The 135,981-nt window shown below is 40.1% G+C and overlaps 2 protein-coding genes and 1 non-coding gene across 7 annotated transcripts; 2 read left to right on the top strand and 1 right to left on the bottom strand.

Moving 5' to 3' along the window:
- Nucleotides 1-24,404: 24,404 nt before the first annotated feature.
- Nucleotides 24,405-24,478, top strand: Trnaa-cgc (transfer RNA alanine (anticodon CGC)). The gene has a single exon. It is a non-coding gene; the product is annotated as a tRNA-Ala (tRNA).
- An 8,214-nt stretch (nucleotides 24,479-32,692) lies between these two features.
- On the top strand, nucleotides 32,693-82,595 carry Ttc1 (tetratricopeptide repeat domain 1). Of its 3 annotated transcripts, none has more exons than XM_027938674.2 (8): nucleotides 32,693-32,778; nucleotides 34,225-34,589; nucleotides 58,611-58,671; nucleotides 60,900-61,012; nucleotides 62,669-62,705; nucleotides 67,814-67,962; nucleotides 72,254-72,308; nucleotides 81,975-82,595. In XM_027938674.2, exons 2-8 carry the CDS (start codon nucleotides 34,257-34,259, stop codon nucleotides 82,106-82,108), a joined length of 882 nt encoding a protein of 293 aa, XP_027794475.1. In that variant the 5' UTR covers nucleotides 32,693-32,778; nucleotides 34,225-34,256; the 3' UTR covers nucleotides 82,109-82,595. The 3 variants fall into 3 exon arrangements, with proteins under 3 accessions (XP_027794475.1, XP_027794476.1, XP_027794474.1); XM_027938675.2 differs by having other exon boundaries at nucleotides 32,697-32,767; XM_027938673.2 differs by having other exon boundaries at nucleotides 32,717-32,798.
- A 6,785-nt stretch (nucleotides 82,596-89,380) lies between these two features.
- On the bottom strand, nucleotides 89,381-126,743 carry Pwwp2a (PWWP domain containing 2A). 3 transcript variants are annotated; one of them, XM_027938693.3, is made up of 4 exons: nucleotides 126,131-126,743; nucleotides 104,721-105,682; nucleotides 94,079-94,198; nucleotides 89,381-91,649 (listed from the first exon to the last, which is right to left on the bottom strand). In XM_027938693.3, exons 1-4 carry the CDS (start codon nucleotides 126,712-126,714, stop codon nucleotides 91,636-91,638), a joined length of 1,680 nt encoding a protein of 559 aa, XP_027794494.1. In that variant the 5' UTR covers nucleotides 126,715-126,743; the 3' UTR covers nucleotides 89,381-91,635. The 3 variants fall into 3 exon arrangements, with proteins under 3 accessions (XP_027794494.1, XP_027794495.1, XP_027794493.2); XM_027938694.3 differs by lacking the exon at nucleotides 94,079-94,198; XM_027938692.2 differs by lacking the exons at nucleotides 89,381-91,649; nucleotides 94,079-94,198 and having other exon boundaries at nucleotides 102,446-105,682.
- Nucleotides 126,744-135,981: the final 9,238 nt, after the last annotated feature.

Below are 135,981 nucleotides of genomic sequence, written 5' to 3'. Positions count from 1 at the left end.
TCCCAGTGGGCACTTACTTCCAGCTGATTTGGCTGGAGTCTGAGGCCCACCACCACCACCAGTTAGTTCACTAAAGTGTGGGTGGAAGGGGACACAGGTGCAATTGGTTCCCAGTCCCTCTCTGACCTCACCAGACACACTGGCCTGTTTGCTTTTCTTCAAATGGGGGATAGCCTGGCTCCCCCCTCGGGGCCTTTGGGCTTGCTGTTCCATCTGCCTAGAGCCCCTTTCTCCCTCACATCTTTCACCTCTCTCCTCAAGTGTCACCTTCTCAGAGGTCACCTGGCTTGACTTCCCCATTACCGTTGCCACCCAGCACTCCCTACCGCCCTCTCCACTTTCCTTTTCTCCATAGAACTAATCACCACCTAGTCTACCCTTTTGAAGGTATTTACATGTGTGTGGTCTATCTCCCCACACATGTTGGAAATGTGCATTCCCTGAGGGTAGGGATTTCTGCCTGTTCTGCTCAGTTCTATTCTCAGCACTTAAAGCAGTCCCTGACACATAGTAGGTGCTCAACAAATATTTTCAAATGAATGCGCATGTAGTTTCCTGCCCTGAGTGTGGAAACAGCGATTACACAGAGTGCTATAGGAACACATGCAGGGGGTCTTCCCTCTAACTTAGTGGAGGTGGGGGACAGTTCTGATGAGGAGGAAAGACATCTGAAGAATTTCATCTGGGCCTTTGCTGCTGAACCACGCTGGTGTTTCCAGATCAGTGCTCTCTCCCTTGTCCCTTGGCAAAGGTAGGAGTTTGAGGCCAAGCCTCTGGTCCTGGTTTGGCCTCTAAGTCCCTGCCCCTCTCCAGGCTACTGTCTGTCCTGGGCCAGACACAACCTTGAAACTCTGCAGGTCTTGACTTCCTATTCTCTCCTCAATGCACAATCCTCAGAGGCAAGCTATTTGAGGAAGAAAACCTCATTGGGATTAGCAAAGACAAACGGCATTGGCCCTGCTGATGGCCTCATTCAGACCGCGTCTTCAAGAGAGGCATCCAAATCTGCCAGCGACCAAAGAAAAGTGCTGAAACCTAGGGACTGTCCTCTCCTATAGTGTTACCTGCCGCCTGAAACCCAGCAGCCACTGACACATGTATAGTGCCTCACTCACTCATTTGTTCTTTCATTCATTCAACAACTATCTTCAATCACCTTGATCTCCTTTGTGATCCCACTGTCTCAAAAGAGAATAAAAGCTAGTCTTTGCTCTCATGACAGTTTCAGTCTGAAAGGAGAGATAGGACTGTCACTCAAAAAAACATCTTTTTAAAAACTGTGCACAAAGTAGAAAAAAAAGTTTATGTAACACGGGTTAAACATTAGAACCACAGAGTCAGAACTGGGTGAGAGTCATGATTCTTCCATTTACTAATTGTGTCTTTTGGGGCAAGTGACTAACTGAGGGTCAGTTTCCTGCTCTCTGAAGTAGGAGTAGTTATACCGTCTTAGAGGGTTGTTAGGAAGATCAGTTATGGTAGGGCATGTGACATACGTAGCATAGTGCCGGGCACATGGTAATTGGTCAGTGAACAGCTATTGCTATTACTAGGTGCCACTGGAGTAGGGCTTTGGGAATTCAAGGTTTCGTATCCATCTGCACAGAATCAGAAAAGACTTGTGGAGGAGATGGCATCTCAGCAGGGTCTGAAGGATTTGGCAGAGCAGACGTGGGCAAGAGACAGAAGCAGAGGAAACAGGGGGAAATGGGGCTGCGGAAGGAAGCCAGAGGAGGTCAAGGCCTCCCTAGGAGCCACACCAATGTACATGGAGCTGCCTAAGATCTGCAAATAGAAAAGGGAAGACAACCAAATTGTGTTTCACAAGGATTGCTGGGCAGCAGAAGAGAGTGACAGGAGAAGGGACTCCAGGCTGGAGTGTGTGTGTGGGGGGGGTGCTTGCCCGAGGCCATGATGACAGGCTAGAAATGAAGATCTGAACAAGGAGGATCTAGAGAAAGTGAGAGGTAACAGCGTAGGTGTCCAGAGGACTTAACCAAGCAGTTCCATGTCCACAGTGCTGCCTCATCACCATTTTCTTATGATAGGCTGAGCAGGTACAAGAATCTCTGAGGCTGTAGAAAGTTTCTTTCCCAGGTCACCAAGCTAGTGAAGGGCTTGAACAAGACTCTACACTGCCTGGCTCCAACCCTGAATTTTTTCCCTCTTACTAGATTGTTATGTGACTGATAGATTCCAATGTCCAGAAGATATCAGGGGAAAGTAGCAGGACAGCCTGGTCACTAAGGGGTGGGACTTGGGGTCAGACAGAGCTCAGTTCAAATTCCTGTTCTGCTACTCACCAGCTGTGTGGTCCCAAAAAAGAGTTCTAGCCTCCCTGTGCCTCAGTTTCCTCATTGATAAAACAGGCACAATAGTAGAATCTTCTTCACACAATCACTGTGAGGAATATATGAGCCAATGTGGGCACAGAAAGGCTGGAAATATAAGAAATGATCGGCCAATGGTCAATGGTATTGGAAATAGCTCAGCATGATCTACTTGGCGGAGACAGGAAAAATCAAGAGTCCTAGGGCTTTTTGTGATTGTTTTTGGTTTTCGGCTTTGAGAGATGTTTCCAGCTAACTGGTGGGTCAAAGAAAGTACTGGATACAATCTTGGGAAAGGCTCCCTCCTCAAAGGACTTTGAATCACTGAAGTAGATACAGTGCTGCTTCTGGGCCTTAGTGACAAAGTCTAATCCTGCATTGGAAACAGGAGGATTCTGCTTGGAACAAAGCAGGACTTGAACACAGTGAGACCCAAAGGGAAGATAATTCCATCTAGCCCTTGAGTCTCTGAGGCTTTGGGAGGGCTGGGGCTAACCCTGAAGGAAGGAGAGAGCTCACAGATGCACCAGGAACAAGAGCGGCAGAAGTCACTCTTATGGTTACTTCTAATGAAACTTGCAGGAAGCAGTTATTAGGGAGGTAGTGGGAGAAAAGGAACCCGCAGGGGCTCACAGAACAATTGGGGAAGACTTTTAAAGAGAACCTGAGGTTTCACAGATGAGGACTACTAGACAGGAAATAAGGATTAGTCAGTTTAGGTGACCTAATTTGCACCCCTGGCTGCTAGAATTAGAGTCAATTGGGAAATGAACTTTTTTCTTTTTGTCAGGAATTGAACTCAAGGGCGGTCAACCACAGAGCCACATCCCCAGAACTTTTTATTTTTTATTTAGAGATAGGGTCTAAGTTGCTTAGGGCCTCACTAAGTTGCTGAGGCTGACTTTGACCTTTCGATCCTCCTGCCTCAGCCTCCCAAGCAGCTGCGTGGTATCTGAACTGCCACTTTGGGGTACTGAGAGCTGGGGCTGTGGTTCTCAAACCCAGAGAATAGGAGGATCATTCAGGGAGCTTATTAAAAATATTGAGGTTGTCACCACCCTCAGTCCCTTCCATCTGTTTTAGCACGTAGAAGACCCAGTAATCTGCATTTTTAGGAAATGTTGCAATTGGTCCATGAACCAGACTTTGAGAAGCAAGGTACTCCAACACACATGCCAATGGGAAAGGGCTAGTTTTCACGACCCCCTATCCCCCATCCCTGGGTGGCTTACAACACCTACTGTCTTCTGGGACTGACTTTGCCAAACACTAAACTGGAAGGGTGCTCCTCTCTCCCCAAACCCATATGCTATCTCCAAGTTTTAACTTTTACCTAACCTCTGCCTTAAAGCTTCAGAGAGCCTAAAATGGCTTCAGAGAAATTCAGCCTCTCCTCTGGCCAAGTCGATGGACATCCACACCCGTGCCCAGGGCCAGAAAAGAGCCACAGCCTGGCCTGAGGACTAAAGAGATGGCCCTGGGGAACTGTTTCCAGAAACCAAACAGCAATTGCTTTCATAGCTTGTAAGTCATCGGAAAGGTTTCATCTTCCCTCTTTGGAAACTCATAAATATTTCCTAAGGGTTTTTGAGTTTTCTGCTATTGCCCAGAGCCCTGCTCCCAGGCCCCGGGCGAGGCCGCAGGGCGCGCCCAGGTGCGCGGGGTTTCTGCTGCGGGCTCAGCACCAGGCTCCGCGGCGTCTCCAGCTGCGTGCCGCAAAGAAGGCGAAGCCTCCTGGGCTGCTTCTCGCCCCCTGAACAGGGCATCCTTTTTCCATACGTGCAGAGACTGAGAAACAGTTCTGTAGACACTGCAGTGACCGAGACCGCTCCACGCCGCTTTCCCTTTTGGGAAGCAGGTGCTGGGAATCCGACCAGCTTGGCGCTGAGGCGGACGCGGGCGCCACCTGCTGTCCAAAGCGACTAAGCGACGTGAATGTAAAGAAGTGAAGTTGCTTTGCAATTCAGCCTGGGCGACTCAGCCGGGTTTTCCCTGGTCCCCCGCTGGAATTTCAGCGGCAGCTGAATATTCTGGAATTTTTTACAGTAAGGATGCTTAACCAGGAGTCTGTGTGTTGACTTCAAGGAATCCGGGACTCCTTTAAAATGTTATATGGGATTTTTCTAGAAAAAAAAGTTGCATATTTCATGACTGACTGTTAGGGACTCTGAACCATGTGCCCAGAAATGTGTAAGTCATTGCTGATAAGTAGCAACCAAGGCGAGCTGTCACTTCTCGGACTTTGCAGTGTGTGATGGGCTGAAGAAACACACCACCACCACCCCCGCCGCCCATTAGTCCACATTCTATTCCCCAGAACCTGTGGGTGTTACCTTGTAAGACAAAAGAGGCTTGGCAGACTTGATCAAGTTCAACATCTTGAGATGGGGAGATTATCCTGGATTGTCCCAGCAGGTATGATATCACAAGTGTCCTTATAAAAAGGGAACAAAAGGAGTGAAATGGCAGGATGAAAACAGAATCAAGAAGGACAAAAAGAGATTTTTGAAGATGCCAAGCTGCTGGCTTTGAAGGTGGGGAAAGGTCGAGAGCTAAAGGATGAAAGCAGCCTCGCGTGCCCTTCAGGGGCAAGGAAACTCCCCACTAAAGGCTCCAAAGACAGCTGGGGCCATCCTGACTTTAGCCCATTGAAACAGATTGCAGGCTTCTGGCACACAAATGTGTGTTGCTTTAGGCCAAGAAGTTGGTAGTGATTTGTTAGAACATCTTTAGGGAACTAATGTACATTTTAGCAGGTATCAGCGTGGCATGAGCCCCACACATACATAGTGCCATTCAAGGCTTTGATTCTCTCTATCGCTAGCCCTTCCCCTCTGCTGAACAACTCAGTGACAGAAAATGCAGCCACCACTAAGGCATTGAATTTACCCAACTCCCCTGAGCCAGAAAGGCAAGCCCCCCTCTGATTCCCTTTCCTGAGTTTCAGGCCCAGTTGGGAACATAAAACTCAAATTGTATTTGTCTACCTGGGATACCAGGGACACCCTGCAAGCCATAGGTCAAACCTGGAACATCGCCTGGAACCCAAGCTTAACCAAACAAGACAGGATTGAAAACATTTTTTTTTTAATACAAGAATTTCTAGATCAAACAAGAGACTTCAAAGAAATTTCCCTCTCCCTGTAACCATTTGCAATGTGCTTCCCAAATATCCCAGGTTATACATTCACTCTTCATTGCCATTAGGGATATTTTGGTGGGAACATCCAAATAGCTCCAGATTAAGAAATGGGACACGTTTTGTAAGCAATGAGACATGGCTTGACTAATTGGGGGTTTCTAGGCAGAGGGGAGACAGCAGCAGCGTCAGCTGCTGGTAGAAGCAAGGCAGCCCACTTCACATGGAAGAGATTAGAAAGAAAGCAGAGGGCAAGGAAAGGAGAGAGTTTAAGAGCCCAGCCTAGCTGGCCGGCCACTGAGTGCAAGGAAAAACACGGGCAGGGTAGCCTGGGTCCTGGAAGGTCAAGAGGAAATCTTTTTAAAATATTTAAATAAGTGCTCCTAAAAGAACATAAGGAAGTAAAAGAATGTTTATTGCAGTATTGTCTGTAGCAGGGGAGATCAGAAATGATGTAACTGTCAATCAATAGAATAATGCTTAAATTATGCCATGGATGTTTTGAAATACTACGCAATGGTTTTTAAAAATGACGTCACTCCATACATACTGACATGGGAAAGTCTCCCAAAGGTGGCGGACACTGTTGAAAAGGCAGATTACCTAGTCCTACGTATCATATATTTTAAAGCTGCATATTTGTATATATGATTCCCAGCAGAATCAAGAATGACACTCCAGGAAAGGGAGGGGCAGAGAAAGTTTTCTATTTTGATTCCATACATTTTCTCAATCTTGGCTTTTTTTCCTCAGATAATATTTTCCAGGTTACTCAAATATGTTTTTAATTGTGATAAGATACTCCTAACATAAAAATTTGCCTTTATACCCATCCCAGTGCCTGGGAAAAGGAGAGTTCCCCTCTCCACCCCCCAGCCGGTTTCCAAAGACCTAATTCAATGTTGACTCTTATCTATTGGATTGTAAAGGATTTTCCCAAGGATCTAACTACTGTCCTTTGAAATGCAAATGCCTCTGTGAAGATGGCTTTAAAAAAAAAAAAAAAACTTTTCTCTTCCTTTTTAAGGCTGAATAATATTCCATTGTGTGTATATATATCACATTTTATTTCCCCATTCTTCTGTTGATAGACAGTTGGGTTACTTTCACTTTTTGGCTACTATGAATAATTCTGCCATAAGCATGGGTATTTAAATCTCTCTTTGAGATCCTGCTGTCAATTCTTTCTGATACACACCTAGGAATGAAATTGCTGGATCATGTGGTAATTCTATTTTAAGTTTTGGAGGATCCTCCGCAGCGGTTTCACTAGGGGCTGTGAAGTAGGAGACAGGCTGGACTTCAGGGAATTGGCAGGAAGCAAGGTTTATTAACTGCAACAGTCCAGTGGGTGGGGGGCTTTCACCACAAACAATCAATCCCTCTGAACCCCGAGTTCAGAAAATTTTAGAACTTTATAGCCAATGTGTAGAGGGAGGGGCTCAGAGGCTCACAATCTGCAGAAGTCCGCATAAAAGTAGAGCTTTTTTTTCCTACCATTCTGGGCAATAAACTCAGGCCAGGTTTTACAAAAATAACCCCAAGGACACTCTGTGAAAATCAGTGCCTGGGAAAGGGAGAGTTCTCCTCCCCCTTCCCCACCGGGCAGCTGGTTTCCAAGGACCTAATTCACCATTTATTCTTATCTATTGGATTGTAAAGGCCTTTCCCTAGGATCTAACTACTGTCTTTTGAAATGCAAACACCTCTGTGAAGACCTTGAGGTAGTCTCCCTTAAGTACTCTGCTTCTGCAAACAGACCCCCTGCCTGAAAACTCTTTTGCAAAGATCCTTGCTGATGGTCTAAGAACAATTATGCTGAGAGTCTCTGGAGAAGCTTAATTGTGATTTTCTTTGGAAAAGAAAATCACAGCAATTCTTCCCTTTAAGGATGCTTCCCAAAATTTAATCTTTTAAATTAACCATCTTCTTGGCTTAAAGCATTATATAATGCCAAAAGCTTAGTTGTTGTCTTTCTTTCAACAACTGCTTTTCTATAGTAGATCTAAGGCTTTTAATAACACAGTGGAGCCAAACGTGGGAGCAATCAACAGGTTAACAGCAGAATACCCACTATACCACTTAAGCTTTTAAATCCAACAAGAGTTAAACACCATCCTCCAAATAGGGAGTTTGGATCCCAAGCTTTAATGCCCTGCTAGCTTTGAACTGGCACATGGGCAGATTTTCTTATGTTTTTGGCTGTCTTTAACGCTTGTCCATAGTCATCTATTTGGACGCAACAGTCTGAGCTGTTGAACTTTCCACATATTCTTCCCTTCTCAGCCAGTAGGTAACCTAATGCCAAGTGGTTTTGATAGATATAGCTGCTTGCATCTGGGTCTGTGGTGTGGCTAGGAGGTCAAAGGCTGTGGTAGTCTGATTAATAATAATTTCTAGTACAACTTGTAAGTCAATAATTCTGTTTGGCATGTAAATAAGACTTCTATATCCCCAACTGCCATCTCGTGCCCAGGTAGTGGGACCATAAGTGGCAATAATCCTCTGGGGTGGCCAGTCATCTTCACCCCAAAATTGGTGACCTCCTAGATCAAGTCCTTTCTCAATGGACCTCTCTTTCCTTGGCCCTAGATCCTCATACAAGGAGATCTCTTGGTAACTGGTATGGTTAAAAATAATTTTTTTTTCTTAGAGGGCTTTCTGCATATAAAATCATAAATCCCCAGCCAGCCTGGGTTATCTGCCCAAAACCACATAGGTTTCTCTGGCCACCAGGTAGCGTTCCCAAACAATATTCTATTACTTGGGGTTTCACCTACCCATTGGGTATTGTGGGGTCCAAATCTGCCAAGACCTCTTTACCAAATACTTCTGAGGTGAGGACCCAGCCTTGGGGGCCTTTCAATTTTTAGTTCCATGTGGGTCTTATTTCACATTAGTAGGGAATAAGCATCTAGACAAATTCAAGTCCAGGGTCATTCTTCCCTCATGAGGGCCCCTCCACAGACCCAATAGTTTTGAACTCCAAGGTTTTTAGCAATTCTCTCTGTTAGGTCCAGAAAGAGATTTCTTTTTTTTTTCCCCAAGAAAGGAAGGTTGAGATTTGAACTCAACCCCTCATAAACTTTAGCATCAGGGCAAGGGTTTATAGTAGGTTTTGGGGCAGTTGGTTTTGGATCACTTTTTATAAAATTTTCCCATGTCAGAGGCTGAAAGTCCAGTGGCCAGCAATACCAAATTCCACTGGTAAGAGTGAAATTCCCTGGCAAGTTATATCCCCCCTTATATTGGGATTCAATCCAAGCCATGTAGACTCTTTGTCCTTTCCAGAGACAGTCATCCACCTAGAGCATCTCTCTGGTGGGACAGGTCCTAAATGTATGTTTTCTATCACCTCTTGATTATAATAGATATAATCATGATCTCCACTGTTGGGGCACGAGTAGGGCAGAGCCCCCTAAGATTATCAAAGGAAACCAAACTAAATGATAGACCAACATTTTGATTAGCATAGGTTAAACAGTGTAAGTTAACAAAGCCAAATTAATAATACCAAATGAACCTAGAAAACCTATACAAGCAAGATAAAAAAGTATAAATGAAGTTTTGTTACCAAGAGCCCAGTCAGTAGGAATTACTGTTATCAAAACAATAGCAAAAAAGGAACAGAGAACTATATATATATATATATATATATATATATATATATATATATATATATATATATATATACAGCTAGAAGTAAGAGGCATCAATGCATTACAGTATAAGAACTATCTTAGAGGCTGAAAGAGCCATGTATCCTGGTGGTAAGTCTATCTTCCACTGTGCATGCTGTGCGTTGATCAGCCAGCCCCTGAGTGGCTGAAGCAGGGCTGTAGTTTCCTGAAGCTTCAGACATGCACAGGCTAGAGGCTAGTAAGCTTCGGGAGTGACTAGAGCAGGGCTGTTGTCCTTCTGATCCTCAAGCTTCTCTAGTGCTTCCTTATTTGGATGGTCAGCTTCATGGGCGTAGCAGGTTCTGGAGAGCACTCCCAGTCCACAGCTGCAGGCTTGAGTCTGGTGTAATGAACCCAGGGACGCATCTCTGAAATTGCTGCTGCAGTTGGGGTGGATAAAATAACAGTGAGAGGACCCTTCAAAACAGGTTTCAGGGCTGAATATTCCATTCTTTGACCCAGACTGAATCTCCAGGCTTGAAGGAGTGTGCATCTGAGGTCAAACTTACTGGCAATCTTTCTCTAACCGTTGGTTGAAAACCTCTAAAGTCTTCCCTAAGGCCTGAAGTTGTCATCTCAGGGTTAATTCTCCTATTTCTCTTAAGTCTCCCTGTAATCCCATGATAAGTGGGGGAGGCCTTCCATACATTATCCCATAAGGAGAGAATCCAGTCTTCCTAGTGGGAGTGGATCTAATCCTCAATAGTGTAATAGGGAGAAGTTCACCCCAATGTAATGAGTCTCCTGACACAGCTTACCCCATTGAGCCTTTAAAGTCCTGTTCATCCTTTCAACTTTACCAGAACTCTATGGCCTATAGTCAGTATGTAATTTCCATCTGATATTTAAACTCTTGGCCAATAATTCTATCACCTCTGCCACAAAAGCTGGCCCATTCATTATCTGAGTCAATAGTTATTGGGATATCAAATCATTTCTCAGAGGAGCATCCTGGCTCCCTCCCTAGACTTTTCAATGCAGGTTGGAAAAACTTCTACCCAGCCAGAGTAAGAGCATACAAAAACCAAAAGATATTTATAGCCCTGTGAGCATGGTAGTTCAGTGAAATCTACTTCCAAGTCCTCAAAGGGTGCTTCTCCTATAGTTTGGATTCCTAGTGGAAACCTTTTCCCTTGGCGAGAATTGTTGTAGGCACAAACCTCACATTGTTCACTGATCACCCAGGAGGTGCTTGTGATCTAGGGGACATAGAAATGCCGATTCAGAACAGTCCGAAGTGCCAATATATGTTCCCCCGTGGAACTGTCTGGTAAAAGCAAGGGCTAGTCCTTCAGGAATGGCTACACAGCCATCAGAAAATCTCCACCATCCTTTCAGGAGATGCCTTCCTTTCTTACTCTTAAACCAATTACTTTCATATTGGGAATATTTTAGCCCCCATTCTGTTAGAGGGTCAGGCAGAAGGACCGCTTTTAAACCTGGGACTGGATTTCCTCCCTGTTTCTTGCCTGCAGCTAATCTGGCCTCTCTGTCAGCTCTCCGGTTGCCCTGAGTAACCACAGTGTTTCCACTTTGGTGGCCTTGGCAATGTATAACCACAACTTTCCTGGGAGCCCATGCTGCATCTAAAAGATTAAGATTTTACTGTTCATATTTTATGTCTTTTCTTCCTGAGTTAATTAGCTCCTTTTCTTTATACAAATCTCCATGAACTATGAAGGGTGGCAAAGCATATTTTGAGTCTGTGTATATATTTACCCATATTCCTGCTGCCAATTGAAGTTCTCGGGTCAGAGCACCCCCCCAAAAAAAAAAAAAACTTCAGCACAAAAGGCTGAAGTTCCTGAGACAGAGGTTCTGCCTCAACAATGGAGTCCAGAGTGACCACTGCATATCCAGCAAAACGAACCCCATCTTTTATGAAACTGCTTCCATCTGTGAAGTACTGTGCATCAGGGTCCCTGAGGGGCTGGTCTGTCAGGTCTGATCTGCTAGAGAACACTTCGTCCATGACCTCAACACAGTGTGATCAGGTCATCCAGGTCCAATGGGCAGCAAAGTTGTTGGGTTTAAAGTCTGGATGACTTCAACATGGATACGTGGATTTTCACTTAACATGACCTGGTATTTGACCATCCTCTCATTACTCAACCAGTACTGTCTTTTGTGGCCTAATAATGTCAAAATTCATTGAAGAACCCTGACAACCAATTCTTGTCCCATGGCCAGTTTATCAGCTTTCAACACCAGAAGGGCTATGGCTGCAAAGGCCCATAAACAAGGTAGCCAGCCCTGGGCTACAGAGTCCAGCTGTTTGGACAGGTAGGCCTCTGGAAGGTGCCATGTGCCAGCATTTGAGTTAAGACTCCTATAGCTATTCCAGACCACTCATGGACATACAGAAAGAAAGGCTTCGTGAGGTCAGGGAGTCCTAGTCCAGGTGCACTGGTGAGTGCTTGTTTAATATCATCAAAGGCGTTTTGCTGTGTTGGCCCCCATGTTAGAGAATCCTGTTCTCCCCACTCTGTGGCTTCCTAGAGGGGTTTTGCCATAACTGAAAAGTTGGGGATCCATATATGGCAGAATCCAGCAGTCCCTCCAAAAAAACTCTTTAATCTGGCAATGGGTTGAAGGGACTGGAATTGAGCAGATCACCAGTTTCCTCTCGGGGCCCAATGGCTGTTGTCCCTGAGTCAGATAGAAACCAAGGTACTTGACTTTTTCTTGACATATCTGGGTTTTCTTCTTTGAAACTTTGTAACCAGCCTTACACAGGAGAGTGAGAAGCTGCCCTCTCTGTTTGTTCTGGCCAGCACAGATCATATTAGAGCAATGTGCACCCACATTGTTTTGCAGGAAAGGCTTTTAAGTCCAACTGCCGCAACATGTGACTAAATCATTCAGGGTCATTCCAGGTGAATTTGGGTTGGCACCAAATAACCACACCGAGACAGAGAAAATACCTTTGTCTTGGGTTTCTTCAGTGAGGGCTCCTCTGCTCCTGCTTTCACAGGGAGGCAGAAAAAAGATGAGGAGGACATTCTGAAGCCCCTTTTTATTGAGAGGAAGACACTTGAGAAAGTTCCACCCCCAATGAGGCGGGCTTAAGGTTTCAGGGGGTTGAGTCTAGCTTGTCTTGTGGTCAGCAGATTGACTGACATCTTGGGAGGCCACACCCATCTCAGGGGCTGTGTGGGGATCACAGCAAGCAAAAAGGACACATATGTCACCAGCCCAAACAGAGAGGCAACTTCAGTCCAGTCCACTCATGTGCTCATGCTCAGAGTTCACACACACACACACACACAGCCCACTGATGGCCCTCCACAGCCAGTGCTGTCCCAGAGATGGTTGGTGAGTTTTTGAAACCCTGTGGTAGCCCAGTTAAGGTCAATTGGCCTTTGTTCCCATTAGAATCTTCCCACCAGAAGGCAAAGAGTGGCTGACTGTGTGGTGCTAGTTGAATGCAAAAGAAGGCTTATTTCACATCCAGGCATGTGAGATGTGCTGCCTCCACCGGGAGCAGACTTAGGAAAGTAAACGGATTGGGGACCATAGGATGTAAGGTGACTGTGGCTTGAGTCACTGCACGTAAATCTTGGACTGGCCAGTAATCACCAGTTCTTGGTTTCTGGACAGGCAAAAGAGGTGCATCCCATGGTGACTGGCAAGGCCTGAGAATCCCATGTTGCAAAAGTCTGTCCGAAAGTTTTTAAATTCCAAGTTGTGCCTTATGAGGACTATGACATTGTGTCAGGTGTACCAGTATGGCTCCCAGTTTTAATTCCACCATCACTGGGGGGATGTTTTGGGCTAGGCCAAGTGGATTGTCCTTTGCCCGAACTTCTGGTACTTGGAAAAGAAGCTCTGGTCCCTGTTGTGGTGCCTTTACTAGACTGAAGAGATGCCACTCCTCTTTCTGGGGAATTGTGAGGATTAAAATTCTTGCTTCAGGTTTTCCCAATGATAAGGCTGCCTGGCCTCTTGCATCAAAAGTTATCTGGGCCCAGAGTTTTCCCAGCAGGTCCCAACCCATCAATGGCACTGGGCAATCTGGCATGTACAGGAACTCATGGGTCACTTCGTCGTGGCCTGCTAAGTTGCAATGCTGGGGCAACAGGAAAGGATGACGAGCTTTGTTGCCTGTGGCCTCTACAATTGTGGTCTGTTTCTTTGAAAGTGGGCCCACAGGTTGGGTCACCACCTAATGGTGAGCTCCAGTGTCCACCATAAAGTCCATAGGTTGGCTCCCTATGGTCCTATTCAGACCATAGGCTCCTGGGGGCCCAAAGGAATGGAGCCCAGTTGGTCCCAGTCCTCATCATAATTTTCCATGGCTGCCAGTCCCACAGATTTCTCAGGGGCATCAGATAGGTGTTTGTGGTGTTGAGTATCACGGGGGACCCATTTGTAGGGTTGTTATGGCCCTTGAATGACTTCACCTCTCTTATCCTGGGAAGGAGTAGCAGCAGCCCAATTGTCCTCCTTCAGTTGGGGACATTCACCTTTCCAATGGCCCTCTAGATGGCAGTAGGTGCACTGGTTTGGTCTCAGTTTATTCCTGGGGTGAAGTGGTTCTTCTAACCAGATCCTCCTCTGGCCTTGCATTTGGACCCAATTTTGATATTTGCTTTGGCTCTGCTCTGGTGGAACCCCCACTTTGGGTGACTCCTAGGCTTGCAGTAAGGGCAGCTGCAAGGAAATTCATCTTCTTCATCTTCTGATCTGCTTCTTGCTTGGCCTCTTCTTGGTCTTGACTGATGAACCACTAGTGGCCACTTCAATCAGCTCACTGGCACTCTTCCCAGCAAAGCCCCCTAGTTTTTGTAGTTTTCTGCAAATGTCACTCTGGGGCTGTCCCACAAAGGCTGCATTGATCATTCACTGGCTGTCTGGTGCCTCAGGATCAAAGGGAGTGAAGAATCACAAGGCCTCACACAGTCGTTCACAGAAGCAGAGCACTTCTGATATCCTGTTCATGTTTAGGGTTTTCCTTCCTCCTTCTTTAGGCCTCTTATGAGGGCTACTTGATATCTCTTTATCTTTTGGAGGTCTTGCTCTTTGTTGGGGCCCCACTCTGGGTCAGTATCTGGGACCTGGGCCTGGGCATAGGCTTGGATGTTGCCTTGTGCATCTGGAGCATGTTCCTCTAGACATTTTAAAGCTATTAAGGTCATTTGTCTGTGCTCCTTTGTATTGAATAGAGTTAGAAGGAGCTGGCGGCAATCCACCCAGGTAGGCTGGTGAGTCTGCATAATGGATTGCATCAAATCAGTCATGGCTGGGGCTTCTCCATGTAGGGGGAATAGGATTTTTGCAATATAAAAGATCAGTGGAGACGAAAGCCTGATACATATAAATGCATTGTCCCCCTCAAACATTTATTTCCTGGTCAACACAGGCAGGCCCTCTAGCCTCTCGTAGGGGCATCTGGAGAGCTCTCATCTGGGTTGTGGCTCTGGTCTTAGGACGGGTTTTCATCTTGGTCTCAAGGGGTGGAAGAGGAGTTTTTTGTCCTGGGGAAACCTCTGGCTCTGAGGACACCATGAAGGAAGGAGTGGCTGGTGTTGAAGGACCATCATCTGTTGCCTCTGGGGACGAGGGGTCTGAGGGGCAGTCTCCGTAAGGTTGGGTAGAGCGCCACGTGGTCAGTTCTCTTCTGGCTCACTGGGCAAAACTGGTCCTTTTCTGTCTTTTCTTTGTCGGGTTTTCTCTTTTTAGCGGCCTTCTGTTGGGTTTTAGAGGCTGCTATGCTCCAATCTAACAGCAGCTTGGACTGTCCATCTAGACAGGCTCTCAACCAAGGGGGCTGTTTCTGTACTATCTCTTGACACAATCAATATAAGAAAACTGGCCTGGGTGTCCAGGGATTCCAACAACTATTGAAAGGACCTCAGCAATGACTCTGTCATCTAAAGATCCTTCTGATGGCCAGCCCACACCTAGGGTGGGCCATTCTAATTCACAGACAGTATGCAACCTTTGTGGGATGAGTTTCACCACATAGTCTCCCTTAAAACCCTTCTTAAAATTTTTCAACATACATTCCAAGAGGTTCAAGGAATTCAGTTTACTTTGTGTGCCTCCCATGTCCTTATCCTACATCGGCGTCACACATTTAGGACAAGACTCCCTTCTGCCATCTCTGGCTGTTCCCCTTGGCGGGATTTAGGGTCCTCTTAGCCTTGCAGGTCAGTATCAACCCCAGACCTGGAGCTTTCTGCCTGGATGGTGGAATCCGCCATTGACTGTATGAGGTACCACGGAATCATGGGTCAGGACACACTTTCACACCAACATAGAGTAAAATCTCTACACCACCCAAATCCCCCAAATTCCACAGGCTCCAAGCCAAAAAAGGGAGTCAACGTTTCCCTTCTGCTGGCTGACCAGAACAGAGACTACTGGGGAACTCCCTAGGTTCTTTCCCACTCCAACCCCTTTTGAGGGTACTCAGGACCCACAGAGGCTGATCAAGCCTCTCTTCCACCTGCTCAGGCCTCTATGGAGAAGTCGGGAGGGCTACCACTAATGGATCCGGGTCCTACCTGTTCAGTTAGGCGGTGCTCCAAGTTCCCTAATCCTGGTGCCTGCCTCTTATGGGTTCCATGGTGCTCCAGGGCACTGGGTGAGTCCTTCGTCCTTCAGGCAAAGAGTCACCTATGTGGGCTAAGGGGAAGCCACACCCCAGAGACAAGAGAGGCAGAAAAGCCGTCTTTACCTCCTTGGTCCCATTTGGGTCACCAATATGAAGTAGGACAGACCAGGCTGGACATTGAGGAATTGGCAGGTTTATTAGCTGCAGAGGTTCAGAGGGACTGATTGATTTCAGCAAAAGCAATTGATTGAGGCCCCACCCCACCAGCCCATCGCTGCAGCTAATAAACCTGCTTCCTGACAATTCCTTGGTTTCCAGCCTCGTCATCCTACTTCAGCTGCACCATTTCACGTTCCAGCCAAGAGTGCAGCTCTCCATTTCTCCACATGCTGACAACACCAGTCATTTTCTGTTGTTTTTAGTAGAAACCATTCTAATGGGTGCGAGGTGATATCTCATTGGATTTGTGATTTGCTATTGATTTCTTTGTTTGTTTATACCAGGGATTGAACCCTGGGACATTTAACTACAGAGCCATATCCCCAGCCCAGCTCATTATATATATACATGTATATATATGCACATATATGCATATATATACACATGTATATATGTATGTGTGTGTGTGTGTATATATATATATATATATATATATATAAAACTTTTTTTTTTGAGACAGGGCCTCACTAATTTGCTGAGGCTGGATTTGAACTTGTGATTCTCCTGCCTCAGCCTCCCAAGCTGCTGGAATTACAGGCATGCACCACCACACTCAGCTTCTTTGTCCATCTTTCAATCAAATTATTTGTTTTTTGTTATTGTTGAGTTTCAAATAAGTTTTCAAGTCAGTTATGTCAGCACAAAATCTATGTAAAATATAATTCACATTTTTTAAGTGTTTGCTTTAAGTTTTGACAAGTGTATTTGGCCACATAAACAATATTATAGTCTAGATATAGAACATGTTCTTCACTCCCAGAATTTCTCTCATGCTCCTAGGCCATCAAATGCCCCCCTCACCCTGAGCCTGGCAACCACTGATCCTTTGTATAGTTTTACCTCTCACGAATATCTTATAAGTGAACTCGTAAGTATGAAGCCTCTGTGTCTGCCTTCTTCCATCTAACATAATATTTTTGAGATTCATCTATGTGGTTGTGTATATTAGTAATTCATTTCTTTTTGCTGATGAGTAGTATTCCATTGTGTGGATATACTACAATTTGTTTACTAATTCAGCTGGTTGCAGGCATTGGTTGCAAGCTGCTGTAGTCATTTGCATAAAGGTCTCTTGAGTTCATACCTAGGAATAGGACTTGCTGGGTTGTATGGTTAGTCTATGTTCAACTTTTACAAAACTGCCAGTTTTCCAATGTTGCTGTATCATTTTGCATTCCTACCAAGGCATGAGATTTCTAGTCACTTGGCACCCTCACCAACCCCTGGTGCGTTAATCTGTTTTAATTTTAATCATTCTAATGGGCTGGTGGTGCCCTCCTGAGGCTTGAATTTGTATTTTTCAGGTGACTAATAATGTCAAACGACTTTTTATGTGCTTATTTGTCCTCTGTACATTTTTGGTGATGTATCTGTTGAAGTCTTTTTGCTTGTTTGTTTCTTTTGATATTGGGGATTGAACCCAGGGGCACTTAACCACTGAACTACATTCCTAGCCCTTTTTAATTTTTTTTATTTTGAGACAGGGTCTTGCTAAGTTGTTCAGGCCTTCCCTGAGTTGCTGAGGATGGCCTCAAACTTGCAATCCTCCTGCCTCAGCCTCTTGAGTTACTGGGATTACAGTCACATTCTCCCATACCTGGCAAGTCTTTTGCTCATTTTTATTGGATATTTCTACCTTCTTATTTAGCTATAAGAGCTTTTTATATTAAGTGCAATTCTTTTAACACATATGTGTTCTGAAAATACTTTCTCCCAGTTTTGCCTAGTTTTTTTTTTTTTATTTCCTTAATAGTGTTTTTGAAATGTAGGCATATTTAATTTTGATAAAGTATAACATTATTATAATTATTATTATTTTATGGTTCTGCTTTATTATTTCCCTATAAATAACTTTTTAATTTAAAAAGAATGCAAACCCGGGGACTAGAGATGTAACTCATTGGTACAGAGTGTGCTTAGCATGCACAAGGCCCTGGGTTTAATCCCCAGCAGACACACACACACACACACACACACACACACACAAATCAGGAGATAATCCTGTATTTGAGGCTAAGAAACACAGAGAGCTAAGTTTTTGAGCTAAGAAACAGAGAAGGGAGAAATTGTAATGGTTTTTCATTGGGAGGACTCAACAGAGAAAGGAGATGACAATTCTAGGTGGAAACAACTTCTGAGCCCTCACTCACTTTCTGCCCTGTATACACAGCAAAAGCAGATAGATGTATTTTTGTCTTTATCCTAAAAACTTGGGGTTAAAAAGGTGGGAAATGTGAACATATGGAAAATTTAGGGACATCCATCTGTTTTCTAGGTGGAGAGCAGATCAGAGGAGTTAGAAGTTAGTTTGTCCTCCTCATGGGGATAGTTATAACTTTTAAAAATAAAATCAAGTGTGGCAATGATACAAAGAAATTGAAACCCTTATGCACTGCTAGTGGGTATGTAAAATGGTACGGCCACTGTGGAAAATTTTGGCAGTTCCTTGATAATATAAACACATAATAACCATTGGACCCAACAATCCCAGTCCTAGGTATATACAGAAAAGAACTGAAAACATGTACTCAGACAATAATTGGGTCTCCTGCCCTGGCAGTTTCCTGAGCCTTAGCTCCTTGTGAATCCTGGATTTCTGTGTCCTTTATTGCCTATCTGTACGTAATAAACCCACTTCCTACAACTCAGTGCATATGAGAGTGTTCTGTCCAATCTAGGAATCAGTACAGGGGCATGAATGTGGAAACTAGGGGCCTGTTATGGCTTGGATAATAATAATTGGCATGCAAAGGTTCATAGCCACAGTGTTCCCAAGACCTAAAAGGTAGAAACAACTCAAAATGACTGTCAGTCTACAAACAGTTAAACAAAATCCAGTACATCCATAAATGGAATATTGTTCAGTCATAAAGCATAATAAAATACTGATACATGCCACAACATAGTTGAATCTTGAACAAAGGCAAACATAAACTGTGAAAGATCTCATTTATGTGACATGTCCAGAGCAAATTCATAGAGACAGAAAGATTCGTGGTTGCCAAAGCTAGGGAGAAATGGAAAGTGACTGTTTAAAAGTACAGGGTTTCCTTTGGAGGTGATGGAATGTTCTGGAATTTGAAAATGGTGATGATTGCACAATATCATAAATGTGCTAGATATAACTAATGACAAATATGATGTTGTGTATTTTACTATTACACACAATTTTCAAGTTGATCTGTCCTCACTTCCCCCTCAGAACCTGTTTTAGTCAGTTATTTTTTTTTTCATTGCTATGACCAAAAGACTTGACAGGAACAATTATAGAGGAAGAAAAATTTATTTGGGGCTCATTATTTCAGAAGTCTCAATCTATAGATGGCTGGCTCCATCTGGGCCCAAGGTGAGGCAGGACATCATGGCAGAGGAAAGCAGTTCAGGACATGGCCTTAGGAAAGAGAGAGAGAGAGCTCTGCTCCCCAGGGACAAAATATAAACCCCAAAGACATACCCCCAGTGACCCACTTCCTCCAGCCACACCCTACCTGCTTCCAGTACCACACAGTCCTTATCACTGGACTAGTACTTATTAGTTTACATCTCTTTTAATCTAATCGTTTCAACTCTGATCATTTTTGCATTGTCTCACACATGAGTTTTCAGGGGATACCTCATAACCAAGCTATAAGAGCACCCTACTTCCCACATTCATGCAGGGTCACCCTATACTGATTCCTTGCTCCAACAACACTCACACATGCACCGAGTTACAGAAAGTGGATTTGCTACTTACAAGTAGGCAACAAAGGACACAGAAGTCTAGGATTCACAAAGAGCTCCGGTTCAGGAGACCCAACTGCATGCTCCACTTGCACGCAGCAGAGAGATCCTTCCAAAGCAGCCCACCCTGAGTGCTATACCTGGGGGCGGGGGGCACATGACAAACTGGGCTACAGTGTTGAAGAACATCCTGTTTCTAGGAAAGACTGGAACAGAGTCCAGGATGTTCTAGCCAGTTCCTCCTTATCTCGGGATGCTGTGTTACCAGCACACTCTGAAGTTGTTCTTGAGAACTACAAGTGAGAAAAGAAGAAGAACCAGGAGGGCCCAAGGACACGCAGCCTGCAGCTCATTGACACCTAAACACCCCTCCAACTCTTGCTCTTCTCTCCTTCTAGCTTTCTTTCTTTTTCTTTTAGGTAAATAGATAACCCAATCTCCGTCTCAAAAATTTAGACAGCTGACCTCAGAGTTCAAGGTCTCCGAGTTCAAATTTAAAAATGGTTCTGTTTCCTTTTTATTTACTTTTGCTGAAAAACGTCGCTTTAGAGCGAGTGGCACCAGTATTTCAACGGTGCAGATGACATAAAATTTTCCTCTTAAAATTTTATTGAGTGAAAAAGTGATGAGATTATTTTAAAATTGAAATAATAGAAGACTGCAGAAATGGCAACAGGCATGATGTAGATACACTAATTACTGTTTGGAAAATAGTACATGATGTTACTTTTGGAGAACTGGAAGGAGATTCAGCCATCAAATCTTTAGAAATTATAGACTGTGGGCAAAGTTTTGGCTAAGGCTCAGACTGTCCTGTCCCCATCCACCCCCAGCCCTGACACTTTGTTACTGTAGTGGAGCAACAGGCATAGTCAGGGAGGCCTGCGGTTTGGATATTAAAACTGAGGAGACAGGAGAAGCTTCTGGTCCAAGACCTTTTGTGCTGACCCTGAGAGTAACTGGGGACTCAGAGGTGCCTCGCCATCACAGAAGGCCTAAGAGGGGAAGGGACAGACAGGAATGAGCATGCCCAGTCAATTCCATAGCCTCCCAAATCTCACCTCACCTTCCAGGATGAAGGAAACGTCTAGAAATTAGCCTTCATGAGTTCTGCTCACACTGCTGGTCCTAGTTATCCTCCCAAAAAGAGATGACCTGAAGTACTCAGGTTTCTTCTCATCATATTCCAGAAGCCCTGATTACTGAGAAGTCCATTTCCAAATCTGAGGTCTAAAGATCTAAAGGGCTGAAATGACAAAAGCAATTCACAGAGCTTTAGCCCTTGGAAAAGCCTCAGATAAGAAAATAAAAATTTGAGGATGTTCCAAGTGTCTTCCAAATGTACCAGATGTCCTCGAGAGCCCCCAATCTTAATGTCGACAATTGGATTAAGATACCTGGGGTAGGGTGCGGGTAGACAGAGGATCTGTAAGAGAAGCTAAGATATCACTGGCCTCAATTAGTGGAAAAGTCTATTGGTCTCATTTCCATTGAGTCCGTTCCTGTTAACTAGTTCCATGCCTGTTGACATGGTACTAGGGGTCCAAGATAATTCTGTTCTTGAATTTTTAAAATGGTATTATTTTAATAAAAAAGGATGATGATAAAAGGATTTTAATTAAAGGGATGTCAAATTGTCACCAGGGACCCAAGCAGGCCTGAGTATAGAGAGCTGTGTGCCACTTTTCTAGGGTCCCTGTCCACGAAAGCCTCCTTTGGCAACATTAGTATCCTAACATGGTCCCCAAACCGTCAGTGCTAAAGGATGTGGTGTCGAGGAAAGAAAAGGACCAGGTAGAGAAACAGCATCAGCCTTGAACATGACTGTAGGCCAGGTGTGTCTTTGGAAAACTCATGCCATCTTTACCCTTCACTCTGGATTAGATAAGTGTCCCCCATATGCTAAAGGACTGTTCACAGCTCCTGGAACCTTTAGTAGGTGGGGCCTTGTGGAAGGAAGTTAGGTTATTGGGGCATACCCTTGAAGGGGACATTAGGACCCCTGCCCCATATTGGTTCTCTCTCTTTCTCTCTCTCTCTCTCTCTCTCTCTCTCTCTCTCTCTCTCTCTCTCTCCTTCCCAATGCCACGCAGTGAGCACTTGCCTTCACTATGAGTTTATGCCATGATGTCTTGCCTTGCCACAGGCCCAAAGCAAGGAGGCCAACAAACCACTGACTGAAACTCCAAAACTATGAGCCATAATACACCTTTCCTCTTTTTAAGTTAATCATATCCAGTATTTTGTTGAAGTAACAAAAAGCTGACCAGCACCTCCTTTGACCCCCTACTAAGGCCTATGGCCTTCTGGACGCCCTACATGACCCATATGAATCCTGCTCTGATGGTAGAAGGCCCAGCAGAGTGGCCACTGGAACAGGAAGGGGTTTGGTATTCGAAGGTTCCTCACAGCCCCCCCACAGCCTCTTTGTCACTTCTTATCCCACATTCTTCCTGTAAAGTCTGCACTCCTGACACAAATAATATCTTTGGAGCTTATGCAAGAAATTTGAGGAATAAATGAGGAGTTGCGTTAGTCCCCTGAATTTTTACAAACCTCCTAATTGCCTCCATGTCTGTGGTTGCTAGCCACTAATTATTAGGTGTTTGGCCTCTGTCAGCATTTCATAAACTGTTCCTTTCTGTGGGACGTGACAAGCACTTTGTCAAGGCTGAATCTGAGGCCTGCAAGGCAGAGCTGAAGAGAGAGGAGCTGAGCTTGGGGTCGGGGCGGGTGCTGATGGGACTGTGAGTCTGTCTATGGCGTTTCAAGCTATAGTCAGTATGGTAGGGAAAGCACTGAACTGCAATTCAGCAAAATAGTAATAAATAATATTATTTATTAATAACGTCTGCCTTTTACTGTTCCAAGCAGTAAAAGTCTTCAGTATCCTCTAATCTTCACAAGAAAATCATTAACAGAGCTCTTACAGATGAGGAACCCATGGCTCAGAGAAGGGAGGTCACCCAGCTAGGAAGAGCTGTCTATCAGGGAGTGAGTTTGGCTGCACAGAACAGAACACAAGTCACCATGCAGAGAATAAGTCAGGAGACTTTTCCCCTCTCACTCACCTGGGAATTCTAAAGGCGGGCAGTCCAAGATAGACTGTGTTGGTTTGTTTTGTGTTACTAGAATAAAATACCTGAGATTGGGTAATTTATGAATAGAAGTTTACTTGGCTTATGGCTCTGGAGGCTGAGAAGCCTAAGAACTGACAGCAGCACCTGTTCAACATCTGGTGAGGCCTTCATGCTGCATATAACATGGCAGAGGGCATCACATGGCAGGACCGGGCAAGAGTGCTAGTTCAGTGTGCTAGTTCAATTAATGCCATCATAGGTCCCCACCCCACCCCCTACCTGACTTCATGACTTCATCTAATCCTAATTACCTCCCCAAGGCTTCATCCCCCAAATGCTATTAACATATGAGTTTGGAAACAGTTTTCACCACATTCAAACCATAGCAGTGGTTAATCCATCTCGTCAGGAGGGGCCTATGTCCCTTCTAGTATTTGCCTGTACTTTCTTCAGAATGTGGCCATGATGTCCTCCTCCAGGAAGGAAGAGGAAAGGGTCCCGGCAGAAGGCACTTTCAGCTGGGGTTGCCCCTTCCATGGAGACTCTAGCACGTCTCATCTCTTTGTTTCTGCCATGTCACGTGGTCCTGTTTTCTGTCATGGCTACTGTGTCACTGCATCTAAACGTAGGATCATATTCATTCTTCATCTATCCCTGCTGCAGGGAAGGTATTGCCAGCCCCTGGGTTCTAGCTCAATCCCACTATTACACAGCTGAGGGGTCTAAGCCAATCCCATTCCTCTCTAGCCCTCATCTTCCCGTCTGTTTTACAAGGGACTGGACTCTACTTTACTTGAGTTCTCCAGACCCATAGGGACCACAGATAAAATTCAGGAAGGATGGTCATGAATTTGGATAGGAAAACATTTTGCTTATTTTCAATCACCTCTAATTGAAATTTAGCATGTCTTTGTACTCTGACTGTAGGGAGCAGACCACAGTAATTTTAGCAGAACCTGTGACTTCTTCAGCAAAAGAATCATAGGCATTTTACAGCATATTGTAGTTGAATCAGACATCATTTACATGTATCACAACTTCAAAAGTATTGCAGTCATTGGGCAAGGTTATATTTAATGTATTAATAAAAAATGTGTATGTTCCAAATTTTGTTAAGATTTCAGTAATTGTACCTCAATATAACTTATCTCCTTCTTAACCCTATGTATTGTGTTGAATGCATTTAAAAGCATTTTTCTGAGAGGGGGGTCCATACATTTCAGCATTCCACCAAAGGAGTCCATGGCATGGAGCAAATGAGAGGAAGAATTCTTGGATTGATGTCTCTTTGTCCCTCTCGATATTAATGAAACTCCCACTAGCTATCATCCGGAACAAGTCCCTTCAGCTCTTGAGTTCCTCAGTCTTTTCCTAGGTATTATGGCAATAATACTTGCTTTTTCTGGCACGGAGCTAAAAGAGGCACCAAAGTCATCCAATGTAAAGGACATGCAGGTGCAGAGCTGATGCATATTCATTACACAGGGTCAGCCCCAGCAGCACTAAGACAGGACTGAGTATTATTAACTGATTCAACTCTAGATGTGTTTCCCAGAGATGCTGAGTATTTTCTATCACTTCCACATAAGTGGTCCTGCTCCAACCATATGTTTTCTAGTGCCACATTGGAATCAAACTAGTGTAAAATTCAATAGTAAAGGGCAAAATGGAGGCTGGGGATATAGCTCAGTTGGTAGAGTGTTTGCCTCGCGAGCACAAGGCCCTGGGTTCAATCCCCAGCACCACAAATAAAGAAAGAAAGATAGAAAGAAAGAATGAATAAAAAGCAAAATGTACCATAAGTACATGTGTAGTCAGTTTCCCATTGCTATAAAGACTATCTGAGATAATCAACTTATAAAGAGGAAAGGTTTATTTTGGATCATCGCTTTAGGGGTCTCAGTCTTTGATCACATGGCCATTTCTTTGGGGCTTGTGGCAGGGCAGCACAAGATGGGGAGTGCACAGTGGAATAAACCACTCACCTGGTAGAAAGGAAGTGAATGAAAGAGGGAGGGGTTGAGGTCCCACTATCCCCTTCAAGGAATGCCCCCCTAACCTGGAGACCCTGGTACACTAGGTTCCACCTCTTAAAGGCTCCACCACCTCCCAATAGCACTACCTGGGGAGCAAACTTCTACCACATGGACCTTTGGGGAATGATTGACATCCAAACTATAGCAGAACACTTAGATTGAAATACTAAAGAACACGAGGGGATAGACAGAGATTTCACCAGTGGGTCCCAGAGCTTCAAAGATCTTAGCTTCTTGGAAAAACTTGATGAATATACCATGGTTTAAAAAAAGAAAAAGAAAAACCACAGATTAATCATGGTCATTTTGTCTACAATCTCTAAACATAGGGATAATTGCACACAGGACAGTAAAATCGAAAAAGTTGGATTGTCTCCTTCCTAATCTGTGCCTTTAAAATATCTGTAACTACTTATTAAATATTCACTCATCCATGAAGTCTGCTAAAATGGACGTAAATAATGTTTTAAAATACAAAAGAAAGCTCCACAAATATTTTATATGTTCAATTATATTTAAGGCATGGCCTCAAATCATCTTAGAAGTGCTATTGAGTGCTTTCATGGTCTTGTACTCAAAGTCACAGGGTACTGTGAAGTCAAACAGATGGTTCTTAAAGAAGGTGGCGTTTTGATCAGCTTCCCCAATGATATGTTTGGTTTGCACAATGAAAGCTACCCTTTTTTCTGGCTTCAAAAAATTTTTAGTCTGATGTTGATGCAATGTCAATGTCGATGTTGGGTCTGAAATCTCCCCAGAGGCTCATCTATTATAGGCTTGGTCCAGAGCACGTGGTGCTATTAGGAGATGTTAGAATCTTTAAGAGTTTGGGCCTAGTGGGAGGAAGTTGGGTCATGGGGGGTGCCCTTGAAGGGGATATTGAATCTCAGGCCCTTCTTGTCTCTTTGTTTCCCAAATACCGAAAGGTGAGCAGCTTTCTCCATCATGCAATCCTATCATAAAGTGCTGCCTCGCCATAGGTCCAAAAGCCATGAGACCAACCAACCATGGACTGAAACCTCCTTCACTATAAGCCAAAATAAACTTTTATTCTTTTTAAGTTGATTATCTAAGGAATTTTGTTACATTAATTGACAGCTAGCTAACACAATTGAATTCTGAGTCATATAAATAATCCAGCTAAAAGTTAGGCTTGGAGAAATTTCTATGCATCTAAAAAAGAAAACCCTGTATATACATTTTTTTTAATCAACATAAAACAAACCCTGGTTTTCTTATTTGGGGGCTAAAAAGAAATGATGCATCTATGTACTGATTTGTTGACAATGTTTCTTGACTACTTACTTCTTTTGGAGACAGGGTCTTGCTGTGTTACCCAGGCTGGCCTCAAACTCCTGGGTTTAATACACTGACCTGCCTCAGCCTCTTTAGTAGATAATATTACAGTTGTGCCACCACACCCAGCCCTGACTGCCTGCTTTTTCCAAGGCACTGTGCCAGGCACCAAGTAGACAGCTGATGTGGCCCCTACCTCAAGACATGTAAAGGATAAGGTTGCAAAGATTACAATTTTTAAGACAGGTTCTGTGTAGCCCTAGGAGGAAAATACAGTTATAGTCTCTGTACATAGCTATAGGATCTAAAACATTGAAGCTAAAGAACTTGTCAAAGTAATAGGACTAGTCAGGGTTGATCTGAGACACAATCTTGGCCAGTCTGATGCCATAATTGTGCTCTAAAACAGGGGTCAACAAACTATAGCCCACAGCCCAAGTCCAGCCTGGTGCCTGTGTTTTGTATATAAAGTTTTATTGGCACACAGTTGTTCTCATTTATTATTGTGATACCTAGGCTACTTTCTCATAACCAACAGCAGATGAGCAGCTGCATCAGAAACCATAGGGCCCACAAAGCCTACAACAGTCTGTTTCTGGCCCTTCACAAAAAGTTTTCCAACACTTCCTCTAAAACTTTGTTATACTTTCTCTTTACCAGAAAAGTCATACAAGAAATTAGTAAAAGAGAGCAGGGGGTGCAGCTTGGTGTTAGAGCGCTTGCCTAGCATGCTCAAGGCCCTGGGTTTCATCCCCAGCACCGAAAGAGGAGGAGGAGGAGGAGGAGGAGGAGGAGGAGGAGGAGGAGGAGGAGGAGGAGGAGGGGGAGGAGGAGGAGGAGGAAGAAAGAAATAATTGAAAATACTTAAAAGTGCCATGATTCATGGGTGGGGGTTGTGGCTCAGTGATAGAGCACTTGTCTCACATGTGTGGGGCACTGGGTTTGATTGATCCTCAGCACTACATAAATAAACAAAATAAAAAAGTATTGTACCCATCTACAACTGAAAAAAAAAAAAAAGCCATGATCCATATCAGAGTTCCGTAAAATAGAATAATGGGAGTTGGGGACAGAGATAATCACAGGCATCCTCTTTAAAATGTAAGCCTAAGAGCTGGGGTTGTAACTCAGTGGTAGAGCGCTTGCCTAGCACATGTGAGGCACTGGGTTCAATCCTCAGGACCACATTAAAAAAAAAAAAAGTGAACTAATAAAATTAAGTTTTAAAAAAACTTAAAAAAAAAAAAAAAACGTAAGGCTGAGTATATAAGCAATCTGAAATCTCAATCCTGGACTCAGCTTCCTGCTGAGAAATCTGTAGACCGCTCACCTCCCCGGATGTCCACTACCTCTGCTCTGACCTAAACAGAGGATGACGAGTCTCCTTTCTGGGCTGAAATGGTTTCCTCCCCCTTGGAGGGGAGCTGGGAGGATTCAGCAAGGACAAGGACAATTGAAAGTATTCAGCGCTGTGCTTGGCATCCAGTTGGTGCTAAGAAAATGTCCCCTTCTTCAGACTCCTGACCTTGTCACCCACTGGGCACAAATTGGCCTCCTGCCTGGACTTGCAGTGGTTTGTACATCATGAGCACAATGCTTTGTGCTTTGAAATGAGCATCAGTGTTTAATATAATGAAGAGAGGGTTGGAAATATAACTTAGAATAAATTGTTTGGTCCAGTGGATGTGTCCCGGGGAAGGCATCCCATTTGTGACTGAGGCACTGAATCCTCCCTTGACCAAATGCAAAAGGTTGAGGGCAAAAGGGGATCAGGCAATTGGGCAAATGGGAGCAGGATGCTTGTTTTGGCCTCCTTCTGGATGACTTCCTGCAAGACTGTCAGTCTCCATTACATATGTTTCCTTCATCCATCCATCCCGAGCAATAAAGACTTTATTAACCAGGCTGAGTCATTTTCCTGATGCTAAAAACTGCAGCGTTTTCCTGCCAGATATACATCCACATTTACATTTTATAGGTATAAATCATCTTCAAAGCCACTTCTCTCTGAAATAATATATCTGACCAGCCTCTTCATCCTTTAGAATATACACTCTGTGGGTAGATCAGGCATTCATTCCCTGCTCTGTTCTAGCTGTTTGACCCTTGGAGAAAGTTTTTAACCTTCCTGAGCCTCAGTCTTCTCATCTGTCTCATCCATTTATAAAACAAATATGTAAGTGCCTAGATTATGCCAGGCATGTAAAAATAAAGAAATTGAGAGATTTCACAGCAAATAAGACAGACAAGATCTCTCTATCCTTGTGAAATGCTAGTCTGGTAGAGGGAGTTATAATAATCAAGTAAATAGTTAGTCAAGACTATTCCAGATGGTGATGAATGACAGGAAGGCAATACAGGAGGTAACATAATAGAGTCAGCTCCTGCAGTGGCCTTGAGGGAAGGCCTGAAGAATGAGAATGAGCAAGCAGTGGAGGGTTGTTAATGGCATCCCACAGAGGGAACATGGAGCACAAAGGCTTGGAGATGGGAAAAGAATTGTTGTGTTTTAGGATCAGAGAGCAGCACAGTGTAAAAATGAGAAAGTGGTACCTGTTGATGTCAGAGAATGAGGTAGGACCAGATACATGGGCCCTATGGCCTTGGTAAGGAATTCCAGGTTTCATTTTCATGGGGGCGGGGTGTCAATAAAAATGATTAAGAATTATGGGCTGGAGATATAGCTCAGTAGGTAGAGTGCTTGCCCCATATGCACAAGGTCCTGAGTTCAATCCCCAGCACCACACACACAAAAAAAGATTAAGAATTATACATGATTCAAGGGTTTATTTTCCTTTTTGTGATACTGGAAATTGTGATACAAAGATACTTTACTGCTGAGCTACAGCCCCAGCCCTTTTTATTTTTATTTGAGACATAGTCTCCATAAATTGCTCAGGCTGGCCTTGACCTGGGCTTTTCCTGTTAAGCCTCCTGAGTAGCTGGGCTCTCAGACATGAACCACCGTGCCCAGTTTTAGCTTCTTTATTTTCACCCTTTTCTTTTTATTTTAATGTTAATTTTTAAAAAATTTTTAGTTGTAGATGGACATAATGACTTTATTTTATTTATTTATTTGTATGTGGTGCTGAGACTCCAACCCAGTGCCTCACACATGCTAGCCAAGTGCTCTACCACTGAGCTAGCCCCAGGCCTCACCCTTGTTTTTTTTTATAATCCATTCACCACACCATAACCAAACTTCAAAAACATGAATCATGCCAGGTGCAGTGGTGTGTCCCTGTAATCTCAGCAACTCAGGAGGCTGAGGTGCCGCAGTCTGGCTGGGCACAAATCACGAGCCACTCAAGCAGGAACAAACTTTATTTCTGAACTCCACCAGCACACTCCACACACGCTCCCCGGGAACTCTCCCGAACGCCACGCGGCTCCTCCAGGAACCACAACCAGAAATCCCTCCTCCGGCACTTCCCCAACCAATTCGAACTCTTCAGGAATCCCCGCGAGAGCTCAACGGGAACTCCGAAAGAACTCAAAAGTCATCATCTTAATGGCTCGCTGGCATCATCTCTCAACCACTACTTCTGGCAAAAATGCCATGCGTCATCCTGACTTGGCTGTGGCCCTCAACACTGAGGCAGGAGGTTCACAAGTTCAAGGCCAGCCTCAGCTATTTAGCAAGGCCTTCAGCAACTTAAACCCTGTCTCAAAATTTAAAAAGAAAAGGAAAAACAACTATGGCTATAGCTCAGTGGTAAAGCACCCCTAGGTTCAATCCCAGTACTAAATAAATACATTCATAAATAAATAAGGAGACTAAAGTTATTTTAAGGATTACCTACAATTAAAAATGTAAAATAGGGCTGGGGATATGGCTCAAGCGGTAGCGCGCTCACCTGGCATGCGTGCGGCCCAGGTTCGATCCTCAGCACCACATACAAACAAAGATGTTGTGTCCGCCGAAAACTAAAAAATAAATATTAAAATTCTCTCTCTAAAAAAATAAAAAATAAAAATAAATAAAAATGTAAAATAGGGAAGGGGGTATAGCTAAGTGGCAGAGCACTTGCCTTGCACCTGTTTGATCCTCAGCACCACATAAAAATAAACAAATAAAATAAAGTCATGCTGTCCAACCAAAAGAAAAAAATTTTAATGTAAAATAATGAGCACAGCCCCTGCCACGTGTAGGTTCTCTATGAGCCAATTATGGTGGTGCATGCCTATAATTCCAGCCACCCAGGAGGCATTATAAAGAGGATCAGAAGTTCTTGGCCAACCTTGGCAATTTATCAAGAACTTGTGTCAAAATAAAATAGAGTTAAAAAAATAACTCCTGGGTCCAGTCTCCAGTACTGCCCCCCAACACACACACAAATTGTCTATGAATATTTGTTGTTCTGGAAAATCTAAACCTCTCGTGAATGAGTCAGGAGCAGCCAATAGCCATTTGGGACAACTGCACATTTGAAATTTACTTAATTCAACCAAGATGTTGAGTTTCTCATTTTATGTAATTTTTATTCATTAAATTTAAAATCTAAAGTTTAAGTTATTGGGAAGTATAGTTGAAAAAATTTTGTTTCCATGAATCTACTTTTTTAACTGCAAATTTCATTAAATACAAATACAAACTCAAGTATTTTTATGAAAATTTTATGTTCAAATTGAGATATACCATAACAATAAAATACATTATCTCAAGGACTTAGTATAAATAAAAAAAAACATAAAATAACTTGTTAATAATTTTTGTAATAATCCCAGGCATGGTGACATATGCCTGTAATCCCAGCTACATGTGTGACTGAAGCAAGAGGATTGCAAGTTCAAGGCCAGCCTCAGCAATTTAGAGAGACACTGTCTTAAGACAGAACATAAGAAAGGCTATAGCTCAGCGGTAAAGTAGCCCTGGGTTGAATCCCTAATACTAAAAAATAATGATAATAATAATAATTTTATATTATTTACACGTGTTTAAATAAAGTGTTACAAATTTTATTTAATAATGTTATTAAATTAATTTAACTTCTTTTACTTATTTTTAATGCTGCTACTAGAAGTTTTTAAATTACATGTGTGGCTCGTGTTATTTTCTATTGGTCATGCTAATCTAAGGGAAAACAGAAAATTAGAAATTTAAATTTGTAGAATGTTAACTCTTGATTGTGTCTCCTATCTCAAATCTCAATTCGAAGATCGGAACTGGGAAAAATTAAAAGCAATAGTATTTTTTTTTCCAAAAGTAAAATCAATTTTATTAAAGATCTTTCCAAATGTCCAAAGCAAACAATTAATGAATTCCAAGGGGGGGGGGAACCTACATACAATGAAATTTTAAGTATACTAGGATGACAAAAAGTACTTAAAACATGTCCACCCATAATAGTGGACATGAAAGACTTTCTTTTTTTGACCTTTCTTGGGTATCTTCTTCTGTTTTGGGTTTTGTTTTGTTTTTTTTGGTGGGAGGGGGGGGCGGGTGGGTGGTACTGGGGATCAAATCCAGGCTCACTTGACCACCGAACCACATCCTCAGCCCTTTTTTGTGTTTTCTTTAAAATACTGAGTTGCTGGCACCTGGCTTTTGCTGGGGCTGGCTATAAACTCGCCATCCTCTGGCCTCAGACTCCTGAGTCCCTAGAATTACAGGTATGCACCACCTCGCCAGGCCGGTTATACCTATTAATATTTACCATATTAAAATTATATTTGAAAAATTTAAATGTTTATTTATTTAGTCATTTATGGTAAGAATACACCCATTATATGCTAACATAAATAATATTTTATAGGTAATGTTTATATTTTTAAATAATGACTTAAAAAAAAATCCAGTGAGAAGAGTGGCATTGTTTTAAATTCTGAGAAATCTTTGGCTAATAGAGGACAACTAGAATCTCATGTCTCCTTTGCATTTGATCTGTTGTACTATCACATGACACACAGCCTCTGGAAAGCTACACTGTACGTTCAAAAGAAAATTAATGTGAAAAACGAAAATTACAACCTAGCATCATCATTAAAACTGTTACCTCGCAATGGACCCTTTGAAAGGCATTGGGGAGAAAACTTCCTATAAGGTTTGTTTCCAGATTCTTCTATACATTGAAAGAGTAAAATAAACAAGGACTTTTTTTTTTTTTTTTGGTATTAGGGATAGAATCCCCAGCCCTTTTTAAAAATCTGTTTTGAGACAAGGTCTCCCACATTGCATAGGGCCTTTCTCAATTGCTGAGGCTGGTTTGAATGGGGGAAAGATTTTTTTCTTGGGTGGAGGCAAGTACCGGGGATTGAACTCAGGAGCACTGTACCACTGAGCCACACCCCCAGCCTTATTTTGTATTTTATTTAGAGACAGGGTGTCACTGAGTTGCTTAGCGCCTGGCTTTTTGCTGAGGCTGGCTTTGAACTGCTTCAGCCTCCCAAGCAGCTATAAGTACAAGCGTTAGCCACCACGCCTGGTCAGATTTTTTCTTTTTAAAATTTTTTCCTCTTTCCTGCTAAGAATAACTTGGAGTTTTTCCGTAACCCATGATGGCAGCCGCCTTTCATACTTTTGGTCCGTAAAATGAAGTCACGCAGTGACTTAACACCTTTCCCCCAAGAAGCTGCCACTACATTTCCCAGAATACTTTGCTAACGGCGACGCCATTGGTCGGCGCCGACGGAAGTGCACCTGACTGAGCGGAAGTAGAAGGTCTCGGAGACTGGCTAGGTAGAGTGCGGAGGATCTGTGAGGCTGTGAGTAGCCGGTGGGTCTGGCGGCGTGACGGTGAGAAACGGGGCTAGGGGATAATCTGGTGGGCAGGGCAGGGTGGCACTTTCATAACCCTGAAATCTGCGTTCTTCTGCTTGACCTGGGAGCGGGGAGAAACAGGACTTGGCTCTGGAGGCGAAATCTGCCTATTACTTATCTTGGTGTTTTAATTAAGTTTTCGTGGAACGAGCTGGGGTGGATTCGGACTCTTTGTCGCGACACAAGGGTCATTGGCGTGATTTTGCTGCCACCAGTGGGCGGGACTCCTGACGGTCTGACTCAGCTTCTAGAGCAGTGGTTCTTCAGTGGCTGCACCTAGTATACTTTTAACATTTTTTAAACTCAGACACCCCGGCGCGACTCCATACCAAGAAATCAGAATCTAAGCAGGGTCTGGAGAAAAGACTTCTAAATCATTCCGAGTGTCATTACGCAGTGAGGGTTGAGAACTACCCCTCTTAAGAGCCTGATTTTGATGCCTACGGGGATCCTCTTAAGGACCCGCTGCTCCTAGTCTCGCTTCCTACTATTAGCTAGGTGTGCTTATCACGTGCATTTTGGTTACTGATCGTGGTTTGGGCACGGATTCCATTTTAGCTCCACCAGACGCTTATTCTTGGGATTCTGGTAGTGTTGCTGGCAAAGACAGACCGTGTCTTTCTCATTCGCTGAATAAAAATGAAGGCCTTACACTTGGGATGCTGAGGCAGAAGATCGTTAAGTTCTAGGCTAGCCTCAGCAACTTAATGAAACCCTGTCTCAATAAAAAGGGATGGGAATGTAGTTCACTGGTAGCAAGCCAGGTCCTGGGCCTTCGTTTTTCTTGCCAATGTTATAGCTACTTCTTTTTTTTTTTTAAACTACGCCTGCAAAATGCCAGCGGGGAACGTGGGAGAGTCACCTTAATATCCATCTTTGTTAGGAGCTGAGCATGTCCTCATTAGCAGTGAGGCCTTAGGGTTGGATTCCCAACTTGCAGGGGTGTTGCCAGGGTGGGAGTGGGGAGTTTGGTCTCTTGGTGCTTATAAGTAGTTCTGATACCAAATTTGACAAGGAAAAGTAATTCAGTTAAAATAATATTTGGCAATATTTAAGTTCATGTTGACTTTTTTGTAGGGGGGAGAGTTACCACTGAGCTCTAGCCCCAGTTCTTTCTATTTTTTTTTTTTTTTTGAGATAAGGTCTTGCTAAGTTGCAGAGGGTCTCACTAAATTGCTGAGGCTGGTCTTGAACTTTCCATCCACCTGCCTCAGCCTCCCAAATTGGTGGGATTACCGATAGGCCACCATAATCTACTTTTGAATAATGTGAAAGGAACAATGAAAGGAAGTTTGGATGTGTTTTGGGGTTTGTTGCAAAGGTTTGTTTAAGTGTGAAAGGCAGAATTATTATATTTTAGAATATAAACATCATTACATAACAGAAGCATTTTCTTTCCCAGAGTTTCAGCCTCCCTCCCTCTCTGAATTCAGCATGGAGGAGAAGTCAGAGAACTGTAAGGTTCCAGAGGATCTGTTCAATGGTTTGAAGGTTACAGATCCCCAAGAAGCAGAGAGTGCAAGCCCTGCAGTTCCTGATCCCAAAGATGAGCATTCCCAGAGCAAGCTGCCGAAGGATGACAAGGCCCATCTCCAGGATGACCAGGGAGAAGAGGAGTATTTTCATGACTGCAGTGCCTCATTCGAGGAGGAGGAACCAGGAATGGATAAGGCTGAGAGCAAAGCTGATGATGGTGTGAATTCCTCTGAACTAGATGAAGAATACCTAATAGAACTGGAAAAAAACATGCCAGATGAAGAGAAACAGGTAAATATCTGTTGATTTTACATACTTGGCTCAAACTGCTTTTTAAAAATGAGTAAATGTAGCTGGGCATGATAGTAACAACCTTTCATCCTAGTAACTTGGGAGTCTGAAGCAAGAGAATAGTAAGTCCAAGGCCAGCCTCAGCAACATAGCAAAACTCTGTCTCAAAATAAATTAAAGATCTGAGGATATAGCTCAGCAGTAGAGTATCCCTGGATTCAATCCCAGTACCAGAATAAAAAGAGTAAATGAGGTTGTTACTGTAAAATAGACCACTCCATGTGTGTAAAGGATGTCTTGCCCTTTTGTGTCCTTATTACTTCAGTAGTAATAGATATGAAATAAATCAGTAGCATAGTAAAGATGCATCGTATGTGTTTACTTAGCAAAGAAAATTCCTTTTTTTTCCCCCTGCAAACTTGCAGTTCCTTATTTCTTACTTCAGGATTCTGTTTTCTAGTATTATTTTCTACCATGTATGCACATATTTTAGCTTTTTTATGCTCTTTTCTAAGGTTGGCTGCTGACATTTCTGTAGTGAATATTTTTTGTTTATGATATCCTTCTGTTGATCATTCTCCTCCTCTCTAGGAAAATACGACTGCCTGAAAATCTTGGTTGTATTTTGATTCTAGAGGACAGTGACTAGTTCTCAGGGAACAGCATTGTTATGGTAGTAGCTATCATTTGTTGAACACCTTCAGTGTGCCAGCCATTGTACTGAAAATGTTTCTCAGGGTTTTTTGTTTGTTTGTTTGTTTTTGGTACTGGGGATTGAGCCCAGTGCTGCTTTACCACTGAGCTCTATCCCTACTCCTTTTTATTTTTTTATTTTGAGGCAGTGTCTCGCTAAGTTCCTGAGGCTGACCTCAAACTTGTGATCCTCCTACCTCAGCTTTCTCAGTCCCTTGGATTACTGGTTTGCATTCCCATGCCTGGCCACTTGTGTTTTAATTTAATCTGTACCACATACCTTTGAAATATTACTATTCCCCAACAGGAAACAAAATTTACAGTGGTAAAATAACTTCCCCAGGATCATACACTTAATAAGTGGCAGAACTGATTCTCAAACCCAGATCTGTTTGATTCAAATTCCAAAGTATAATATAAATTTAATAACAAAAATAATGATCTTCCTTTAAAGTAGATACATTAGCTAAATGTACATGGTTCTGCTTCTTTCCTTCCCTGGGCCATATTCTTTACTGAGTAAACTTGATCTTTTGGGAACAAAAGTCTTGGTGTCCTCCACATATCCTCCTCTCTGATCTCACAGGCAAACTTGTCTGAAAAGTTACCATAATATCTGAGCATGTCTACAAAGAACTTGAATGAGATTATAGTTTATGCTGCTCCAGAGCTTGCTCACTGAACAGGTTCGAGTAAAATGATAGGTTGGAAATGGGTAGAGATAATAAATGTGCATTGTAACATAGGGGGTGGGTAGGCAGCGCCGGATGGGGAGAAGCATTCTTCTCTGTTTCTTTCCTTAGACACTTTCCATTATCAAATCAGTTGGTTTTAACGTGAAAGTGTTAGCTTTTGAGCAAATGTGTACAACCAAAAGAGGAGGCTTATAAGGCAAAAATGAACCAAGTTCAACAACTACCTCAACAAATATGTCTCAGAAAATAAAATTAAGCCCAGCATTAGAGAAATGCTTTCCCAGAAAGTAGATTTTCCAGAAAGCATTGATATAGGCTTTGTAGAAGCATTGATTAAATTTTTTTTTCTTCTGAAGTTAGCAATGCTATTTTGACACTTTAATATATGTTGCCCTGGCATGATAGTGAATTTTTTCTAGTGCCATCTAGATTTGACAGTTGAGTGATTTGGCTCCCATCATCTCATACTCTTAAGGTTCTACAATTTTATTTATTTGTTTGTTTGTTTACTGGTACTAGAGATTTAACACAGGGGCTCTTTACTACTGCACTACCATCTCCAGCCCTTTTTGTTTTTTGTTTTGAGACAGTGTTTTGCTAAGTTGCTGAGGCTAGCTTTTAACTTGTGATCCTCCTGTCTTAGCCTTCTTATTTGGGATTGCAGGTGTAAGCCACCCCACCCAGCTTTTTTTTTTTTTTTTTTTTAATGAATTCTTCCAAATGGAAAGTTTTACTAGTTTTGTAGTGTTTTTTTTTTAAGTTGTTGCTAGACCTTTATTTTATTTATTTATATGTGGTGCTGAGAATTGAACCCAGTGCCTCACACTTGCCAGGCAAGTGCACTACTGTTGAGCCACAGCCACAGACCCCCAAACCGAGCTTTATACATATTTTTAAGATAATTGTTTATAAATTATTTATAAACTTAATATTTTAAATAGTATACAGCTTTTCACTTTGTTTCCTCTTTTTTGTTGCTTTTTTCCCCCCACTTTTTAAAATTGGTACCTTGTATTTGTACATAATGATGGGATCTGTTGTCACATATTCATACATGCCCACAATATATAGCAGTATAATTTGGCCAGTATCATTCTCCAGTATTTTCCCTTTCCTTTCCCTCCTCCCTCCCCCCAGTTCCTTTACTTGATGGATCACCCTTCAATTTTCATGTGTCCCCTCCCCATCTCTCTTTTTCCTTTTTCCTCTCTAGCTTCCATATGCGAGAAAATGTGACCCTTGACCTTCTAAATTTGTATATTTTGCTTAACCTAATGCTCTCAAGTTCCATCCATTTTCTGCAAATGACATTTTCCTGCAAAATTTCATTTTCTTTATGACTGACTACAACTCCATTGTGGATTTATAACACATTTTCTTTATCCATTCATCCGTTGATGGACACCTAGGCTGGTTCCATAGTTTGGCTATTGTGCTGCTATAAACATGAATATGTTTGTATCATTATAGTATTGTGACTTTAATAATTCTTTAGGATGAATACCAAGGAGTGGTATAGCTGGGTCATATGGTGGTATAGCTGGGTCATATTCCTAGGCTTTTGAAGAACCTCCATGCTGATTTCCATAGTAGTTGTAACTGTTTTTCTTCTCATTAAAAATTAGCATTTAATTTAAATGGAGTGGGAAAGTATATTAGTTCTGATATGTAAAATTTAATGAATTTTGACAAATGTGTACACTTCTGTAGTTCATAGCTCTGTCAAGATGTAGAATAGTTCCATCGTATCTGAAGCTCCCTATGTATACTTTTTAGTCAATCCTCTCCTACCAACTCGGGAACCATTGTTCTGATTCTTATCCCGTAAGTGATTTTTTTTCCTATTCTATACTTTCATTTGGGTGTGTGAAATATGTATGTATGTATTCATTTTTTTAATTTGAACATTTTGTGTTTTACATTTTTTATATAAACTTAAATGCTTTTATAACCTATTTGTAAGAAGATCTTAGCAATAACATACTGCAATGAGAGTCCTGTTATTTTTAGAAATTTAATCCATTAACTCTAAGGAAACAACCTATGAGACAGAAGTCTGCCTTTAACTAATTGTGGTATACTCCGTGTGCTATTTTTATACTAGTTTGTTAAATATCTCTGTGAAATGTCATCATCAATCAGCAAAACAGATGAAGAAATATCTTCATTTCATATACGGTTTGGTTTTTACATTTATTTACTCCCATTGGAATAGGAGTATATTACACTTGATTTTACAGAGCTCATGTAGTTCAACAGCAACAGCAAATGAAACACAAATGGCCAAAAAAATGTGGACTTTCAGCCTCACTAATAATTTAAGAATGCAAATTAAAACACTTTGTCTCATCTCTCATATCAAACATTGATCTGATGTTGAGAAGATGACACAAATTCATGTACTAATATTGGGAATTTAAGTTGCAACATAAATTCTATGAGATACAGATATCAAATTTTTTTTTTAAAGATTTTTTTTTTTTTTTAAAGAGAGAGGGGGAGAGAGAGAGAGAGAGAGAGAGAGAATTTTAATATTTATTTTTTAGTTATCGGCAGACACAACATCTTTGTTTGTATGTGGTGCTGAGGATCGAACCCCGGGCCGCACGCATGCCAGGCGAGCGCGCTACCGCTTGAGCCACATCCCCAGCCCCTCAAATTTTTAATATAAACATAGGCACAGTGGTTCTGAGGCAGGAGGATCATAAGTTCAATGCCAGCCAAGGCAACCTAGTGAGACCCTCTGTCAAAATTAAAAAGGGCTGGGGATGTAGCTCAGTGGTTAAAAATCAATCAAGTTCAATTCCTAGTACCGAAAAAGTACATATATTTATTTATTAATATGAACACTTCTTTAGACCAGGGCTGTTAATAGAACGTTATGAAGTGTTAGCAGTGTTTTATAACTGTACTCTCCAATATGGTAGCCACTGGCTACATCTGGCTGCTTATCACTTACAGTGTCACTGATTCAGATGAGACATTAAATTTAACTTTATTTTACATTTATTTACATAGTCATGTGGCTCGTATATACCATTTTGGACAGCACACCTTTAAACCCCTGATTCTCTTCTAGACATTTATTTTAAGGAAGTCATTGGAAATGTGTAGAAATGTATGTACAGATATAAAGATGTATTGCAGCATCATATATAACTTGGAAAGCTAGAAAATGTTGAATAGAGGGTATTTGTAGTTGTATTTGGTCTTTGTCTCTGATTCCCATCACTGACCCCTAAAACCCTTGGAATTTCCTAATGGTTGTTTATGATGAGTGCCTTTTGATAACACATGATTTTATGCTAATTAGGTAATTTAGGATGAATATCTAGATGATTGGCTCAAGATGGGGTTAGTCACCCAAAAGACAGAGGGATTAGAGGAATGGACCTTTTTAGCCCCACCAACCAAACTTCAGAAAAGGAGAAGAGGCAGGCGCTGGAGATTAAGCTCTATAAAAATTTTTGAATGAGATTTGATAAGCGTCCAGGTTGCTGACCCCGTAGGTACTACGAAGGTGGTGCTTACAGAGGACATAGACGTTCAGCCCCTCTCCTCCCAGACTTTACCACATGCATTTCAGACATACCATGTGCACCTGACTGTTCATATGTATCCTTTATAATATTTTTTTATAAAAAACTGGTAAATGGAAGTAAAGTGTTTCTGAGTTTTGTGAACCATCTTAGTAAATAATCAAACACTAGGTGGTGGGTAGTATGAACTGGTCATTAGAAGCACAGGATACAACTTAAAACTTCTGTTTGGTGTCTGAACTAAGACAGCCTAGTAAACCAAGTTTTTAGCCTGTGGACTCTGAATTAAATTATAGAAATTATAGGACACCCCCTTGTGGTCTGCTAGAAAACTGCTTGGTGTGGAAGAATCCTCACATTTGGCGTCAGAAGTATCATGAGAATATATAGTAGGAGAGAAACTGTTTTTCCCAGAGTATCATTTAAAAAATTTTTTTCATGTTTATAGAATTCGGTTGTTAAAAAAGATAAGGAATAGGAGATGTAGCTCACAGTAGTGCATTTGCCTATTGTGCCTGAGGCACTGGGTTTGATCTTTGCACTGGAAAAAAAGGTGGTGGAGGGAGAAAACTAAATAATAGGTATTGACACAGAAGGATACTTGTAATGCTAAATGCATTGAGCAGGTCATACAACAGTGCTGATACATCCTAAGTTAAAAACCTATATGAAAATATGTTTATATATGAAAGTATTAAAGGATATACACTAAAGTATAAGGAGGAAGTAGCTTTGAGAGATTTGATGATTAGCAAATTTTCACTTGTATTTAACGTATTTTTGTAATATTTGCTTTTTTACAGTAAGTACAAATTACACATATAATCATTAACAACAAAAATGCTATTTTATTTTGAGAATATAAAGAAATAATAATTGATTCTTTACAACCAAAGTGTATGTTCTACCAAAACCATGTGAAATAACCTCTTTGGTCCTTTAGGAAATAAATGCTGCCCTGTATGGAATACACACACACACACACACACTCACTCTCTCTCTCTCTCTCTCTCTCTGGAGGTTGTATATCCTTGATCTGAAAATCCACACTCTGAAGCTTTCTTTTTTTCTTTTTTTTGGTGGGGGGGCTAACCTAAGGAGGCTCTACCACTGAGTTACATCCCTAGCCCTTTTTATTTATTTTAGGTTATTTAATTAATTTATGCATTTATTTGCAGTACTGAGGATTGAACCTGGAGTATTTTACCATGAGCTATATCCTAAGCTCATTTTTTAAATTTTTTATTTTTGAGGCAGAGACCGGCCTCAAACTTGGCAATCCTCATGCCTCAGCCGTAAGACCTCAAACGATAAGATTATAGGCATGCACCCTGAGGGTCAGACTTAAATCTGAAACTGAGTGTCATGTCAATGCTCAAAAAATTCTGCATTTTCAGATTAGGAATGTTCAACCAGTAAAGTCTATGCAAATATTCCAAAATCTGCGAAAGTGATTAAAACATTTTTGATAAGTGATACTCGTCATACAAAGTTTCTCTTTGGGCATAGTCAAGTATCAGTAAACATGGTCTGTTAATCAAGCTAACTTGTCCTGTGGTTAAGAAGATAATTTCTGCTTCAGTGGAGTGTGACTTCTTAGCAGAATTTATAAATCAAAGAGTAATGGAAGAGGAAGGCAGTTAAGATTTGGTTTAAAAAAAAAAAAAGAAACAGGCAAAATTTTTTATTGAGAGAGAACAGTACACACAGTACTGCAGCAAATCTTAAATGTTTGTGAAAACCTAAATGTAGGCATGACTGCCCACCGAAATGGGATTTTAGCTAACATTTTTAAATGTACTAGATAAGCAAAGTAGTGATAGTGAAAGGATTGGCTGCGGTGAAGAACAGATTAGGCAGCAGATGAAAACGATTGCTATAATAATTATAATATGACATAAAGATGCTGTCCTAGTCTGTTTGGACTGCCATAACAAAGTCTTCAGACCAACTACTTTATAAACCATAGAAATTTACTGCAAACAGTTGGCGGCTGGGAGGTCCAAGTTCAAGACACAGATTCTGTGTCTGGTGAGATCTGTTTCTCATAGATGGTGCCTTCTTTGTTTTCCCATGACAAAAGGGACAAGGCAGCTCTTTTAAGGGCACCAATCCCACTCATGAAGGTAGAACTATCACTTATCCATACTTCTCAATGGCCCCATCTTTGAATATCACTGCAGTGGGGATTAGGTTTCAACATGACTTTTGGAGGGACGCATTCAGACCATAACAGATGCTTACAGTATTAAGAAAGGCCTGTAGCATACTGCAGTGTTGTGGTGTTGATCAAAGAAAATCACCTTTTATGGGGTATTTGTCATAATATAGTTTCTTAGGCTTCATGTATAAATTTCCTGGGTAATTCACATGAAGTTTGAGGACCACTGTCATTGGAGCCTTCATTAAATGGCTATTGAATGAATACTATCATTTTCTTCCCTGTGAGGACTGATAATTGGCCTTATAAGGTAGAGATTTTTATTTCACTCATTTATTCAAGAAAGACGTGCACTTCTTCCACATGCCAGGCATTGTTTTAGGTCCTAGGGATGCAGTAGTTTCAGTTCTTTCTTAGGTTTATTCCAGCTGGGAATTACCAAAGCCGGGAGTGAGGTTAAGATGAAGTGATACAGGGGTGGGAATTGAAAGGATGGGACTGTGGTCTGAATGTTTCTGCCCTTCCAAAATTCTGTTGACCCTTGATCCTAATATTGAGTTTGGGGGCCTCGGCTAGATGTGGTGGACATGTCTGTAATCCTAGCTACTTGGGAGACTCAAGCAGGAGGACCACAAGTTCTAGGCCAGCCTGAGTGATTAGCAAGACCCTGCCTCAAAATAAAAATGATAAAAAGGGCTGAAGATGTAACTCAGTGGTATAACACCCCTGGGTTGAATCCCTAGTACCTCAAAAAAGGAAAAGAAAAAAAGAGATGGGCCTGTTAGATCATGATTAGGTCATGAGGGCTGCATACATAAATGGGATTAGTATCCTTATAGAAGGGTTTTAAGGAGCTCATTTGACCTTTCCTGTCTCCTTTTGCCATGTGAGGGTATTGTGGTTCATCCCTTTATCCATGTGAGAACTTGTCAAGAAGGCATCTTCTTGTGCCTGGATCTTGGAATCCACAGCCTTTAAAAATGTGAAAAATAAACTTCTATTATTTATCAATTACCTAGTCTGTGGTATTTTGTTGTAGCAGCTTGAATGGAATAAGACTGCTTTACATTGGCTGGTCAGGTTATCCTCTGGGAAGGTGGCATTTCAGCAGAGACTTGGGCGGGGGGGGCGGGGTGGCAGGGAGTCAAGTGTGTGATAATCTGAGGGATCTTCCAGAAAAATGTAGCAGTTAGTCTAAAGGCTGTAAAGTAGCAACCAGCTAGGTGTGCTCTTGGCATGTTCAAGGAAAGAAAGGACCAATGGCTAGATTATAGTGATTTAAGGAAGAGAGTGGGGTAATGAAGTAAGCAAGGGTCTGACTGTGGAGCACTTCATGCTTATGTCATGGTAAGAAATATGAAGTTTATTTCAAGGGCAGTAGGAAACGTGGGTGATTTTAAAGCCAGAGAAAAGGCAGCTGCTCAAGTAGCTGGGACTACAGGCCCCCACCAGCGTGCCCAACTTAAGAACACTGTGGTTCTGCTTCAGAGAATGGAGGGATTGAAGAAGGTTATGAGTGAGCATTTGGAACCAATTAGGCCTAATGCAGTACCCCAGGCCAAGATGATAGTAGCTTGAACTGTGGATCTGAAAAGAAGTTAATAATTTCAGCATGTATTTTGGATGTAGAGTTGACATATTATGGGATTCAGTTGAATGAAGTGAAAAATATGGATGGTTCCTTGGCTTCGGTAACTGTAGGGTTACAGTGGTAAAGGATTATTCTTTGTCTTTAACTCAGAACCATTACATTTCAGTCTTTTCTCCCATTCCACTCATTTTTCTTAGATTCCACATTACTTAATCCTTTTTTTTTTTTTTAAGACAGGGTCTTGCAAGGCTGGGCTTCAAACTGAAGATCCTCCCAACATCAGCCTCTGAAGCAACGGGGATTATAGGCATGCACAGCTTTACTTAATCATTTGATACCCATGTTTTTATCACCTTATTATATCATTTTTATAATCTTACCAATGTTGTTGGAACTGTGGGACATGTCTTCAGTTAAATACTCTTGCTTCCAGAATATTTTCCATTAACTTTTTCCACAGTGGCCTGCATATTCCTGGTAATAACTTCATGAGCAAGCCCTTTATGATTTTGATGTTTCTCTTCTCTTTCATTTCCAGTGGGCTTCCTTTTGAACTAAAGTTTTCATTTTAATTAATTTCTTAAAATAACCACTATTGGGTTTGATAAGTGCCCTCAGCAAGTGATTGAATCAAATCCTAAAATTTAGCCAGGTGTGGTAGTACACGTCTATAATCCCAGCCCCTCGGGAAACTGAGGGAGGAGGATCAACAGTTTGAAGCCCTGTCTCAAAATATAGAATTAAAAAGGGCTGGGGATGTGGTTCAGTGGTAGAAAACCTCTGGGTTCAATATCTAGTACCACTCCCAAACAACATCAACCACAAAGATCTAGAACTTAAGAACTATAAGAAACTTTAGATTTTGGACCTGAATTTAAAACACAAGAGGTGCTTGTTCTAAACTATTTGGAAGTTAATAGGATATATTTACATCATTTGCTGGTAGAAAGGTTAAAGTGAAGCTTACCTGTAATGTCAGCAACTCAGGAGCAGGAGGATTGCGAGCAACTTAGTGAAACCCTAACCCACAGTGAAGAATAAAAAGGGTTGGGGATATAGCTCATGGTGGAGCACCCCTAGGTTCAATGCCTAAACTGTGCAAAAATAAATAAATGTTGAGTGGCAGTCAGTATTTGCTTTGTTTACTAAGAAAGATTATATCCCATCTGATTCAAATGTATGATATGTCAAAATCATTGTACTGTCATGTATAACTAATTAAAACAAAAAAAAATGGAGAGAAAAAAAAGATTACTTTGTGTAGGTCAGTGGTTCTCAAAGTTTATGGTGCTGAAGAATCACAGGAAACTTATAACTCTGCAAAGCCCTGAGAAGTATTTGACACTGCAGACCTCTGAGGTAGCAGCCAGACATATGCTTTGTTAGCAAGTATCCCAGGTAATTTTGATATTGGGAGGACTATGTCCAAGTTCTTCAGAAAGCAGAGAGCCACATAGAGCCAGATGAGTGAGCTACTTAACCAGCACATTGACTGCACTCAACATCAGAAGAATGACTTTCCAAATTGGTTTTCCTTTTACCCTCTCGTGGTCTAAAAATGATTTGTTGGGCAGAATTTAAGGAGTACTGAAGTAGGTAATTTATTTCTATTAAACTGAGTTTTGGAAAATACAATATTGTGTGTGAAGAAACAGAAATATTTCCAAGATTAATTCCTCATAGAGCAGTCATTTATTTTTTGTTTTGTTTTGCTTTCCCAGAAGGATAAGACTTAATAAGTGTAAGGTTCTATCCATAGCTTAGAGTCAAAGATCCTCCTTGTGACTCCCTAGAGGACCTGTAAAATTGACTTGCGGAAAGACAAATGGATCTCTATTTGTAAAGCACATAATGTCCACTTTCGAAGAAAACAAAAATGGTAGCTCTTGCTTTTTTTTGGTAAAGAATTCCCTTCAGAGTAATTTGTAGCACCAGTGCCCCTAAGCCCTTTCAGTGCTTGCATTCCACATGGTGGCTTTGTCATTTCACCTGGATGGGACTAGCAGAAAGTTCTGTTGCATTTGCTTCCACTTTCCAGCACTTGAGCAAGTATGTAACTTTTTTTACTCTTCCTTTTACCCAGATGTGATTGATCTCTGGGTAGATGCTTGTTTTATTTTGTAGCAATTACTTTAGAAAGCTGCAGGGGGAAGCAGAGAGCTACCAATAAATGTATAGTACAGAAATGAACTTGGTGGTATGAGGCAGGCCTACCACCTCATACATGGTGATATGAGGCCCTCCATTTGTCTGTTAAACATGTGCTCACTATGGGATTACTTAATTCAGAAATTATTTTAAATGCATTTAATGCAACTTTTTATGTAATAATGATAAATGGCTTATATGTTTGTAAGCTCCAGGTCTCCCTAATACAAGTTAATCTTGTGAATGCTGACCTAAATTAAATCGCGTGGAGCCAATACTGCATTATGGAGAGTCCCTGTTGGGGAGTGGTTGTTCCTTGAGAAGCAGATAGGAAAGTACTCTCTCAGATTTTTGCCAGGTTACACCAAGATTTAAAATCAGTTGAAGTTGAAGTTCTCTACCTTGAGTTTCTCTCTCTCTCTCTCTCTCTCTCTATCTCTCTCTCTATCTATCTCTGTGTGTGTGTGTATTTCCTATTAACTAAACTTCATGTTGCTTCTAATGTTTTAATGAATTAATCCATATAGAGCTTTTAACACAATGTGTGACATATAGCAAGTACTCTGTACATGCTGGCTGTTATATAAGGTAATGATGTGCAAATCTAACATTGCTGGGCAGGGTAGTGCACGTCTGCAGTCCACACGCACATCAGTATAATATAGTTAGATTCATTTGTTACTGTTTATGTTCTATTTTAGTACCCTTACTGATTTATTTATTAATTTTTGAGTATATGAAACAACTGTGATTCTTCTAATCAGAATTTACAGAAAAATATCCTCAAAGAAGCTTCTGTCCTTCATCACTGCTGGCTTATGCCTATTCCCCACCCTTTTTCATTCACTTCCTTTAGGTAGCAGTCTTGTTAATTTTTGATCTATCATTCCTTTAATTCTTCTATGAAAATGGGCAAATACATGTATATTTTCTTATATTTCCTTTCATATTTAAAGGTTAGCATATTTTAGATATTGTGTTTCACATTTTTTTACTTAGGAATATATTCTAGAAATGATCATATCAGTTCATAGAAATATGCATTCTTTTTTCCAGCTGAATAATATTTCATTCTATGGCCATAGCATCAGGAATTCCACCACTCCTGTGCATGAGAATTTAGATTATTTCTAGTATTTTACAATTATAAAGATCGCTGCAGCAAATAGCCTTGCATATATAGGTTCATATTGTTGGCGATATATCATCAGGGCAGATTCCTAAAGAAATGAGATTGCGGGGTCAAAAGATAAGTGCATGTGTGATTTTTTTTTTTTTTTTAGGAAGTGTCACATCCCCATCCAGAAGGGTTGTGCCAGTTTATATCCCTACTAGTAGTGTGTGAGGCAACCTGCTTCCCCACAGCTTCACAGCCTCTCCAATGGTATGTGTAGTCATACCTTTTTTTTTTTTTTAATTTTTAGTTGTAGATGGACACATTACGTATATTTTATTTATTTATTTTTATGTGGTGCTGAGGATCGAACCCAGTACCTTACACTTGCTAGGCGACTGCTCTACCACTGAGCTACAGCCCCAGTCCTTGTCACACCTTTAATTTTTGTCATTCTGATAAAGAAATTATATTAGTATTAATTTGTGTTTTTTAATTATAGTGAGGTAAAGCATTTTTTTATAAGTGTACGGTTCAGTGGTGTTAAGTACATTCTCATCATCATATAACCATCACCACTCTCCAGCTCCAGAACTGTTTCATTTTTCTGAAGCAAAATCCCATGTCAATTAAACAATAACTCCCAATTGCACCCTTTCTGTACACCCTTCCTGTAACCACTTTCCTATGTTATTTCTATGACTTTGACTGCTCTAAGTCCCTCATTTAAGTGGAATCATCCACTGACCTTTTGTGTCTGTCCTGTTGCACTAAGTGTGATGTTTTCAAGATTTGTTTGTGTTATAGCAGTATAAGTTTCATTACTTTTTAAGGTTGAATAATATTCCATTTTGTTTATCCATGGACACTGAGTTGCTTCTGCCTTTTGTCCATTGTGATTAATACTGCCATAAGTACTGATATACAAATACTTGTTTAGTGTCATTTGTCTTGGGCTTTAATTATAGTGAATGTATTGCCTCGTTTTGCTTTGTTAGTCAAATACATTGTTTTAGTTTTTCTGTAGTCAGATTTATTAATCTTTTCTTGTGTTGCCTTTGAATTTTGTTAGAAAGCCATCCTCATGCTGAAGTTAAAGAGGAATCATCCATTTCTTCTTTTATGGTTTCACTCTTTACATTTATATCTCCAATCCATTTGGAGTTTATTCTTATATGTGCTATGGCCCGTTGGTCTCATTTTATCTTTTTCCAAATGGCTACCATTGTTTTAGAACCATTTTTAAAAGTCTATCTTTGCCTCAGTGATGTAGGTAAATTTTAATAGCAGCTAAGATGAAATTTGTATCCTTTTCCAAATGTTTACCTTCTAATGTTTGTTAGACTTTCATTTAGAATTTAGTTTAAAATGACATCATTTATCAAAACAAAGAACTTCATATAGATTATGATACCATTAGAGATTTGAGTGGTGATGGACTTTTTAAATAACCGAAGAATTTGCTTAGTTTAAAAAGTGTAGAAACATACTGTTAAGATGTTTTTTAAACAAATAAAAAATTTAAAATTTTTTTTTTAAAAATGTTTTTTGCAGTTGGGTGGTGGCACACATCTGTAATCTCAACATCTTGGGAGGCTAACAGGAAGATCGCAGACTCGAGGCCAGCCTCAGCAATCTAGCAAGGCCTTCAGTAACTCAGTGAGATTCTGTCTCGAAATAAAAAATAAAAAGGGGTAGGGATGTGGCTCAGTAGGAATGTACCTCTGGATTTAACCCTGAATACCAAAAGGAAAAAAAAAAATGTTATTTGCAACAGGCTGGGTGGCTTATACACCTGTAATCCCAGCTATTTGGGGGCCTGAGGCAGGAGAGTTGTAAGTTTGAGGCAATTTGGGCAACTTAGCCAGACCCTGTCTCAAAATCAAAAGGACTGAGGATGTAGCTCAGTGATAGAACCCAGCCCCAACTCTGGTTCTTTCTCCAGTGAGGGTGGGAAGGAGGAAAGTATGGCTTCCTACATTACATAAAATCCTCTTACCCTTTGGCTGACCCAAGAAAATCATTCCCTGGAATATAGCATTAAATAAATACTGAACATCCCTAAATTTGTGAGGCAAAGAATAGATTTTAAACACTTTCAAAATGAATTGGTCCATCTGCAAAGTGTAAAAAGGGAATCCATTTTACTAATTTAATAGAAGAGAGAAGTAACTTAATTCTTCATAGAAAGATTAGAAGTGACTTTTTCTTTAGGACCATGAAACATGTAAGTTCCATGTCAATTTCTGCAAGCAGTTTTTCAGTTTCTACTTCCTGCAAATAATTCTATATTTCCACACCTGTGAAAGACAGTTATGGTCTTATGCTTAAGAACATGAACTTTAAAATGTTAGGTCTGTCCTAGCTCCACCATTTAACTTGGTGTTAAGCAGGATGATAATAGTTCCTGTCTAAAAAGTTATAAGTATAAAGTGACTACACACAAAAATGTTAACTATCGGTATTAAATCAAAATTAAATGTGAGCATGGGCCATAAAATACAGTAGGATTTAGGACTTCTAAAATCTTAAAAGTCATCGTTAAATGCATGTTTCCCTCAAGGTTGCAAGTGTATGTGAATTCTGCAGTTTTTTAAGAAGTATGACAACCTCAGTCACTATCCTTCAAGTTAATTTATGAGAAAAAATTCTGTGGTTGGCAGGGCTGCTGGGACAGGATGATGTGAAAGGGGCATGAGGGAAGCTTCTGATATCCTGGCACTGTTCTCTTTCTCATTTAATCTGAATATTATTTATGTGGTTGTACATTTTCAAACAATATGTTACGCTATGCATAGGGTATGAAATCTCTAGCAATTAATGTTGAATTGTCTGTTTCTTCTTTAAATCGTTAGTTTTTCCTTTATATATTTTGTGACTCTATGTATACATTTATGACTTTTTTTTAATATCAGAAATTGAACCGAGGGGCGTTTGACCACTGAGCCAGATGCACAGCCCTTTTTATTTTTTTTTTTTTTATTTTTTTTTTATATTTTGAGATAGTGTCTCACTAAGTTGCTTAGGGCCTTGCTGAGTTGCTGAGGCTAGCTTTGAACTTGTGATTCTCCTGCCTCAGCCTAACAAGCCACTGGGATTGTAGGCATGCATGGCCATGCCTGGCTTACATTTTTAACTCATATTTTCCTGAATTGACTTTTTACCTTTATGAAATGTCTTTTTTTTTCTTTTTGTCTCTACTTTTAAGGAATATATTTTTTTCCATCCTTTTGCTTTCAATATATTTATTTTTGAGTCTGAAGTGTATTTATTTTTGTTTTTTTAATAGTATATTGAAATTGTACATAATGTTGGGGTTCATTGTGACATTCACACATGCACATAAATAACTCTATTTAATTCCCCAGTACTTCCCCTTTCTTTCCGCCTTCCCTCCCCAAACCACCTGTTTTTACTCTGCTGGTCTCCTTTCTGTTTTTTAATTGGTACATTATACATAAAAGTGGGATTCACTGTGCTTTATTTATACATGTAAGTGAAATAGTTGGATCGTAGGATGGTTCCATTTCTAGTCTTTTACAGAATCTCCATGCCAATTTCCACAGTGGTTGTAGTAATTTGCATTGTAGTCTCACCAACAACATTTAAGTATTTCTTTCTCCCATACCTTCCTGGCATTTATTGTTACTTACATTTCTCTTACTTGCTACTCTTAGGTGAGATGATATTTCAATACCAAATCTCAAATTTTACTACAGAGCTATAGTAACAAAAATGCATGATATTGGCATAAAAGCAGACATGAAGACTAATGGAATAGAAGATAGAGACAAACCTATACAGATACAGTCATCTAATCCTAACAAAGGTGCCAAAAGCCTATATTACAGTATTTCTTACAGATCTATTTACAGATCTTAGGCTTAGGGCCTTGATCTGTTTTTGTTTTTGTGCCATGGATTGAACCTAAGTTCTTTCACATGGGAGGCAAGTGCTTCACCACATAGCTACAACCCCCAGCCCTAACTTTGTTACTTCTTAGCTATTTTTGCAAGGGTAGCAATTATAATATGTATCTTACAGTAGTAATTATGATGTGTATCTTACAGCAGAACAAAGTGTTGCAGGCCTATAAAGCCAGCAACTCTGGAGGCTGAAGCAGGAGGATCACAAGTTCAAGGCCAATCTCAGCAACTTAGTGAGACTCTGTCAAAAAATAAAAGGGGCTGGGGATGTAACTCAGTGGTATAGCACCCTCTTTTCAATCCCTGGTATCCCCCCAGTGTGTCTTTTTACAGTGTAATTTAGTTTAATGCTACCTGATTACAGTAAAATATAGAAACTTTGCTTTATTATAGCTTCATTTCCTTCTCCCTGCCTTACACTACCATTCTCATATGCATTATAGTAATGTATGTTATGAACCCAGTTACTATTTGCATATATCTTTTGTCTTCTAAACAATTAAGAGAAAAGAAAAACCTTAACTATTTCTGGTACTCTTCCTGTGGTTTTTGAGTTACCATGTGGTGTCATTTCCATTCAGCCTGAAGGACATCATTGATTTACATGTGAATACATTTATTTTTGCCTTCATTTTGAGGTATAGTTTTGCTAAAATACAATTTGGGTTTGGTAAGTTTTTTCTTTTACCATTTTAAATAGGTTGTTGCACTGCCTTAGCCACTGTTGTTTCGGATGGTAAATTAGAAATTAGCAATTTCATTGTTTCCTTATACCATTTTTTTCTTGCTGCTTTCACGTTTTCTCTTTTACCTTTCAGTAGTTCGGCTCTGGTGTTTCTAGATTTGGCTCTTTATCCTCCTTGGGGTTTGCTAAGCTTCTTGGATCTTTAGAGTGTTTCATTAGAATTTTGAAGTTTTCAGGCTTTATTTCTTTAAGTATTTCAGAGTTTCTGTCTTTCAGGACTTCCATCACATATTGTGAGGGCTCTGTTCATTTTTCCTCGATCTTTTTTTTCTGTTCTTCAGCTTATAAAATTTCTATTGATCTAAATTCAGATTTACTTATTCTTCCATTTACAAGTCCAGATCTCTATTGAGTCCCTCTGTGAATTTTCCATTTCAGTTATTGAATTTTTTTTTAACTTTTTGTTTTCTTTTTCTTTTTAAATAATTGCCACCCTGGAGCCAAAGCTCAGTAGTAGAGTGCATGCTTAGCATGTGCGAGGCCTTGGGTTTGATCCCCAGCACCATAAAAATTAAAGATAATAATTTATTTCTTTATTAATCATTATTATGTTAACTAAGTCTTCAGGACTGTAAGTCTTTAAACAGTTTTCTTTAATCCTTTAAATATTTTCATTTACAGCTATCTTCAAGTCTTTGCTATATCTAATATCTGAGGGTACTAAGTCCTTTTTTGTGTTGGTTAATACTGAGAGTGAAACCTGGGGCATTGTGCATGATAAGCATGCACTGTGGCCACAGACAGAGCTACCCTGGCTGCCCCTGAGGAATAGGTTGGTTTGGCTTTTTTTCTTCCCCTCAGTAGTGGGAATCAAACCCACAGTCACACACACACACACACACACACACACACACGGTAAACTCTCTACCACTGAACTATATCCCCATAATGGGACAGTTTTTAATGACTTTTTTTTTTTTTTTTTTCTAATTTGGGTGTAAGCTTTCCTGTCTCTTGGCATCTTTTATAATTCTTTGTTGCAACGAAACATTTTAGGTAATATTACAGCAAGTCTGGATTGACTTTCTTCTCTTGCCCCCAGTTATTTTTATTGCTATTTTATTTGTTTAATAATTTCCCCTGTGTTATGTGGCCCCACTGAAGACTTTGCTCAGTTGGATTTTGTTTTTGTTTTTGTTAGTTTGATTTTACGTCTGACTTCCTTGGGGTTGTTCCAGTGGTCAGCCAATTTCTGGCCAGAGATCATGTTCAACGCCCTAAACCAATAAGGCTTCCACCCACTGTTAGCAAATCTGTGTATGGAATCAGAAGCTCACTCAAGGTTCAGGCAGTCTTCAAGTGTGCCCTAGCTTCTACTTGGCTGTCCTAGCTGGACCCTCTTGTGTCATTTTATTGTACATACACAGGCTCCTAAGAATATGTGAGTAGCATTGACACTCTCTAGTCTTCCCAAATACACACTCCATCTCCAGTCAGTCAGGTGTATTTAGAGAACCTGTCAAGTGCCTCTTGAATATCTCTTCTGTATCTCCCTCTTAAATTGCTAGCTAGGGCCTGGGGATCCATTGCTTGCTTCAGCCAGGACTGCAACCTCACACTAATCAAAGTTGTAAAGCTCCCCATTTGCTTGCCACTAAGGTTGCTCTTTAAGACAGACATCACTATCGGAAATGGATTATTTCTCCTGCTCTGGATCAAGTCATCTTCCTCCAGCAGGGAAATTGATAGTTATTTATAGCCAACCTTACTCTGTTAGAGATACCATGTTGAATGATGAGGCAAGTATACCACAAATTTCCACAGTTCTTTCCTGGAAATTACTAGTTTTTCATGAATAAACTTTGCTATAAGCCTTTTGTCAATATCTGGGGGACTAAAATGGTTGATTTTTTTTTTTTTTTTTTTTTTGGCCACCTTTTTAGTTACTTTTAGGGAAGAGGATTTGGCAAACTCCTCAGTTTACCACATCTGAAGTTCCCCTCACATTGAATTTTGAAATTTGTAAATATTTTACATATTCAAAAAATTAGAAAGGATGAGAAAAAAATGAAGCCTAAGATCAATTCCAGGGGGCTGGGGTTGTGGCTTAGCAGTGGAGTGCTCACCTAACATGGGCAAGGGCCTGAGTTTGATCCTTAGCACCACATAAAAATAAGTTAACTAATTAAAGATATTGTGTCCAACTACAACTAAAAAAATAAATATTTAAAAAAAAAAAAAGATCAATTCCAGGGCTGAGGTTGTAGCTCAGCTGTTAGAGCACTTACCTGGCATGTGTAAGTCCCTGGATTCAAACCCTAGTACCCCCACACACATACAAAATCAGTCAAAACAAATTAGCACAACGATAACAAACTCAGTAAGGGGACATAGTATACCCTTTTGACCATGCACCCTTAGTAGTAGAAAAATGTAGAGAAATCTTGCACTCTTCATTGTAGGTTTATTGTTGGTACTGGTATTTGTATAGTAATTTAGGACAGAGCAGATGAGTAAATGTACAGTCTCCAACTTATGTTCCAGCTACTGTTTTTGTAGTTGACAATGATGTAAAAGTGATATACATTCAGTAGAAACCATATAGTAGTTCAAATTTTGAATTTTGACCTTTTCCTGGGCTAGAAATATGCAGTTTGATGCTGGACAGTGGCAGCCAATTGCAGCTCCCAGTGAGCACCACCATTACTGTAGTAAACCAACAGTACAGAACACTGTGCTGCTAGGCTGTTATATCTGGTAGGTTAGGTGTATTAAATGCATTTTCAGTTAGGGTATTTTCAGTTTACAATGGATTTATCCAAACACAACCTCTTTATAAGTTGGAGAGCATGTGTATTGTTAGTCTGGAGAACAGAATTTTCGCTGTTGGGAAGATGAAGAAAAATCCTTTATTATTGGATTTCACTTTTATATATATATTATTTGGAGTCATGGTTTTTGTTTTTGTTTTTTTCTTCTTCTTTTTCTTTTTTTAAGATGTGTTTCCGGGGCTGGGGAAGTGACTCAGTGGTAGAGTGCTTACCTAGCATGTGTGACGCACTGGGTTTAATCCTTAGCACCACATAAAAAAATAAATAAAATAAAGGTATTGTGTCCATCTACAACTTAAAAAATTTAAAATGTGTGTGTGTGTATTTTCATAAAGTATAGGATGTTGTACTAGTAAAATTTGTGTGTGTGTGTGTGTGTGTAGCTCTATTACACCCCCCCCCACACACACACACACACACACCGCCAGGTTTCTTTACTGTTAAGGCCTAAAAGTAGTAACAGTAAGTGCTAGTAACAGCACCCTTGTACCCACATCTCAGTTTCTAAATACCATTTCACACTAAAAGAATCCAGGATTCCTTGGAGTGATGGCCAATTCCTACTCTCTAAGGCAGGTGTCGTAAGAGAACATGACACCTGGAATAGTACATTCACCTGCAGCAAAATTCACTTTTAGTGGGACAGACCAAGTAAAAGGCCCATGGATGGCCTAAAAGTGGATTGGGAGAAGCTTGGACAGGAAACCATGGGGGATTGAGTACTTGGAGTGTTATCTAAAAGGGCCCATAGGAAATGGGTGGGGTAGAAAGAGGGCCATCACAAAAGCCTCCTTCACCCCCATCAAAGTCCTGTATAACATCCTATACTTTATGAAATAATTTATGCATTCAAGTTAACATTTGAGACTTTTGGGGGGGAAAGCATTTTAAATAACCTATTAAGCAGAATTAAATTCCAGATTCAGAGATCATATGTGCATTCTTCATTTAAAGAAAGATCATGTGGGGAAAGTAACCCTGAGGAGCAGATATGATTTGTGCTAGACTTTGAAAACTAGTAAAATTTGGTTTGGAGATGTGGAAGGAGAAAATAGAAGTTTGATGTATGAAGAACAAGAGATTTTTGAATCTTTATTTTTCTCATTATAAAAGGATCTCAGTGTTTACCTCTCAGAATTGTCTTGAAAAAGCAAATGAGCTAAAGTATGTGACAGCAGATTATAAGTGGTTAAGTATCTAGTGGTGTAGATTGTGCTGAATTTCTACTACCAAGGTGGAAAGTTTGTAGTTTGAACTGTTGAAATAAACTTCCTTCATTGAGGACACTGTATGTGTCTGGTTTTCCTTGGCAGTTCTTGTGATGATATTACAATATAGAATAATGTCACTCTTTCCCACCAAGTTTTCAGGGAAGGGGAGGAATACTGAGTAAAGAGCCTTGTACATTTTCTTTGGTTCCCATTTCTATGGAAATATAATTCAAGAGCAGATGTTTCCCATGAGGCCTCTTTGAAGCACGTTAAAAGGCATTATGGAGGCGTGTGAGAGGACTCCTAACCACATTAGAAGCTTCTGTTCATTGAACAGAATCTAGAAAGATTTGTACCTCCTAGGGCTGCAGAATATCAGCACTACCAGCTAACATGTGAGTGAAGATTCTGGCACTTAGCCTGCTAAGACCTGTGTACACTATAAAATCTGTCATTGGATTTCAGTAACATTACACAATGTACGTGCTATCCGTTGGAGAATGTGTGTTCAGGCAGCAGAGTAAACCTCCGTCTTTGTATTGGGATCAAGTCAGTCTCTTGGCACAGCTGGGAGATAGTTCCTTCTCCTCCAAAGTGCTATTTTTAGCTGTTTCCAAGGAGATACTCAGCATGTTATTGATAATTGCATTAATCCTCAGTTTACACAGTCTGTGGAGGGGGAAGCAGAAACTCTTTTCCTTTGTGTACTGCTTACTAGGCCTTTGGGTTGTGATTTATCAGCCAAAACAATAAGATGCCTTCCTTAGAATAATTGACCTCAAAATTATGTTCTAAAACCCTTCTCTTTGGTTTTCCAACTTTTAGTTCTCCTAAAATTATAAGGAAATGTGAGCTTTGCTCAGGCCGGCCCTTTCTGGGTGTACCTTCATTTCATCTTTGTCAATTAGAAACCTAATGTTATAAATTTACCAAATGATCGGTCTGTCTCTCTGTGTTTGTGTGGTGCTGGGGATAAACCCAGCGGCTCACATATGCTAGGCAACTACTCTACCACTGAGCTACTTCCCTAGCCCATTTTTATTGAGAGACAGGATCTTGATGAGCTTTGAAGAACATAGCTTTGAAGAACATAGTAGAACAGAGAAGAGTTTGAGATTAGAATTAAAGCATAGGAAATTGAAAATTTTTAACAATGTACATTAAGCTATAGTAACTTGGTGAATTGCCCTTCTCTAAAGAATTTCTGCTTTAAAATAACTTTTAATTCATTTCTTATGGGGTTTTCTTGGTTCTTTAGCATTCAACCCCCTACTTCCAATTTGGAGGAATACTTCTGTGTAATCTTGTGGGGTGGCGTAGCCCAGGGCAGTTGCTCCATCTTCTGACAGCCAAGCCATGTACCTGAGTGAGGTTTATTGGATGCTTCTGACTGAAATCTTAAATCTGGATCAAATGAGGCAAAGTAAAGGGAATAGTCATAATTTATTTGCTACTATGACAGCACTGACCTGTCTAGACTCACAAAAGGACATGCTTTCTTTTTCTTGTCTGAGCAGAGCTTCCTTGAGTTCTCCCTGCCTTCTTAAGCCTATTCTTTAAGCTTCCCATTGATTCTGTGAGCCCCACATAACTTTCCAGTAAAATTGCCTCTAAATTTTTTTGTTTAAAATTATCTTTTACGTGCATGCAAAACCCCTAACCAATGCAATAGAGAACATTTTAGTCCAGGTACCTCTCTTATAGTTAGTACTAGGTAAATATGGCCATACTGTTGTATTTTTTATCACTACTACCACCCATTTTATTTTTTCTATATTCCCTTATAATAGCCCTTTATATATTTCTTAAAATAGATTATCATTATATTTGCTGTGTGAGACATATGGTAGATACCAAAAGAAGTAGATTCAGTTATACCTACGTTTTAGTTTCTTTACTAGATTCATGAAGTCTTCTGTTTTACCCAGGTTATAATAAGAAATTTGAGAAACACCCTGGTCTCATCAATAATCTATTAACAAACCAGGCATGGTGACACAGGTCTATATTCCTGTGACTCGGGAGACTGAGGCAGGAGAATCACAAGGTCAAGGCCAGTCTCAGCAATTTAGCAATACCCTGTCTCAACATAAAACAGGATGAGCAATGTAGCTCAGTGGTAATGTGCCCTTGGGCTTAATCTCCAATTCCAAAACACACACACACAAAAGCATTAACAAGGTCTCCAGAGAAGAAATATTTTTCATTTGGTTTCTAATCTTGAGTACCATTATTTAGGTTTTAGGATTCTGGGTGTTAAGTAGCCTGCTAACTATATTTCTTCCCTTTGGAGTTTTTATTTAATCAGAAGCTTTAGGAATGAAGGAAGAGATTTTACGGGACTTTCTCTTTAAAATGAAAGAAAAGGGGCTGGGGTTGTGGCTCAGTGGTAGAGTGCTTGCCTAGCATGCATGAGTTACTAGGTTTGGTTCTCGGCACTGCATAAAAATAAAATAAAGGTATTGTGTTCACCTACAACTCATATATATATATATATATATATATATATATATATATATATATATAAAGAAAAAGCATTGTCCAAGGTGGGCAGCAGGCCTACAGGTGCTTCTGCCAGTTTGGCTTGTGCCAGCCACATTAAGGTGATCCTGGAAGAAGTACATACCAGCTCAGATGTGTTACTTTGCTCCACAGGGTGACATTGGCTTTGCTTTATGTTTGATGTGTGGTTGGCCGTCTGTATGAGTTTCTGAGTTGTTAAAACAAGCTAAGAAAAGAGAGAGTTACTTATCTAGGTTTCTTTAAATTTTCCTGTATCAGCTGCTAACAGCATAATGCCCAACCCTGTGGGTATGACTTGTCCTCTGTAATGTACTCTTTCAGGATACTCTGTTTCCTTCATGACATAACCCACAATTCTTGCTAAATGAGTAATAAATTGCTTATTTTACAGAAAAATAGTAATTTATACTTATTGCCACTGTGTTGGAAGCTTTCCATACATAATCACTTAAACCCACTAAACATTAAGTCAACACTATTAAAGTTTTATTGTTTTAAATGAAGAAACTAAAGCTCAGAAAGATTCTGAAACTGGTTGTGCAATTTAAGTATAGAGCCAGAATTTGAATTTATACTAGTATGCAAATCAGGGTGCAGGTTGTTTAGTTTCATTTTTGAGTGAATAAAAATTAGCTGATACTTGAACTGCCATTCCATGCAAAAGACAGAAGCATAGAAAGCAAAGGACAGGCCAACAACACCTACCTTTTATTTCAAACATGAAAATGCAGTTGATGATTAGTCATGTGTTTTTCTCTTGTCACTGTTTGGGATTTGGGTAAAACTGACCCAGTTCTCAAAAGTCAACTTGCTACCCATTAAATATACTTGTGTATATAGAAACCCTTTTTATTCATTATAATATTGTTAAGAAATTGTGTAATAATTCTATGATCTTTTCCAGAAAAGGAGAGAGGAGAGCACTAGACTAAAGGAGGAGGGAAACGAGCAGTTTAAGAAAGGAGGTAAGATAACTGTTCTAACACTGATGTCTGGCCATCTTGACTCATCCTGTTTCAGAGTTCATGAAGATAAACCAAAGAACATTTGGAAACAACTAGCAAGTCTTAGTTGCTCACGATGTGGTGTCATTTCCCAGCACCTACATTTTTTTTTTTTTTTTTTTTTTTAACCAGCTCCAAGTCATTCTCATTTGGCAGTGATCAGTTACTGTGTATCTTTTGGCATGAGCAGTTTTTCTTTTCTGTAGTCTAATATAATCTATTAATTCTAAAGTCAAGGGTGAAGCTCAGCTACTGCTTTAGAGAACACTACCTTAATGCATTGTGTAAAATCAGAGTCCCCAATTCTCACTCACTACAAAGCCCAACAAATGTATTGCCTGCTTAGTTAAAGGCCCTATTGCAAATGGTAGGAACACATGCAAGAGGAAAGGATTACATCTCAAAAGGAAGCCAGAGAGAGACTGAGGAAAATCTCAGACTGTTATAACAATTGGCTGTCTTGAGCACACTATCCAGATCACCAGTATTCCCCTCCCAGGGCAGTGCCTCCAGTGATCTGAGGACCTTGCAGTAAACCCTGCCTCTTAAAGGTCCCCAACTTCACCACATTGAAAACTGAGCTCCCAACACATGAAACTGTTAAGGAACAAACTATATTCAAACCTTAATAGATGCCTTAAGTAGAGAGAGGTTCTTCATGTCCTTATGCATTTTCTCCATTTGCTTAGGAATAAAGTTAGGGTTCATTCTGATAATTTGGTGAATTCAATCTTATAATAACTTTCTGTACCATGTCAAAGTATATATACTTTAGAAGTCTAGGAGTGTTAACATAATTTTCCCCTAGTTATTTTTAGGTTTAATTATTTTCTTATATCTTGGTTTTAGCAGTCATGACTTTTTTTTTTTTCCTAATAGAAGTAATGGTTCTAATTTTGAAAACATAGCTTTTTGTGTGGTTTCTTTTGGTGGGGGAGCAGTCCTGGGGCTTGAAAAGAGGCCCTAGTGCATACCAGACAAGTTCTCTACCACTGAGCTATATCCCCAGCCCTTTTTATTTTATTTTGAGACAGGATCTTGCTACCTTATAGAGACTGGCCTCAAATCCGTGATCCTCCTGCCTCACCTTGCCAAGTAGCCGCAATTACAGGCGTGTACCATCACTCCTGGGTTGTATGTTAGTATTAAATATTTCAAACCTGGGACAGGAATGAATAGACAACTTGTTCTTAGTATCTTTACCATAATTCTGCATGTAACAATGAACACATACATTTAATTAAAATTTCTCTTTTAAAGTTAAATAATGTTTTTTTACAGTTTTAGGTCTTTATAAAATGTCTCTTCACAGGCTGCTCAGTGGGAGAGTGCTTATCTCGCATGTGCAAGGCTGAGTTGGGTCCCCAGCACTGCAAAAAAAAACTCTCCAAACATTTTATGCAGCAGAGTGTGATAGAGCAGAAACTCAGGAGGCTGTGGCAGGAGGATAGCAAGTTTAAAGCCAGCCTCAGCAACTTAGCAAGGCCCTAAGCAACTTAGAGAGACTGAGGCTCAAAATAAAAAAAAAAAGTCTGGGGAAGTGGCTCAGTGATTAAGCACTCCAGGTTCAATCCCCAGTATCAAAACAAACAACAAAAAAAAACCCCAACATTTCATGCATATAGTTTTAGCCAAATTATCTTCATGAAAGCACAATAGCTTTCTTGAAAAAATTATATACTTTTGGTTGTGGAGGGGTAGGGGTGTGGTGCTGGGCTGGGGATGAAACTCAGGCCCTTGCACATGCCAGACAAGCATTCTACCACTGAGCTGTACCCTAGCTGTAAAACTTTTTTTTCATCCCAAATCATGGATCCCAGACTTTAATCTCTTTGATCTGTCCAGTTCCTTAACCGCCTTTGAACATTCCTTTCTAAATTGCTGAACCAAATGAAAGTGAACATCTAAGGTATGCTACTACTCTTGAGCATTGAGTGCTCTTCACTGACAGCATGTTCAGCTGTCAGTTCACCAAGCTCATGCCTTGTGAGATTGGCACAAAGAAGCACTGTTTCTTTACAGAGAGAAGAAAGGGGGGAATGAAATTTACTGCCCAAAACTTAATAGACTGAGACTATCTTTTTATTTAAAACCTTTGTCTTATAAATGGGAAGCTATACATTTTGAGGTCCTACAGAATGCAATAGTATCATGAATAAAATCATAATGACCTCTCTTATTATTCTCAGATTATATAGAAGCTGAAAGTTCTTATAGTCGAGCCCTTCAGATGTGCCCATCCTGCTTCCAGAAAGACAGATCAATTCTGTTTTCAAATAGAGCTGCTGCAAGGATGAAGCAGGTATGGATCTTTGACCTTTTCTTTTAAAGAAGCACATGGTCTTACAGTATTTTGAAAGGCAGTTTATCTAAAAAAAAAAAAACATAAGGGCTTAAAGTTGCTATTTCTCTTTTCCTGCCCATGTATTTCCCTTATGTAAAGGGCACGGGGAAGATAGAAAAATATTTTGGGAGAACTTGAGTCACACTACCATTAACATTCCATATTAAAGTAGCTGAGTGAATACTTTCATGGAAGAAAGGCTGACGAAGTTTCCACTAAACTAGGGCAGGTTAATGAAGCAAGGAGCCAAGTAGTGCATTTCTCAGAATAGCTACAGCTACTTATTTTAGGCCTCTGGAATTCTAGATAAAGATTTAAAGGCACAGGGGAACACTGGTTAAACCTCTAGATATAAAGATGCTTATTCCCGAGACTGATTTTTCCATTCAAATAATGGACACTGGGAGAAGTGTCCAACAGTTGGGATGAAAGTTACCCTTAAATCCAAAGTATGGGGCTAGGGTTGTGGCTCAGTGGCAGAACGCCTGCCTCGTACATGTGAGGCACTGAGTTCGATCCTCAGCACCACATAAAAATAAATAAACAAAATAAAGATATTGTGTCCATCTATAACTAAAAAATATTTTTAAAAAATCCAAAGTATGTGTCAGAGAAAGTTTCATAAAGTTTTTTTATTTCAAAAGAATTGAGAACCTGGTATAATAGGGTGAGTGTGGAATAAATGAGAGTGAAAATATATTTGTTTTATATTGTGTTGGTACAAATAATGAGATTTATTGCTGATTTTGTCTAGTTTTCCTATTTAGTCAACATAATTAGTATGGCTAGATTGAAAATGGTGAGAATTTTTTAAAAATTCTGCTTGTTTAACTGTGGCTACTTATATCCACAGTGGATTGGATAGGCTATTTAACATACTTTATACAACTCATGAAGCTGGCTCAGGATTGGGTAAAGTGGCTTTTTGTTTGTTTCTTCCTTTAGATCAGGTATTTACTGTCACTTTCTCTTTGATATGGCCTGAAATTTTCTAGTGTCTCCACCAAAGTCAATTTGATTAACCAGGTTTTTTGGTATTTTGTTTTGAAAGGCCTTGGGGTAGGGAAGAGAGTACACTTAAATGCTTAGACCTGCAGAAAGTTGTTTGTTTTTAAAGCCTGCACATGTATATAGATGAATTCCATCTCCAAGGTGAAGTACTTTTGAAGTGTTTCATGTGGCTTATGTGGCATGGGAGAAGACATTTTATAGAATATACACCAACAATTTGTATTAAGAAAACAAAAAATAAGACTTTTTTGGGGGGGTGCAGTATTGGGGATTAAACCAGGGCCTCACAAATATTAGGGAAGTGCTCTACTACAGAACTACATCCCCAGCCAAAAAAATTATTTAAAGTTTAGAACAGTGTTCATTAACATATACTGCCATGTGTCAAAACCTACATCTAACAGTTTTTAAACATAGCTGGAACCTGGGCACAGTGGCAGACCCCTGTAATCCCAGTGAAGGTAGCATAGCTGTTTTCACGTGATTGCTTTGAAAAACATTCCGTTTCTCCATAGCAGTTATTATGATCGGATCATACCAAAGGACTTTGAACCGTTAAGATAAAACTAGAGTAATGCATATTAATGTTGTGTTTCCTTTTAGGACAAGAAGGACATGGCCATCAATGACTGCAGCAAAGGTACATCTTTTGTCTTACTACCTACTAGTACACAAGAGTGTTACCTCAGCTAGACCCACAAATACAGGGGCTTTGGGGCAGTTGTACACTTGTACCTTATGTACTCTGCTGCTGGGGCTTTTAAAGAAGCAGCTTTATAGTTTACATAATAGTAGTCATCATAGAGTAAGCACACTTTCAAGTAGATAATTTAGTCCATTTCTTCTGTGTTAGAAACTATATGATGAAAAATTAAAAGCTACCTTGGCAATGGAACTCATTTGTGAAACAATTTACTTTGTGTGATCTCTGAATTGTTTTCCTTAGAAGTTCAAACTGAAGGTCTTAGCTGTTATTAGGGCATTTGGATCTGTGTGTTTATGGAGGGAGCGCAAAGCACAGTGAGGGTGCTTTCTCCCCACTACCCCCTTCAACCCTAATACCAAGGATTAACCATTGAGCTACATCCCCAGTCCTTTTTTTTTTAAGTTGTAGTTGGACACAATACCTTTATTTTATTTATTTTTATGTGGTGCTGAGGATCGAACCCAGGGCCTCGCACTGCTAGGCAAGCACTCTACCTCTGAGCCACAACCCCAGCCCCCAGCCCCAGTCCTTTTTATTTTTTAGTTTGAGAACTGAGATGGGTCTCACTAAGTTGCTTAGAGCCTCAGTAAGTTGTTGAAGCTAGCCTTGAACTTGAAATCTGTCTCAACCTCCTGAGCCACTGGGATTACAGGTGTGCAACCCCATGAGGGGCATTTTCTGATTGTAGCAGACAGTGACTTTTGATATAATCATCCTTCCAAACCGACTTCTCCAGGGCTGTGGATGGAACTCAATCTTAGAGCACTTATCTAGTATGTGTGGGGTCCTTAAAAACCCCACAGGGATCACAGATCAGGAGAATTTGCCAATTGTTCTTTTAGAGTCTATAAAATGAATCAAGCCTTTGCTATATATCTGAGTTCCATTAAGGTCTTTACTTCCCACCAACTTTTATAAAGAAACCTTTAGATATAGGATCACTGCTATTTTGGGGGGTGTTTTGTTTGTGTATATGGGGTTTGTTTGGTTGGTTTTTTTATTTTTCCAAATAGTATATTTTTCAGCTTTTCTACTAATTTTTAAAAAAATATTTTCTGAGAGAATTACAGTTGAAAAGAAGCTTTTATGTTATCTGGTTCCCCTTCCACACAAAGCATGAATTCCCTTATCTGGTTTTTGTTTGTTTGTTTTTAATTAAGCAATCTCTATTCACTTCTTAACTTTTCGATTGTTTTGTAGTATCTAAATGAAATTATTACTACAGTAAAATCTAGCAAGCTACTTCTGATCTATTACTGTCTTGAACTGGAACTAACTCTGAATGTACTATTTTGTTGGGGAAAAAACGGTATTTAATGTATTTCCTCTGTATGAGGTGTTTGAATTTGAAAAGTTCAGGAACAAGCTGTTGATCTTCAGAGCTCCTTTCTCTGAAACCAGGTAGTCCAAAAAAAACCCTTTGTAAGCTTGACCAGTAGGTATACCATAGAAAACAGTTAATTTCCAGCTATATTCCTCTGTGTAGGCCCCCTTCTCTGTTAACCTCAACATTTTGGAAAAGGGAGGAAAGTGTTTTCCAGATTTCCTTTCAGATCTATGTACATTCTTATTCCTGTGCCTAGACAGCCATTATGAATGCATTCATAGGCAAAGTGGGTTAATGGTAGCTGGGTTCAAGTCCCTTCCACACCTTCAGCACATATACACCCTTGCTCTCATTCATACACCTTGGTAAGAATTTAACAGCTTATTTCTTTTTTTTTTTTTTAATATTTATTTTGTAGTTTCAGTAGACACAACATCTTTATTTTATTTTTATGTGGTGCTGAGGATCGAACCCAGTGCCCTGCGCATGCCAGGCGAGCGTGCTACCGCTCGAGCCACATCTCCAGCCCATTAACAGCTTATTTCTGAGGTCGTCTTAGAGCTCTGTACTACATAAGGAACAGTTTCTAGTGCTAGTCACCCTAAGGTTTTCAGTGTTGGCATAAATGAGGTTTAAGGTTATTCTCAGTATAGATTAACAAGGAAAATCACATTATACTGATACTAGTTTTAGAGATATACAGTGGCAATAGGAAAAATTCCTTCTCTTCATTGCACGTATACATAATCAGAAGCAGTCTAGCAGTTGCATAGGTTGAGGTATCTGACCTAATGTGTAAATTGAGGAATTCCATTCTATGAAAGGTGGAGTAGAGGACCATTGGAGTGTTTTTCCTGTGGATAGTGTGATAATCGTAACTAGGAATATTATAAAAGGGTATAGTGTACCAGACTAAGAGGAGGCTGGCAGGACAGCCTGTAGAGTTGAAATGTTAAGAGATTTGGGTTCTTCCTGAAAACCTTTTGCTGATCCCATCTCCCTCTCTAGCTTCTGTATATTTCTCTGATCTTCCTCATTAAAAGAACCGTCTGTACTCCCTGGCTCCACATGTCTCCTCCTGTTTGTTCTCCCCTCCTCTCACTTCCACAGGGCTTCTTCTTTGTCCATGCCCCTGAAGACATGGCTCCTGTGAAGGTCAGCAACAGTTGCATCTCGCTCACTCCAGTGATCACTTCTCTATCCTCTCCAGTATTACTCCATCCCAGAAGCATTTAGTACCATTTTTCATACCTTCCTGTCTTTTTTTAGGAAATTTCCCCCTAAATCCAATGATACCACACACACTGTATTCATTCTCTGTCCTTTTTTTTTTTCTTCTGCTTCTTTGGTTCTTCATTCTTACTCTTCTCTGCGTGCTGCCTTCTCTGTTACCTCAACATTTTGGAAGCCTTATTTAGCTTTTTCTGCATATATTTTTTCCCTATTTGAACTTATCTAATTCTGAAGCTTTAGATGGTCTGTGTAAATTAACTCAATGATTCCATTCCATAATATATACGTACTTCAAAACATCATGCACACCTAAATGTATGTAATTTTGTCAACTTAAAAATAAAATTAAAATGGTTAAAATATATAAATTATTCAACTCAAGAAATTAGAGCCAAAAAGTAGAATTAAGGGAACCAAAAGGAATGTCTTAATAAAGATAAAAGCAGAATTAATAAATTAAAACTATGAAACTAATGAATACCTACTCTCTGTATGCTAAAGTTTACACCTTTAGCTCTGACTCTTCTCTGTGATCTGGAGACCTGTGTCCCATTGCAAAGCTATTGTTTCTTCCTGGATGTCTGGTAGGCATTTCAGATTGAAGATGCCCATTCACCCTTACTCTTCAAGATTTTCAGTTAGTTGTTTTCTATTCTAATAAATGACATTGCCATACATTTATTTACTTAAGCTGAAACTTGTGGAGTCATCCCTGAATGTTCTCTTTCATTCCATTCCATGAGTCCTGTGGGCTGAAATTCAAAAGCATATACTTAATCTGGCCACCTCTTTCAAGCTCCACTGTTCCGCCTTAGACCAAGCCAACAACATGTCTCATCTGGGTCACTATAGTAGCCTCCCATCTAGTTACACTGCTTTCACCCCTGTCCCCCAGTCTACAGCTGAAGCAGTCCTTGAAAAAAATGTATATCAGCCTAGGCATGGGGGTGCACACCTGAAATTCAGGCCACTCAGGAGGCTGAGGCAATGGGATCACAAGTTTGAGACCAGGCCAGGCAATTTACTGAGACACTGTCTCAAAAATAAATTAATTAAAAATGGCTGGAGGCGTGGCTCATTGGTAAAGTGCTCCCTGGGTTCAATTCCCTGTGTCACCAAAAAATGAAATAAAATAATATATATATATTAATTAGATTATGGCTTACACTTATTAGAAACCCTTCTAGTGACTTTTATCACACCTAGAGAAAAAAGTCCAAACTCTTCCCTGGCCCAGAGGCCCTCCAAGGTATGGACCTGGCCTGTGTGTTCACTCTTATCTCTCCTCCAACCTCCACACTGTTCACTGACATGCCAGTATTATTCTTGTTTAAGGAATTTCATTCATGTTACTTCCTCTATGGTACATTCCTCCTCTTCTTTCAGATAGTTGGCCTTCCTCAGAAAGTCCCTCTTTGCATTCTCTGACCACTCTCTGAAGTTACCTCTTCACTTGTGTCTCTGTTACCTTGTTTTTCCTTCATTAAAGCACTGTGACTGCATGAAGTCATTCCCGTGTGTGACGGCCTGCTCTTGCTGTACAAGGACAGCATAAAGCCTCATAAGAACAAGGCCTTTGTCTTGTTTACTGTGGTAGCCCAAGTTTTACTAAATTAGACACAAAGATTTAGGTACTGTATAAATATTTGCTAAAAGCACAAATGAATGAAAATGAAGTCCACATTTTATGAAGAGGAAAAGTTTTAGAGATAAGACATTGCTTTCTGAAAGAAGAAACAATTCAGAAGGGAATAGGAGAAATGCAGTGTACTTGAACCAAAACAGCAAAGGGTTATTAGGGCAGTTGTTCCTGCATAGAGGACAAGATTGTGCACTCATGACCCAAAGGTACTGGAAAAGTAGTATGAAAGAACAGTGAGGATTTAATAGTCAAGGACTAGAAAAAATAAAAGGATAGTCTGCCACCAGACTGCTTTCCTTCGGCTCCCCTTCGGATCTCTTGTACTCATCCACTGTGTACTTAAGCTCTGTGTTCTGGCCTCTTCTGGGCTGCGTGGAAGACGTAGGCACATAACAGGACTTGGATTATAGACCTAGGTTTGGCAAACTAAAGCCATAAGTCAGTCCAGCCTGTACAGCCCACAAGTTAAGAAAGATTTCTACATTTTAAAATAATTGCTAATTAAATAAAAAAATATTATTTTATATGTGAAACTCAGATTTCAGTGTCTGTAAGTAAAGTTTTATTGGAACACAGCCACCTTTATCTGTTTACGTATTGCCTATACTTTTGTGTTACACTAGCACAGTTAAGTAGTTGCAACTACAATTGTCTGGTCCACAGAACCTAAAATTTTTACGATTTTGTCCTTTATAGAACAAATTTACAAACCTTAAGTATGTATGGACTTTAACAAATGACTTTAATTACTTAGAGGATTCCTGGTAAATAAATGAATTTCATGTAGCCCTTTTTTCTTTGTGATAACAACTAAGTTTTTTGTTTTGTCTTGTTTTATAGCAATTAAGCTGAACCCCAGCTACATCAGGGCAATTTTGAGGAGAGCGGAGTTGTATGAGAAGACAGACAAGCTAGATGAAGCCCTGGAAGACTATAAATCTATATTGGAAAAAGATCCATCAATACATCAAGCAAGAGAAGCTTGTATGGTAAAACCTAAATTTTTAAATATGCTTTTTCTTCCAGTCCTTTTGTTTGGCACTCAGCGAGTCTCAATCCTTTCTGACATGACTAAATTCCATTTCTGTGCTTATTAAAATATATGAGACATAGATCTGTGAAGTAATGGCCATTTACCCACTGTGACCCTGTGCCATTTAATCTCCATTATAACAGTGGCACATGTAAACCTTTAATCTCTAGGGTTGACAAGAAATGCATTTCATTGTTGCACTAGGGAACTCTTCTTGTCCACTGTATTTATACAGAGTAGGCCAAAGTAATTCTTAAGTACTTTTCTTAATTCAGTCACCAAGTTTCTGTTCTGTCATCATACGCCCAGGTGAATATATTCTAAACAAACCTCCTAATCTTTCTTGAAATGGCTGTTATTTCTGTCCTTGGCACTGACCATCCTTCTGCTTCTAATTCTTAAATTTCAGAGTATGTGCCACAGAGTTAGATGTTTGTGTCATTACTCAAGAAATAATGGATGTTCAAATAAGTTTGAGAAACACTGACTTTAAGAAATTAAACAATATCATCAGTGCCAGGCTTTTCAGAGAACCATTTGGATGAATCCTGAGTCGACACTATGCAGTAGAAATTGAAGATAGTGGACGGGGGAGGGGGGGTTGTTTGTTTGTTTAATTTTTTTTAGTTGTAGATGGATGCAGTATCTTTATTTTATTTATTTATTTTTATGTGGTGCTGAGTATCAAACCCAGTGTCTCACACATGCTAGGCAAGCTCTCTATCACTGAGCTACAGTCCCAGCCCCCAAGGTGTGTTTTATTTAAAACAACCCACAAAACTTTTTCAATTGAAGCCACTTGCCAACATGTAAACTTGGACAGATTTTACTATATAAAAATCTAGTTCTGACTCCTTAAAAATTGGAAGATGTGGATATCTGGACTCCTGAACTCCCACACACTGACGCTCCACTGGAGCTTTCTGGTTCCCCTGCTGGCCTCCCACCTCCCTCTTGCTGTGAACTGCCTCTCGTCTCATTTACATTTTCTCTCTGCCCCTCTCCCTCAAGGGCATTTGAACCCTTGCTGCACAGTATTTCCCACTTTCTTCCACAGAGCAAACCTGAGAAATGTTCACTAATAACCCTGCATTGATCTGTTAGGTGATTTTTCGTTTTTTAAAATTTGAGGTGAATTATTTCTATAATAACAAATATTTGTGTAAAGGTGGCTGTCAGGAGATAGACTGGTTTGGATACATAAGCAGTTTGGAACTAATTTTAATCTAACTTTCTCAGACTTGTTAATAAATCTCTGAATGACGACAGGATTAGTTTAAATGTGAAATGAAAAGGAAAAAAGTTCTTAAAATCTTAGCTAAGTTCTTGGTAGCCTTTTTATTTGTCAAGTTAGTTTTAAGTCTTATGGTAGTTTTATATGTGGAAAGAATTTATTCTGAATTTTTTGTAAATGAGTTATAGCCCGCAAAATACTTGGGACCAATTACAGGACTAAATGTGGCAATGAAAGATTCTAATCTAGCTGATCAGGGTGGCAGGAGGATTTCAAATTCAAGGCCAACTTCAGCAACTTAGCAGTGCCCTAAACAACTTAGGGAGGGAGACTCTGTCTCAAAATAAAAAACATAAAGGGATAAGGATGTGGCTTAGTGGTAAAGTACCCTGGGTTCAGTCCCAGTACCTCCACCAAAAAAAAAAATTCTAATCCAGATCAGTGGTCCTCAGCTAGGGCAGTTTTGGTTTCAGGGGATATTTGACTACTCTGGAGACATTCTGATTTCATGACTTGGAGGCATCTAGTGGGAAGAGGCCCAGATGCTGTTAAATATCCCACAATTATCAGAATGTTCCTCCATAATGAAGAATTGTTCAGTCTAAAATATTAATAGTGCCAGGATTGAGAAACCCTGAGCTAAGTGATGATTTAAGGACATTTAAGATTGATTTAATCCTTTTTTAAGAAATTAGGTTGTGATTGTATAAAAAAGGAACTCCAAATTAGAAGATACAAATCAGAAAAAAAATAAAATTTGAAAGTTACAAACCAAGTGTAGTACACACCTATAATCCTAGCTATTTGGGAGACTAAGGCAGGAGGATCACAGGTTTCAAGCTGTGCTGGGCAACTTAGCAAGACTCTGTCTCAAAATAAAAAGGGATTAGGGAATGATCAAGCAGTCCCCAATACTGGGTAAAGAGGATATAGCTATCAACCATAATCCCATCACTAATTATACCACCATAGACATCTAATGTGTTTCAGTAAGTTATTTGCTATATATATTTAATCACCAAATTGTAATTGCAGTCCTTCTTTGGTCTAGGCACTCTGTTAAGGAATATAACAGTGAAACAGATAAAACTGTGTATAGCTCACCCACAAACAAACATTTAGGTTTTGTGGTTTTTTTTCCTTTACTTAATAGGATCATATATATGTATTTAACCTGATCTCATTTTCATATTGGGATTTTAAGTGTTTCCAAATTCAAAATAAAGCCAAAGGATTTTTCTTTTTTTTTTTAATTTATTTATTTATTTATTTATTTATTTTTAGTCATACAATGCAGCAGAATGAATTTTGACATATAATACATATATGGAATGAACATACATCAATCAAATTGTCAATTCTATTCTGCTGCCCTTCCTATTCTCCTTACTCCTCCCCTCCTCTCCCATCCTTTCTCTCTATCCAATCTAATGTGACACACTTTTTTTTCTTTTTGTCATTACAACATCATACATGTATTCTGTATAATAATGAGGTTCTCCTTCCATCTTCCATGTAACTCCCCTTTTCCCTCTTTTTCCCTCCCACCTCTCTTCCCTATTTAGAGGTAGTCTTCTTCTCATGCTCTTCTTCCCTATCCCATTTTGAGTCACCCCCCTTATATCAGAGAAGACATTCAGCATTTGTTTTTTAGGGATTGGCTAACTTCACTCAGCATAATCTGCTCCAACGCCATCCATTTGCCTGCAAATGCCATGATCTTGTTATCTTTTAGTGCTGAGTAATACTCCATTGTGTATAAATGCCACATTTTTTTAATCCATTCATCTATTGAAGGGCATCTAGGTTGGTTCCACACTCTAGCTATTGGGAATTGTGCTGCTATAAACATTGATGTGGCTGTGTCCCTGTAGTATGCTCTTTTTTGGTCTTTTGGGTATAGTCCAAGAAGGGGAATAGCTGGGTCAAATGGTGGTTCCATTCCCAGCTTTCCAAGGAATCTCCATACTGCTTTCCAAATTGGCTGCACCAATTTGCAGTCCCACCAGCAATGTATGAGTGTACCTTTTTCCCCCCCGCATCCTCGCCAGCACTTATTGTTATTTGACTTCATAATGGCTGCCATTCTTATTGGAGTGAGATGGTATCTTAGAATAGTTTTAATTTGCATTTCTCTGATTGCCAGAGATGGTGAGCATTTTTTCATGTATTTGTTGATTGATTGTGTATCCTCTTCTGAGAAGTTTCTGTTCAAGTCCTTGGCCCATTTGTTGATTGGGTTATTTGCTTTTTTTGTTGTTTAACTTTTTGAGTTCTTTGTATACTCTAGAGATTAGAGCTCTATCTGATGTTTGGGGGGTAAAAATTTGTTCCCAGGATGTAGGCTCCCTATTTACCTCATATATTATTTCTCTTGCTGAGAAAAAACTTTTTAGTTTGAATTCGTCCCATTTGTTGATTCTTGGTTTTAACTCTTGTGCGATAGGTGTCTTATTAAGAAATTTGGGGCCTGCCCCCACGTGATGAAGATTAGGGCCAACTTTATCTTCTATTAGACGCAGAGTCTCTGGTCTGATTCCTAGCTCCTTGATCCATTTTGAGTTGACTTTTGTGCATGGTGAGAGAAAGGGATTCAATTTCATTTTGTTGCATATGGATTTCCAGTTCTCCCAGCACCACTTGTTGAAGATGCTATCCTTTCTCCATTGCATGGTTTTAGCACCTTTGTCTAATATAAGATAGTTGTAATTTTGTGGATTTGTCTCTGTGTCCTCTATTTTGTACCATTGGTCTACCAGCCTATTTTGGTGCCAGTACCATGCTGTTTTTGTTACTATTGCTCTATAGTATAGTTTAAAATCTGGAATCACGATACCACCAATTTCACTCTTCCTGCTTAGAATTACTTTAGCTATTCTGGGTCTCTTATTTTTCCAGATGAATTTCATGATTGCTTTTTCTATTTCTGCAAGGAATGTCATTGGGATTTTGATAGGAATTGCATTGAAGCCAAAGGATTTTTCACCAACTCTTGTTTCTTTTTTTTCCTCAGAGATTACCTAAGCAAATTGAAGAACGTAATGAAAGACTAAAAGAAGAGATGTTAGGTAAGTTTGCTTTCTTACTCTTACTCTCTCTTGACTTCTTAGCCATTTTTGACTCCAAAAAGAGCATCATGGTTTAGAAAGGATACCAGCATTTTCAGAAACCAAATTTCCATTTTGTTTTTCTTGAAAAATTTTCTTCCCTCAAGAATGCAAACATAATCTAGTTCCCAACATGGAACACCACCAGCCTCTGTTTCCCATATTAATTTCATAAAAACAATTAAGTTTCTTCGTTGAGTAATCACCCCTTCATTGGAATACAGTCAATAATGTCAGAATCAAGGGAATTTTTGTTTCAAAAACAGCAGTGAAGGGGCTGGGGAAGTGGCTTGCTTAACATGTGTGAGGCCGTGAGTTCAATCCCCAGCAGTGCCAAAAAAAAAAAAAGACAGATTTAATGTTTGAGAAGACATGAGAGGGCAGGAATTGTGCGTAAATAGTAAAGGAAAAAAGAGTGGTGTTGAGAGTCGGATAAATGGACACATTTGACCCGTTATTTAGTTACTTCCCTTATTTGTCAAAGCATTTACAGTTGGAATCAGAGAACCTCTCCGGCTTGACTAAGAGGATTGGGGCTTCCTAAACCAAGACCTTACATTTGTTAAACCTATCTGATATTTCCCTGTGCAAGATCTGCTGTATGTTCTTATATAAATATGTTCTAAATCTCTTTCATGAATTGCATTTAATATATTGCAGTCACATGGGCTAGAGGAAAAATAATTTAAAATACACTGAGCCTGGCCATTAATGACTTGGCATCAATATCCAGAGAATGAGCACAGATTTCCCAAAGGATCACTCTAACAGCAGAATTGATTTAGAGAAAGCTTTTAACCTAGTCCACCCAGAGCCTTCTGGCCCCTGCCAGGTAGATTCAAGACTCCAAGGAAAGCTCCTTCAGATTTAGGGTATTTCTGGAACCATCCCCAGGTTTTCCAAAAAAGGCTATTTACCTAATTTACATATTTTATTAAACTTGACACCATCTTTGAGCATAAAAAATTACTTTAGAGGTACTTTTTTCAAAGGAGGAAAAAAATATTTTCTCGCCTAGTCTACTTAACAATGATGCTCTATTTTAATCAGAAAAAAATGTGTTTAGCTGAACTGAATCTTGGGCTGAAAGATGACTTTTTAAATGGCAGTAGTGGACTTGGAATAGACATTTCTGTTAAGCAAAACAGAAATGCCTTAGGTCCATTTTTCTGAGCCAATCCAAAACCATAAAGGGACTATACAAACTGAATCTTCCTGCCCATTGTTAGTCCCAGATGGAATCAAAACTCCCATCTGTCATTGTCACTATAAATTCTAATTAGCAAAAGTTTCCTGTCCTCATGACTTTGGCTTTTTCTTGTATCATTACCTCTGTGAAGTACTCTAATTGGGTTAGGAGGTGTTCTTCAGTGATAAACTGCTTGCCTAGCATGTGTAGCCCTGGGTTCAATCCCCAGTTCTGCAAATAAAACAGGTGCTCAAATTTAATTCTGTACTCGATTCTTCTATAATGAAGACTTAAGCAGCATAACTTGGTTGATAAATAATGTGTTACACATCAGTAGTTTGAATGACTAGACTCTCTTGTTAGTAAATGTAAGGATTGTGGATAAAGTGTTGCTTCCACTTTGTTAACCCACCAAAGATAACCTGGAAGAGAGAAATTATTTCATTGTGGAATTTCAACCCACAGAATCTTTTTGGTGTTCTTTCTCCTTGTGATAGAAGAGATGACTGAATCATGTGCTGTGAAATCCCTGGAGGTTAGACTGTCTGAGCACAGATTAATATCACTTGCTTAGACATTCTGAGACATTGTGAGCAAGGCTGGGCCCATAGGTGCACACATGTAATCTCAGCTGCTAAGGAGGATAAGGCAGGAAGATCCCCAGTTCAAAGTTGTGCTGGGCAATTTAGCAAGACTTGGGGAAGTGGCTCAGTTGTAAAGTGCCCCTGGGTTCAGTCACAGCACCAAAAAATAAAAATAAAAAAAGAGAGAGAAAGAAAAGCTTATGTGAAAGTACAATATAGAAAGATGGCATTTTATTTGCATGAATGTTTAGATCCAAATGTGCAGTAGTCCTGTCTTATCCAAGGTTTTGCTTTCCTCAGTTTTTGTTTCCCTGGTCTAAAAATATTAATTGATAATTTCAGAAATAGAGACTACTTTCATATAACGTTTATTACAGTGTATTATTAGGATTGTTTTATGCTGTTAATTTCTTACTATGTATAATTTGTAAATTAAACTTTATCGCAGGTATGTATGTACAAGAAATACATGTAGGAATCTGAGATTTCATGCATCCACTGAGGATCTTAAAAGTATCCCCTGCAGATAAGGGGGGATCCTGTGTAGCATTTACAATTAGGTGAATTTGAAAAACAAAAGGATTTGAAGGCAGAGCCTTTATGAGTATCTATGTCTTCATTTTTTTGTTTTAATTTTACAATGTTAAAAAAATTGCTCACATATATATATAAATAGTAAACACTTAAAAATGTAAGTGAGGGGCTGGAGCTCAGTGGTAGAGCACTCACCTCACACACATGAAGCACTGGGATCAACCCTCAGCACCACATAAAGGTATTGTGCCCATCTATAACTAAAAAAAAAATTAATTAATAAATAAAAATAAAATTAAAATGTAAGTGAGTGACCAGATACTTTCACGGTCCTTGAGGCTCAACTGTAGGACACGAAGGCCAAGCTCCTAGCACTGCTACTCTGCATTTGGGAGTACTTCACACATACCTGGGTGACCCGCAGGGGGAGCGCCTCAGGGCCACTTCCACACGCAGGGACAGCAGCCTTGTTGGCAGTTACACTGGGAGTGTAAGTGGTGTGTGCTTGGAGACCAAATGATGATGCTAACATGGGTCTGTGGTTAGCTTTGATCACAAGTAGAAAAGAATGTGGGGCAGAGACATTGTCATTGACATTGCAGATTTGTTTGTCCTGTATGCCAACCCAGCCTAGAAATCTGTCAAGCAAGTGGAATTGTGAAGTACTATATGTATATGTTTGTGGTTCTTCTTGATTTCCTGTATTCTGAGTCATCAAGTCGTCTACCTTCTCGCAAAAGTCACATAGGCTCCATGGGCTTAGCTTTTTTTACACAGTGTAAGAGGAAATCTCTGCTAAAGTGATTTTCTCTCTAATCACTAAAAATAGGTGTTACAGTTGGAGATGGATAGGTCAGTCTTTCAATCAGGCTTCTCATCAATATTCTAGTCACTAACTATAAAAGCAGGTTATCTTTTGGAGCTGGTTCCCAAAATGTACCCAGATCATTATCACTCAAGTGGTCAAAAATGCACAGTTTTTGCTAGGTGCGGTGGTGTACACCTGTAATTCTAGCAGCTCGGGAGGTTAAGGCAAGAGGATCGTGAGTTCACCACCTCAGCAAAAACGAGGCTCTAAGCAACTCAGTGAGGCCCTGTCCCAAAATAAAATACAAAATAGGGCTGGGGATGTGGCTCAGTGGTCAAGTGCCCCTGAATTCAATCCCCAGTACTACACCCCGCCCCCCCAAATGCACAATTTTGTCAGGGGCAGAGGGCATACCTGTAATGGCAGAAAAATCAAAATTTTAAAGCCAACTTCTGCAAATTAGCAAGACTCTGTCTCAAGAAAAAAAGGCTAGTGTATGGCTCAGTGGTAGAGGACTAGTTCCAATCCCCAGTATTGGAGATATAAATAATAATGATCAGCACAATTTGGGGCCTACCATAGACCTGTTAAATCAGAAATGAGGGACGGGGCCCAGCAGTCTGTTTTGGCAACCCTTCACATGTTCTGATGCACACTCAAGTTTAAGGGTAAGGGAGGATGGTGTAGAGGCAGTTCCGTTGAGGGATGAAGGCCAGAGTAGGGCATGGCCACACAGTGTTGAGGTCAGGAGGTGGTCCAGCTCAGCTTAGAGTCACCCCCTGAGCAGAAACAGGTCAGTCACTGCTTTTTATCTTCCCTTCCTCGTGCTGCAGCAGCAGAAGAGAAAAAATAGAAAGCAGACATTTTAGAAAGTGTGCTCTTCTGTTCACTAGACTTAAGAACTCAGACAACTTTCTCTGCAAGCCATTGCTTGCCAGGTGTCAGTTTTGGTGTCTGTTTGGACCAGTTACCATTGAAGGAAAAGAGCCAGCTCGCTGAAGGTCATTGCCATTTGCTGAGCGTGCAGGGGATACGAAGCTTCCTTTGATGCTGGGCCTGACATTGGGATATTTCCCAATAGCATGGACAGCTTGTATTTAGCCATTTCATGATGCTGCCCCTCCTTCCTTAACCAAGGGCTATCAGGTACCTCTCCCCAGCTTGAACACTTGGAGCAGCTACATGAAACTCATTTACACCCTCAAAGACACAAAGGCAGGGAGGGCATTGCTGGTAAGCCCACCTTCCTTTCATGTTACTGCTTCCAAGCCCTGTCCAGTCTGGCACACTCTTGGGCCTAGTTCATATTCCAGCCCACGTTTTCCACTCATGCCATCACCTCCTTCCACCTTCTTGGATCATATTTCTGGTGTCCTGATTGCTGAACTTGTCCAGTTGTTTGGTCCTGGCCACTAGCAACCTAATGAGAGCATATGTACAAACTGAATTGAGAATACCCTCTTGATCTGGGGATATAGCCCCTTAGTTGAGCTCTTGCCCGGCATGTGCGAGTACCTGAATTCAGTCCCCAGCACTGGGAAAAATACCATCTTGTATGAGTGCCACACTTGAGAACTACATATAGAGATTGAAATAATTGTTCATTATCACTGCAAGGATACAAGACCTTTTTCTGGGTATCCTAGTGCTTTACATGTCTCTCCTCAAGTAGTAGAAGGTCCTAGAATCAGCTCCCTAAGGATCACAAAGCAAACTAAATTGTTACGTCTATCTTGAAGCTGCTAGAGCCATAGGTGTGGGGATGGAAGGCTGGGCTTTTTTTCCCCTTTCCTGTTTCTCCTCAGGGTACTCTGCTTAGTGTTCTTCGTTACAGACTCTATATCTACTGTAAGTATTTTGCACTGTGGCCACGTGAATCTCTCCCAGTTTCTTGTAGTTGCTGTCTTTGTTCCCCCAGTAGGAAATAATCAGTCGATTTTCAGTGCCCTGGTTTTTGTTTTGTTTTGTTTTGTTTTGTTTTTCCATTTCCTAGTTGCTGTGGGTTTCTCTTCTCAAGAGAGAAGCTCCTGCTTCCTTGACAGTTCTTGGTAAGGCTGATGTCAGCCTCCACTTATACCCTAGAGCCAAGCTAATAAAAGAATTTGAATTGGGTGGGAGTTCTATCTTTGTGCTGTGTTCTCCTGATTTGCCTTTGGCTCGAGGAAAGCAGGAGTTAGCTGCATGCCATGGTTTCCTGCCTTATCAAAGGAAGTGCAGTGTGAGCATTCATTTGTATGCAGGTATGTTCTTCAGAAAAGGAGAAAGTTGCACAGGAACTATTCCATTATACCCAAACCCAGTAGTCTTAAGGAGATGAAAATAAATGGCATATCCTCAGGATAAACTGCCTCTTGCACAGTCAGTATCTCCAAAAAGAAATGACACATAATGAATCAGTTATCATATAATGGTGTTTGGAGGGAGAGAAATTTCATACTGATCAGAACCAGTGGCAAGCAGTGGTCTCTGGTCCTAAACAATCTTGTGAGCACAAACAGTTATGGACTCTTCACTTTGCCGTGAGCAGAAGTCTGACCCTAATAGGCACATGCTGACATACTGTGGCTGAGTAAAGGTGTCAGAATTGCTACAAGTCGTAACAAAGACACCTAACTCATTGCTGTCCAGAGGGGAGGCACAGAATTTGATAGCCAGTGAGAATTATGCAGACAGGCTGCTGTCATAAATGATCCTATTGGGGGTACATGGCAACTGCTCTTGTCTCTGAGCACTTAGCCTGTTTCTGAACAGCAGGCAGGAAATTTTGTGCATGATGGTATGAGCGTGGCTTTCACGGCTGCTGCTTCCCTTCTTTCATCAAGGCATCCGTGAGTTTTTCAGACATCAGCACTTTGTTGATTCTGCTGTACAGTTTTGCTCTGTCCATTTGTTCCACTGGCCACACTCTGGTTTCAGAATCTTTCCATCCAGCATGCTAGAAATGTTTGTCTGTAAATAAATGCCTTCTTTTCCATGATGCTGCCCTAACTTTGTGACGGCTAGAACCACCCCAGGCCCTCCCTTTCTGGGCCATTCTTCATTTCACCATAGGATTATTAACTTTGAAAACTCCATTTTCAAGCTGTCATTGGCCTCCTGGGGTGTGAGAACCCTAGGCCACCTGGCCTGGCTCAGGAGAGCCCGGCAGGATGGGCCTCCCTCCTGCCTGCCCATCTCAGGTGGTTGCATCTCGCCTGCCCTTTGGCGCCTGGTTACCATCAAACTATCACACAAAGATGGGATAAGACTTCCATTGTCTCATTCTTTCCCTGCCTAAGCTGGAAGGCATCTTCCTCTTCTCAAGTCTCCTAGCACTTAATAGCTGAACCATGGACGAACTTGCGTTATGTGTATGTCTGTGTCTTCTCCCCATCAAGCTGGGCTGTGCAGGCCATCTCAGGCATCTTTACCTCCCCACGACACGCAGCACAGAGCCACGTGCACACATGGTGTCATTGGATGGATTAATTCAAGTCAGGTGAACTCAGGTCTTTTCTCCTGTGGAGACTGTGTCATCCTGTGTCTCTTAGGTGTCTCTGTCTGCCAGGCACTTTGCATACCTTGTGTCATTTAGCAAGCGGAATGTCCCATTTCACGTTCTGTTCTGGGAGTGAGAGTAGGTGAGACTAATTGTGGGATGTGAAGAGGCGGCCATACTGGACTAGAAGGGAAAGACTGATGCTGTGTGTTAGGCTAGCTCCTCCGAAAAAACAGAAGTCAAGATAAAATCAGAAGGACAGGAGCTTGTTGGTGACATACCTGTGAGGGAGATGGGGCTGCAGTGGGAGGAGGCTGGGAGAGCCCCCAGACCCCGTGGAGGGGGAAGGGCAGAGTCTGCACCTCAGTTTCAGCAAGGCCATCAGGGAGCCAGCGTTGTGTCCGTCGGAGGAGTCCCTGGTCCCTACCAGGCCTGGGCAGCCTGTGGGAGGACAACCTTAGCATGAGGTGCTGATGGATTTTAGAGTAGCCGCTGTGTCCCCTGCATTTGGAGGAGCATGTTTTCATGGCTATAGAATCAACCATACTGAAAGTTGAAAGGTTCCTTGTGCAGACAGGCCCTTCAGCTAGCGGGCAAAGTGAGGAACTAGGAAAGAAGATTTGCCCTCCACCTGCTGTTTGAACACGTGGACTCTTAGCTAGGAACAGTCTCTGTGTACTCAAAGGGAACATTTCTTTAGTGTAGACCAGCCTGAGCCAAGCCACTGCTTCCAGGGGACACTGCACTGTGGACCTAGAAGCAAGCCTTTATCCTGGACTTGGTCGCCAGCCTTCAGAGCCCGGTGGCTCGTGGCCTCTCCTGGCAGGGCTTCCTCACTTTGCAGCAGGTTGTGTGAGTGCCTCCTTTGGGCACCCCTCAGTTTTTTGTGTCTCTCCCCACTAGACTTTGGGCATCTCAGAAGCCAGGAATTACTTTTTTTCTTTAGACACTTGTGCCTTACACAGTAGACACCAAAAAAGATACACAGCTTATAATGTAAGTTGTTTTTCTGGAATGGGAGATGAGCTTGCAGTGGTCCCTCCATCGAGGGAATGGCCCATGTCCAGACAGTCCAAGGTGGACTTTGAACAGGCTTCTCCAAGATGGAGCTTCCCCTCCTGGGAAGTCTGTTGTAACTCTTGACACTTACTCTCACGTCATTTGCTCCATGTCACAGAGCCAAGGGTGGTTGCTGTTGCAGAGGGGATATTTTACTGTTGTTGGGTTTTTTTTTTTGCGTGGCACTAGGAATTGAACCCAGGGCCTCACACATGTTAAGCAAGTGCTGTACCCAAGCACTTTCAGACAGAGTCTCACCACATTGCCCAACCTGGCCTTAAATTTTTGATCCTCCTGCCTCTGCCTACTGAGTAGCTGGAAATAAAGTGTGTGCCATCACACCCAGTTTACTGGGTTTCTTTAAATGGTTTTGGGGTGGACTTTTTTTTTTTTTTTAAACTAAGCATTGAACCCAGTGGTGCTTAACCATAGAGCCACATCCCCAGCCTCTTGCTAAGTTGCTTAGAACCTCACTAAGTTGCTGAGGCTGGCTTTGAACTTGCAGTCCTCCTGCCTCAGCCTCCTGAACCACTGGGATTACCGATGTGCACCACCAGGCCCAGCCAAACTGGCAAATTCTGGGATTGCATTGCTAACAGGTTTCCTTCAGGATGTCAGGCTTGTCTTTGCTTGTTGTGATCCCTTGCCCGTTACCTGAGGCTGTGCTCCTGGCCTCTGTGCTGCTCCTGTCTATAGGCCACCCCAGGCTTTTGCTGAGGATTCTCTTAAACCAGCAGCCCATGTGTGCCACAGGATTAAGTTTGGGAAGCCTGCCTGGTAGAAAATGGCCTTCCTAGGCTCCAGAAGTTTTCTACAATAATGGCTGATCTTTCTCTGAACTCAGTTCGCTTCTGTGATGAGTTACTAGGAAGACTTTTCAGATTTAAAGACCAGAAATGAGATTTAGCTCAGTGGTAGAGTGTTGCCTAGTATGCACATGAGGTTCAGCCCCCAGTGCGGGGGCCGGGGAGTGAGAATAAAAATAAAGGTCCTGCGTCTTTAAATATTTTCCTGGGCTTTACTCTAAGGATGGGGGGGTGTACGCAAAGAGTGACAAAAGCTGCTAACGGGAGAGTGGCAAGGAGCCTGTGCCTCTAAAGGTTAGAGGCGTCTCTCCTCATCTACCCCTATTCTAACCTCCTTTGAAAACAGATCTGCAAAAAAATTTACAACAGTTTAGGAAGAATTGCAACTTTTTATTCACCATCCCAACCAGGACTTTCTAAGAACACTCCTAATTTTAAATAATCCTCCCACTGCCCCACAGATCCCCATCCATCTCTGGAATGTCCTGATATACAAACTACATAGCCCCCTTTCTTCTTTTTCTCATGGTCCTTTTTTTATATCATAAGACAGCATAAGAATCCTTGGTTGAATCACGTGTCTCGGTTTTGGTTTCATGCCCCAAGATCACCCAGGTGGGAAGAAGACCCTGGAGCACTGGGCAGATGAACAAGGTCTCATTTCCCAAGAAATGCCGTACTTGTGCAGAAGCTAAAGATGTGCTTAGAAAAATGGGGGTTTTGAGTTCAAATGCAGGCTCAGTAGAAATCTGTTGAGTTAAATGAAATTTACTGTCTGCTTCTGCTTGGAGAGGCCACATGTGGAGGGACCTCTGGGCACACCACCAGCAGGCAAGGCTTGGGGTGCCTTCACCCCACTGCACTGGGAGCAGCAGCTGATTTCCCAGCATGCATCCTGGAAGCCTGTGTCCTTGGGTAGTTCTGGCCAGTGTGACACGAACCTCTGATCTCCCAGGAGGAAACCAGCAAGACTGCCTCACTCAGATGGGCACCACAGCCTTCAAAGTAGAACTGGCCTAGAAGTTCTCATATTATTTAAAAGCAGGCATTTCTTTAACTGCACAGAGGTACTATGTATTTTATGATCAGTCAGGAAGGCAAGATCTGTTGGTATCGTCCCACTTCTCTTGGCTCCTGTATTTATTTGTGTTTTTGCTTTTCCATTGCAGGTAAACTAAAAGATCTTGGGAACTTGGTTCTCCGACCTTTTGGGCTCTCCACAGAAAATTTCCAGATCAAACAAGATTCCTCTACTGGCTCCTACTCCATCAATTTTGTTCAGAATCCAAATAATAATAGATAACAAAGATAACAATAGCTTTAAAACCTGACTTGGAAATTGTGTGCTGCTTGCTGTTCGCAAGGGGCAAGGCCCTGCCAATATTTAATTTTCAAAAGCATCTTAATCTAAGCTAGTCCAAAAGGCTACCAGTAGAGCCTAGAGCCACCTCTTCACTCTTGTTTCATGGTCAGAGTGGAAGGTACTTCTAATGCAATGAGCCTCATTTAATTTCATTTTAAGGTGGTGTCTGTGCAGCTGTTGTCCCTGGTTGACTGTCCTTTGTCCAGGAGGAAGTCTGCTTGGCAAGGCTGACTTCCCTGAGCCACACAAACCCACTAGCCTAGCAGACCTGTGGTCTGGGAGACTGCCTGGATGTGATTGACAGCCTCCTCGGGGTCCCTGGAGTCTGCTGCCCCTCCCTGATCACACAGCTCCTGGCTGCTGTGCAGGGTCTCCAGGATTCCCTGGTTTCCTCTGTAATAATAAAAGCTTTCTTTGGTGGTCTGGACTGGGTTGTGATTTTGTCCCCTTCTCAACAGCTAAAGTCCACTGGCTTTGGGCAGTAGTGTTGGTTTCAGGCAGCATGGCTGATTCCAAATTCCACAAATCTGCCAAAGTTATAGTTGCTGCCTTGAAGATTTATCTTGAAGAGATGACCATCCTATGAACTAGAATTCAGAAGTTCCACCTCAGGAGCTGTCTTGGGCCCTTCAGGTTTGTGCAGATGATTATGAAATCAGTGGTTTTGACCAAGCCTTCATTGTAATTTCAATTTAAAATAGCTTCATTCAGGAATGGTCGTGTGCAGATCCCAGAACTAAACCATATTCTTTCAGACATGTGACACCAAAGGTTTGCAGGAGAGATGATTTTCCTAGTCATCTGTTGGTGCTGGGGAAAAGTTTTCTCACTCTTATTTGAGTGCACAGGTGGGACGTATAGGTTCATGTGGGGACTCTGTAAGTGGCATGCACCAAGGACTGTGCAGGTGGGTCCTGCTGGCTGCAGAAGCCCCAGTACAGGATGCTGTAGACAGGGCGGGAGGGGATGTAGACTCCTTCACAATCTTGAAAAATTGAAGGGCTAAGGTGGTAGTTCAGTGGTAGAGTGTGTTTCTAGCATGCACTAGGTCCTGGATTCAGTTCCCAGGACAGCAAAAGAAAGGGAAAACATTTAAACTTTCCATTTTGTGAATTCTATCTATTTTAATGTGTTCTGAATTCTACAACTACAAATTAAAATAATTTTAAAATATTTAGTTAATTCCTTGAAAAATAACATTTTGTGTTAACATGAAAAATATTAAAAATATCTTCCGAAGCATGTTTTAGTGAGAAGTAATGACATCTTGCACTTGTGCAAGCCTCTTGACTGACAGCCAGCAGGATTCTCTTGTCTGCTTCTGTGCTCAGTGTGTCATACTATCACATGTCATGTGGGAAAAGTCTACCTCATGCTCATGACAGATTGACAGTGAAGAGAGCACATAACCCCCAACATTACAAAGATAGTTTTGACCCCACGGGCACCTGAGAGGGTCTCAGGAATGCCTCGGGAACCTTGAACTGCATTTTGAGAATTGCTTTGTGATTACTAGGACTTTGGAGCTAGATGGTGGAGACTACTGAAAGACCATCCCTACCTCCAATGAGCAGGAAATGGACAGTTTGCTTAGTTAAGAGATGCCAGGGCCTGCCATTGCCTCAGGGTGTGGAGGCCTTGCTCTTAGGCAAGCTCCCTCCACCACCACACTGAAATCTTAACAGAGTGCCAGGCCAAGCCAACCTTGCAGGCTTCCAGGGAGTGGGCCAGGCAGTGCATCTGGAAAGAAAAGGAAGGGATCTCAATAGGCGTGAGTTTGCTCAAGCCAAGGCGGTTTTTGTCCAGCACCTACCTGCTTCCGAAATCTAGAAGAAAATGCTTGACCATAAAAAAGTTGTGAAAGAATGCAAAAATAGGGAAGAAGGTGCCTATATTTGCCTATTCTGCTAAAATGTATGATTTTAACATTCTGTGATGCCCAACCAAAAAAGGTAGAGCAGAGTTCACTTTTTCTGGTGCTGGGAACTGAACCCAGGGCCTCACACGTGCTAAGCACATGCTCTATCGCAGAGCTGTACCCTCAGCCTCCAGAGTTTACTCCTAAGGTCATCACACTGTAGCATGGTATATATTCTTATTCATACAGTATTGCAATAAATCAAAATAACTTTGGATCTCCTTTTAGAATTGCTTTGAGGACTCTATAAAACATTCTTTAAAATACTATGATCTGGGGCTGGGGATGTGGCTCGAGCAGTAGCGCGCTCACCTGGCATGCGTGCGGCCTGGGTTCAATCCTCAGCACCACGTACAAACAAAGATGTTGTGTCCACCGAAAACTAAAAAATAAAATATTAAAAAATTCTCTCTCTCTCTCTCTCTTTAAAAAAAATAAATAAAATAAATACTATGATCTGTTGTTTCCCTGTCTACTGCCATGCTAAGTAGACAGTGAGTTCCTAGAAGGGAATGGCCATACTCTTAGCACCAGCACCTACATTCCACTGGAAACTTGGTCTATTGGAACTGGAACAAGACATGGTCTCAATGTGACAACCATCAATATGCAGAATTCTTCAGATTCTTGTGCTTTATTCAGTGCCTGTTTTGAAAAATGTTTTTTTTGCGCCAGATACAGTGGCACAAACCTGTAATCCCAGAATTGAGAAAGCTGAGGCAGGAGGATCTCAAGTTCAAGCCCAGCCTAAGAGGTAAAGTGCCCCTAGGTTCATCCCCAGAACAAACAAAAATTCCAGTCTCTTCTGTAACATGCCACATGTGCTTCCCTTCTCTCACAAGCACAGCTGGCTTGATCAGTTGTATTTGTTTTTAACCTTTTGCTCCTTATCCCTCTCCCCCTACAATGCCACATCTTCTCACTTAACAGGTAACTGTAGTTTTAAGTGAAGAACTCTACACCATGTCCGGATGCAGAGGCTAGGGAGTGGCTGAGCCTCCTTGGCTAATGACCTTAGCCACATCACCACTGGGCCTGTATCTGAGATTCTGCAAAATGCCAGATTTCACATGCTGTCCCTGCAGAATTGCTCGGATAGTCAATAGGCACAATGCAAAGCTGTCCTTACTACATCTGGTGTCGATAAAGGTAGGGGAACTGCTTTAGGAAATGTTGTCTGGCCTGTGGTTGTTTCTGCTGCTCCTTGAGTCTGAACTGGCCTCCAAGACCACTGGTGAGCAGCATGTCACACAGCTGCAAGCTAGAACATAGGGGATTTAAGGAAGACCAGACATGGTTGTTTTAGGGGCATCTTACTGTCCCAATCGACAGTGGCATAGAGAGCTGGCAATAGGTATTAAAAAATAAAGATATATTTTTGCAGGTGTATGGTCCTAAGAGCTAATCAGGCCTGCAAATCCTGTCCCTGCAACCAGCTTAGCAGGACTTGGAATGTTAAAGGGGAAGACCATGATAGGAGACCAAAAAAGAGGGCTGCTGAGGCAGCTTTGCAGGTCAATGGTGACTTTAATTTCCTTGAGGAAGATAAAGGGAAGAGTCCAAAAAAATCTCGAGACTAGACTGCAGTCTGAGAATCCACACAGATCGGTGACAAGCCCTTTCCATTTCCTGTTAACAGTGCTTTCTTCTAAGCCTGCCCAAGGAGCTGCTGAAGCTCAGTGGAGCTGTCCCAGTTCAGATGCGTCCTGTGAGTCTGCAGCCCAGTGGCAACTGCCAGCCCTGGCTCTATGTCCCTTCCTTCTGCTCTCTGATCACTTCCCCTCTTCCCTGCCTACTCTCTCCTCCCTTATTTTTTAAGGCCTTAAACTCTTTCTGTATTAACTCCTATCTGTACTTGACCAATGTTTGCAGTCCTTTTCAGCCTCTGTACGAGGCCTGACAAGCTGAATCCTATCACTTGGCTTTCCTTGAAAAGGGAAGTTTGTGCACATTCCACCAGAAGTGGCTGGAAGATCTGTGCCTTCAGTGAACTATACAGTTGCGAGGTGTAGAGGGAAAAGAGGTGAGCATTTCCCATCACTTCCTTCTGCAGAGTATAGAGCTGTCTTGAGCCCACACCAGACTGAGTCTGTTAATACTCCTGGTAATGAAAAATTGATTACTTGGGACCAGCCAGCCCAAGAGGCAGGGCTAAACAAAGCTTAGTGCATCCGAAAGACTGCTTAAAACCATTCAAGGGGCAAAGAAAGAGAAAGCTATTGTATGAAAACTAGTGAGTATGTCCCAGTTTTTATATTTCAAAGCATCAAAAATTTCAATCTTCAAGGCAGGCAGGACAGCAAGTTTGAGGTCAGCCTGGGCAATTTAACAAGACCCTGCTTACAAAAGGGCTGGGGGTGTAGCTCAGTGGTATAGTGCCCTGGGTTCAATCCCCAGTGCCACAACAAAAATTCCATCTTCCTCACCACAAGTTGGTACTTGTCAAAGCTAGGGATGGGAACACAGTGGGTTAGTTTTATGTTTTGTTTTGTTTTGTTTAATACATTTAGATTTTCTATAATTAAAAAATAAAATGTTCTATTTTCCAACCCCCCTGAGATCTGCAAGCTGGAAGTAAAGCTCCGTCATACAAAGTTCCACCCGCCAGACCAAGGCTTCCTTTCTTTTTCCCTTCACTCCAGGGGAAATAAGCAGCTCACATTTCCTGCTTATGGGACAGCAGGACCTGCTGCCTCACTGCCATGGCAGCCCACAGTACTAATTTGTGGCAGTGACTCAGTCAGTGTCAGCTAGTCTTTGTTCCTATTAGTCCCTGTGCTAGTTCTCACTAGAGTATGACCTGACAAAATGGGAACTGTCACCAGGCACTGGGGCTTAGCGGCCTGTCAGTATGATGGAGGTGAAGGGAACATGTCTTTTGGGTTCCAAATGAAGAGCTGGACCCAGAGATCCTAGAGTCTTACTGTCTTGCGTGGGGTGGAATGCCAGACTGCTGGCCACCAGATGTCCATCTGGTTCACACAGCAGCTGCCACATGCCACCCCAGCACACAAGCATGCAGCTTCCAGTCAGTCAGAAATTCTAAGCCCAAAACTGTTCAGGGAGCTACAGGAGCCCCCAGGGTGACAAGTGAGGGAACAGAGCGAGGTAAGGAAAGCAGTATTTAAACACTGAAGGGGGAAGGTTTGGGGAGGCCATGATGTGGCACATCAAGCTGTTTTGTAGGGGTGTTCTGACTGCTCCAAAATAGTATGCCATTTACAGCTTTGCCTCATGCACTTGATTGGGAGAAAAGGCCTGACAGTTTTCTAGGGCAGTGTGACACTTAAGCTGGATTCTGCCATTGGTGAAGTTGGCAGCAGAGAAAACAGTTCCTGCAAAGCTTTTCTGCCTGCCTTGTTTTCTGCAGGTCTAACATTCAAGCATGTGAAAGATCACAGCCATTGCTGTCTCACTGAAGGCCTGAGCATGCTTTTTCTGGGGTAATAACTGTCACACTACCCTTTTTCCTTGTGACACTTCACACTGATGTTATAGTGTACCTTACTTGGAAAATTTGAGCTGTCTTCTCAGGATCTGCAGCAGTTAAAATACTGAACGTAGTTCACATAACTACAAAATTCCCTGATGTCTCCCCAGCATCTTGAACCTTGACTGAATAGGAACTGAAGAGCTTGGTTGGTGAGACTGAACTTCCACACCCAATTCTGGCCAGTAAGTTCCGTGTGACTTTGTGGCCAGGAAAGTCACTGATAAAAGGACCCTTTCATATCACAAATTTGCCATCCCTCCTTTACTTCAGAAAATTGTTTCTACAAACTTGCCTCACAAGGAAATAATGAATGGGCTAATCCTAGAAGTATTCTCAACTTTTAATGACCCAGTCACTGACCTGGCCAGTTCTTCCTCTGGCACAGTATTCCTGAATCATCATCTCTTTCACCCAATTCATTACCTTCTGAACACCAAAGCAAAGGAGGAGTCATTAATGTTAAGGCCATAAACTGTCATTCTGAATAAGCAGAGATTTGGCAGAACACTCATCACTAAATAAAAGTGTGCTTAATAAACACTAAATGAAACAGGAAAAAATGAGGTATTGGATATAAAAATAAGAAAACAGCTTATTTTTATCTAAAATATTTGCCATGACAGGAAGGAACTTTTGTGACCTATACATGATTCCAAGGTATGGCTCAGAAGTTACACTTCTTTATCTAAAGACCAACATCAATATTTCAGGTTGTACCATGTGTTTCCTCGCTTGTTCCCTGTACCTTGTAGGAGGTGTCTATCCCTACACACATGTACCTGCTCAGGAATGGTCTCAGGTAGGCCTTCCCTGGTAAGCAAGCATGTGGCTTAACTTCTCTTGTTGTCTCTAGTTCCATTTTTGTTAGTGAGAAACTTGAGAAAAAGGGTATTAACAGAGCAGATTCCAGTGGCCTCCTTTTTATACTCCTTTAGATAAACTGAAATGGGAGAATGAGAGGAAAGATTACTATGTATACTCTGGAATAACAGCCTTCTAAAGGATTGTTTTACAGAAATGGAAAAAGGGTGGGCAGGACATACTGACCTAAGATTCTGGGTCAGTCCTGAAAAATCTCACTTGTCTGGTGGATTTGAAAAGGCTACTTTTTTCCCTAACAACTAAGTGTTTCAGGTTCTCAAATCAAATGTTTGACCTCCTGTCGGATATGGTGGGCTTTTAAAGAAGCAGCCATTCATCATGAGGTTAGGATGCCTTAATGTTACAACAAAACCAGACAAACCTCAGTGGCTGTTTAATTATATCCAACTCAGAAGGATATGTTATTTCCATCAAAAAAGTAGTTGAATTGTACACAGGGTCCTAACTAAACTATTTCACCTTCCTTATCCTTAGTTATAAAGAACTCCATGAAGTCTCCTAGTGATCAGAAGCCTCAGACTGTTCTTAAGTATGTTCTTAAGTATGTTGCTACCCTATATGCTGGGCACTGTGGCACTTATCTGAACTCCCAGTGGCTTGGAGGCAGAGGCAGGGGGATCAAAAGTTCAAGACCAGCCTCAGCAACTTAGCAAGCAAGGCCCTCAGCAATTTAATGAGGCCTGTCTCAAAATAAAAAGGGCTGGGAATGTAGCTTAGTTGGTAAAGCACTGTTAGGTTCAATCCCCAATATCAAAAAAAAAAAAAAAAAAAAAAAAAAAAGAACAAAAAAAGAAATATTGCTGAACAGCTTCCTGAAGTACAAAGAATGACTGAATTTCAATAGATAAAAATGATAATCCTGTAAAACTAACTCTTAAAAAAAAAACTAACCCCTACAAAGTAAAAGTTTTTAAATAACTAAATTTTAAAAAAATCAAAGACTTTATTGGATAAGTGTTACACAACATTCTTCAACATTTAACTCTGAGCATACTTAAGATGAGAAACAATTTTTGTCATTCAAGTCTACAAAATGAAATAGGCTTGTGAAGATTTGAAATACAGACAAAAGGTAGCATGAAGCAAAGCTTAAATATTAAGCAACTAAAGCAATATAAGTGATGTCACAACATGGTCTAGATTTTAAATACCACCAAGTTTCATTTTTTAAAAAATGAAAATCTAGTTTGCAACAAAACATCTTTGAGAATTTATTATGAGAAAAAATATTTAGATACTTAAAACTCGATCTCTCCCATTTATTTTGCCTTTATATTATTACTTCTTGGTCATTCCCATTACTCTACACAAAGAATCCTAAAGCTTAGTTTAAAATCCTCATTATACAATCCACGTGTAATCCCACCAAGGCTTGGGAGTCATCTGGTTCTTGAAATGAGCCTAAAAGGTACTGCTGGTGTTAGGTATCTGAAAGGCCAAGATGACCCATGCCATCACCCTTGGGCCATCTAGAGTAGGGCACCTGATAGTACCTGTCATCTTTAGAATTTCCTGCTGCTATAGTTCCTGAGCTGACTTTTTCCAATTTGATAAGATATATAATGACTTCATAATACTGAATCTTCCAAAAAGACAACTGTAGGATGCAGTCAACACTTTTAATTACTTGCAATGTAATTAGGATTTGTATTAAGCTCACAAGGCTCAAGACTGCATGTTTTCTTGAGTTGTAAAAAACAATCAGTCAGATAAATTAAATATTCTAAAACTTTCACCTAGAACATTTTATCAATCCTGAGCATGTGGTCATTAGGTAATTCCAAACCTATACAGTAAGATCACGGAAAGTTAGAACACCTGAGCCAAGTGCTCAGCTATCTATTATGTTGCTTCAAATGAATTTGTGGGGTTTTTTTTTTTTTTTTGGCATTTTTTTTCTTTCTTTTTTTTTTTTTTAACAAGTAACCAATATGGAATAATCTTTCTGATTTAAAAAATAAATCAGTATTGCCACTAAAAAACTTCAGTTTTTTTTATTAAAAGTACGGCACCATCAAATATAAAATGCCTTAAAAATGTAGTACTAACAGGTCCATCTGATTTTCTCATGTTTTCTCCATTCATTAAAAAAGAAAAATTAAAGTTTTTCATAATATGTACTTATCAAAGAAAGAAATTATGGTCTCTACTAAGAATTCGTGTTCCATGCACAGAAAGTTCAAGCTATCTTTATGGATCTCTTCTGGCCACTCATCCCCCAGGGCCAAGTCCTACCTGACACCTGTGAGAATTTCTTGCAATTAGATGGAGGGGCTCTCTGTAAAGAGGTCTACATCAAAATTCAGATGTTGTTACCTCTTCTGAACAAGATAAAATCAATAAGGACAGAGACAAGAATAAAACTTTTTCCAGCTCAGTAAATTAAGAACTAGCTCTTGGAGTATACATTTTCACTCCAAGGTCAACACTAGACTATCCACTTGGAGTCAAAATATGAAAAGATAAGCATGTAGTTATGAAAATGTGCACAAAATGTTAAATACTAGTGGCAAATAAATACACCTTAATATGTTCTAACAAGCAAACATGTATTCAAGATAATACAGCCCTGCTTTATTAAAGAAAGAAATGATCCAAATTTGTTTGTGGAGTGGGGCACTTTGCCATCCCTCCAGAGGGATGTTAGATAATCTTTCCTCTTGTTTCCACTGGCACCCTGAAGGAGACATTGGCCTTAGCACGAGACTATTGCTGTTTCATAAGAACCATTCTAGAAATACCATTGCTCATATCTGAACTGATTAACATAAGCCTTGGAGCAAGCACGAAGTTTAGGTATGAAAAATAATTCAGCATTTCTACATCATCCCGTGCCCTTTAGGCCTGTCCAGACTGTACTGATAAGAACTTCACATTCTAAGGAAGTTATTGTCAGTGATTCTCCATATGTAAGATTCAAGTGAGTTCTTACGTGTATTCACATCACTTTCTCCTCATCTCATGCATAATTTATTGCAGTAGTTTTAGAAAATATTCCCTAATACCTTTTCTTCAGTTTATTATAATGCAAGTGCCCCTTTATAGACTTTTGGGTTTAACCACTGCCTTAACATTTACTTCTTAGTGCAGCTTTAAAAATCTCCAATTTCATTCAGTCCTGATGCTCTGATGTTCTCTGTCATTGTGGTACAGGTCCATGAAACCAGCAGCCTGCTAATGTCTTTGTGCTGAAATATAGTAAAGAAAAGGAAGAAAATGTAGTTAAGCACAGGTAATTATATAAGAAATAAAGAAGTCCTTGTTTAAATTAAGCCCTATATAGATTTATGGGACTTTTTCTTTTAAATTAGTTAAACTTGACCATTTTTTTGAGGAAAAAAACTTACTGCCATTCTAAACCAGAAGCATTTGTTATTTCTGAAGTTTATGTGGCCAAATTCCAACACAAGTTAAATGCTGCCATCTTCACATAATCATTCTGCACTTGAGTCTTTATATATATATATATATATATACATGTTCATGAATATTTGCCTACTGACAGGGAAATTTTAACTTTGTTCTTTATGTTGACATACCAAGGTAATAAGAAGTCAGCATAGCTGGTATGGACTACTGGGAAACACGAGCCTTCTCTAGCACAAGAGAGCCTACAGTCTTAGGAAGCAAAATTTATATAATAGAACCAGTCTACTGAAAAATCAACTGAAGATCACCCTGTTTGCACATGTGCACACAGTAAATAAGAGGGGAGTGGAGGGTGCCTCCCCAGAGGTAGACACAGCACATCAGAAGGCATCAAGAGTACCATTTTGATACTGGAAGACAACTGAGGTACACTGGTTAGACCACAGTGTCCCTTATTACACCAGCAAACTTGATTACTGACAAAGCTTACTTCACCACAGCTCCAACAAAAAACAGGACTCAAGCATGTGCTTACAGAGAGCAAGGCTTATAAAAATTACTGCCAAGTAGCATGACCAATGCCCAACATTACCAACCTCCTAATATCACAAAGTAGTAAGAATCCCACTGAAACCCTCTATAATCAATGGGAGCTTCTCTCAATGTGGGAGCTTAAGTGCCAATGAAAGTTTGAACTCCAGAAGAAGCGATCCATGGAAAGAAACATGAGTTTGTTTACTTGTTTGTTTTTTGTCAAATGCATTTTTAAACCAGAGATATGGTATTTTGGTGAAATAATAACACACAAACAATGCAAAAAAGGAAAAATGAAACCACCCCATCCTTCTCAATGTTTACTTCCAAACAAAGTAGGCGACTTTCCTGTGGTATTATTTAACAGAACACTTGACTTTATGTTAACTTCCCAGTGTTGTCGTGCTTCATCTGCTTAGTGGATCAAGGCCTATAAGATAAATTCCACAGGACATCCTATCACATTTCTTTACAAACAATGAAAAATGACTTGTAGCCATAAATAATGCACACATCAATATGAAAGGCGGAGGCAGTCCTCGCTTCTGAAGAAAAAGAATGATTAAGTTTTATAATTCCACGTTAAGAAAAGTTTTTACTTTCTAAAAGTAAGAGATCCAGCTTATATGATCACAATCCTCACAGATTTAGACTCACATAAAACTTTTTTGAGAGAAAAAAGGGTCAATGCCACATATGATTCCATTTCCTTCTATTTTTGAGTCTCAAAACCTGACTGATCTTCCTGAGGCCTCCTCAAGTTCAGTTAAGATCAGAGAAGGAAAGCCAAGGATTCCTATGAGAGGGGCAGAAAACCGAAACCACTGTTCCCTCAAGAGATCACTGTAAGGTAGCTACCACCATTACAGATGAGTCCCAAATTCAACCAGTCTCTGATCTAAAACATGCCCTTCTGACACAGCTTGCAAATTATAACTCATTTGCAACTATTTAGCTCTTCAGTAGCTGCAAAAATACCAGGTTAACAGCGCTGCCCCTACCCCAAAAGAAAGGCTAAATACTTACTACTTACATTAAGAAAGTAATAAAAGATCATAAATTCAAAAGGAGCATAGCAACAACACAAAAATCCCTGAACTTTTCCTACCAAATAAGAGTCCAAAATAAGCCATTCAGGCATCATCTAGGAAATCAATAAAAGCTTATGGAAATAGATTATAACTACATTTCAGTATTTTACCACCCCTGGAATTCTTACCTTATGTAAATGACAATGGTTCTGAGATGAATTCAACATTGTGTGTGTGTGTGTGTGTGTGTGTATTCATACTTATGTATACAGGAAGAAGCAATCACTCATAGGAAATTAAAGACATGAATATAAAAGTGACAAAGATTGAAATAGGGAAAAAAATGAAGAAACCCAGTACTTGATTTTCATGGATACGCAGCTATTTGATATAATTCTTCAAAGAAACTCCCAACTGCTACCATCCTACAAGAAACTGTGCTCAATTTATGGAAACTCACAGGAAGCTCTGCTTCTTCATCACAGCAGGTAGAATCAATTAAAAGTTATTTTCACTCATTAAAGCTATCACCTACATGAAGTACATCCAGCTATCAAGGTCAATGAAAACTAAAGAAAAAGGACTAATGAATTCTTTGAAATCTAGCCTAGTCTACTTCAGGAATGATTAAGTGATGACATGATGCCCTCTTCACTTCGTGGCAGGGCTTCAAACAGACAGACCTGCCCGTTTCACTGTTAACTTCAATGCTCCCAGTCTGAATCCACAGTGGTCTGTCAGACACTGTAAGGGAGCAGCAGGACTCGTCACTGTCTGATGTAATAGCTGCCATTTGTTGAGACCTATGGTAGAAAAAACCAAGTTAACAAAAATAGAGCAGTCATTTGAGTTCTTTTTCATCTATTTTACAAAAAAAAATAATTTAAAAATAAGACCAAAATTCAGTTGAATTTTCATAATGAATGTATTCTGGATAAACTGCTGGCTTCACAGAATGCGAAGCTTTGATACTACAAGACTTGAGAGCCGAGCAGACGCACTAGCCTCGGCCAGGAGGGGGCACACTCCAGCTCAAGTCCAAGCAGCAGCAAAATGCCAGGGGTACATAACTATGCTGCCCTCCAAGAAAACTTAGAAGCAAAAGGGGACTCACATTTAATGTTCCTGACCCCAAAAAAGTAACTGCTAACCCTAGCCTAGGGTTGGGGCAATTCTGATCTTCAACAAGGTCTGCAGTATCCTCCCTCGTATCACATCATTCACAAACTCTGAAGACCTGTTTCCAGAAGACCATCCATCATCTTAAGCCCCTTTTCCTTCCACAGGGATGACCACCTTGCATACTACTCAGGACCTAACATTTATGAGGTGATAACTGGTTGAAAAATAGCAGTTATGATGAGTTAAACCTCAGGCTTTCACAACAGAGACTCCAAATACTAAGCATAATTCCAATGAAGGACTGGTCTTTTAAGCTTTCATTTAACATATTTGCTTGTTTGCTTACCTCCTCTTCCCTAGATTAAGTACAAATAAGAATTAATTCACCTGTCACTTCAGTGTACTCAACTCAAGGGTCACTGATTTAGATAGTTTTAAGATTCTAATCAGAAGCAGTCACATATGATAAAAAAAGTTTTTTAAAAGGGCTTTCTGACATTGAAAAGGAAAAATCCTGTATATACCTAAGGTTTAAATATAATTATCTCTGAGTTTTAATCTAGATGAAAACAATTTTTAAATGAGGTTTAATAATGAGGTTATTTTGCAAGGGAAAAATTAAATATACTATAACCCAGTAATCATGCAAGAAAAAGGAATCTGAATGCACTAGAGGACTTCTCTTTGGAAACTGTCCCTAAGTAAAACTTCTGTTAGGTTCCAACAATCATTCTAAAGAATCTGTTTTTTGATTCTAAAGCAGGGAGCTAAGATACATCAAAGAATGATCTATCTCATCTTCTCCTATATATTTCCTCTTTGGCAAGCTCCTGGAATGCTATATAAAATATCAATATGCCAGTCCCCTCCACAGCGCCTGGCTTGTGAGTCTGGTGCTAATATTTAACGTGAGTTTCCCTTCAATGCTTCCAGGGTCTCCATGTTCTCTTTAGAAATTCATCACCATGCAGGATCTGCGTTAGGAAGAGCCAGGGAGCCTGGCTGTGACGCAGTGAAAGGAGGGATACCCCCCTGGAAGGTGCGATTTCCCTGGAAGTTCCTCATTTGGTCCTTTAAGAGAAAGCTGCTGCGAAGGCCCTATTCCTGGGAGGCAGCAGAGATCTAAAGGCACAAATCAGAACAGGGTGTCAACAGTCAGTCCCCCTTTTGGAGTGAAAGAAGGAAGTAGAAGAGGTCATGCTCTCAGTGCAAAGTCCAGCATTGAAAACTCAACGATTAAGATTATACACATGTACCTATTAGTTCACTAAACACTCAATATAGATTTTAATACAAGGGGATGCAACACAGAAGAACCGGAAATGAATAAATAGTACCTCATTTTACAAGACATTCTGGTTTTCTAGCCTTAGTGCTCTTTTTCTAACCAGTTATTTTTCTAGTTTTGGACAAACTGCACATAGTTCTTCCCAGCACACCAGGACTCACACCTAGATGCGCCACTCCCTGCAAAATTCCTTGCTAAAATCTAAACTGGGAGAAATCATAGGTTTGTAATCAACAACATCTCAAAAATGAATCATGGGTAAAAATGACTATCCTTTGGAAAATAGGGCCATGAAACATAAATCTTGGCCTTGAAATGTTAAGTATATCCCTCCTGGGAAGGGAAACAGCTTCCTTCTCAATCAAACCAGTAGCCACGCAATTTTTTCAAATTAATATCCACTGCTTACTGCTCACCAAAACATTAAAATAACAAAATGCCAAGGTCCCAAGGGAACACAACATCTGTGCAAATCCACAGTTACTTAAAATCTGACAGGTATAGCTTTGTGGTTCTAACACCTTTGTCATTGTCAAGCTCTGACAGGAGCTTCATGCAAGGAGCTCAGTCTTCTCAGAGCCAGGGGAAGGATTTGGGAGGTACAGGCCATGGGAGGTGGTGATCAGTTGTTAGTACATATCCTATCCATACATAAGTAGATGATCATTTCTAATCACGCCACGCCCTGTGCTTGCCACAGAGTGGAAATGGGAGTTACATACATGAGTGAAGTATGTTACATGAAGAGTAAAAATATGCTAATGTGAGTTAAATAGGAGTTTTCATCATGGTGTCCTGTGACCTCCAACCTACCTACCCTCCTCAAATGCCAGTTAAAATCAGTGAGTTCATGCTACTTCTAGAAATCTGTGAATAATCATACCGTGATGACTGGAATAATCACACTGATTATTGAAACCTAAATAACATTTTTTTCATTTAAAATGAATGTATGTCACAAAAAATAGTTATCAAAAACCATCAGAATGAAATTTCTCTGCCATTTACACAAAGATGGTGTTAATGATAGGAAGTACTTATGTAGGTCTTGTGCCAGGCACTTCTCTAGTGCTTTAAATATCTAAATTCTCACCATTACCTTAAGAAGAGTTACTATTATTCTGCCATTTCACAGATGATGATACTGAGGTAACTTGCCTGACTTGTCAAGTTGTGAATCTATGCTATCAGGCTCAGAAGCTTGTACTTTCGACCACATATCTAAAAAGTGAAAGAGATGATTCTTTGCTCAATAAAAGCCTGCTACCACACGCTACTGATGCAAAACTGATAATGCTCCAGCTTACCTGCATCACTGGCAAATCGTATACTCATAAGGACCCGCTTGTATATCTTACAATCAGCTGGATGACACTCCCATATTTCTACAAAAACACTCTCCTCAGGCAACCAAAAACTTCTAATATATTTTACCTGTGGGGAAAAACTATACTCCTAGGGTTTTCAACAGCTTTTAAGTGAATCTCTGGGCTGAAAGAACTGAGCAGGACGCACTGAGTGTAACAAAACTATGTTAAATAGTTTTTTTAAAAAAAGGAAAAGACACTCTTGCTAAAACTTGCTATGAATTATTATAAAGACAAGGTTTTTAATTTTCAAAAAAAGGCGGGGAGGTGGTGTGTGATCATAAAAACCTAACACTTCAGCTAAGGAGTACTTGTTTTTGCTTCTTGATACCGACACCAGTACAGAATGACCATGAGTTTTAATCATGGTTTCTGATTAAGAGTCAGATTTCTAAGCAACATAAAGTGGCAACTGTCACATTCTATAAGGAAAAGTTCTATATTTAAATGACAATTGTTTTCAATTTATTTAAGAGACCTTACCAAATAATTGGGAATTTGAAGAAAAATATTTAATTCATGTTTAAACTAAGTTTTGAGAATGGCCTGTTTTCAACATCAAAGCTTTATGAAATTGTTTTACAAAGAAAAGGTGAACTCCAATAGCAAGACTGTGGAACCAACCTAGATGCCCTTCAATAGACGAATGGATAAAAAAAAATGTGGCATTTATACACAATGGAGTATTACTCTGCATTAAAAAATGACAAAATCATAGAATTTGCAGGGAAATGGATGGCATTAGAGCAGATTATGCTAAGTGAAGCTAGCCAATCCCTAAAAAACAAATGCCAAATGTCTTCTTTGATATAAGGAGAGTAACTAAGAACAGAGTAGGGACGAAGAGCATGAGAAGAAGATTAACATTAAACAGGGACGAGAGGTGGGAGGGAAAGGGAGAGAGAAGGGAAATTGCATGGAAATGGAAGGAGACCCTCAGGGTTATACAAAATTACATACAAGAGGAAGTGAGGGGAAAGGGAAAAAAAATACAAGGGGGAGAAATGAATGACGACAGTAGAGGGGGTAGAGAGAGAAGAGGGGAGGGGAGGGGAGGGGAGGGGGGATAGTAGAGGATAAGAAAGGCAGCAGAATACAACAGACACTAGTATGGCAATATGTAAATCAATGGATGTGTAACTGATGTGATTCTGCAATCTGTATACGGGGTAAAAATGGGAGTTCATAACCCACTTGAATCAAAGTGTGAAATATGATATATCAAGAACTATGTAAGGTTTTGAACAACCAACAATAAAAATTAAAAAAAGAAAAAAAAGAAAAGGTGAACTCAATAAAAGAAGGCCCACTAAGTCAGACAACATCCATTATAGCCACCTATGTTTTTCAATTGAAAAATGAAACTGACTCAGAAATTCAGTATTTGATGATTGACTTTTGAGTTTACAATATCTCATCTTTACCCCTCCTCACAGAATAATGCTGAAATCTATATGAAAAAATTAAGCTTCAGCAATTAGATATTTCAGGGATTAAAAAAAAAAAAAAAATCACTGAAATTTGACTCAATCCATCCCAAGCTGGATTTCAATATAAAAATTAATTCAGTATCTCCTATGAAATTGTGGTACAAAAGATGATCACAGAACTTTATTAAAGTTAAACATTATGCATGGCAAGGCATTATTTGTTTTCTATTAACTACTCACATACAAAGGGGGAAGTGAATAAATTAAAGAAAGCAGTATATGAATAATGAATATGACAAAAGTATGATGGGCTAGTAATCTAATTTAATTACTAATAACTTATTTCCACATTCATAAAAATTGTCCAATAATTGTCCTTATTACTGGAAGGGGACCGTTTTAATTAAAACCTACTCCTGATAGGTAGATGCAATCACATTTATTCACCTAGAAATTCTACCAAGATGTAGTTTTGAAAGTGGGGCACCATTAGCACTTGGGGCAACATTTCCTTGCACAGGGCTACAAGTGGACCAGGAATGAATCCTGGAAGGCTGGCACTACCAGTAGCTTAATCCAATTACAGCGCTGACCTCCCCAGAAAACGGGTGAGTCCTATGACTTAATTTCCAATACCCTCTAGAACAATATTACTGCAAATTTAAAGATTCTATCAAAAGCCAGGTGTGTGATCCCAGCTACTTGGGAGGATGAAGCAGAAGGATCATTAAGTTCAAGGCCAGCCTGGGGAACAGGAAAACCCTGTCACAAAATTAAAAAATAAAAAGGGCTAAGGATGTTGCTCAGTTGTAAAGTCCCCAGGGTTCAATTTCCAGTACAAAAAAAAAAAATTACTGATGTGATGGTTGCACAACAATGTGAATATATATCATACCATAAAACTGTACAATGAAAATTGATTTTAAGTTGGTAAATTTAGAGTCAGGCATGGTGGCGTATGCCTGTAATCCCAGCTGCTCAGGAGGCTGAGGCAGGAGGATCCCGAGTTCAAAGCCAGCCTCAGCAAAAAGGGAGACACGAAGCAACTCAGTGAGACCCTGACTGTAAATAAAATACAAAACAGGGTTGGGGATGGCTCAGTGGTTGAGTGCTCCTGAGTTCAATGGTAAATTTTACATTATGCCTATTTAAGCACAATTTTTTAAATACCAAAAAACTGCAATGCTTTATTAAAACACTATTTCTACTTGATCCAACAAGGAAAATCTGTTTGGATCTATATAAATGTTAAGTCTTGGCTGGGAGAATAAGCTCAGGGTAAGAACCCGGGTTCCATACCTATAACTGCAAAAAGTAAAATGATAAAATATTGTTTTTTACTTGAGTGAAGATCAAACAAAGAGTCATTTCAATCTTAGTGTCAGTTATCCATGGTATAAAGATACCTTACAAAACTAAAATATAAATCATCTATATCACTATAACTTTAAACTTCCTATTTCTTATTCAGAATAACAACAGAAATGCAAACTGCAAATGCTTCCACTTTTCAATTCAATGCAAGCTTGAAGAAGGAACACAATTAAGTGTACACAAAAGCAGAATATGAAGAGCCTCATTACTTAGATCAGGTAAGATCAATACAGCTTAGCTGTTTACCTTCTCCTGGCAGTTGGATGGCCCCACCTAATTCTGAGTTCCTGTATTAGGCATTTCTAATAGATATTGTCTTAACAGGTATAATTAGTACAGTCCCAAAGCAAAACCTGATTTCCCCTAACTTAGAAAATGGGTCTTCGTTCAGTCAAATTCCCTATTGGGGGCCATCACTGGACATAAATCCTTGAGTTAAAATATTATTGACTTCTCTAGAAATTTGCTAGTCTGCTAAAAGTAATAACAAATGGAACCAATGCAGCACAAATCATAGAACATTCACAACTTAAAATAGAAAAACTTAATTTTAAATCCAAATTACAGATTTTTTATTTGCAATTCCCTATTCAGTTATTCAGTAAAAAGGCAAACTGGCCACCTTGCAATCTTTTAAATATCTATGCTCCTTTCAACATAATTAATTTCAAGAAGGTACAGCCTCTCTATATAGAGGTGAAATTCAGTTTCTCTTTCTTTTTTCTTGCAGTACTAGGGACTGAATCCAGAACCTTTTTTCGTATGCTATATAAGTGATCTACCAATGGGCTACATCTCTAGCCCTTTTCACAATAGGGTCTCACTAAAGTGCCTAGGATGGCCTCAAAACTTGCAATTCTCCTGCTTCACCCTTCCAAGTAGCTGGGATAATAAGCACATACCATGACACCCAGCTGAAATTCAATTTAATAGTTTGTAATTTAGAAGCCCAAACCCACAAATGAAGATATGTAATATGGTTGATTTTAATATGGTTCCATGTTCTTTGCCTACAGTAAGTATCATCTCTAAATTCCTATCTATTCATATACTTAGTACTGAGCTACAATTACTATCTACTTAGAAATTTTTCCCATCAAAGTCACTTAAGGACATACAGACTAGTGAATCCTAGTTTCCCCATCTTTTACATTTCTGGTTCCACATCTGTAAATGAGAGTTGAGCAGATGTCCCTTCAAAATTACCAGGAAGCTTTCTGGTCTATAAGTTTCAGGAAAAAAAGGGGGGAAAAAATCTGATGCTTTCAATTTTTGATGATTTTTGAGTTTTCAAAGATCTGATTTCACTGTGTTTCTCCCCTTGCTTATCCTTTGTTTTGGCCACTTCTCTTAAACCACTAGAAACTTGATGTAACCCTACTTTTTCTCTATTTAAAGAGAAAAAATATCCAGTTGGATTATCTCCATTTAAAAAGCACCTTTAGCACTTCTAACAGAAATGCAAAAATGGCTATAATTATCCAATTCAACTCTACCTCTATCTGCAGTAGATACTGGTTGGATTCATCTAAGACATTTCTATTTGAATACAACACTTTAATAATCAGCTATTGGATTATTAGTGTTTAGAATATATATTTTAAGATTACAGGAATTCTCTAAAACTTGTCCCTCCCTACTGAGAGGTATAGTGAAACACACCAGACTGTAAATTTAAATCGAGGGATTATTTGACATAACTAGATCATGTACATTTGTTATTATGCCTCAACCTTTTCCTCAATAGTATAAACTACAAAAGTGAATGTTAGTTTTGTACTCTACAATCATGAGTTTTTTCTTTTTCCCCATGGCTTCTGAAACAAACCAAATATGGTTTAAGCCACAAAAGCATATTTGTCAAAGTACCTGACTGTATTAGCAATATCCACTTTCAAAATCACTATTCTGATAAAACCCAGTTCATTACAAAGCCTTAAGATAACATACTTTAAGTGACTTTTGTTTAAATTTGTCTTTATATTCAAACGTTTAAAAATACCTGAATGAAAAAGTTCAATAATCTGATACTCAAAAAATATTTAAAGATAATTTTTATAACCTCTCCAACACTGTGAACTTCCTTCAACCTGTTATAATAAAAAAATTCTACAGTAGTTGTTTCTGTTTGCAGGAAAGAATATGTTTTTAAAGTGAAATCTTTTTAATTGTGTGTTTATTAGAATCAAAAAGCATTGACTAAAATTCCCCAGAAGAAATTCTACTTGCTTTTGCAGAAATTGGTACTGAATCAAAGAAGTTCATGACCTTAAGGAAGCTGACAGGAGACTATAGATCTCCAATCTCTATTAATCATTATTAATTTCATAGTAACTAACACATTTCAAAACTGGATTATTTAGAAATACATGAAAAATTGCCCTTTCAAAGGTTCAAGTTTCCAAAAGTGTTGAATTGACACATTTCAAACTGGATTATTTAGAAATACATGAAAAATTGCCCTTTTAAAGGTTCAAGTATCTAAAAGTGTTGAATTGAAATTATATCACACTTAAAATTTATACGCAACTCTTACAAGCAACTTTTAAAATGTCGGGATAAACTTGCCTTCACAGGCAATCAGATATATATTTTCACTAACAGTACAAAGCTAAAACTGCAAAATAAGAGATCAAATCTCAGGGACAGATAGAACATTTAGAAAAATAGCAAGCTAAGTAAGTTACCAGCAAAAAGCAGTGGCACCTGAGGCAGAAGATCAAACAGAAAAGAGACTGGTTCTAATCCCCAAATGAGACTGGTTCTATTTCCTTAGAAACTAACCATGTAGTGAAATATTACGGCTAAAAAGGAAAATATTAAAACCTATACATTTGAGAACTTGGTGGGAGGGGAGTATCAAATCTAGAAGCACATCAGACCTCCAGACTATAAAACCTCACATTAAGAGTGTACTGATTGATCTCTTATCTGAATTTCACCTATTCTCAGATAATGTATTCCCTGATAGGGCAAACCATCTTGAAATATTTCAAAGCTTTTTGAGAAACACACACAAATAATTTGGATTTAGTCGATTTTATTTACAGATTTTTTTGGTTTTGTTTTCTTGTTTGTATTTTTTTTTTTTTTTTTTTTTACATTTCAGAGCATTACACAATTACATTTTCTCATTTTCTGACCTGCAAACAGATACCTTAAATGGAAATTTTTTTTAATTATCAAATTAGGTACATCCAAAATGCAACAATTACACATTTGACAATTAATTCACAAAGTGTAATTTACTGGGACGTATCCTAAGAATTTAGGAACAGCCAGTCAGGAGAAATCTGACCAAATTTCGCAATCAACTATTTACATATCCAAAACCAAACCTATCTAAGCTCCCAAACCAGAAGCTTGAAAGTCTGTTATATCCCCACTGCACAAAGGAGAACAATGACTCAAACCTGTCCAGTCTTGACAGTTTTAATCCCAAATACTGGGCTATTTCCCCAGCATGTTACTGAATAGCAAGCATTCAGTTTGTCAAAGCAAGCATCTCAGTTTGTCAAACACCCAAATATCAAAACTTTTATACCATTATGAACATAGAAAGACTAATTTTCTTTAGTTTAAAAAAGTAGTCATTAAATATCCACAATGTGCCCCCAGGTCACCAGCCCTTACTAAATCCCAAATACGCAACCTATGTCACATAGTGACAGGCAATGTTATATATATGTGAAGATATATATACAGTGATAGTACAAATAGCAATTAACAGTCCCTGAAAAAATTCAGTTTCAGTTGAGGCTATGGCTTCTATGCCTTGGGATGTTTTTAGATTTCAAAATTGGAAAATACTGCTAAAATCTCACTTCCTGAAGACAAAATTTGATTGCATGTTCAGTTTAAGCTTCTCAGTCTAAAAATGGCTATAAGGTAAGTATAAAAAGTCAGCCAACTGAGTGCAATTTTTCTCTCCAATTTGGCCAAGCTATTTTGTAGAAATTATTCCTAGCTAGACTAGAAAATCTGTGGTGCCTTCCAAGGGTTCTTGCCTACCTTACTGTCCATGTTCACGTTTCAAACTGTGTCAACAGAGCCCGCACTTCAGGGGTCAGCTGCTTGGCAGCCTTAGCCGCCTCTGTGATAGCCTTGCGATACAGGCCCTTTCTCTTCTTATTAAAGCGTGACTGGAAGTTTTCTAAAAAGGGGGAGAGTTGCGAAAGAGCAAGGAAAGATGTTGTTGGAGACCCAAACCACGAAATACGGGCCTCCTGTCGGACTAAAAGGCCGTTATCTTTCCGGCTCACAGTTATAGTAAGAATACGGGCTGGCCACCAAGGGAAGCCATATATCTTGGCCCAAACAATGTCCCCTACACATATGGTCCTGCCATCTGGTGTGACGCATTTAGAGACGTTTTTGGAAAAGATTTTCATTTTCAAGGAATTACTGAGCTTTTTCTCTTCCTTTGAAGAGGAGGAAGTGGAGGAGGTGGAAGGTACATGCCTACTGCCTGGAGGAAAATCAAAGCTTTCAGAAGAGCTACACTCAGAGTTGGAGGATTTCAAATCATCTGTGCTATCAATGCTACACACTGAAGCACTGGAAGAGTCAGATTTCTTGTGATTTAGGGTCATGTAAACAGAGATATTGCTTTTGCTGCCCTTTTTGCCCAGTGTCTGTGGTTCATCCTGCTCACCAGGTACAGGCACTTCACTTGTGTCCTGAACCCCACTGCTGGCCTCTTCAGGGCCTTTTGAGGGACTCTGATTTTCTGAAGGGGCCTCACCTGCTGAGCGGGTGGAGGTGCAGCGAGACTGGGGCTTGGGTGCCATCTTGCCACTCCGCATTTTCTCGAGTCCTGTCTTCAAAGAAGAGTCATTTTCTTCATTCCTGTACCTCTGTGGTTTTAAACGAACCCGGGGTGGAAGGGAACCTGAGCTAGGATTCTGGTATCGACGAGTGAAATGGACTTTTGAATGTGTATTTTTGGAAGTAGAGGTTTCACTTTGCTTCTTCTGTGCCTTTTCTTTGGCAATTTTCAATACTTCCCGAGCTTTTGCATGATCCATGTTCTTACTCTGGAGCACTTTTTTAGTACTTAACTGAGCTTTTGACGTATTTGCCTGAGCAGAAACTTTGACTACTCTGCCTCTGCTGTGAGCAATATTTGAAACCTTAACCACAGCATTTCTTCTCTGGCTTTCATTTTGGTTTTTCCCATCCACTTTATGGTCAGTTTTCAGTTTTTTGTTCACAGTAGCTACACTTTCATTTCTCCGTTTTTTATCTTCATATTTAGAAGAGTCACTTGCACTACTACCTTTTCTAATTTCCTTTTTTTCAGCAACAACACTGTTTTTACACTTATCGCAGAGGACTTGTCTGGGTCGTAGTTTAATAGCATTCATTATTGAAGTGGGTTCTTCCCGGTACATTTTTCGTTTGGGTCGCTTAATTTTCCGAGGAGGAGGCTGAGGTATTGATTGGTTATATGTGTCCCTGATAAACAAAGGGGGAGGATAAGGTGCTCCTTCATGGAAGAGAGGTGGTGGTTTGGAAGTCCACAGGCTTTCAGCCAAACTCAGCTCAGGAGGTGGGACAGAAGGATCGTTGGGAACAGCACCATTCACTTCACCCTTGACTTCTGTCCCTTCTTGGAATGTATTACTTTGGAGCTGCCTGGCTTCCGGTTTATCCTTATATTCCCTTTTAGGAAATACTGTCACAGGGATCCCATGGGGCCCAAACCTTTGAAAGAAAAGAAAGAAAGAATCCAGTAAGTTGACATTTATAATTTAATGCTTAAATGTAAACAGCTTTCATGTTTATTTATGACTATTCCTTATAACTATTTCATATTTAAATAAAACAAAACAAAAATCTACTGACTACCCCCTTCCACCCTCCAATTCTGCTTTTTTGGGTACCGGGGATTAAACTCAGGGGTACCTGACCACTAAGCCACGTCCTCGGCCCTATTTTGTACTTTATTTAGAGACAGGGTCTCACGGAGTTGCTCAGCACCTCACTTTTGCTGAGGCTGGTTTTGAACCCGAGATCCTCCTGACTCAGCCTCCCAATCCACTGGGATTACAGGCATGCGCCACCACACCCAGCAAAAACCTCCATTTCTTTGGTCCTACATTTTAGGTATAAACAGAAATACTCCAAATGATTGCCCTAAGCGACAATAGAATAGCTGACTTCACTTAAAATGGACCTTTCCAGTGTTGAATTAAAAAGGATGTACTATCAAACAACCTGATATCCAATGTCATGTGTTATATTCACTGAACTACATACAACATCTTCAAATACTTACAAATAGGACTTTGTAACATAAATATATATCTTCCTCTGGTTAACAGTTTTTTCAAAAGATTTACAAAGTAAATCCATTCTTAACTACTCAAAAATACTAAAAAAGTAAAATCTAGTTTCACCTTTATTGGTGAATCATTAAAGGGTCAAAAAACAAAAAAGTTGCTCCTTTATTCTTATCTCCTAACTCTTTTAAGCCTACAATTCCAACCTCCCAAACACAAAACTACCAAGAACTCAAATACTCAAAGGAATTTCAAAGCAGACAGGTACACAACTTGTGGCTTTCAAGCTTTTTTAAAATCATATACTTACTCCATCAGCAGATATTTTCAGATTGTAACCCAATATAGAAATTATTTACACATGCATACATGTGTACATTGTATACATACATAAATATACACACTTAAGTAAAAGTTTCAGCAAATACTGAACCTTATGTGATACACAATGTTTGCTTTATTCTTTTTTTCTACTCTTGTCTATTTCATTTGTATTAATACTAGTTAATCCAGACCCTTTATTTTTATTCTTGTTTAGCTGTAGATGAACAATACCTTTATGTATTCATTTTTATGGGGTGCTAAGGATCAAACCCAGAGCCTCACACATGCTAGCCAAGCGCTCTAACACCGAGCTACAACCCCAACCCCTAGACACTCAATTTTCAAAGCAGTGGTCCAGAATACAAAATCTTCACAATTATCAGCTTCAAATAAACTGGAGTCAATAAATTTCCTTCTCACGTAGACCTAGAAATAACTGTGGTTTAATTTGCCTGGGCTCAATTATCAAGAACCTGACCTTTAAACTGGCCATACTCGGTTGCCTTCTCATAAAATTTAAATCACACTACCAAAAATTTTAGCATATATATAAACATGTTAATTTTAAGCACTGACTGAATCAAACAGTACCTAATAATATGATTCTAATGCCAGTCCTATAAGGCAACAGTTCTTAGACTGGCTTCAGGTAGTGAGTGAGGCAGAATCCCTCCAATTAGATGCAAATGTTATATATGTCTGTTTTTTTTTTTGAAGTCTGGCACTCAGAGTCTTAAAAATATGTTCTCATGCTCCCAAAAAGGTTCAGAATTCCTTTGTTGAAAACAAATTCATGAAACTGAGTAACACAACTAGGGCAGGGATTTAAACAGAGCCAACACAGAGCAGGTATCAATTTTAATATTTTTCTTCTGAAAAGTCTTTAGAAGAGTCTTGGCTACCTCAAACCAACAAATTAACAGCAAATACTTACAAACCATAAAAAAAAAAAAAAAAAAGAAAGAAAGAAAGAAAAGAAAAGCATTTTTTTCACCTACAGTATTACAAGTGTGGGTCTGGGCTAGTTCAAAATGGAAAGACACTCTCCTCAACTGTATTTGACTTTGTAGAAAGTTGCTTTTTAATCTAGCATAGCATCTGATAACTGCTTGCTTCCTGACTCACTGATTGAGCATTTAACCTTTTCTACATACAGATGTTCTTACATATTTTTTTAAAATGACAATATAGATACAGGTATGCTGGGCAAACCTGTAATCCCGGGGACTCAGGAGGCTGAAGCAGGAAGAATGAAAGTTCAAAGCCAGCCTGGACAACTTAGCAAGACCCTATTTCAAAATTAAAAATATAGAAAAAGTGGGGATGTAGCTCAGTGGTATTAGTACCTCTTGGTTCAATTCCCAGTACCCTCTCCCCCCAAAAAAATGGGTTCAAGGTCAATAAACATTAGCCACTTTTCTTAGCCAAAATTAATTTTATATTATTTTTATAACAGTGGAGTTTAGGAATCTCCTCACATGTCCCTCCACCCATTCATATTGAGGATTAAACCCAGGGCACTATACCACTGAGATTTACCCCCAGTACTATTTTAAATTAATTTATTTATTTAGTTAATTGTGAGTCACAGTTTCATGTTGCCCAGGCTGGCGTCAAGATTCGGATCTTTCTGCCTTGGTCTCTCTAGCAGGATTACAAGTATATGCCACTGCTTTCAGCCCCCTCCTCCTATCTTGAATTTATATTCCTCATGTGGGGGCTGAAGGTGAAGCTTAGTGGTAGAGTTCTTGCCTAGCATGCACAAGGCCCTGGGACTAATCCCCAGCACTACAAAAAAATAAGTAAAAATATGTAAAGAAATATATACATACTCTCAATGTGAGCACGACCCCAGCTAATTACTTTAAAGCTGGTTATATCAAGAAAGCTGTGAGCTGAACGTGGTTATGCACACCTATAATCCCAACAACCCAGGAGGCTGATGCAGGAAGATCACAAATTCAAAGTCAGCCTCAGCAACTTAGCAAGTTCTAACCAACTTAGTGGGAGCCTGTCTCAAAATAAAAAATAAAAAAGAGCTCAGTGGTTAAGCACCCCTAGGTTAAATCCCAGGTACAAAAAAAAATGCTGTGGAATCTTGATTTATTTATCCTGTGGAATTCAATGAGAACATTAATAGTTCTCACCTGGATTGGTTTTTCTCTTTGCCTTTCCCCCATAAGCATATAAACTACTCAAACATGAAGTGTTTTCTGTTTGGTTTTGTATGCCATGCTAGAGATCGAACCCAGGTGTTCACACATAAGCATTGTATCACTGAGCTACACCCTTAGCCCTCAAAGTGTTTCTAATAACAGAGGACGCACTTAATTACGTAATGATGAATGGAAATTAGAGGCTACTAAAATGAAAAAAAGAAAAAGGACCCAAACTGGTAACTCAGAATAGTGAATGACTAGCAAAGCAGAAAAATATTTTTAAATAATAATAAAAGGTCCCCCCCCCCAAAAAAAAAAAAAGGGAAAAGGTAGAATCACACATCATCTTTCCGTCTCAGTAATCATGAGTAATTGTGCCACCAACCTTACACGGACATCACTTAACTATCTAGAACAGCATTATCAAACTGAGGATAGAGACATTGGCTGTGATATCAATTCAGGGTCATGCTATGATAAAAATAAAGCCAGCATTTAAGAACAGCAAGAGTACATGTCCACAACTGCAGGGAATATTTTCGTGTGTGTGTGTGTGTGTGTGTGTGTAAGAATCTAGATGTCACTATGCTCCAAAGTTTGAAAGTCAGAGGGCACAGTGGCTCATGCCTATAATCCCAGCTACTCTGGAGACCGAGGCAAGAGAACGTTTGAGGCCAGCCTGAACAACTTGTCTCAAAAATAAAAATGAAATGGAAAAGGCTGGGGCTGAAGCTCAGTGATAGAATATTTGCCAAGCATACATGAGGCCCTGGATTCAATGTGGGCTACTGTACACAAAGTTTAAAAGCCACTAACCTACAAATGTAAATTAGCAACAATACTTGTCTCTTTAAAATTCTAAATACTAACTTCTCAAGGACAGTCAGTGAAAATCTTCATCACAACACCCTGGAATATTTGAAAACAGAGACTCCTAAGCTGAAACATAAGACTCTCCTACAATGAACCCAAGATCTAAATTTTTAGCAAGTACCTTGCTTTAGAGCTCTTTCTAAGGTAGAGACATCTACGTCCCATGTCAATGTTTTCCATGTCAATGTTTACTGAGCAAATGGAGAGCTGAAAGGCTGAATGGTGTCCCTTGCTTGGGCTTTTTTTTCCCCTGTGGTACTGGGTTTGAACCCAGAGGCACTTGACCACTGAGCTACATTCCCTAGCCCTTTATTTTTTAAAATTTTACAGTATGGGGATGAACCCAGGTCCTCACACATGATAGGCAATTGCTCCACCACTGAGCTACTACATCCTCAGTCCATTTTATTTTGAGACAGGGTCTCACTAAATTGCTCAAGCTGGCCTTCAACTTATGATCCTCCTGCTTCAGCCTACCAAGTAGCTGGGATTTTAGGTGTGTGCTACCACCTTTAACCTGCTTAAGCTTTTCCTAAAAGAACTTCTTAAGAACTGACACCAATTGTGTCACTTTCCTTCCCTACTCCATTGTGCAGCACACTAATGTTTTAGTGACTTATTCTATCCCTTACCCTTTTTCAGTCTTTTTTAAGTACTACCCCAAAATTCTGGGCCAGGGGTAAAGATCAGTGGTAAGGCATGCACTTAGCACATACAAGCTCCTGGGTTCACTGAATCCCCAGAACGAAAACCAAAAAAATTCTAGCTGGTAATCCCAGCTTTTGCGGGGCAGGGCTTAAGTAGGGAGGATTGAAAGTTCAAGAGCAGCCTGGCAACTTAGCAAGAACTTGTCTCAAAATTTTAAAAAGGGCTGGGGATGCACTCAGTGACAGAGCATTTGCATAATGTGAGTAAGGCCCTGGGTTTAATCCCAGGCACTGTAAAAATATTAAAATGACTTGTGGGGAAAACTAGGTGAAGGTGCAAGAGACCTCTCTACCCTATCTTCACAACTTCTTTGAATCTGTAATTGTTTTTAAATAAAGTTGTTTTGTTTTTCTTTTTGATTTTGTTTTTGGCTACTTGGAATCTAACCAGAGATTGCTTTACCACTAAGCTGCATGCATGCCCATCCCCAACCATTTTTATTTTTTATTTTGAGACAGAGTCTCACAAAGTTGCTGAGGCTAGTCTAGAACTTACAATCCTCCAATCTCAGCCTTCCAAATCATTGGGATTACAGGTGTGGGCCCTGGTTTCAATCCCCAGTAAAACAAAAAGAAAAGCAAAAAAGGACTGGGGGCATAGCTCAGAGATAGTGCATTTGCCAATGAGTACAAAGGTCTACCAACCACTGTGGTCTGTGCTGTAGTCCCAGCTGCTCAGGAGACTTAAGGCGGGAGAACTGCTCAAGCCCAGGAGGTTAATACCATCTTGAGTAACAAAGTAAGACTCCACCCTACAAAATTTTTTTAAAAATAGTTACCTTCCAAATAAATTAAGAGTGATGAGTGCCAAAATTTTGAGGGAAGAGAATCCTGGGGTTTAATAATTACTCTGTGTGAGAGCAAGAGATATCACTATTAAAAAAAAAAGTATTTTCAGAGCTAGGCATAGTGGCACATGGCCTGTAATACCACTGACAGGAGGCTGGCAAATTCAAGGCCAGCCTTAGCAAATTAACAAGGCGAGCAATTTAGCAAGGCCCTGTCTCAAAAAATAAAAAAGGGCTAGGAATGTGGCTTACTGGTTAAGCACCCCAAAGATTTAATACCAGGTACCAAAAAAAGGAAAGGAATCTTAAATCTCATCTTGAATCTCGGCTGTGACAAGTACAGTGACACATGTCTATAATTCCAGCAACTTGGGAGGATCGAAATTCTGAGGCCCCCTGTCTCAAAACAACAAATAAACAAGGGCTAGAGATGTAGCTCAGTGGTAAATCACCCCTGGGTTCAATACTTAGCTAAATATATATATATATATATATATATATATATATATTAATAAAGATTCTTAGATGTGGTGGGTGGCACTCGCCTATAATCCCAGCAACTGGGAAACTGTGGCAATAGTATCACAAGTTAGAGGCCAGCCTGGGCAACTTGGGGAGACTCTTAACATAAAATATAAAAAGGACTCAGATCTCAGTGGTAAATTGCCTCTGGGTTCAATCCTCAGTACAAAAAAAAAAAAAAAAACTCAGCCTAATGCAATGATAAAACCGAAGATGTAAATGTAGAGGATTTAGGTCAAATCCAAAAATGTGACTATTATAGGAAATATGAAAATATTTTCTAGTATTTGTATTCCATTTAAGATGTCTGAATTTTGTGATTATTTTAGCCTTGACCAAAGAATCAGTCTTTATTCTCCTACTAACAAGCTTTATATAAGTTGTATTTGCTCAAGATTTCTAGGACTACCAATCAATCTTTTTTTTTTTTTTTTTTTTTGAGTTGTTGATGGATTTTTTTATTTTATTTATTTGTATGTGGTGCTGAGAATCAAACCAGTGCGTCACGCATGCTAGGCAAGCGCGGTACCACTGAGCCATAACCCCAGCCCTAGCAATCAATCTTATACTTAAATATGTGTGTGGCTTCTTGGGGTAAACTCATAACCATTACCCAAATTTCCTTTTCAAAAGAGTACTTAAAACATAACTAAAATGTTTACCAAAAACTACCCATTTTAGTCAGACATATTTATAATTCTTACCTCTTATTTTGAAAGTTTTTTTGTTTTTGTTTTTGTTTTTTTTAATGCTGATCAGGGTTCATCAGCATGAACTTCACAGCAAACTCAATCAACTCATCTCTGACCTAGGATTATATTCTTTTCCTTCCTGTTTACAACAGTTTAAGAATGCACAACTGATTCTCATTTTCTTCCCTCCAATTCTTTTTGCCAAGCTGCAACTGTAAAAGGGGATCTTTTTAATATATTTCACACTAAAAATAAAGAAGTACAAAAGCAAAGGTATTACAAACTTTAAGCAAGCAAAGAGAAATTCCAAGGAATTAAAGGCTCAGGAAAAAATTCAGGAGGGTTAGTTGTGATATGCCCTAGTACTCTGGCTAGACGAGACCTCCCTCCCAGAAGATTAGCAGGAGACAAAATGAAATCCTTTCTGCTATAGGAAAAAACTGTATGCAACCAACCACTTAAAAAATAATATGCAGATTTATTTCAAGCAGATGCTTTTATAAACTACCTATCCTTACATTTAGCAATAGGTTAAATCATTAAAAAGGGAAAACTATGAAGTAAGCTTACTTTGATTCATATTTCATGTCTTTGTGATGACAAATTATTATGTCAAAACTTAATCCAGAAAAAATGAAATTTATATTCAGCTAAATGCAATATAAAATCTTACCAAAATGCACACCTATTCCTTCAGAAATAAAAAACACAACTGCTATATAATCCAGCAATCCCATTTCTGGCTATATGTATCTATAACAATTGAAAGGAAGATCTCTAAGAAATACTTACACATCCATTGTCATAGCAGCATTATTCACAATAGCCAAAAGCAGAAGCAACCCAAGTGTCCACTAGCAAATGAAGAGACAAAATGTGAAATATGTGCATATATATATATATGTATCATGCATATATACACACATAAGAATATGTATACACACACATATAGTGTGCTATTTTCATCCTCAAAAAGGAAATTTAAAAAAAGGAAATCATGTCACATGCTACAAAAATGGACAAGCCCTGAGGCCACTGTGCTCATATTAATCCACTTAGGTGACATGTGAAGTATGTCCCATACCACATTGTTTTTCAATTTCAGTAACTCACAGAATAATTTTTTACTATAGTGAAGTCTCTTTATTGTATCTAATTTTAAATTAAACTTTATTATGTGTTGATTTTAATTTTAACCCTAAATAACCTTTCATTTCTAGAGAAAATGAGGAAATAAACAAGGTGAACTACATATACAAGCATTTCATAGATTTGAAAATATATGACTATACCATTTCATAGTTTCTATATGCCTGTTCTTCATGATCCAATTTTCTCAATGTGGCAGAAAGAAGAGGGTTATTAACAGGTCCTAAAAGCTTTGGTCTCCATTAAAAATAAGAGGCCAGTTATATGTAGACTTGAACCTACGTCCATTAAAAGCATTTTATCTTGGGGCTGGGGTTGTGGCTCAGTGGTTGAGTGCTTGCCTAGCACATGTGAGGCACTGCGTTCGATTCTCAGCACCACATATAAATAAATAAAATGAAGGTCAACAACTACAAAATATTTTTTTAAGTATTTTATCTTTTGTGTAGGTGAAACAGATACTTAATGAATATCTAGAAGTCAAGTTGCTTCTACTTTTGGCTATCATGAATAATGCTATGACTATGGATGTGCAAATAACTCTAAGGCAACAAGTTGCCAAGATTTTGGAAACCATTTTGAGACAGCTATATAGTAAAATACAAAATTGGTACTGAAATGTTTGTGAGAATGACCTAATTTAATTAGAGGAGCTTAAGTGTGTAGCTCAGTGATAAGAACATATTCATAGCACATGTGAGGCCCTAAGTTCAATCCTCAGCACCATCCAAAACAAATAAAAAACAGTACTTTAAGAATCCCACACCCAGCCAGTTCCACCAACTTTTAAGCAAAGAAAATCTATAAAAAAAAATTTTCTTCTACTTAAGTATAAATGCCCAGAAATTCATCTCATGGACCACTAATCACATATATACTCAAAAACCGGTATGCTGGGACTGGAGTTGTAGTTCAGTGGTAGAGAGCTTGCCTAGCATGTATGAGGCCTTGGGTTGAATTCCCCGCACTGCAAAATAAATTAACAAAGTATGTGAATTGGTCTGATAGTATAAAACAGTCCTAGACCTAGGATCCAGCTTTATAATAGGTGAAACCAGAGGCAGTAAGTCATTGTCAAATTAAGTTACAAACCAGAGGGAAAGAAATCACTCTGCATTGATGATTAGAAAATGGATTTAACAGGCAAAAGGACCTAGAAGAGCCCAAGCAGATTAAGACATCCTGGGCATAGTGGCACATGGGTGTAATCCCAGCAAGGAAGCTAAAGCAAGAGGATCAAAAATTCAAGGCCAGCCTCAGCAACTTGGTGAAGTCCTAAGAAACTTAGTGAGATCCTGTCTCAAAATAAAACAACAAAAGAGTTAGGGATATTGCTCAATGGTTAAGCACCCCCTGAGTTAAATGCCCCCCCCAACCAAAAAAAAAAGGAAAACAAGGAATGGTAAATGGTGGTCTGTTTACCCTTTTTTTAAGGCTGTTAAGGATTCAGAGGCATAAAAAAGCAATTAAGGGAATCCTCCTGGAGGGAAAGGATGTTGGTTAGAGTATGTGTCTCTAGTAGGGGGGCTAGGTGTGTGGTTGACTGAGAATAATAACTAGTCTCTTGCCATGCACAGTGGGTTCTGCCTGTAATCTCAGCAACTTAGGAGGCTGAGGCAGGAGGATCACAAGTTATAGCCCAGCCTCAGCAATTCAGTGGGGCCCTAAACAACTTGACAAGACTCTGTCTCAAAAAAAATAAGATAAAGGGCTAGGTAAGTAGGTCAGTAGTTAAAGCACCCTTAGGTTCAATACCCAGTACCCAAAATTAAAATCACTAGTCCCTTAACAAGATGAAGCCACTGAAGGCTTCTGACTATTCTATAGTAATATGACCATAAGCGTCTATTTCACTTTGTTAAAAACCTTAAACTCATCTACACTAGTCTGATCCTATCGTTTACTAAGTACAAAGTGCTCAAAACTATCTTGCTTTCCCTCACTTTGAAATAGATCCTTCTCAAAGGTGACCCTTTTTCAATTAGTTTAAAGAGTACATAGGAAGGACTAAATTTCCCTAATGAGACTGTAACCTTCTCTTCATGACAAAGCCTATAATTTCCTCATAAACCATCTGCCCCAAAGTGTTAGTGGAAAGAAAAGATTGGGAAACACTTCCACCCTCCATTGTAAAGTCCACTGTTATCTCATCCCTAATAAAACACACGTCATTTTTCCTTATTTTTTTATAGTGACAATAATTTATTTATTACTTGTTTTTTTAAAATATACATGATAGTAGAGTTTATCTTGCCTACTACACACACATGTAGTATAACTTATTAGGATCCCATTCTGTGGTTGTACATAATGTGGAGTTACACTGGTCATATATTCATAATGGACATAGACAATGATATCTGATTTATTCTTTCTTATTCCCATACCCCTTCCTTCCCTTCATTCTCTTTGTCTAATCCAACTAACTCCTATTGTTCCCTACCCACCTTATTGTGTGTTTGCATTGGCATATCAGAGAGACATCCTTCCTTATTAAAAGAGGAAAGTTGTGCTACCCTAATACTATCCAAAGCTTCTACAAGTCTTTTCAAAGTATTTGAAAGATGTAAATTTATTCTGTAGGCCACAGTATCACTGCATTTAGGCTGAATGGACATTCAAGCCAACCCTTATTAAGTGACTTGTCATTCACCCTAGTTCTGCTACTTAATACCTAACTTTATAAAGTAACAATGTTAACGATATGGCAGTTACTATATGTCAGGCACTATTCTAAATAAATGTTTACATTAATTGATTTAAATCATTATAGCAACCCAGTAATATTTTACAGTAATAAAGTATACAGTAGTAAAGTATTACTACTATCCTCACTTTATGTGTGTGTGTAGTGCTAGGGATTAAACTCAGAACCTCATGCACACTAAGCAGGAGTCCTAATACAGAGGTAGGCCCCAGCTTTTTTTTTTTTTTCCTTTTCCTTTTTTTAAACAGATGGGGTCTTGCTATGTTGCCCACACTGGCCCCAAACTCCCAGACTCAAGAAACCCTCCTGCCTAAGCCTCCGGAATAGCTGGAACTACAGGGTGTCCCACAATACCCAGCTTTCTGCCCCCATTTTATAGTCGAGAAAACCAAAGCAGAGAGAGTAAACAATCTTCCCAAGATCACACCTCTGGTGAACAGTAGAGCTGGGATATGAATTCCGGCAGTAGGCCCAAAGTCAGGTTCTTTACTACTGCCTCTCATCTCATCAAGTTATTTAGCCTCCTCTCTCCTCCACCTCCACTTTTTCACTAAGGAAGCAGAGGCACTAACAGGTCTGCATGCTCTTTTCTGAATGCTGTGGAGACAAACAAGCTTCAGAACTCAGACTATGCCATGTTTTAAGATAATAAAGCACCACCATAAATATATTAATGTTTCAGCAGTGAAATAAAATAAAAGCACGTTCACACTAAATGGGATGATTAAATGGGCTAAAAAAAAAAAAAAAAAAACCCCTCACATCATCTTAGGTCAGGTTAGGTTTTGCCATAAAAAAGTAGCAAAAAAGCTGGACAAGGTAATCCCAACAGCTTGGGAGGCTGAGGCAGAAGGACTTCGAATTCAAAGTCAGCCTCAGCAAAAGCAACACTAAGCAACTCAGTGAGACCCTGCCTCTAAATAAAATACAAAATAGGGCTGGGATGTGGCTCAGTGGTCAAGTGCCTGAGATCAATCCCCGGTACCAAAAACAAAAAAAAGTAAAAAAAGGCCAGGCTAGACGCCTGTAATCCCAGCAGCTTGGGAGGCTGAGGCAGGAAGATCACAAGTTTGAGGCCAGCTTAGTGAGACTATTAACAATTTAGCAAGATCCTATCTCAAAATAAAAAATAAAAAGGGCTAGGGATGTGGCTCAGTGGTAAAAATGCCTCTATGTTCAATCCCTGGCACCAAAAGGAAAAAAAAAAAAAAGTATCAAAAAGTTTAGTTTTCAAAGCTTTGTGGATTATGGAATTGCAGATAAACTTGTCAGACATGAGGCCAGGCACAATGGGACACACCTGTAACCCCAACTACTCAGGAGGCTGGGTTGGGAGTCTGAGGCAGAAGGATTTCAAATTTGAGGCCAGCCTAGGCAACTTAACAAGAACCTGTTTCAAAACAAGAAATAAAATATAGAGGTAATGGGGATATAGTTCAATGGTAGAGTGCCTGGTTCAATGCCGGTACCACTAAAAAAGGGGGGGGAGATAGAATTCTGGATATTCCTATTAATATCTGCCTTTTACAGTTGTAGGAAGTTACTTAATCTGAACCTGTCTTTATGTGTGAAATGAGTATTAATATAGGTATTAACAAAATTTACTGATTCAAATTTCCAGGGCTAAATGAAACAATGTATACAATGTACCTGGCACAGAGTCTAACATAGAAATGAGTCTAACATAGAAATACACAGTAGCTACTATTTAATATGAAAAGTAAAGCTTGGTAAACTTCTTAGATGGTAAGAGTATAAAGAAAGTATGAGTTTTAAAAGGCTAAAACATACTGTCATAGTAAGACAACTTTATAAATTAGTTCAAGGAAAAAGATAAAAATATGGACTACTTAAACTTTCATTGGGCAACCAAATTTGAAAAACAATTTGCAAGTTTAATAACCAGGTCTACAATAAGAACCTGGATCTGTCACCACTCTGCACATCTCCACATGCATTGCATGGCTTGTGATTATGTTCCATTCTAAATTAACCAGTAACTCCTTAAAACATGTTTAAGAAATTTATCTTGGGTTGGGGTTGTGGCTCAGTGGTAGGATAGAGCACTTGCCTAACATGTGTGAGGCACTGGGTTTGATTCTCAGCACCACATATAAATTAAAGTAAAAGTCCATCGACAATTTAAAAAATATTTAACAAAAGAAAAAATAAATTTATCTTTCACCAAGTGTGGTGGCATATACCTATAATCCTAGGTACTCAGGTACGCGAGGCAGGAGGATCACAAGTTCCAGGTCAGCCTGGGCAACTTAACAAGACCCTATCAGAATAAAAAATAAAAAGGGCTGGGGATGTAGCTCAGAGAGTGAGTGCACTAGGTATGAAAAAAAAAAAAAAAGCAAACTGGTAGAATGGAGCTCAGAAATCTATGCACATTTGTTTTGAGGACAACTGCCCAAACGTGTTTGCAAAATCATCTTATACTAAATTTACCCAAAAATTCACTTAACCTCTACTCATGCTCTCCTAAGATCTGCCCAGCTAGCTTCTGTTCTACGGGTAATGTGTGTCTGAATTAATTGGGGAATTTAGGGAGAACAGGACCAACAAGAAATGATGATGTACTTCATAGGCACAAATAACTAAGAATATCTTTCATTTTTTATCAATAGGAAATTAGCCATAACAGTCATCATAAGCACATATGAATTTTTTAATAGCACACAAAGATAAGTTGATCTTAGGAAGATCATGTGCAGTGATATCAAGAGCTTTACTTTAAAACAGTACAAAGTATGGTCTTATTTACACGTAAAAGGCAGAAAATTAAATTCATCAAAACATCAGATCCAATAAAACATGACTGGCATGGTTTGTATATGATATATTTAGTTAACTAGCACATAAAATATATTTATAAAACTTTTTGTTAATACCAGAAGTCTCTGCTCTTAGATTTAAACTAGATTTTTAACGCCCAACAACTAATCACTTCCAAAAGAAAAAAAATCAGATTACTGCAACATGCAATGGAAGAACTCTCTTGATACAGCACAGGGGACCATCCTAGATTGTCTAGATCAGAAAGTGACTGGCACTTGACTCTGCTATTTTATTGTGGGAGCCCTTTATTGACATCTTGAGATTTAAGTAGAATAATCACACACAAAATACTTAAGTGTTTTAAATATGTACAACTCAAGACAATCATTCAAGCATATACTCGAGGACCTAAATTCTCAACCTGGACACTTTAGTATAAGCTACTGATACCACTACTCACTGCTTCACCAGAATGGCTGTATATTTTTCCCACCAAAAGTAGAGCTATTGCACCATACGTTCATGGTCTCTGCAAAGAAAAGAAATCATTGTCTTGGTTTATATTTCCTTTAAAAAGTAAATTTTCTACAAATAATTTTAAGAACCTAGACAGTGAAATCTGAAGTTTTCTCAGTTCTTTTTAATGCAAATGGTACCCACACATACACAAAGTCATTATGGTTATTTGTAAAATGTGCAAAATGATCAGTTCTGAAACACAACTAGATATAACCTTTAATATGCATGTGCCAAAGAATTAAAATGCACAAGCATTTTTAAACACAAAATATGTACTTCATGATTCTTTAATTCATGTCAGGTAAAAAAAAAAATAGTTTCAGAAAGATTTTTCAGGGTTCAAATTTGCTTTATAACTATTTAAGATGGGACTAATAAGCAGAATAATGTGTACAGAGAAGCTATTGATCTTAGTAAATAATGTCCCTTCAGACATGGATTGAACAGGTGAGAAACTACCTTTTCAGAAGCCAGAACTGAAGTTTTTACCTTTTGCAGATAATCTTGACTGGTTAAATATTTCTATGCTTGGAATTGCTAAAGTTAGAGCTGTGTTTAAGCAACAAGTCTAAAAGTTTGCAGGCAGATAAAAGATATCCATAATCATTTCTACTGCCCTAAAACAAAGGAACAGAGGCTTTCAAAAAAAAAGGGATGGGAGGACTGAGATTGCTGCCCTTTCAGTTTGCTACTGTGGTAAAAGAACGTTTACATCACCAGGCCAGGTGGGATGGTGCACACTTGCAATCCCAGCAACTTGGGAGGTTGAGACAGGAGGATTGCAAGTTAAAGATCAGCACAGTAACTAAGTGAGACCCCATCTCAAAATAAAAAATTAAATCAAAAAGGGCTGGGGATGTTAACTCAGTGGTAAAGCAACCCTGGGGGTTCAATCCCTAGTACAAAAAAAAAAAAAAAAAAGGAATATTTGATATTTGCATCTGAGGGTATGCAATCAAGAAACAAAAAATCCAAAATGTAGAAAATTCTATAAGACTTTCTGGGATCCTAATTTGAACAAAACGTAAACAATCTTGGGGCTGGGGTTGTGGCTCAGTGGTAGAGCATTCTCCTAGCACATGTGAGGAACTGGGTTTGATCCTCAGCACCACATAAAATACAGGTATTGTGTTCACCTACAACTAAAAAAAAAAAAAAAAAAAAAAAAGAGAGATGTTCATTTTGAGACTGTTTATGACATTTTAACACTAACTAGAAGTTTAATGGTATAAAGGAATTGTTGCTATTATTTTAAATGTGAATGGTAGTATGGGGTCTTTTTTAAGTATTTATCTTTTTAGAGATCTATACTGAAATATTTATGGTTATGCCTGGAAATTGCTTCAAAATAATTCAGTGAAGGCAACTGTAACAACTTTGACTAAAAAGCAGTGAATGTTGAAGCTAAACAATACATGTATGAAGGTTCATTTCCATAATAAAAGAGTTCAACAAAAGCACCTCATCACTGATTTCTTATTGTCTAAACCATTAATAATTAATAATCACTAAGTAACTTGAAGGAATACTTATTACATATCAAAATTACAAAAGCATAAGATTAAGGAAGAAAAGGAAAACCCAAACTGAATTCATAGTGTTGATTATTCTTACCAGCTAGTATTTAACTGTTTTCATTACACATTGCTAACAAGCTGAATAACAGGCAGGAAATTTAAACTAAGAGAGCTAGAGATGTAGCTCAGTAGTAGAGCAAGCACCAGAACCTGGGTACCATACCTAGCAATGCAACCAAAGAAAGGAAAAAAAAAAAAAAGGAGGCCAGGCATGATGGTGCTTGGGAGGGGACTTGGGAGGCTGAGGCAGAAGGATCAAAAGTTCAAAGCCAGCCTTACTCTTACAATTTAAAAAAAAAAAAAAAGGTAGGGAGTGTGGAGAGCTGGGGATGTCACTCAGTGGAAAACTGCCCCTGGTTTCAATTCCCAGTAGCAAAGGAGGAAAAGAAAAGGCAAAAAGCCCAGGGTAAACTAGAGAACGCATGTTTTACCTAAAGGCATTCAGTTTCAAATAAATATTTCACTAAACAAAATATGTTTTTAACCAGATACTCAAACACCCTCATTTAGTGTGACCATGTCATTTACAGCCAAACAAGATACCTAGAAGAAAGGAGAAATAACACTCAACCAGGATGGTGCAGGCAGGCCCCTTCACGGTATTCACCTTACATGTGCAGTCATGTATTGCTTAATGGTGGGGATATGTTCTGAGAATATCAGTGCATACTTATTAAACTAAGACAGCTATAACTTCCTTGGGTAATATAATCTTATGGGGCTACTATCAAAAAATATGGTTCAAGAATATCATCTGTCCTTTCTAAAATGTCATTATGCAGCACATAAATATATATAAAAGCTGGAGCTTAAGCCTGCTTGTTTATATGTAAGTGAACTGGTCAAAGCCAAACAAATTAGCCTCAGAAGAACTAGAGAGGGGCTGAAGGTACAGTGCTATGGTAGAAAGCACGCTTAACATGCTTGAAGCCCTCGGCTTAATAAATAGCACCAAAATAAATAAATAAATAAAAACAAAAGCAGTAACACTTTTTGCAGACTGAAGAAAGGCACACGTACGCTGACATAGTCTCCCAAACATTCATTCTTCCCCAATTATCTCAGACAGACAGGAACCAAAGCTTCAGAGCTTTATGTCCTCCAATATTCAAGCTAAGGAAACAGGGAGTGTCCAGAGCAGAAGCCTGGCTACTAATTGAAGAAATTTGCTTGGCTCCAAGACCCATGTTCTTTGTATTATCCCACACAGCCACTAAAATTAAGCACTGAATTTCAGAAATACATATTTTTTTACTTTCTGCTTGAAAGAAAAGTTGCTAGCCCAACTGACTCTTTAATACGAAAGTAGAAAAAAACAAGAGGTTTTAGAATTAAGTTTGAATCCTTATTTTACTTACAAGGCAACTGGCCAAATTAAATGAACCTCAATTTCTTCCTAGATAAATGAAAAATACTACCAGAGCTATAAAAACTAAAGCATGTGGTACAATGCCTGGTAAAAAATAGGTTCTCAATAGGAAACTCCTGTTATTTTTACCTCGAGGTATAATTCTATATCCTATTCAAATGGGATACAAATTATTTTTAAAAGTGACTAATGAGGGCTGGGGATGTGGCTCAAGCGGTAGCACGCTCGCCTGGCATGCGTGCAGCCCGGGTTCGATCCTCAGCACCACATACAAACAAAGATGTTGTGTCCACTGAAAACTAAAAAAAATAAATAAATATTTTAAAAATCTCTCTCTCTCTTTAAAAAAAAAAAAAGTGACTAATGAATATAGTGTAGTCATGGCCTTGGTAGAATTTATTTAAAAAAAAAAAAAAGAAAGAAAATTTTCTGGATCCATCAGTTAACACCAGAACTATATATGAAATCAGGCAATGAAGGTAAGCGCAGGGCTGAGGCCATGGCTCAGGGTAGAGCATACTAGGTAGCAAAGCCCTTGGTTCAGTACCCAGCACTGGGGAAAACACAAAAACACGGGCGGGGGGCTAGGGGGTTGCCACATGTTATAATGAAAAAGGAACTCAAACTACTCAATCATCGGTCTTAGGATAATTCCTTGAATAGCTAAACCGTAAAGTCACTGTGTTTTATTTCCTCACCATTTCCATGACTGGCTTCTACACGTAGGTTTTAGAAGGCAGGGACTGTGTATCACACACTATACTCAAAATACCTAGGAGGGTACCACATCACATTACATACCGAAGTGCTCAATAAATATTTTCTTGAATTAAAATGTTGATATGGGATTGGAGATGGAGCTCAATGGTAGAGAGTTTGCTTATCATACATGCAAGGGCCTAGGTTCCATCCCACACTGAAAAACAAATTGAGATTGTCCCCTTAATGGCTTTTTTAACAAATAAAATAGCTCTTTCAAGCCAGATGGACAGATGTAGTGGCACGTGTCACCTGCAATACCAGCTACTATAGTCTCTGCTACTCAAGGAGCTGAAGCAGGAGAATTGCTTTAGTCCCAGAGTTGGAGGCCAGCCTGGACAACATAGCAAGACCCTGTCTCATTAAAAAAAAAAAAAAAAAAAAAGAAAAGCTCTTCCAACAGAAGAAATCACTGTTTATAAGAAACACTGTTAGCAAACGAGACCAAATTCAAAATTGCAATTTTCTACCAAAGAAAATTTTTTAAAAATCAAAACACTGACAGAATGAGCACCAAAAAAAACAGGAAAGCACTATCCATTCCATTTCTAAAAACAACTTACCTTATTGCACCTTTCTTTTGCAGATTTGAAATTCAGATTCTCTCACAATCACTGGCCTCTTCTGTTTGATTCAATAGCATACACACTAGAGTGTCTCTGTCGCTATTAAATACATCAGTTGAAAGGACACTTGTCTTAGTCTACTTTCTAACTAGGAAACCAGAAGTACAAAAGTCCTAACCCCAAATTTTTTTTTTTTTAATTGCAGAGCAGGGTGGTGCACACCTGTAATCCAAGCTACCTGGAAGGCTGAGGCAGAAGGATGGCAAGTTCAAGGCCATCCTGGGCAACTTAGCAAGATCTTGTCTCAAACTAAAAATAAAAAAAGGGCTGGGTGTATAGCTTGTTAGTAGAGCACCCATAGGTTCAATCCTCACTACACCCCCCCCCCCAAAAAAAGGGTTAGATGTGTAACTGTGGTAGAGTGCTTGCCTAGCATGCATGAAGCCCTGGTTCATTTGCCAGCAACATCAAAAAAAAAAAAAAAAAAAAAAAAATTAAACAAGGCATGGTACTGCATGCCTGTAATCCCAGCAGCTAGGAAGGCAGGAAGATTCAAAGCCAGCCTCAGCAAAAGCGAGGCACTAAGCAACTCAGTGAGACCCTGTCTCTAAATAAAACACAATAGGGCTGAGAATGTGGCTCAGTCAAGTGCCCCTGAATTCAATCCTTGGTACCTCCCCACAAAAAAAGTTAAGATTAAACAACATACAGAGGGCTGGGGATGTGGCTCAAGCGGTAGCGCGCTCGCCTGGCATGCGTGCGCCCGGGTTCGATCCTCAGCACCACATACAAACAAAGATGTTGTGTCCGCCGAAAACTAAAAAATAGATATTAAAAAAAAAAACTTTAAAAAAATAAACAACATACAGAGCAACTGTAACTGCTCCTGTCTTTTCCCCAGAACATCATACTTCAATATAAATTTTAAATGTTTCTTTTTTTCCCCCATACGGAAAAGGATTTCTGAAACTTGATGGGAGGGCAAGGAATTAAAAGTAAAACATACTAATAAGTCATTTCCAAACAGGTGAGACACCATTAGTGTGTGCTATTGCAGGAAACAGAATGGAGAGCAGTGAATGGGAGTCTCTGCACTTCATATCTGCAAAAGAAGAGAATAAAAAGGTTAACTAACTTAAAACAGGTTATCTTTTACTTGTTTAAAGCAGTGCCCATAAACATTTTAAATCAAAAGATGGCCTGGGGGAGTGGTGCAATCCCAGCCACTTGGGAAGCTGAGGCAGAAGGAAGGCAGGCTCAAAGTCAGCCTTAGCAACTTAGCAAGGCTCTAAGCAACTTAATGAGACCCTGTCTCAAAATTTAAAAAAGGGCTGGAGATGTGGCTCAGTGTTAAGTGTCCTTGGGTTCAATCCCCGGTACAAAAATTTTAAAAAGGATGAACATGTACTGGTTAAGACAGATTTGTAGATGAACTCTACCTTCTAGTCCTTAAAACAAATTTTCTGGCATGGTGGCCCACACCTGTAATCCCAATATTGGGGAGGTTGAGACAGAGGAACAGCAAGTTAGAGGCCAGCTTCGACAAATTAGCAAAACCTGTCTCAAAAAATAAAAAGGCTTGATGATATAGCTCAATGACAAAGTGCTCCTGAGTGCAACTCCCAGGTGGGGGTGGGGTGGCGATATACATTTAAATCGCATCTATAGTATTAGAAATTATGTTAAAAAGGATGTGTGTGTGTGCATATATACATACATATACATATATACACATATATATCCTATCTCTTCTTTAGATATTTCTTTTAACTATCATTAAAATTGGCAAAATATTCTTCCCTATTTAATAGCTACCTATGGGGAACTGCTGACAGTAGTAAGAATAACAGTAAAAGGTTTAACTTAACAAACGCTCTTTCCCCAGTAAGGAGTGACAGGTAACCTTTTAAGAACCCATTGCACACACCCCTTTCTCCAACCCTGCTAAAGTTAAAGGTTAATTTGAGGACAGACAAGTGCTCCTGTGCATCTTTTCCGCCATGTAGTACCCTGTTCCCTGCAAAACTCCATCTGCATTTTGCATTAACCCACCCGATCCTGGGTAGGTGAACCAGGGCCAAGTCTCAGGAAGCTGAGAGTGGGAGGCGAGATCCACGACCCCCTCCATCTGCACCCGCGCCCCCTGACCCGTGGCACACCTGCCCGCGCAGGCGCCCACCTGGGGCAGGGACCGCCCTCTCCCAGGCTCGCGCGCTGCCCCACGCGGAGCGCGCGCGACGCGCAGCTCAACCGGAGGGCGGTGCAGGCGGCGGGGCCCCAAGCACAGGAGGCAAAAGCCTGGGAGAAGGGCCGCCGGGGCTCACTCTCTCTCTCGGGACCGAGCCGGCGCAGCGAGCGGGGCACGGGCGCGGTACCTTTTGGACAGATCCATGAGGACCCCGGAGAAGAGCTTCTCTCCGAGGCGGAACGACACGACGAGCGCGTCCTCAATGATGTGGTCCAGAGTGACCCGCACCTCCGAGCCGGGAATCAATTGCGACACCGCGGAGTCCCCGCCCGCCGGCGGCACCAGCGCCGGAGCTGTGGGCTGGGGCAGCGGCGTGTCCTCGCGCTCCTCGGGAGCCGGGGGCTGCTCGCAAAGCGGCTCTGGGGAAGGTGGAAGGTCCGGCCCTTCTTGAGACGCGGCAACCGCCGGCTCCGCCACCCGGACGGGTAGCTTCTCCTCAGCCTCCAGCTCCGGACCCGCCGCCTCCGGGCTGCGGGCGAGCTCCCCTGGCGGCGGCGGCGGCGGCGGGAGCGGCGGCTCGTCGGCCTGAGGAGCGGACTGCTGCCCGTCGGCCTCGCCGTCCGGCACAGACGCTTCAGTGGCCGTGACCGGGAGGGGGTCAGTGCCGGCCTCGCTGCCGGGGATGGGCTCCATCTCCGGCTCGGCCTCGCCGGCGCCCCCCTCCCCGGGGGACGCAGCAGTCGCTGCCGCCTCTGCAGCCACGGCCGCCATTTTCTTCCTGGCTTCTCCCTCCTCCAACTCCGGCTGCGGCGGCGGCGGCACCGCTGCTTGGTTCCCTAGGCCTTCCCCTCCCTCCCGCGAACAGTTTCGTCCCGCCCTTTCCCTCATGCTCGCTATTGGCACCGCGCCATTGGCTCCATCCTACACCCCTCCCGCACTTGTGCTATGCCATTGGTCAGGCCAGGACGTCTTTCATCTAGTCAGTCCATCCCTCCCACACAGAATAAGAACTTCTCATTGGTCGGATGAGTTGTCAAATGTCGAATCTGAGAGGAGGAGTCGGGGTGGGCTCAGAGGGGGCGGGGAAAATCACAAAAGCCGAGCTCCGTACTTTATTTCCTCTTTCTATTGGTTCAAAGGGAAAATGTAGCTTTATGATTGGCTTACGCTCCTGCCCATTATCAGTCCCGGTCTTCGGAGGTGGGAGAAAGGACGAGATCACGTGGTGCGCTTGTTCTTTCAAAGATGACGGAGGGGAGGAGTAACGGGAGAATACGGGAGGGGGAACCACTTCCCAAGAATCTCTGCGCAGAGATCCTTAGAATAAATGTTATTTCTAGGGGCGGACCTGCTTGTGGCAGAGTGTGGGTACGACAGGCGTCTTTGGGAAGAACAACTAAAGTTGAGAATAATTTTGCAAGCACTTTTTGAGCCCCTACTCTGGTCTTCACTTTACTAGTATGGCTATAGTATGATGTACGATACATTCCCCATAATCTCAAGGCAGCCGCTCGAGTCTCCACACAAGGAGTGTTTTCCTTCACTTTTTAGGAACAAAGAAAGAATCTCCACTTTCCAGGAATTTAGTAATTTCAAAGAAGGAAAATGCTAATGAAAGAGAAGAGACACCTTCCCCCTAGACAAAGTGAAAGCAATCCTGAGACATTGCTCATTCTCTCCAAAAATGGGACACACCTGGTCCCTGGCAAGCATTCTTTCTTTCCTGACCTGTCCTATTTGGGCCTATTTGGGTATTAAAAGTCTCTCTTCAGTGTCCTGATGCACCTCCTTCTCTACTTTCATTTTAAGTCTCTTGATTTGTTTGGAAGAATCTGAATGTGTTTCTCTCAGACTGCGCCTCAGTCAGTCCTTTTCTATGGAAGAACAGAGATTGTTAGGCAGTGAGTATGCTTACAGGACAGAGGGAAGAAAAGTTTCCGATGTTGAGGGAAACAAAAATGGAATTATAAAGAATAATTGCAGCTAACATTTTTTGAGTATCGTGCACTAGGTACTAGTATACTGTAATATACCTCTCATTTTATACTTACAGGTACTATTATTATACGTGTTTAATTAAAAATTGAGCTACAAAGAGGCTGCTAAGACCACTCACCTGCTAAACTGCACAGTCAGAATTCCAGTTTTGCATTAAAAAGCCCAAAAATGGCAATAAGCAAATATTGTTATGTGTCCTATTTATTTCACATCAGGTGGCTCTTGGGAAAAATCCAGTAGGAGATGTCAAACAGGAAAGTTTTAGAATCTAACAGAAGGAAATAAATGTACTTAGTGTTCATTCTGTAGCAGGGATTAGGAAGCAGAGTCTTAGGTTAAGGAGTTTGCACTCGCCTAGCATGGGTGAAGCCCTGCTTTTCCCAGCGAAGTTGGGGGCGGGAGGCCGGGTCTGTTATCTCTTGCAGGCAAGATGCTTTCCTTCATGACACCCTGTCTAGAGTTCACCACAATGAGTTAACCATACATATAGGCTGTGAAATTCTGAGACCCTGAGTTTACAAATTGTGTAATCTCCCACAGGGAGAAAAAAAAAAATCTAACTTGGGTCCTAGGACCTTATTGCTTCTTATAGCAATTAATTGCAAGATACTGCAGTGAATAATTTACATTTCACATTTATATTGTGACATAGTAAGTCACCTCCTAAACTGTCATTTTCATTCTGCAACTCAAGTCTCTGTTGGCCTGCTATGTTGACCTCAAGTGTACCATGTTCTGCTTTACTTTCAGGGCCCTCTCTGTTCTCACCCTACCTTTCAAGATCTATTCTCCACTAGTCCTCAGGCCTTCTAATTCTGGGAATATCTGATCATCCATCCTTCATCCATTTATTCATTTATTCATTCAGCAAATAAATATTGAAGGCCAACTGTGCATCAGTTACTGGGATAGGCAGGTAGAAGGCATGCCATAAAGGTTACAAAAGATCTAGTAACTGCCTTTCTGAACCTTTTTATTTTTCCTAGTAGTAAAGCTAAGAAATAATCCAAAAAATGAATAAACAAGGGGCTGGGGTTGTGGCTCAGCAGTAGAGCGCCCGCCTAGCATGTGCAAGGCACTGGGTTCAATCCTCAGCACCACATAAAAATAAATAAAATAAAGGCATTGTGTCCAACTACAACTAAAAAACTTTTAAATGAAGAAACAAGATGAGGGCTGGGGATGTGGCTCAAGCGGTAGCACGCTCGCCTGGCATGCGTGCAGCCCGGGTTCGATCCTTAGCACCACATACAAAGATGTTGTATCTGCCAAAAACTAAAAAATAAATATTAAAAAATTCTCTCTCTCTCTCTCTCTCTCTCTCTCTCTCTCTCTCTTAAAAAAAAAGGAGAAAAGCTTTATTTATGAAAAAAAAAGAAACAAGATGATGATGGATTGTGAGTAATACTGTAAGAGATATAAACAGGGTAAGGTGACAGCAGATGGGAGAGGCAAAACAGTGTCTCCTCTAGAAAGGACAGATAAGGTGGGCTGAAAATGTCTCTCTAAAGACAGGACATTTTAATTAAGATACAAAGGAAAAGAAAGAGCCAGCTATTGACATTGCCAGGTGTACATTGGGGTCAAAAATAACAGCAATTGTTTAAAGTTCTGAGGCAAAAGAGAGCTTGACTTGTTCCAGTGTGGTTGAAGAGGAATGAACACCAAGATGAGTGGGTGAGATGAGGTTGGGAAGGAAAACAAGGCCTAAATCATATGTCAAGTATACAAAAGTAAGGAATTCTGCCCTCAGGGAACTCCAGATCTAGTGGGGAACCTGGCTTTTACATTTGCTGTTGTCTCCTGGTCACTTCTGCAGTCACTGTCCTTCTGGCATAGAACTGGCATAGAGGAGCCCCTTGATGTTTATGTCATGGATATCCACATGCTATGTGTGGCTAGCTAGATAGTGAGCCAGTGGATAGTTGGAGGATTGGACAGATGGTTGACTAGATGGATGGATGGTTGGATGGATGATTGGCAGGGATAAGAATTCCAGCTGGTTGCTTCAGCAGATCCTCTCTGTCACAGACTTTGATTTCAAGCTCTGCAGGGTACTATAATTTAGTGACTAAAAACTCGAGTAGATGTGAACAAACCTGTGTCTGACTCCCCAGTCAGAGTTATGACTCGCTATACTAAGAATGATCTTAGGCAAGTTGCTTAGCCTCTATTTGCTCATTTATAAGCTATTTTGTACATATTGTGTAATCTCACTTGTATCTTAATAATAACTATTTACCAATAGGGTTTGTTTTTTAATTATATAAAGTAAAAAGGGCATAACATATATCCTCAATCATAGTAAAAGTAGCTCAATATCTGTTAGCAACAAGGTGTAGAAACTTAGTCTTATTGTACATGAGGGGTATTGACTCCCCAATAATCAAACTTGTTATCATTAAGCAAAAAATTGAAACACTAGGATGTTGATACATGAAGAAGGATAAATATATTTAAATATGGCTTAGTGGTTATTTTTGTGGTCCTAGATTTTGTGGGAAGTCCAATTATAGCGAGAAGAAAACATGGGGAGTAAAGACTCGTTCAGGACAAAGGGAATGGATTTTCTCATAGGACATAACTGCCAAATCATAGCGACTAATTGAGTTGTTCCTCCAATTCTGTGTCTAATTTCCAGGTAGGTAACCAATATTTCTCTTCTATAATCAGTTCTTCTGCTCCAAGACTGAGATGGAGATAGATGACTACTGACAAATGTGTCAATCATTGACTCTGTCACTATGTCTCAATAGTTCTCAATGTATCAGGGGATCTCTATGAGAAACAGCCTGAAAGTTATTTTGTACATATGGTGGGATCTCATAAAAACAAGTAAAACAAATGATGCTGGGCTTGGGGTTTTCTTATTTTTGTTTTGTTTTGTTTGTGGTGCTGGGGATTGAATCCAGGACTTTGTGCATGTGAGGTAAGCATTCTACCAACTGAGTATATACCCAGCCCCTTAGGGTATTTTTATAGTACTGGGAGTTGAACCCAGGACCTTGTGCATACTAGGCAAGTACTCTGCCACTGACCTACTTCATCCCTAGGCCTTTGGGTTTTATCTTATTGCAGATTCACTCAGGCTGGCCTCAAACTTGCAATCCTCCTGCCCCAACTTCCAGAGCAGCTGAGATTACAGGTTTGCATAAATGTACCTGTCTTCAAATTGATGCTATCAGAAATCAGGATATAGGATTATTCTCTGCAGGGGGTAAGGAGGAGCAGAGCAGCTAGTGACTAACAGGGAATATGAGTGGGGTTTGCTGGATTCTGATAATTTCTGTTTCTTGGTCTGGGTACTGGTTACACAGGTATGCCCAGCTTTTAAATATGCATCAAGGAAACCAGGCAGGGTGGCACACACCTGTAATCCCAGCAACTCCAGAGATTGAGACAAGAAGATTGCAAATTCAAGACCAGCCTGGGCAATTTAGTGAGAGCCTGCCTCAAAGTAAAAATTAAAAAAGACTGATGTCTCAGCTTAGTGTTAAAGTATTCCTGGGATCAATCCCCAGTATCTCAAAAAATACAAATAAAAAATAAAAAGGACTGAGGATGTACTTCATTGGTAAAAAACACACTTGGGTTCAATCCCCAATATAAAAAAAATAAAATAAAATAAAAAATCAAGGGGTGGGGAGTATTGCTCAGTGGTAGAGTGCTTACCTAGTATGTAGGAAGCCCTGTGTTTGGTCCCAAGAACAGAAAAAAAAATTAAAATTTAAAAAAGTACATCAGGGTCTGAGGTTATGGCTCAGTGGTAGAATAGTTGCCTAGTATGTGTGAGGCACTGGGTACGATTTTCAGCAACACATATATAAATTAATTAATTTATTAATGAAATAGTCCATTGACAACTAAAAAATATTTTTTAAAAAAATACATCAAGCAGCATGCTTATGTATACTTTTCTCATAAGCATGTGTAAAGTAAGTTGTATTAGTGTATTAGTTATCTATTACTCTAGTGTCTTCCTTTCTTAAACAACATGCATTTGTTTTATGACAGTGTTTATGAGTCAGAAAATCAGCATAGCCTACCTGGGTCCTCTGTTTCAGAATCTCACACAGGGCTGCCGTCTAGATGCGGTCCCAGCTAAAAGCTTAACTAGAGAAAGGTCCAGGTGATTTGATGTGTCATTTTGAGCCACAGGGAACCCAGATTGCACATTATTTCTGATGCGTCTATGAGGATGTTTCTAGATGATATTAGCTTGGGAATTGGTGCACCCAAGTGAATTACAACTCCTTTGGGGATGGTCCTCCCCATGTGGTGGGGCATCATCCAATCCTTTGGAGGCCTGAACAGAATAAAATGCAAATGAAGAAAGAATTCACCCCATTTGCTTCTTGTCTACCTGCTTGAATTAGGACATGAGTCTTCTACTCTGGGACTGGGATATACACCAAAAGCTCCTTTGCTTCTCAGGCCTTTGGACTGAGTCTAGAATACCACCACACTTTCCTTCTTCTTCTCAGCCTCCATATTTAAAGGAGCCAATTCCTTACGTTAAATCTCTTTCAGTTCTGTTTCTCTTGAGAACTCTGACTCATACCGTCCACTTCTAAGCTCACTCACATGATTACTGACAGGGTTCAGATCCCAGTGGCCACTGGCCAGAAGCTTCCCTCAGCTCATTGCCACATAGAGCTGCTTCATAGGCCAGCTCACGTCATTACAGCAAGCACGGAAGAGCCAGAGAGAGCTGTGAGCTAGAAAGAAGCCACCTTCTTCTAGAGCTGAGGCTCAGAAGAGGCATCCCATCTCTTCTGCTATGTTCTACCCATCGCTGGAGTGCAGCTCAGCAGTAGAGTGGGTGGAGTTCAATCCCCACACAACTTAAATGTTTAAGCAAATTAAAAGGGAAAATATTTCAAAGGGGTCCCCCTGAATCTCACCCAGGGTTGCATGCTCTACATGCTCTTCTGTGGACTTTCAAAAAATCCTTCTCTGCATGAATGTCTACCCCTGCCCCCTCCTAGCAGATCCTCACCTCTGTCTGGCAGGTACAAGAGGCCATTACTGTCTATCGCCATGGCGCACGCTTATAATCCCAGCAGCTCTGGAGACTGAGACAGGAGGATCTCAAATTCAAAGCCAATCAGCAATTTAGAAAGGCCCTAAGCAACTTAGTGAGACCTTCTAAGTTAAATATAAAAAGGGCTGGGGCTGGGGCTCAGTGGTTAAGGGCCCCTGGGTTCAATCCCTGGTACCAAAAAAAAAAAAAAAAAGTCATCACACTACAAGGGTAAAATCCTAATACTGAGGACACTCCTCATAGCACGAGCCACCATGAATCCAACCATTCATTGAGTACCTACTAGGTACCTGACAGAGACAGCAAGGAGATGAACTTGAAGAAATCAAGCACATAAAATGGAAGCACCATGCTGAGACATCTTCCTCAGCAATCTTGGGGTGTTGTTTTCATACTGTTCCCCATATAAAATGTTCCCCCAGTATTAGGGATTGAACCAAGGGACACTCTACCACTGAGCTACATTCCTTATTTATTTGTTTGTCTGCCTGTTTGTTTGTTTTTGAGACAGGGTCTTGCTAAATTGCCATGACTGGACCCAAACTTGCAATCCTCCTAACTCAGTCTCCCAAATCCCTGGGATTACAGGTATGCACTTGGTACCTGGATGCTCCCTCTTTGTATATTCTTGATAATCATCATGTCAACAGCTGGGTGCGGTGGTGCATGTCCATAATCCCAGTGACTCTGTAGGCTGAGGACAGGAGCATCATGAGGTCAAGATGATTGTCAGCAATTTAGAGAAGCTGTAGGCAACTTAGCAAGACCCTGTCTCAAAATGAAAAATTAAAAGGGCTGGGGATGTATTTCAGTGGTTAAGCACCTCTGGGTTCAAATCCCAGTACCGAAAAATAATAATAATAATTGTCATGCCAACATAATTCCTTCAATATTGACCCCAAAGGAAATACTTTAGAAGGAAGGATTTTCGGTTGATCTGGGTTTGTTGGGACTGAGGGTCTGACTGAGATGCAGGACATTCAGTATTAGAAGTGGGACAATTTGGGGGACTGGGATATGGCTCAGTGGTAGAGTGCTTGCCTAGCATGCACCAGGCTCTGAGTCCTATCTCCCACCAAAACCCCAAAACAACAAAAAGTGGAACAGTCTTGGGTAAACCATGAGATTCAGCCAGGCTTCGTGCTATGTGTTTTGCAGAGACGAACACCAATCCCTCAATAACCCAGCAAGTAAAGGGAACCTCAGAGAGGTCGAAGGAAACTTCCAAAGGTATAGACAAGGATTAGGATGGGAGCTAGGCCTGTCAGTCTTCATAGAATGTACTCTTGGCAACTTTGATTTTTGATTTTTTTAAAAATTTCTTTAGCCAAGCCTCAGACAGGATTCTTGGATTAATGGTTTATGGATGTGCGTTTGTCAAATTTTCTAGTTCCAAGCCCACAGTGTAAACTTGACCTTAGATTCTAAACACCTTTGATTGTAGCAATGCCTGAAAAAAAAAAAAACTAATAATATTTGTTGTTGTTGTTTGTTTGTTTGTTTTCCATTCTGAGGATTGAACCCATAGGCTCTCTACCACTGAGCTATGTCCCCAGAACTTTTTACTTTTTATTTTGAGATAGAGTTTCTCCAAATTGCCTAGGGCTGGCCTTGAACCTGCAATCCTTCTGCCTCAGCCTCCTGAACAGCTGGGATTCAGGCATGTGCTGTCTTGCCCAGCAGAATATTTATTTTTGTTTTTTTAGTTAAAGTTTCTGATGCCAGAGATTGAACCCAGTGTTCAGCACATGCTCTACCACTGAAGTATACCCCACTACATGAACACTGATATACTGCCAGATGCAGTGGCGCACACCAATGATCCCAGTTATTAAGGAGGCTGATACAAGAGGATTGCAAGTTTGAGACCAGCCTCAGCAAATTAGTGAGACCCTGTCTCAAAATAAAAAAAAAAATAAAAAGGGCTGGGGATGTGACTCAGCGGTAAAGCACCCCTGAGTTCAAAATACCAAAATAAATAAATAAGTAAATCTCAAGCCAGAAGCAGGGACACAGGAAAGGCACTTTATTTATATATACCACGTACTTTACAGCCATTCCTTCCCTAGCAGCTACGTCAGGGTTCATGCCCAGCTGTTCCTCTGACTGTACACTTGCTTGTCCAAGGACAAACACTACACTAAAATGGCTTGAATATTTAGCTCTAAGTTACATTGGTTCATTTTTATTCCAAATTCTTTATATATATATATATATATATATATATATATATATATATTTTTTTTTTTTTTTTCAATTGTAGATTGTCACAATGTCTTTATTTTTATATGGTGCTGAGGATTGAACCCAGAGCCTCTCGTGTGCGGGGCAAGCACTCTGCCATTGAGATACAACCCCAGCCCTATTCCAAATCCTTATTCTCTGTTTTATTTGTATTTGTTTTCAAAACAGCAGAAGAGGCAGGGTGGCACATGCTTGTAATCCCAACAACTCAGCAGACTGGAACAGAAGGATGGTTAGTTCAACACCAGCCTCAGCAACTTAGCAAGACCCTGTCTCTACATAAAATATAAAAGTGGGCTGGGGATGTAGGTCAGTGATCAAGTGCCTCTGGGTTCAATCCCCAGCAGCAAAAAAAAAAAAAAAAAAAAAACAGCAGAAGCCAGGTGCAGCACAAGCCCATAATTCCAGCTACTCATAAAGCAGGAGGATCATATGTTCAAGGCCAGCCTCAGCAATTTAGCAAGATTATGTCTCCAAATAAAAGATAAAAAGAACTGGGAATATAACTCAGTGGTAGAGTACCCCTGGGTTCAATCCCCAGAACCACAGTAAATAAATAATAAAAATAATAAAACAAAGAGGACTGTGGATGGAGTCAGTCTACAGCACTTCCCTAGCCTGTGCAAGGTCCTAGGTCTCACCCACCCTGAGTGTCATACATGTGAAAAAGAAAATTGTAGGCTGAGCATGGTGGCGCACACCTGTAATCCCAGCTTCTCGGGAGGCTGGGGCAGGAGGATCATGAGTTCAAA

The sequence above is a fragment of the Marmota flaviventris genome, chromosome 5 (genome assembly GCF_047511675.1).
Source record: "Marmota flaviventris isolate mMarFla1 chromosome 5, mMarFla1.hap1, whole genome shotgun sequence".
Classification (NCBI taxonomy): Eukaryota; Metazoa; Chordata; class Mammalia; order Rodentia; family Sciuridae; genus Marmota; species Marmota flaviventris.
The sequence above is the reverse complement of the archived record's forward strand: the minus strand, read 5'-3'. Positions and strand labels throughout refer to the sequence as shown.

Coding starts and splice junctions, on each gene's coding strand:
- Ttc1 (XM_027938674.2), top strand. CDS start 34,257: ATGGAGGAGAAGTCAGAGAACTGTAAGGTTCCAGAGGATCTGTTCAAT. Junction 62,706..67,813: donor CATCAATGACTGCAGCAAAG/GTACATCTTTTG, acceptor CTTGTTTTATAG/CAATTAAGCTGAACCCCAGC. Junction 67,963..72,253: donor AAGCAAGAGAAGCTTGTATG/GTAAAACCTAAA, acceptor TTTTTTCCTCAG/AGATTACCTAAGCAAATTGA.
- Pwwp2a (XM_027938692.2), bottom strand. CDS start 126,714: ATGGCGGCCGTGGCTGCAGAGGCGGCAGCGACTGCTGCGTCCCCCGGG. Junction 105,683..126,130: donor CTCATGGATCTGTCCAAAAG/GTACCGCGCCCG, acceptor TTTCTTTCAAAG/GTTTGGGCCCCATGGGATCC.